The sequence below is a fragment of the Astatotilapia calliptera genome, chromosome 9 (genome assembly GCF_900246225.1).
Source record: "Astatotilapia calliptera chromosome 9, fAstCal1.2, whole genome shotgun sequence".
Classification (NCBI taxonomy): domain Eukaryota; kingdom Metazoa; phylum Chordata; class Actinopteri; order Cichliformes; family Cichlidae; genus Astatotilapia; species Astatotilapia calliptera.
In genome coordinates, this window is record NC_039310.1 from 32229975 (window position 1) to 32371163 (window position 141189).

At 45.5% G+C, this 141189-nt stretch overlaps 7 protein-coding genes and 1 long non-coding RNA gene across 16 annotated transcripts in view; 4 read left to right on the forward strand and 4 right to left on the reverse strand.

The window, feature by feature from the left end:
• Nucleotides 1-22: 22 nt before the first annotated feature.
• Nucleotides 23-12040, reverse strand: nrn1a (neuritin 1a). The gene is made up of 3 exons (XM_026180568.1): nt 11731-12040; nt 5844-5991; nt 23-3132 (listed from the first exon to the last, which is right to left on the reverse strand). Exons 1-3 carry the CDS (start codon nt 11783-11785, stop codon nt 2904-2906), a joined length of 432 nt encoding a protein of 143 aa, XP_026036353.1. The 5' UTR covers nt 11786-12040; the 3' UTR covers nt 23-2903.
• Nucleotides 12041-19551: 7511 nt separating this feature from the next.
• On the forward strand, nt 19552-30315 carry LOC113029569 (coagulation factor XIII A chain). The gene is made up of 17 exons (XM_026180509.1): nt 19552-19611; nt 19689-19794; nt 19993-20169; nt 21639-21887; nt 22788-22906; nt 22998-23105; nt 23766-23940; nt 25979-26117; nt 26250-26353; nt 26431-26519; nt 26599-26752; nt 26861-26970; nt 27392-27557; nt 27638-27792; nt 28129-28265; nt 28345-28450; nt 29350-30315. The coding sequence occupies exons 1-17, from the start codon at nt 19564-19566 to the stop codon at nt 29392-29394; spliced, it is 2187 nt and encodes a 728-aa protein (XP_026036294.1). The 5' UTR covers nt 19552-19563; the 3' UTR covers nt 29395-30315.
• A 14415-nt stretch (nt 30316-44730) lies between these two features.
• rreb1a (ras responsive element binding protein 1a) lies at nt 44731-95753 on the forward strand. 2 transcript variants are annotated; one of them, XM_026180449.1, is made up of 20 exons: nt 44971-45022; nt 69684-69776; nt 77052-77147; nt 77224-77446; nt 78139-78208; nt 79061-79150; nt 79912-80075; nt 83011-83152; nt 83238-83383; nt 86134-86323; nt 86414-86707; nt 87200-87659; nt 87746-89402; nt 89486-89661; nt 89848-90039; nt 90135-90296; nt 90403-90552; nt 90744-90865; nt 91171-91894; nt 92883-95753. In XM_026180449.1, exons 3-20 carry the CDS (start codon nt 77057-77059, stop codon nt 93440-93442), a joined length of 5613 nt encoding a protein of 1870 aa, XP_026036234.1. In that variant the 5' UTR covers nt 44971-45022; nt 69684-69776; nt 77052-77056; the 3' UTR covers nt 93443-95753. The 2 variants fall into 2 exon arrangements, with proteins under 2 accessions (XP_026036233.1, XP_026036234.1); XM_026180448.1 differs by lacking the exon at nt 69684-69776 and having other exon boundaries at nt 44731-45022.
• Nucleotides 95754-100165: 4412 nt separating this feature from the next.
• Nucleotides 100166-106362, reverse strand: rmc1 (regulator of MON1-CCZ1). Of its 2 annotated transcripts, none has more exons than XM_026180511.1 (20): nt 106115-106362; nt 105585-105661; nt 105040-105124; nt 104655-104711; nt 104490-104576; nt 104097-104237; nt 103778-103881; nt 103606-103695; nt 103403-103508; nt 103200-103308; nt 102806-102850; nt 102679-102732; nt 102306-102434; nt 101873-101979; nt 101667-101786; nt 101505-101582; nt 101326-101430; nt 101103-101171; nt 100938-101025; nt 100166-100852 (listed from the first exon to the last, which is right to left on the reverse strand). In XM_026180511.1, the coding sequence occupies exons 1-20, from the start codon at nt 106211-106213 to the stop codon at nt 100635-100637; spliced, it is 1968 nt and encodes a 655-aa protein (XP_026036296.1). In that variant the 5' UTR covers nt 106214-106362; the 3' UTR covers nt 100166-100634. The 2 variants fall into 2 exon arrangements, with proteins under 2 accessions (XP_026036296.1, XP_026036297.1); XM_026180512.1 differs by lacking the exon at nt 106115-106362 and adding an exon at nt 105760-105834.
• LOC113029602 (uncharacterized) lies at nt 105637-107767 on the forward strand. The gene is made up of 2 exons (XR_003273444.1): nt 105637-105699; nt 106549-107767. It is a non-coding gene; the product is annotated as an uncharacterized LOC113029602 (long non-coding RNA).
• riok3 (RIO kinase 3 (yeast)) lies at nt 107494-113820 on the reverse strand. Its single transcript, XM_026180516.1, has 13 exons — nt 113449-113820; nt 111541-111656; nt 111274-111416; nt 111046-111153; nt 110729-110838; nt 110319-110462; nt 110120-110247; nt 109769-109951; nt 109541-109700; nt 109320-109400; nt 108664-108753; nt 108462-108575; nt 107494-108303 (listed from the first exon to the last, which is right to left on the reverse strand). The coding sequence occupies exons 1-13, from the start codon at nt 113482-113484 to the stop codon at nt 108190-108192; spliced, it is 1527 nt and encodes a 508-aa protein (XP_026036301.1). The 5' UTR covers nt 113485-113820; the 3' UTR covers nt 107494-108189.
• Nucleotides 113821-116416: 2596 nt separating this feature from the next.
• On the forward strand, nt 116417-132653 carry LOC113029585 (clavesin-1-like). The gene is made up of 8 exons (XM_026180549.1): nt 116417-117403; nt 119082-119757; nt 126191-126361; nt 126806-126924; nt 127743-127917; nt 128005-128115; nt 128197-128420; nt 130368-132653. Exons 2-8 carry the CDS (start codon nt 119656-119658, stop codon nt 130444-130446), a joined length of 981 nt encoding a protein of 326 aa, XP_026036334.1. The 5' UTR covers nt 116417-117403; nt 119082-119655; the 3' UTR covers nt 130447-132653.
• Nucleotides 132654-132989: 336 nt separating this feature from the next.
• unm_hu7910 (un-named hu7910) overlaps nt 132990-141189 on the reverse strand; it is a 45725-nt gene continuing 37525 nt past the window's right edge. For all 7 annotated transcript variants that reach the window (XM_026180490.1, XM_026180484.1, XM_026180488.1 and 4 more), the window contains 13 exons: nt 140508-140594; nt 140022-140063; nt 139840-139925; nt 138199-138285; nt 137974-138124; nt 137618-137754; nt 137400-137498; nt 136379-136468; nt 135674-135811; nt 135456-135591; nt 135178-135269; nt 134359-134492; nt 132990-133768 (listed from right to left, as the gene is read on the reverse strand). In XM_026180490.1, the coding sequence (XP_026036275.1) occupies nt 133618-133768; nt 134359-134492; nt 135178-135269; nt 135456-135591; nt 135674-135811; nt 136379-136468; nt 137400-137498; nt 137618-137754; nt 137974-138124; nt 138199-138285; nt 139840-139925; nt 140022-140063; nt 140508-140594 (1430 nt within the window). In that variant the 3' untranslated portion in view covers nt 132990-133617. The remainder of the gene's footprint in view (nt 133769-134358; nt 134493-135177; nt 135270-135455; nt 135592-135673; nt 135812-136378; nt 136469-137399; nt 137499-137617; nt 137755-137973; nt 138125-138198; nt 138286-139839; nt 139926-140021; nt 140064-140507; nt 140595-141189) is intronic.

The following is a 141189-nucleotide window of genomic DNA, read 5'->3' on the forward strand; positions in this document are numbered from 1 at the left end:
ATCATCATTTTTTCGTGATTTCTTTTTTTTTTTTTCAGCTACACTGGCCATGAAGTCGCGTCTTCGTATTGCTCTCAGCTTCTCCTCGCAGTAACCGTTTAGCTCTCAAAGTCATTCATTTCTAACACGTGGTTGTGCTGATATGAAAGATGGCGGATGTCACCCACCAACAGGAACTAAAGTTAATTTCAATGTGTTGCTACTTTCACATCCAAAACAAGTTTCCATCAGTCGGAGTCCTTGGTCTCGTGGGATTTCAGGAAATGAGCACGTCGTAACAACTTTCTCGAGCTATAAACCAGAAAGGTTTTGGCTACAGTGATTTAAGACATTCATCATCATCTCTGTGAGGAAATGTTCTACCTGAAGGGTAATTCATGAAGGAGAAGCTAAAGCTAAACAGTGTTTGGTTTAGCTGCAAATACAAACTGTTAGCTAACCTGATGTAATATGTTTTAGTCACTAACCCATGGCAATCCAATTTACTTGCTAACACAAATACTATCTGCTTTAGCCTCCAACCTGCTAGCTACTCTAATCTCTTTAAATGTCATGTCTTAGCTGAACTACTGCCATACTGCTAAGTTATTACACGTTGATCGACTTTGGGCATAGCCTGCTTCACTGAGTCATGCTAGATTTGGAGGTGTGGACACAATATGGTTACAGCTAGCTTATATTCTCAAACAGAATTTTGGAGTTTTTAATTAAACGGTAGCTCTCTGATCATCGCAGGAAGCACAGTTGATATAAATAAATAAAGTCTGTCTCCAAATACAACCTGGGAAAACAAATGTAAGACATAAGCTATGCATGTCTCTTACATATGACGTACATTTCTGCTGTTATAATATAATTACTTAGTTTAACTGGGCATATCCTAAATCATGTCATTCTTCTAACTGTTAACTGCGGTAAAGTACCTTTACATGATTACAAACAAGTTAGCAAACATTAGCGAGAATAAAGCCCGTTTAATCTAGTGGGGCCAAAACAGTGAGTTAGATTCAGTTTAGGAAATTTCTTTAGTTGTGGGAATCCAAATAGTCCCTTCAAGCTAGCTTACCGCTTGCTAATGTTAGCTAAAGCTGGCTTGTTAGCTAACCAACATAGTAAAGTACTCTAGCGGTCACATCAAAACTCGTAGGGTTGATCTGGATTACAAAGTTTGTTAGCTTATCATGTGTTCATTATTTTATACGTTTACGTTACGAAAACTTTAAACATAGGTGCCAAGTTACAGCTAGCTGGCTAACATTAGCTTGCTTCTTGACTATTGTTTTCTGACCATGGACAGAGTTTAAGTGGTTGCACAATAAATTCCACCATATAAATAAACAAATGCTTAAATAATGGCAATTAATCTTTTATTTCTTTTTTAAAAAGCTAAAATTAAAACATCTAGTATGTTGCATAGTAACTACCTGGCACTATGTGCTGGTGCCCAGGAGGGCTTATTACTTTGAATTTAAGCTTTTTGAGTGCTTTATGCACTTGTAAATAAAAGAGTTTAAAATTAATGCTGTCCATAATATTTATAATGCAATGCTTGGTTAAAGGTCAGCTGTATGTCCTTATTATTCACAATATATAGTCACCTGTCATCAGCTGTTGCTTAAATGTAACTGTGCCATTTTCACTTTTTATTGTTCTTTGTTGTGATTGTTTCTTAAGGGCTTTTAATTTGAAACTCTTACAGGAAGTGTTGAGTTTATATTACCACCAAAAAGCAGTAACAAAATGAACAATTCTAATAATACAGAAATGAAACATCGAGATAATACAAGTGTCCTTCCAACAGAAGCAAAAACTAACTTGAACCTGACAACGTCTTATAAAACATTTAATGTTTTTGTGCCCATTTCCTGAAATGTTTTGAGAGTCTCTGAACTGATATCATGCACGTTAACAACAGTATAAACTGTTCTTTAAGGGCAAGCAGGCTTGATACTCCACCACATCTCTGCACCTCAGAGTTTGGTCAAGAAAAACAAGCCTACGGTCACACCAGAAACGTGGCATGGCAGCAACCCGGCCAGCTCCACAACCAAATACAACACTATGAATGTAAGAATACTGTTGATTGAGAGCCATGCTGTAGGGGTCAAAGGTCAGTAGTGTCATTGCAGTTTTTCTGCCTGTAAAATGTGTAATTTTGGTAAGCTGTCTTTGCTGCCAGTTATTACGACTGCATTTAGCGCTGGTGTGACCGTGGCCTGAAAACAACAAACAGCCAATACGAGTACAAATATTACACGAAGCATTCAGTCCATCAAATATACCACAGAGTCTACTTGGCGTAATAAAAAAAGAAAAAGGAGAATCTGTCCGTGGTGAAAATGAGGCGTCAGGTCTGAATCGGCTCGAGGCCTTGGCTCGTCTTATTGATTTTGTGGCCTCGCGTTACACATGAATATGTACCATGGGCTACATGGGGACTCTAATATATAGCCTGATACAGTGTCAGCGCCCTGCAGTCACACAGCGCTGTCTAGGCCGAGCCTACTAAACATCAATAATTCATGGTTGACTTTAATACTGTGTAATTCCACGGTTGTAAGCGGACGGGAATCCATCAGATTTTCATCATTGTCATCGTTTCAAAGGCGTGTTGAATATTTCATGTTATCGGCCTCTGGGTCGCGTCTGCGTGTGATTGGATGAACGCTCCGGGAGGACGGCGGCCTGCAGATGTCCCAGGAAGGCGACCTGGGCCGCCGTACGGTGACCTAGCAGTAAAAATCCATTCGGGGAGTATTTTCTTGTGATGAGTTCAAACTTTGAAGTATTTTGGAAGAGCAGCTATCACTCTTGTCCTATTTTCTTTTTTCAGTTGGATTTTTCCTTTTTTTTCTTTTTTTACTTCTTTTCGCTTTGTGCTTCCATGTTTTTCCTCATTTCTGTTAAAACGCCAGCCAAGTCAGTATGGTGGGCAGTGTGGTTAGGACCAAGGCGAGGCCCCTGGCGTTGGCAGATCTGGGGGCTCCGTTGCCGCCGCCACAGAGTTCAAACAAACTCCCGCGGAAATTCAGGTTTCGGGACTCCTTTTTCAGTTTATCCCAGAGGTCCGTCGCTCCCTCCTGGCAGTCCGCCAGCGCCGTCGTGGCACAGGAGTGGAAGTTATCCCAGTAACTGGCAGGAGAAAACACAGCAAGCATTAACGCCACAAGCTTTTGACTGCAGTGGGAGGCTGGTTTTTAAACTGACTGCATCAGCTACACTGAGGAGCAGAGCCAAGAGTGGAAACCATCCCAGAATCTGGCAGCACTGAACTCACAGAGAGGAAAAAGCTTATGAAGATCCAGCCGGTGAACTTCATCTAGTTTTTATATTCCAGTAAAACAAAGCTGGAGCTCGAGAGCTGCAGCCTGCGCCCATTACAGCGCCGCCGTCTCCATCATTACCCAGCAAAACACTTCAATATTGAAGGCAAAACACTGGCTGCCTTTAGCGGCTTCCACACAGGAGCACGCCTACAATAGAAGCTGCTTTACTGATTCTAATGTTTTTACTCCACATACAACTAAAGCTTTGTTTCTTCCAACTGGTCGCAATTTATTTTTTGTTTTTAATGTTCCCAAATCTGCAGCCGCATATTTTTATTCTCCACGAATCCATAATTATCTGTTTGAAAGAGGCGTGGCCACAGCGACATGGGTGGAAACTGCCTGCACACCGCGTCCTCACAGAGTCAGCTGGTCATGCCTCCTGCAAACTAAATTCAAATTCAGGAACTACATGTTTACTTAAAGTGTTAAAGTCCTGCTTGAGTTTGTAGGTTTTCTGCTCCTGCTGCACAAACACACGTGTTCCACACGTGATGCTGTTAGACTGGGCGCCTCCTCGTCCACCTGTAGCAACGATACTGAGTAATACTGATAATGATGCAGTAAACATTGAGACACGTTCAGCATCAAAAGCTGAAAAAGTCCTTTTTATTGTATGTATCTGTTTCTGGATCCAGTCCAAAGAAATCTTTTTAAGATTATAAAGACTTGCATCTCATCCTGAAACCTTATCATGTAAGTTTAGAAGCTGTTTTTAAATGATAAGAATTTATGATCACACATGTTGTGATCCAGCTGAAGGCCCCACTGTGGGAATCTACAGGCCTTTATTTCATGTTATGAGTGTAGAACTTTTACAGTCTAACACTTGGAGACTACAGTCATGCATTAAAGCTTCACAGAATAAAATGTGTGGAGGGCGTCGCAGGTAATGACTCGTCAGCTGTCTCCTTCCTTTACTACAGCCCCCCCCTCTGCTCGTCTTCCCCTCTTCACTCTCTTGGTTTGATAAAATATTAATACTCATGTTTTTCCCTCCTGTGCTCACTTGGCCTGATTTCTCCTCCTCTTCCTCTCTGCTTGTTTTCTTCTTTATTTCTTTGTCCTTCTCTCTCATCTGTCCCATCAGTTTTTTTCCATCCCCCTCCAAGTTAATGTGGCGACACATGCTTCAGCACACACACACACACACACACACACACACACACACACACACACACACACACACACACACACACACACACACACAGCATATCTAATCCAATCTTCCAATCTGCTATTATTGATGTTGACCTCTTGAACTGAGCCGTGTCGATGCTACATCTCTGAGCAATTAACGCCTGTGTGTGTGTGTGTGTGTGTGTGTGTGTGTGTGTGTGTGTGTGTGTGTGTGTGTGTGTGTGTGTGTGTGTGTGTGTGAGGAGGCGTATTAACGCCTGTGTGTGTGTGTGTGTGTGTGTGTGTGTGTGTGTGTGTGTGTGTGTGTGTGTGAGGAGGCGTATTAACGCCTGTGTGTGTGTGTGTGTGTGTGTGTGTGTGTGTGTGTGTGTGTGTGTGTGTGTGTGTGTGTGTGTGTGTGTGAGGAGGCGTATTAACGCGCACCTCCTGCCACGCCTCAACACCGCTGTGATGGAGCTGTCACTGAATTAAAAAGTCATGTGTGTGCGGGGAGGGGTGGGGGCTCCTTGCTGCAGCGTGCCATCTGGTGCCCACCCGGTTTGGGTGGTGGGATGGATTAAAGGGAAGATGGTGGGTGGTGGGGGTCATCTGGGCTGCACATATGCGCACTCCCCCACTGACTACACCCGTTTCCCCCTCAGGGTTAGCGGTTAAATCACTCTTACTGGTTTCTGTGAGATCAGAGTGGCAGACTCTTCACGGCGTCACAGATGGGGCTCGGCATTAGAGACAGACCAGTTCACACGGCCCCGTAAAACCAAACCACTGCAGCTAAGCTCCAGTTTGTCGGCACACGAGAGCAGATCTCTGTCCTCTGACTCATTACTGTCACATGTAGTTTTGAAAAGGACGGAAACTATAAAATCAATAACTGCAGCGAGGATCGCTCTAACAGCATTTCCTGTGTTATGTGAATGCAGTGTTTTCTCTGCGAGTCTGATCGCAGACTATGAAACGACCTCTCGTCTCATTGTGACCTCTTATGGACTCATTGCTGTTTATACACACTGATTTGACTTTTACATCAGCTTAATATTTTTCACTTTATTGATTAACGGGGTGAAATAATTTGGACCAGAGAGGTTTGTTAGACGTGGATTGATGTCCTTTAGTAGCCTAGCTTAGCACTATAATTATTGTTGCTATGTGATTGCGCATTATTGGACTTTAAATGACATATTTGAACATATTTAATTAAACAAACTCGTTTATTGGAACAAAGATCCAGAGGGAAAAAACAAATACCTTCAACCGTTGTAAGAAAACTGCTTAGAATTTTTTACTTTTTTAAATAAATTGCATCAATGCTATAAGCCCCGCCCCCGCTGATGCGATGTTGTGTTTGTGTGTGTTTGTGTGTGTTTGTGGTAAACGTACGTGCAGATCTGGTGCAGGTTCTGCCTGTCGTCCAGGTCCTGGGGATAGTTGGCCATGTTGTCTCCCAGCTGAATGAGGCAGTCTGAGAAACCCTTGAACACCGAGTCACATTGACCAGCACTGACCAGCACCGTCTGCAACACGGAGACTGCAGGGGAGGAAGAGGAGGACGAAGAGTGGTGAGAAACAATGGAGACGTTTACATCAAAGCAAACTGTGGGAGCTTACAGCACAAAGGTTTTAGATCTGTTGCATCTTGTTCTAAACCTTAAATATCTTTTTTGTCCCAGTTTAAACCTTTTTTCAGCTTTCACAGTGAAACTCCACATTTGTACTGATTTAATTTGGTTCACGGTTAGTTTGAGACTTCGCCTGCTCATGATGGTGGACAAAAATACCTGAAAGACTTTTCTGTTCAGTCTATATGTAGTCTTAAATACACTGGGTCAACTCTGTGTACCAGAAACTAAAAACATTCACATAGAAACTGTTCTTTTATCAAAGGAACGAGTCCAGATGTTAACAGTCTCCCTCCCAGCTTCGTTCTGCAGCCGACTGAGCAGAAATCAAATCACGTATAAAACACGGAGTCATCAGCAAACGGAGCGAGCCGAACATCCTTTCAGACGAACTCGTTGGTCTTAAGCATGTTTGTCAAAGAGCAGCGTGTTTTCAAAGAGGAGATCATAGAAGACAAACAGATGAAAACATGGCCGCACAGTGCACGAGTGATCAGATCAGCTGAGAGTGAAATCTGAGAATAAAAGAGCAAAATTTCTAATATTATTTTACAGAAGTGGAATCTACAAATGTTCTCACAGGTGTATCAGGGAGCGCTAACAGACTTAAAGCTGTTATAATGTGGAGCTGGAGTCTTAGTTCAGTGCTACGATCACGCAGCTCCAGTTTGTGTTGGTTTTATTCCTTCTGCTCATTAGAAACACATCAGAGCAAACTAACATACATGACAGGGAAACGCCTCTATGAAGCTGCCAAATGTGACACGCCTCCTACACCCATGCAGTCACACACACACCCCTTTACACGACCTCTGTGACTGCGTGCGTGTGGTTCGTTAAGCAGGGGATCGGGCTGATTGACTGGTTTGGGTGCTGCTGTCCGGTTCCGCTCCATCAAACCGTGGGCTAACACGGCGTGACGTGTAGGACGAGACGCGGCTGTTAGAGGACGAGGGGGAGACTGATCACCCACGTAGGATCTACCTGTTTCCACACATGTCCACGATGAGCTAGGGTCACTACAGGATCCTCTTTATGGAGGATCAACAACAGGAAAGAACTTTTTAGTGGCCTGGTTCACTCTGCGCTCTCTCCCAGCAGTTTTCTATCATTATTTTCAGAGTAAAAGCCTTTAAAAGCCCTCTGTTCCCTTCCTGTTAGCATAATAGTGCTTCAATAATGCAGCTTTCAGAGGCAGATGACCAAAACCTGGAGATAAAAGCTTGTTTCCTGTTACCAACACGGAGAAAATGTACCAGCAGTCTGTATTTATGTTATTGCATAATTAAAATCCTTTCATTTGTTTTATATTTACAATCAGGTGGATAAGCATGTGGTTAAACAGGCGGTTTTTCAAAATAAAAGAACAATTTAACAAAGATCTTCATTTAAAGGTTTTTGGCCTTTAAATGGTTTCTGTTTAAATAACAACATTTGTGTTCCTGACGCCTCCTTGTGGTCACAAACACAAACTGCACGTCCTCCTTTTGTGAACTTTCTGTAATCTGAATAAAAGCCAGACAGCGAGCACATTTCACTCGACTAAATTTTACTTTGTGCAACCAGAGAGAAGATTTGGAGGTGCGAACTGGAAGATGCATTTCTGGAGTTTGGTCAAAGCCAGGCTCGCTGATCCTCCAGGCTTCATGCTAAGCTACACTAACTACAGCCTGACCTCAGATCTCTGCTCAACCATCGATCAAACTTTGTCTTTGTGCTCATTTCAGTCTCTGTCGGCCTTCAGTTGTCTCCAGCTGATTACTTCATAATTAGAGAGTGGGTGCTAGCTCGAGTGATAAGATCATAAGATCAAACGTTTTCGTTGCACTAGTCTGAAACAATAAATCCAGTGACGTGTGTCGCAGTGAAGGCGTGCTAGGACAGAAACCACACCTGCCTCTGAAAAATGAAACTCGTGATGGTTTCCATGTTTCTGCGTCTCGTATTTCTGATTCATTAAATCTGCACAGAGCTACGTTTAACGAGCTGGGTTTGAACGCCCGCACATCAGCTGATAGTGAACCTGTGATTTTATTATGTCTTTTATTCTAATCGATGTATAAATATACTCTGATGACACTGACACAGATTAGCATTAATGATGAGCCTTATTTAAATTACTGTTATTGTAACGTACTGACGGTTTGACCTGAAATATTTAAAAATCATTTTTATTTAAAAGGTTTTAAATGTTTTCAGAATAAAAATGTATTAATTTGTTTTATTCATTCATTAAACAACATTTTGTGTTTAGTTTTAAAATAACCCCAAAATATTAAGATGATCTTTTTTTAATCCAACAGATTAATTCAGCAAACTATTTGTATCCAGTGTGATTCATCTCGTCTCTGTTCATCTGGAATTTTTATTGATTTCTTTTTTTTTTTCTCTGGGATTTATTTCAGAATCTTTTTGAATTTTTGACTTTTTGTAATCAGCTTTAGGAGGATTTATTTTAAGGTTTTTATCTTTTTAATATTATAACATGTTTATTTATTTAATATTCCCATGTGTCCCCATAATATCTCTTCATTTCTTTTTATTTGTTTAAATTAAATGAAATTATTGTCACAGAAATCTCCATAAAATAATGTTTTCATTTAAAATAATACGAAATGTTATTTATTTATCCTCCTCGGACACATTTTCTTATAAAAATGTAATATTATACAGCTGTGTTTAATGAGTGAACAGCATTAAATCATTACTTATGACCAGCAGAGGCACCACAGACCACGTGATCCAGTAGAAAAAGCAGCCGAGCAGCTGTTTGTCAGATGAAGGAAAAAATGTTTTTTATTTTTCAACAATGAAACAAAAAGATCTTTTTTTTAAAGCTGAATTTTCTTTATTGGAGGTCGCAGATTCAATAAGATCCGTGTTTGGCTTTAAAGAGTTTGAGGACGAAACACGAGCGCGTGAGGATGCGCGTGAGGCACCGTTAAAAGAACCCCATTCTGTGCCACTTCCTGTCAGGATGCAGCACGTGACAGCATTTCTTTGATGACCCTGATTCTGGTTTTTCTGCATTTTTTAGATCGAATTCCTGTTTTTTCTTTTTTGAATCTTTGATTTGAGTAAAATCTAAATCGCGTTTTTAAATTCTGCCTCATGTTTAATCTTCAGCGACTTTCTGGAAACATTTTGAACTTAACGTGATTTTTGTCACTGCGGGTTTCACGTTTCTGCTTCCTGTTGCTCCCGAAATTTAATCTGAATAAATAAATGAATGAAAGCGCACCTCCTCCCCTCCTCCCCCTCACTCTCCATTGTCTCTCTCCCGCTGTATGTTGGAGCATTACATCATCTCTAATAGGCTGCATGATATGGCTGCAACAACTAAGTGTATAAAAAAGAAAAACGCGCCCCCAGTCTCGGCTTCACAAAAGCTCAAATTTGAGTTTTTTAACGTTTTTATCGGGAATTTATTTTTAATAAAGAATCAAAGAAATCCAAACGGAGCTTTGCGACAGTTTGGGGGTAAATTTGGGGCTTTTTGCAGCATTTTTCTTGCGCAAAAGTTGCGTTTTTATTTCTGGTTTGCGCCTTAAAAAACCCGCTGCGCGCGTTTGTTTTATTCTTTATATTTTCCCCGTTTTCTTTCTCTTTCTTACACATTTCAGTCGCTTCGACTCATTTTTGTCGCGTGAAATTTCTGTTTTCTCATCTCCAAAGATGCTTTTATTTCTGATCCATTAAAAAAAGAATGCACCCCCCCCCCCCCACGCACACACATGATCTTTATTTATTTATTATTTTATTTTATTATAATTATCTGCTATTTTTTATTACTCCTGTTTGATGGAACCCGCTGTCGTGCACATTAATTAATTTCCCTCTTTTTCGTTCACGCCTCCCATCAAGCACGCGTGCACTCATTCACCACACACACACACACACACACACACACACACACACACACACACACACACACACTGTTGCCTGCAGTGTGTCATGCCAAAAGCAGCGTGCTGTAGCTTCACGCGGCGGACACACCCACCTCCTTTACACACGAGGCCATTTTCGTGCGTAAAAATGCGCCAAAAACGGAAATTTTAACCCTAAAAATCCACAAAATCTCCACAGTTTCGATTCTGATCTTTACTCTGAATTTGATGCCCACGTGTGAGTTTCACAAACAGCCAAACACGTGAACATGAGCCGTGTTTTCGATGTGCATGTCATAAATTTATTGTTCAACTGATTTTGAGGATTGTGCTGCAGCGGCGCGCCAAACCTCGGACCAATCAGACTGCAGCATTTCGGAGACGCCGAAAGATTCACGGCGGAAACATGAAAACGGGACGAAGATCAGATTCTCTGTGAGTGAAAGAAGAAGGAGGAGGAGACGTTTCCCTGCAGGGAAAAATCACCTGCAGGGGAATCATTCCACGCATTTTGGCCTCGCTCGGTTCTGATGGTCACCGCTGTGCGTGAAGGACGTGAAAGCGCGCGCGTGGATTTTCTCTTGATTCCTCATCTTCCTTCACCTCCTGCTCGGAGCTCTGACTAACATCAGCACCGAGGACTCTGCGTCCTGAATAATTCAGCATCCCTCTGCACACACACACACACACACACACACACACACACACACACACACACACACACACACACACACACACACACACACTGAGCCATCCTCCACAGCGTCGTTATGCAACAGCAGAAAAACAGAAATCATCTCCGCGTCTCTGCTCGTGGAAATTTTTAATTTCCTTCCTTCCAGTTATTAGACGGATCCCGCGGAAACACCTGATTTATTTTTACGTGAAAGCTGAAATCAAACGTGCTGTTCCTGCGTGCACGAGCCCGGCTGCCCACAAGAAATGTATCGGCTCATTTTATTGTATTATATTATATTTTATTCAATTTAATTTATTTTTATTTCATTTCATTTTTTGCAGCTGCAGGGGTTAAACGCGGGCTCGTGCCGTCTCCATCCTCCGGGTTTCACGCGCACTGCGGATCCGCTCCGACATTTCTGTGATTTTTTTTTTCAGGCCTTTTTCTCTTTTGTGAAGCTTCAAACACTCGAAAGTAAAAATCACGAAGGGCCGTAAAAATCAGAGCGAAATAAAACAAAACGTGTTTTTATTTTTCTCACATTTTGAATTAAAAATGATTCAAATCAAATAAAAACGCGTCCAGCGTGGGACACCGAGGAGGGGAGGGGGAGGAGGCGGAGGGAGGGGGGCATTCCCCTTGTTAGCGCACACATGCACGCACACGCGCACGCGCCGAATGTGAAGTGGAGCCCACCGCCGCTCACATGTCTGCGCGGCTTCATCGGGACAAGAAAAGTCCGGACAGCAGCACCGACACGATTCAGAAAAAACACTCCATCTGCCCCACGGACGGCCTCGGCTCTGCGCAGACTCAGAACAACTCAAAGGAGCAGAACATTTCACCCGAAACTCGCGTTTTTCTTTTATTTCTGCAGGCGATGAAATAAAAATGAGAAGTGACTGAAAAGCGGCGACAGAGACACTTTAAAGGTCACAAAAGAAGAAGAAAAATTCTTTCATGATAACAAACGTGAAACAAGCTCCTCATCATCTGCAAACACGTCTAAAAGCGCAGCTTTCATCCTGGAATTTGGTGCAATTACAGAGAAAAACCCGCAAAGCGTGACTTTCTGCGCTCACCTATGTGCAGAGCCAGGAAGAGCGCGAGGCATCTGGAGGACCAGGTAACTCCCATCCTCTGCGTCCGCCTCTCGGCATGAGAGCAGAGACTCGCAAAGTTGGAGAGCAGCTGCGGAGGAGCCGCACATTCCCCGCAAAACAGCCGCAAACAGCTACATCCAGCAGAGTCCTCCGCCTGCTCCCCCGCTTCTTCTCCTCCTCTTTTCTCTTCTTCTTCTGCTCTTTTAGTGTGAAGCTGCTCCCTCCGCGCGGCTCTCCGTCCTCTGTGCGCGCGGCGCTTCCTGCTCGTTTTTACGCGTCCGGAGAGAAAAAAGAAAAGAGAGAGAGAAAGCCCCTCCTCCTCTCCTCCTCCTCTCCTCCCTCATTAATATTATTTATCCTTCTTTTATGATTCTGTGACAAGATTTTTTTTATGCCTTTGAAACGTCTGAAAGGCCTTTTTCCTCCCAATAAAGCGAAAATTATTCACGGGCTCTTTATCCACCGAGATGAACAAGAGCTAAATAAACCATTTTTAATATTTCAGAATAAAAATAAAAATAAATTGTACAGCTTCCCAAAGGCCTTGCACTGTCATGCGCACTGGGTTTAAACCTGAGCAGACTTTAAGCTTCAGCATTAATTCACATAAACACATTAAAACATTTAAATATCGAAATAGGTCCAGTTTATAGCACAAAAATGCTGCATTTAAAAATCATAATATTAAAAAAATAAAAATATAAAATACCTACACCGGCCTTTATAGGAAAATAGTTCCCCTACTGTGTTTGGGTTATTATGGGACATGCGCTCTGATTGGCTGGACACGCCCCCTTCTCTTATTAATAAACTGGATTTATTTTTATTTCTTTAGTTGGACCTTTTGTGTTTGAAGTTAAGCTCCTCCCCTCAAACGCCTGAGGCCGAATCTTCACAGGTGTGTTTCTGTTCAGTTTCCTCCTGGTGGTCATTTCTGGTACTGCACTGAGAATTATTTAATTTGTTATGAAAATAATGTGAATTCTTCTATTAACTATTAATTAATTATTAATTAACTTTTATTTTATATTTATATTATTTTATTATTATTAAACATATATTTAAAGGCCTCAGACAAGAATTTACACTCCAGGTCAAAGTGTGAGCGTCAAAGAGGCCAAAAGGAGCTGAAGTCGTTCACACTGATATCACACATTCATTCATTCTGCCGTCACTTTGATGTTGCAGACGATGAGAATAACACAGCATCATACTCAACATCATAACATTACTGTTGATCACTGATGTTGGGTGGGCCGGTCATATTTACGGAGGGGGCGGGGCATCTTTACAAACGTAATATCTGACCAAAAAAAATACACAACGACCAAAAACAGAGAAATGATCACAAAGACACAAAACAATAACAACAGACACAAAATAACAAGAAATAGAACAACAGAACATCACCACACGCAGAAACCAGCATCACAAAGACACAAACGATGATTAAACAAACAGCCACAAAATAAAAACTGACGGCCATAAAAGGACCACAAAATCACAGGAAAAGCACCAAAAACAGCCAGAAAACAGCAAACAAATATAAAACTGCACAAAAAAAACACAAATAACCAAAAAGAGCCAAAAAGCATCATCGAGGATCAAAAGACGAACGATCACGAAGCTGCCGCCAAAAGGCCCGAACAGAGGCCGGCGTCCTGAGCGTGGAGCCCTCAGGGGGCGGTCTCAGGAAGCTCAGGTGAACACGTTCGGTCCCTCATCACATGTGACCGACCTGCCGACTGGCTCCGCCCACATCCACGTGACACTGAGCAGTTTTGCTTCTCTTCCTGATCTTTTGGCTCTTTTGCATCTTTTTACTGCATTTCTGGCTGTTTTTTGGTGTTTTTGGCATGTTCTTGTTTTTTTGTAGGATTAAGTTTCTTTGTGTCATTTTGTGCCTCTTTGTGTTCTTGGTGTCTCTTTCTGTCTCTTGTTGGTCATTTCCTGCACTTATTTCAGTCTCTTTATCCTCTTCTTGCTCAGTTTGTGTCTCTTTGTGACAGTTTAAGCTGTGAGTCTCTTGTTTGTTGGTCTTTGTTGTTTCTGCTTGTTTTTCTTTTGGATCTATTTGGTCACTTGTGGCTATTCTTTCCTCTTTAGAGTCGGAGTCATTTTTACGATCATTGTTTTTCTGTTTAAAGCTTTCTCATTGGGGTCTTCAGCTCATGACAGACCTGATCACTGATGATCGCTGTCTTATGTCTACGAGGAAGCTGTAAACAGCCTGTTTCAGGCAGAGGATGAACTGACAGGCTGGACCAGATAAAGAAGGATTATTCTGAGCTGCGAATCAAGCAAAGCTGAGTCCAGGAATGAAACTGATGGATACCAGCAGTAGACGTCCCCTGGCTGACTCTGTGTGTGTGTGTGTGTGTGTGTGTGTGTGTGTGTGTGTGTGTGTGTGTGTGTGTGTGTGTGTGTGTGTGTGTGTGTGTGTGTGTGTGTGAATGAAACACACATGGTGGGGATCATATCTCCTCCTCCTGCTGACGTCAGCTGGATGTGAAACCAACTTCGTTGCTGCATTTTAACACAGATGTTTCCCCGAGGCTCTGCAGCACACACACACACACACACACACACACACACACACACACACACACACACACACACACACACATCAATTTTTTAAATCAATGTGATCTCCTTTGAGGGATGTCAAATTTGTGTGTGTGTGTGTTTGACCTTGTTCCTTGACTTTGACTTTGACCTTCAAATGCTGCCGTCCAATCAGCAGCGGGCACAGAGCTGGACTCTGCTTCCTCACCTCCTGCCCCACTTCTGACTCTGTAAGAGTCATCAGCGCCCCCTGCTGGTGACCACAGGAAACCGCATCATACCTCCCAGAACGAACACGTAGTGTTGATTCTTCTTCTTCTCTCTGAACCAGCAGGGGGAGGGGCCTCACCTCCACAGGTAAGCATGATGAGATGTGTTTCAGGTGTTCTGCTGTCTGCGTGTGCTCAGCAGGTGAATCTGGCCCTGTAAGAAAAGGCTGTGGCATCATCGTCATCACCCCCTCTGCCTCCGTTTGTTTTCTCAGTGAGCTGCGCCATCTGCTGGCAGAAACACATAACTGCAAGTCAGAGTTCCAATAAAACGATGCTTTCAGGTGGGCTCGCATATTTATTCAGCTTCGTGATGTAACCCCGCAGAGGAGGTTTTGTCTCTGGCTGGAACTGAACCAGCAACCTTTGAGCTCTTTAAGTAAGTGAAGCCGCTCCCCAGTTCAAAGTAACCAACTCACATGTTCTTCATGTATTTCTGCTTTTATATTTGATGTTTTTTCCTTTTCTTTCACATTTCTTACTTTATATCACACGTTTGTTTTTATTTGACACGTTTTAACTTTTCATGTTTTTATCCTGCTGCACAGTCTTTCTGTTTTTTAAATCCTCTCATTTCCTTTTCCTGGACTCTTATGTAACAAGTTTATTCCACATGTGTACAAATACTTCAATATTTTAAATATTGAAGTATTTGTACTTTAATTTATTTTAAATATAAATATTTAAAATAACTTCTTCTATTTGAAATTATTATAAAATATGTATTTATTACTGACGCTGAGGCCTGCGTCGTTCATCACGTTTATGTAATAATTTTAATAATAATTTTATCCTTTTTGTCCTTTTTTTCTGCCTGCTGATCTGCCTGATGTCAGCAGCCATAAACTGATTAAAGGTTCACCTGAAGAGTTCAGCTCTAAGTTTTTCACGCTGTTTGTTATTAAGTGGTGCGAGTTCTTCTTCTTTTGTCTGCATCATGTTTGCTTACAGCTGTGAGGTGACCTTTGACCCTTGACGGCCTGCTGCTCGTTAACGGTTTTCTCGGTCATTCTGAGATCCTGTTTCTGATTTTTACTCCTCTAAAGTTAAAATGTTGAAGTCACCCATTAAAAGGATGGAATATTAAAAACGACAAATCTGATTGTTAATCTCAAAAACTTGATTGGTTGGTTCTTTGTTAGTTTATTAGTTAGTTTTGTGTTTGTTTGATTGGTTGTCTGGTCCTTTTTATAATATTCAAATCTGTATAATAATCATTTGCCAAATCTTGTAACTTTTACAACCTTTTCTAAATTTTACTTTTGTCTGTTTGTTTTCTCACACACACACACACACACACACACACACACACACACACACACACACACACACACACACACACACACACACACACACACACACATATATATACTAAAGCTAGGTATCTGTGGAAGTTTCTGTGGTGAACATCTGCTGACTGGTGAGTTTCAGCTTGTATCTGTTGACTTTATTGATAATGTAGTCGACATGTCAGAGGAGCTGTGTGACCTCCTGCTCTCACTTCCTCTTTTCCTCCTTCTTCCTCTCTTTCAGACACCAGTCGACCTCAAACAGCTCCTCTAAACAGCATTTATCTTCTTGACAGTTCATTGTCGTCTTCTGTCCTTGTTTTTATCTGCCTTTGTTCTGCTTTCTGCCTGTTTGTCCTTCTGTTTGTCTCTTTTTTCCCTCAGATTTCAGATCTGCTGACAGACAATAAAACCCTGAGCTAGTCGTGATGACTCAGACGGAGGTGAGAGACGGTGACTGTCCTCTGGGAGACAAACGGGCCTCCAATCAAAAATCATGTGTCATCATTTCATCTGGTGACTGATTACACATCACATAAAACGATTATATCTGTAAAGTAATAAATAAAATACTTCAGGTTTATCTGGTGGCCGTAGTTTGTGAGCTACAAGCTACATGACAACAATAAAATGCACTTTTGTTTGCAGTGTATTTGATCCTTTGATGTCCAGTTTTTAATGTTCTTGATTTTTTTGTCTCTTCATCAAAGAATATTTCTTTATTTCTGTTCTTTTCATCCTGTTTCATAGCTTTGTGTCAAACATTTCTGCACCTATTACCTCATAATATTTACAACATTACAAGTTCTGCCGACCCTAAAATATCACAACTGGACTTAGTTTGGAAAGCTTTTTTCTCAGATCAGTGTCACGTTTACGTCTTAAAGTAAATTCGTTCTGGTCCATATAACCAGCACATCATGTCCAGCTTATTGAAGATCATGTTATCGTCCCATTTTCCAGCAAATCTGCAGGAACTTAGTGATGCTTTCACATCAGTGTGGACCAAAACAAAATCTCTGCTCAGCAACTTTGTGAATCTCAGAGACAACAAACTAAACCAGAGAAGGAGCAGAGGGTCCGAGCCGGTGCTAGCAGGGTGTAGCTGGTGGAGCGAGTGAGGACGATGCCACCACGCTGCTCCACCTACATGCTGTGACATCTTCCACAGCATGTCCTGGTTCTGCAGGAGGTTTCTTCCTGTTAAAAGGGAGTTTTTCCTTCCCACTGTGGCCAAAGTGCTCACAGAGGGTCATATGATTGTTGGGTTTTTCTCTGTGTGTTATTGTACGACCTACTGTACAATATGTTGTTGTTATTTGGTGCTGTATAAACAAAAAGCTTGGTCACATTCGACGGCGGCCTGCTGTAAGGTTTCATCCTGTATCATAACATAAAGATTTTCCTGATTTTCATCGGCCTCCACAAAATCTGAGCTTCTGTGTTTATGAACATCTGCAGACATCCGAACTGAATCTGCCTGACAGGTTTTAAAAATGATGTTTTTGGGAGCTTATTTTATTTTAAACAGGAGGTTTAAACTCAGAGTTAATCATATCTGAGCTTTTCTGCTTATTCTAGTGTCAGGCACCAAACAGGAAGTGGCTGATTAGACCAATCAGGAGCAGCGTGTCATGTCAGGGCGACCTGATCAGAGTCAGAGGAAACAGATTTATGGAAGCTGCATGACTTTCTGTTTTTAACATTAGAGCATAAACGTCTGCAGCACGGTGGGAACGGCTGCAACATGAGTGCAGAGCAGGGTTTGTTGGTTAAGGTGCTGAAACCAGCTGATGGCTGGTCAGCAGTGTTCAGCAGCATCACACTGACTGTTGCACATTACACACAACAAATTTTAAAACAGGCGGCTTTTTTAAAACAAACATTTAAAACAGCAAGAAATAAAGACACAAACTCAAAGTTCACGTCTGAGCCACACAGCGACCAACAAAAGTCACCAATGTGAACATAAACCTCTGTCCTCATGGTGCAGTGTATTACATTATGTTGAGGGTCACTCCCTGCAGACAGTAACTCGCTACATTACGTTTGTCACATAATTAACAGTTAACAGTGTAAACCTGAGGCACACGCGATCTTTGTGTTAGTGTTTGTACAACTACACAGAGAAAAGATGAAAACCTGCCCGAAGAGACTTTAAAGCGAGTCTACTTCAGAAATGGAGGCTGCTCGTCACTGCGTTTGAAGCTCAGTCTGGGCTAGCTTTGCCTTAGCATGCTAGCCCAGACTGTAGCCCAGGGGCCGACGTGAAAGTGCAGATGACCGAAGAACCTCCAGAACCCAAGTACTGACATCATTGTACCTGTACTATGGTCACTGCAGCAGATCTTACTTTCACATAAATACAGCCTCAGATTATTGCACCGTGTGTTTATCATTTAACAAACACTGCAGCCTGTGAAAACCATCCTTACTGCTTCAACAGGAATGAAGTATCACCCAAGTGCTGGTGTTCGAATGCACTTGATCATCATCAGTGTGAGCATCTCAGTAAAAGCAGATGTTTTCACAGTGTGTATGTGTGGAGCTTTCAGGTCTGTCATCCTAACCTGAGAAAGATCTTTTATTTGGAAAACATTAAAGACGGCGTCAGTCCTCCCAGGAGCGAACATCAGACTGTGGAACGCTCAGAGAAGCCCCAAACAACCCAAACGGTCCCAGTCAGCATGTTAAAGGTTAAAGTTCATGACAGCACAATTAGAAGCTTCTTCTCTCTAACAAGAACATGGCAGCATGGCTTAGGTTTGCAAAGCTGCATCTGAACGAAATAAGAACAAAGTCCTTCAAACGAGACCAAACGCGGCACAAACACCTCAAACAGCTTCAGCACGCTGGAGGGAGGATGATCTGAGCGCACACCAGCTCGTCTGTGTCCCACAGCTGAAGCTCGGACCAGTCAGCAGCACGAAGGTCCGAGCGCAGCAGCACAAACGCTGCAAACCTCAACGAGGTGAAGCAACGCCGTGAAGACTCGACCAGAAAACAAAGAAAAAATTGAACTAGAATTTTATTGATTTCATATACTTTAACCATAGGATTCAATCACGTTAGCAGTTTTGTTTCTGTTGGGTTTAAGATGGTTAATTCAGTTTGTGCTGCAACTAAAATCTGAGAATTTCTAATGGAAGTTTTGAATGGAGCCAGAGGTCAGCGTGACCTCCGCCCACTGTGGGTGCTACGACATGATCGGGTGGGTCAAGGCCACCTACTGGGTCATGAGCTGTTCAGTGCGAGTCCTCAGAAGTGACGGGAAACCCAGTGTGTGTGAGTGAAAAGAGGAAGTGTGTGTGGCTATAAAGTGATGCTGAAGTCGACTCGATCAGCACCTGATCAGAGACGCAGCAGGACGAGCTCCTCTTCATCAGAGCGGTGAGTGAAGCTCGAGCAGAGGTTGTACCTGCTCCCGCTGCACTGACTTATTTACTTACAGTGTAAATAATAATTATTCATATTTTACATTGGAAATCATTCTTACATTATATTGTTATTATTAGTTTTTCTATTTACATTGTAAATAATTGTCGTCTTTCATTTTAAGTAACAGAAAGATACATAAGAATATATTAAACAATACGATGCTATAAACGCCGTGTTTATTTCTTTCCTGCACTTTTGCTCTCTTTTTCTTTGACCAATCACCCCAGTGTAACCTTTGACCTTTGACAACCATGACTGGTCCAACTGCTGAAACCCAGAAGGGGCGCTACGCCAAGCCGGTAGCCTCACAACAAAATTAACAGTTCATTTTGAATTTAACCGAAAACGAGTGATTGCCTGACTTTTTTTCCTCCAGCTGCCGACCTCCAACCTGTCATATTCAGATGTTGTTCCAGAATTTGAACCTTTTGAAGGCGTTGCTGAATCTGAGGTCACGCCCAGAGCGTTTGCACCTGGTGGAGGTGAGACCCGCTTGCGTCACCTGTCTTACAGCGCACCTGCTCATTTCCAGCCCTGTTGTTTTATGTTAGCACCTCCTTTATCGTGTGGCGGGCCTTGCATTGTCTTGTTGTTGAGTACTCTGCAACACTCTGAAGCGAGGAGCTGTCATGGCTGCCAGTCGATGACCAGCGTCCTCTGCTTTGTCCCCGCCCCCTCAGTGTTGCTGGAGGCACTGAAAATCAACATGTGTCAGGACGTCAACAAGCCGAAGCACTACACCACCGACTACTACATGCAGAACCTGGTGGTGCGCCGTGGTCAGGAGTTCGTCATGCAGGTGACCTTCAACCGCCCGCTGGCTCCGGAGGACGACTTCCACATCGAGTTTACGATTGGTGAGTTTGAACTCTGGGCTTCGATACTCTTCATGTGCCGTAGAGCTTTTAAGGCCTCAAACTTCGTCTGTCCAGTGCTCTCAGATGTTTTTAAGGACACGCTGCACACCACGCTGAGATATGCAATGTTTTCACTGGAAGTCACCTCGTTGGTGCAAAAATACTATTTAACATCAAACTCTGTTATCGTTGGTATTTTTCATAGAGTAAAATAACGAAATTGAAACAAATGTTTGCAAGAGGCTACTGATGCAGTTTAAAATTCCCTTAATTTTTAAACATTTGGTGTCTTTTTACGCTTGCATGATTCGTATGCTTGTTGTGAGACCCCCCTGCCATATTTCAGAGAATCCTCAAAGACCAGTGTGGCTTTGGTTTTGGTATTGTTGGGATTATAGTTTGCCTTAAACTGTATGATGGCAGCTTATCCGTCCTTTTCCAGTTTGGTGAACAGTGAACTGTTTAAGGTTTCCTCCCCACCTGCTCTACCTACCTGAGCATTAACAGCGATCAGGAACTTGTAACCCGGACACCTGCAGATCAGTCCAATCGAGGGATTTTGTTCACACACAGTTTTTAGTATCTCAGGTCATTTTTTCTCATTTTGTTCCTCTGCCTGGTCTGAGTGTTGCTAATTAACATTTTCCTCTAAACTGACACATGTGTGTGTGTGTCGGGGGGGGGGGGGGGGGGGGGTGTGCTCCCTCATTAAGCAATTAGCTGATGAAGAGACGCTCGTTAACAGTCGCCCACTGAGCAATCAGACGGCCGTCAGTTCATTAAGCAGCTTCACATTCGTTTGGCTGCTTAATTAGTACACAGCTCTCCCCACGGCCCGGCCATTAGGAAACACTCCATGTTAAACACACAACTGCAGAGCTGACAGATGTTCACACACATCTGGCCTCAAATACACGAACTGAAGTCTTTAAAATATAAAAATGTAACCTGTTTGACCAGGATTTTATGTATTTTTATGTGTTTATTTTTATTGATGTAAGGTAGAAATAACCAACTCCTAAAAATGTGTTTTTAATAATGGATTGCATTTATATAGCGCTTTTCGGGACGCCTCAAAGCGCTTTACAATGCCACTATTCATTCACTCTCACATTCACACACTGGTGGAGGCAGCTACGGTTGTAGCCACAGCTGCCCTGGGGCAGACTGACAGAAGCCAGGCTGCCATATCGCGCCATCGGCCCCTCTGGCCAACACCAGTAGGTGGTAGGTGAAGTGTCTCGCCCAAGGACACAACGACCGAGACTGTCTGAGCCGGGACTCGAACCGGCAACCTTCCGATTACAAGACGAACTCCCAACTCTTGAGCCACGATCGCCCCAACGTTGTAACGTAAAAACATCCCATTGCATTTTTCTTATTACAATGAGAAATGATGCCACGCCTCTCTTTGGAAATGATTTTTTCACCTGGATAAATAAAGAATTAAAAAATAACTCTTCCATCAGGCTCCGATCCTTCGCCCAATAAGGGCTCCCTGGTGATGGTGACCTTCGGTAACCGTGGCAGCAGTTCGTGGTCAGGCCGGATTCTGCAATCTCAGGGTACATCTGTGATGTTCGGCATCACACCAGATGCCGCCGCCATTGTGGGGAAGTTTCAGGTGTACGTGGCCATCTCCACTGGCATGGGCATGCAGCGCTCAAAGAGGGACCCCACCACTGACCTGTACCTGCTCTTCAACGCCTGGTGTCCAGGTACCATTTCCTCTGCGCTTACTGCCCCCTGCTGGTAGAGTAAAAGTAAAATCATGATCAGAATCAGTGCAGCTTCATCTGCACCTCAGTCTGCCAAAGATAAATGACATACATTTTTCATTGCATAATTTTTCATACATCTCATAGTTACACAAAAGTGACCCTTTATAATAATATCAAAGGTGTGAAATATCTGTCATAGCTCTTCCAGAGTTTGTCAGACGTCCATCATACCTCTGACAAATGTGTCAACGTTTTCAACCAATTGATTCACCTCATCAGGCAAAAACATATCTCAGATCCCACTGTTCGCACTGATGACCTTGTTTACATTTATAATTTATCGTCAAGCCTGTCACGATGATCACTGATCCATTACTTGAGAAAGCAAACTCTCCCTCTGCTTTAAAATGCCCTTTAGTTAAACCACAAATATACTGATTACAGACAAATATCCAGCCTCCCGTAATATTTGTACAAATGTAGTGGTTTCTTAAAGAAAGATGGAAACAGTGGTAAGTACAGTCTGGTTATAGAACATTTTAGAGACTGAATGAGGCCTTCAATACGACAGATCATAAAATCCACATTCACCAGCGGGAACAGTGGGTTGTTGATCATCTGTGGAGATTGGGGATCAGTGAGGTTTCTGTGGAGTTCCACAAAGCAGGCGTCTTGATCTGGTACATTTCTTCTTATCCATGCCGCTGCTCAGAAACCTTATAAGACAGCTCAGCATTTGTTACCATAGTTATGCAGATGACACACCGTTGTATTTTTCTGTGGATCTAGATGATAATGAACTCTAGGTCTCTGTGTTTGACTGACATTTACAAATGGATATCACGATGCCTTTGTAGCCAAATGAAAGTTCTTACAGCAAAGCGTTTCTGTTTGCAGACGATCACGTGTTTCTTCCTAATGAAGCAGAAAGACAGGAGTACGTCCTGAATGATGAAGGGGTGATCTACCAGGGTTCATCTAGCTCTGTGGTAGACCGTCCATGGACATTTGGGCAGGTAAGTACAAATACTTGATCACATAAAAACAATAAAGTAATTTATTGATTAATTTATCAGCTTATAATTAATTAAAATGCACTCTTTGCAGTTTGAGCGCGGCATTTTGGACGCCTGTATCTTCGTCCTGGATGCGTCTCAGATGCCAATCTACGACCGGGGCAACGTTGTCAAGCTGGTCAGGGTGGGATCTGCCATGGTGAGAATACAGAGCCTGAGTACTGATTAACTGTGTCACCACAGTCATAGCAATGGGAAAACGACCTCAAGTTAGCTATTTGCACTTTTTCAAAGATCAAAATGCAGTTTCACCCTATCTTCTAGATTTAAGGTGCACTTACAGGACAAATAAGTCAATGTTTGACCAAACACTAAAAGAAATAGGGTGAAATATTCAATCTAATGTCTTGATTTTAAGACTTTGTCGTTGCCTTGATGCAAGCAGGTTCTGGGTTTCAACGGGGTTTTGTTTTCCCCTTGCCTGGTGGGTTTTCTCTGGGTCCCCTGCTCCAGTCTCATACCAGTACATTAAGCTCTTAAACTGCACAAGGTCAAGAAGAACAAATGGGTTTAGGCAGGTCAGGTGGGATTTTCACCACATGCTAAACAAGCATATTGTTACCTTTCAAATCAGGTCGGTTCCTTTTGTTTTGGCCCAACATAAACAGAACTGAACCTAAAGAAGTCACTGGTGAACGTGATAGATTGTACAAGACCGGCTGCTGTAGGGTACAACCGCTCAATGAAAGGTGCAGCAGCAGGACCTTGTGGGGTACCACACCAGAGATGAGAGGTTGAATTCCTTAAAAAAGAGAAGTCAGTTATTTTTTGCTGACCTTTGACCTGCCCGCTCCTGCAGATGAACTCTCAGGATGATAACGGTGTGATGGTTGGGAACTGGAGCAATGACTATTCCATGGGCAAACCCCCGACGTCTTGGACTGGCAGCACCAAAATCCTGCTGCAGTACGCCAACACCGGAGTCCCGGTCTGTTTCGCTCAGTGCTGGGTGTACGCTGGAGTCTTCAACACCTGTAAGCATGTGCTCTGTTTACTTCATCCCGCCTCACCTCCTCAGAATCAGCTGACTTTTAACTGCAGTAACTTCAGCATAAAATGTTACCTTCATTCTGTGAGTACTTTCAGACTTACAGGCCCTCAAACTACATAGGGTTAGGAACATATTGGGTACTTTTTACTTACTTTTCCAGTAATTTTATAAGCTTCATAACTTCATAGGTTCAGGAGCTTTCAAACGTTACATTTCAGGGCTGAAAAACACATTTAAATACTATTAAAAAATGCAAGCAAATCAATTTTACAATTGCTCCAAGAAAACGATTTTTAAAAGAAAGACAATAAACATTAGAGGAACACTCAGTAATTTTTTAATGTAATTTAATAAGAAAATGATTCTTAGAGGAAGCTAAATATGCATTCTTATGAACTGATAAGCAATATTTTAAAAATATATAGGAACAAGTTACTCCATCATATTTAAATAGAGGAGCCGAGGAGAACATCTCCCTTCTGACTTTACATATATATAGTGTGCCAAAGGCAGAGGAGAGGTGAAGTTGTTCACATCATTTGAGAGTCCCGTTTATCAAAGAAGCAAAATTGCAAATGACGAGAACAACGCCACCGACATCGCAATGAAATTTCATTCATTTCTTCGACTGAAGTCAGGGCTCTAAAAACAAAAACATGCATAAACATGCTCATTTATTCCTGATATTATCACAATTATCACAAAATTGAACATGTGACCCTCCCGTCTCCAGATAGCTGACAAGTGCCGGCTAAACAACTACAGCTAGCTATAAGCTAAAATTATGCTAGCTAGCGTTAGGCTCAAGCATCCTAACAATCACACTTTCCTTCGATAAACAGTTTGATAACATTAACAGTTTTTATGAGAGTTTATTCACTAAGTATTGGAGTCCAACAAATTTGCATCCACTTCAAACAAAGTTTAATTAAAGTTTGACTAACAGGAGCTAACAGAGGCTAACAGAGGCTAACAGTGCCAAAAATGGTGGCGCTTACCAACATCTCACCTCACTATTGTTGTCATCTGTCAGTGAGATTCAGTGACTGAGGTTAATACTGGACCTACAGCCTTCCACAGATTGGGAAAAACTCCAGGGCGGATCCAGTTCAAACAATAGTAGAAACACTCTGGGGAACAGTCTAATTGTGATGTTTTTGGTTGCTCCTGGCTGACTAAAACATGTTTGTCCTATAGCAGCAACTGTTGCTTGGATTACACACTTCTTTTGTGAGGAGTAAGAAAACCAAACTCAGCGTACCGATATGCAGCAGTGAAAATTTTTACACGCTCTACCTTTTAAATGTTTTCATCATATGAGATGGGCAGCTGTTTGCCCATCTCAGAAAAGTTATTTGGAAGGTTTTCTTTAAACCTAAATATTGACAGAAGGCTCCTCCTCTTGCTATGATTCCTCCCCGAAATTTCACCTGGATCTCTCCTGTACTTGAAGTTGTGAGGAATCAGAAATGTTGGACAAAAGTAAGAATTTCAACCAACCCCTGTGTGTAACTCAGAAAATATTCATAGAATGAAGGTTAAACTGTATGGCTTTATTAAAAAATTACAAAAGTATTGGTACGAAAAAGAAAAAAAAACATCTGTTGATATGAGGGGTCGGTCTGCAACTTTTTCACATTCACATTTAATATCCCTGCTGTTTAGCCATCCATCAAAAAGATCTAAAACAATGACAACAGCAACAAAAACTCTCAGAGAGACCCAACATGACTACAGTGACCACATAACACCTTCATAAAAAGACTCAAACTAAGTGAACTGTCATGCATGTGTAATTACACATGCTGATGATGATTTATTTTCATAAGTGTTTGGCTCATTACATTTTAGAGTTTACTTGTACTGATCTACTGTACAAAGATATTGATTATGCAACCATTTTATTAGTCTGCACCACAGATCAAATTAGGCTGTGGCTCATTCAAGGCACTGATTGAAATTCTGCAGGAACAAAAACCTGAATAAACAATGTAGCTTTTATATATTTCACATCCTTGCAGTCCTCAGATGCCTTGGCATCCCAGCAAGGGTCATCACCAACTACAATTCAGCTCATGACAACACGGGCAACCTGAAGACTGACCTCCTCTTCAATGCTGATGGCACCCCAGACAGACGCAACACCAGGGACTCCATCTGGTACTGTATCATAATTACAATGTTCCTGTGAGCTTGGTTTGGGAAAGACTTCAGTGCTGGACACCTTTTCCCATGTGTTTGAACTCGAGGCCAGCGTTGGGAGTGCACTAGCTACACTGCCTCTCTCTGCAGGAACTACCACTGCTGGAACGAGGTGATGATTAAGCGTCCTGATTTGCCGCCCGGGCTGGAAGGATGGCAGGTGGTTGACTCCACGCCTCAGGAGACCAGTGACGGTGAGACAAACAGATGAGCGCACAGATTAAGAAACAACAGTTAAACAGAGAGCTAACAGGTCTGTGCTTGTTCGTAGGCTTTTTCCGCTGTGGTCCAGCACCGGTCATTGCCATTAAGGAGGGTCACGTGTGTTACCCGTTTGACTGCGGCTTTGTGTTCGCTGAGGTTAGCGAAGCATAAAAACCAATGGGACAATATCTGATCAGCACAGAGTTTCACAATATCTTGAAATCGTTTCCTCCAGGTGAACAGTGACGTGGTCTTCCTGAAGAGAGATAAGTACGGGAATCTGACTCCCTTCAGAGTGGACAAGACGTACGTTGGAGAGAAAATTTTAACCAAAGCTGTGGGCTCACAACAACAGAACAACATCACAAACACCTACAAGTACCCTGAAGGTAACAATCACAGGGCATCAAACCCAACAAGCAAACACAATTATAAATAAACTTTTCAGTTTATTAATAAACTGAATCAGCTTTGATGTTTGTGCTTTTTTATTACAGGAAGTGCAGAAGATGAGGCGACCATGGCCCGGGCGGAGGGGTTCGGCTGTGAGAGGGATCACAGTGATGTGCCTGAGGATGACCTGTCTGTCACCGTCATCGTGGAGCCGGTAACACACCTGTCTGCTACCTTCACATTCAAATTGTGCACTTGTAGAGCACAGTTCACTTTATTAGGAACACCCCGCTAATATTGGGTGGGACCCTGTTTGCCCTCAGAGCCTCTAATTATTCATGCAAGGTGCTGGAAAGGTGGCCCATCACACAGTTGCAGCACATCTGATACATCCCAAAATTGCTCCGTTACACATCTGTTTACTGTGGAGACCATTTAAGTACGATGACAGTGCATGCCACGTGAACGAGGAGCCTTTCTACCAAGGAAGGATCTCCACATTCTGCTTTACTTTGTCTTGTTTAGTCTTAAATAAATCCTTTCAGCCTGAGCCAAAATCGAGGCATTTAAAAGCATAGAAGTCCTGAGGAGACCCAGAACGCATGTGGCTCACTTGGCTCTCTCTTCATCTGCAGTGTGTTATAGGTCAGGATGTGCAGCTGGTAGCGACCTTCAAGAACCAGGGTAAAGTCCTCAGAAACGTGACGGCTCACCTGGACTGTGACATCATCTTCTACACTGGAGTTGTGGCCAGTCACTTCAAAGACATCACCTTCGATGTGACTGTGCTGCCCTACCAGAGTGAGCTCCACCAGAATCTTGTTGTTTTAAAGTCTGAAGATTTGGTGATGAAGGTTTTAGCATTTCTCTCTGTTTTACAGGTTATAGTGTGCCGTTTAAGATCCCAGCTTATGAGTACCAGACCCAGCTGAGCTCTCAGACCTGCCTGCGCTTCATTGTGAGCGGACAGTCTGATAACCTGCATGTGCTTGACTTAAAGGTGCTGGAGCTGCAGACCCCGGACCTCAAAGTGACGGTAAGGCTCACAAAGGCCTAATACATGGCGAGGTTTCTTTCATCAGTCAATTATTTAGAACTGTTAAATATCTCCAACAAAGCGACCAGAAAGTTGGCTTTAAAAGGGGGAGGAGCTAAAAGGATGTACTGAAGGGCTGCAGCGAGGCCCGTGATAAGACAAAGAAGCATTATTTTGAACTGTGATGCATGTAAAGCTGCTCTAGTAGAGTCCAGGAATGAGAATGTGGATCTGGAAATTAGCAGAAGGGGTCCGCTTATATTTGTATGTTTTTCTGTGACAGACTGTGCTGGACACACTTTGTACAGTGACTGTAACTTTGGACTCTTCCTCTAGTTGAACGGGGAGCCTCTGCTGAACCAGGAGATGGGTGTCAAAGTTGAGTTCACCAACAACTTCGGCTTTCCTCTGCGTGGCGTCAATCTATCCCTCGAGGGAGCTGGGCTCATAGGTCCAAAGTCTAAATACTACAGGTAAACACGCCTCGGATGCTGTGTGCACTGACGGCGGGATGTTCTGTGTGTTGAACACTTTACTCTGTGTGATTTTCAGAGAGATTCCTCCTCAGGCTACCATCACCTGGCAGGAGACATTCATCCCTTGGCTGCCTGGACTGCGTCGGATCACGGCGTTGATGGACTGCCAGGAAGTCCGTCAGGTAACCAGCACAACCTGACCTGTAGATTCTCGCCATTAAAACCAGAACGGCTCCAGTTTCCTCCACCCGCCCTCTTACTTCCTTGAAATTGTTAAGTGTGGTTACAGGTTGGTGTCCTCAGAATATCCTCTCAGAGCCTCCAGAGGGCGCCGAGACGCAGTGTTTTATTTTGGTTCAACACATAAAAGACTGATTTGGACCATCAAACACAAGCACTCTGCTACTGCGTGCTGATTGGTCGGATAAGCACTTGAGACGACAGATGTTAGTTAAACCATGCCACTGGGATTTTATTTACCATAATTCTTTCATTTTTTATTTAGCAATTAATCTTATTAGGCATCTGAACGCAGTTTATTTGTTTTTTATTTAAAATATTATCAACAAACTATAATTATAAGCAGGATTCAAACAGCTACAGTAAAACTACAGACTACAAACTTATAAACAGCCGCTCAAAGTAAAACAATGCAAAAAACTCAATCTTAGATGTTAGAATCATAGTGAACTCATATTATTTAGCATTTTGTTAGGTTTTGATTATATTTAAGATAAGATAAGATAGAACTTTATTAATCCCTCGGGTGGGTTCCTCTGGGACATTCGGTTTCCAAAAAAGCACAGCAACGACCGAAGTTACAGTTACAGAATGTTATATATATATATACACACACACACACACACACATATAAATACAGAGACAATATAAATAAAATATACGAAGGGGATAAATAGAATAAATAGGAATAAAAAGAAAAATACAAGTGAATTGCACATTTCAAGTATTGAGTCTTTCATTATTTTTTGGATATCCTGCCTCGTGGTGTTTGATATCATGGAAGTGTGAAAGCTTGTAACGACTGTTTTCATGACGAGCTGATCTGTTTGTCTTTACTCAGGTGTCTGGATTTGTTGAGGTCAACATCCCTTACCCTGCAAAGTAATCACCATTTCCACCAATCAGCACCACTTCTGGATGAGTGGGCGGAGCCAAGAAAGAGCACAAGTTACCGCTTTAATGATCGCGTTTACAAATCAGTTTTGAAGTACAAATGTAACTTTTTTTAATTCCACAGATTTCACAGAGGTTTATGCAACTTTTTAAGATCAGAGTTTTTCCACTTCTCTGATATTGAAGCAGCTTTATTTCTTACCATCTATAACTCCGCCTCCTCTGGATGGCTAGAATAAACTACACTTTATGAAAATAACATAACAAATAAGAATCGGAGTTTTCAGTCGCACTTCATTTGGCATATTTGAGAACAGATTTTACAAATCAATGAAACGTAAAATATCTAAAAATATTTTAGATTCAGAAAATATCCATTAAAAGAGATTTATTACATAAAACCTACAAAATGGAGTTCAATATGAGCTTCATGGTTAAACGAGATGTTTGGACCTCATTTCATTACCTTCATAATGTGTTTGAAGTTTGTGTCATTTTCTGTCAGTGGACATTTAAACTTCATCAGAAAAATCCCCGAGTTTGTAAAATTAGTCGCCGATTGTTCACAAATGATTTTCTGTCTTGTTATGAACTTTTTGAACAAACAAAACAAGTTTGAAGCTTCAATAATATTTAAAGGAAGAATAAGGTTTTGAGCTTTATCATTAATGACACAAATGAAAAACCAAACTCACTGCAGTGCCCAGTCACCACTAAAATGATCGTTTTCAGGTGATGAATTTCTCCCAAACTTTGACAAACTGAGCTGGACCTGCACTCTGACACAGGGAAACTCTGTAACCTCGTCTGTTTTTTTTCCCTCCTGATTGAAAACCAGTGATTTGACTCTTTGCTTTGTGCTTTGAATGCCTTTTAACAATGCGGATGCTGAATACTAACAATAAAAGCACATTCAAACCCATTCAAGTTGTCCATTAAGATCTTTGTTCACTGGAAATAAACTGAAATGAGACCACAGGAAAGGAACCGCTGGTTTAACTTTAGCAGCTTTTTCTGGTTTCATGACTTCGCTCACGTGTGTGTCCTCTCACACAGCAAACACTTAATCATTGTCCTATCTGTGCTGTGAAAATATAATCCAGTTTCTTTACAGACTCTGCTGTTTATTCTTAGCAAAAGCAGCAAGTTTTAGGTAGAAGATGTTAGATAAAGATCTGCGTGGCCTCTGAGAAACCATCATCAGGTCATGTCTCCAGATAAACATTAAACACTTAACACAGACAGGAAATCTGCCCTTTGGACAAACACTGGCCTCATTATAGCTGCTGCTCTTGTTTGTTATGTAACTACAGGTGTGTAGTACAGCAGACACACCACTAGAAGGAGCTGTTGGCTCTTCGTTTGGCCCCCTGGTCCACAAACCAGCACATGCCGTTCACCTGTATCATTCAGTGGCCTCTTTCTGTAAGAAAAAAAGGAAACAATATTTCTTCATCCTTGCATCCGTGTTGTTGTTATAAGGACGTTTTCTAGCAGCTGCTTTGAGCTTTGTTATACTGACAAAATGAGAAGTGGTTCGATGGCGTGTTATTGATCTGCGTGGGTTTATAAAGAACTTCTGCTGAACTTCCAGAAACCCGCTGCAAATGAAGACGTCCACTGCTGCTGTGTCAGCTCACATCAGCCTCATCAGTGATAAGACATACAGACTGTCCCTGTGATGTTCTGCTGTATTTTCTGTATGTCATGTGTGTAACAGCTCAGAGAGCAGTGTATACGCTGCATATCAGCATGATGATAACAAAGCTCACGTGAAGTGTCAGCAAAATACTGACAGTGCAAATCATCCCTGTGTCCTGTGCAGAAGTGCTTAAACCTGCATTTGCCACCAGATGGCAAAAGCTGTGGTTATAGAAGCACTTCTGACCTGGAAGAAGCCTACATCTTCACCTCTGTGAACGGTTTCCTGCTCAGTGTGTGCACTCACTAACTCATTTTGGGTCACACTAAATAAAAACTTAAATCTAGTTTATACATTTTGGGTATGCCACGTGTCAAAAAGAGGATTACCTGTGGTATAAACCACCAGGTATCGTCGCAGCAGTTATGTCCTTCTTTCCTAACCTCTGTGGGTCTTACAGCTAGCTGGGGATGATATAGGCACCTTCGCTGGTGTGATTAGGCAAAGGATCAATACGGGGTCCACGACCCTCGTAGGGACACTCCCAGTAGAGCTTAAAAGTGTGGGACTCTCCACCAATCGCTCTTAAAACTAAAGAGAAGCTTCTTGGATGAGAGGCGAAACGTCTTCAAGAAAAGTAAAGAAATCCAGACACGTTTCTTTCCAAACTTCTGAGACAGCCATCAGTTGCTAAAGAAAAGAACTGTGTCCCAAATGGTTGGCAGTGGTCCCTGAAGCATGCAGAAAAGCTTTGGTTGGTACCAGATTAACAAAGCTGCCTGTAGTTTTTCATGTTTGTCTGCAAATACTCGCTAACTTTTAGCTGAGCAGTATTAGAAGTGGAAAACGTGTGAAACAAAGGGAAAATAAAGGAGGTTTGCCTTCAAATTAAAATTGGAATCATTTTGGATGCAGCCCTCAGGCATAACTTTCACTTCCCTTACTGTCAGAGGGTGACGGGACAGTGTTTGTAGAAAGGTCTGGCAATTCCATTCAAGCAGGGACTGCAGCAGTAGGCTAGCTACTAAAGTAAAAACAAGGAAGTTTTTGTCAGCCACTCGAGGAATACTCTTCTTTTCCCAGTGCAACCAGCAGTAGTCTGATTGTTTCACACCAGTCTTCAGGCCTGTGTGGAGGTTATCAGGTGATCCTACTTTGACACCATGATTTTCACGTATCCAAAATTGTGAATGCGTTAACATCTGGCGATTAGTGGCAGTGTGTCTGAAAACACTTCAATACAATTAGTTTTGTATCATTACCTTATTTACTAATGGATAAATCAATATATTTGGACATTAAATTAAAGTTAGCGTCCTTAAAGTCACCACGGCTGGTGAGGAAATTATGCTAGCCAACTAGCATTTTGAATAGCAATTAAAGTAGCAACCAAAATACAGTTAACCAGGTAGCTGTAAATTAGCTATGCTGCATGAATCTGTTACTCGTTTAATTTCGTTCTGCTTGGTGCACTTCATAAAACGAACCTTTACCTTTGGCTAATTTTAGCTAAAGGCAACTTTAGTTGGTGAAACATTACTTGGCATCTAACATAACAGCTAGCTGGCTAAACAGATGGGCTTTGTGAAACAAATGTAACCTTCTTCTGACAAACATTACCTAATGTTAGCCTAGTTACAAATTGCTTGACACCAAACGTAGCAACTAGACAGTAAATTTTAGCTTGCTTGCTGAGTTAATGTTCTAATGTCATATAAACATGACTGTGTGTATATAGAGTTTCACTCTGCGGCCACATAACAGAAATCACTAATCAAGATGAAGACGGTGGCACGGTGGTTAGCACTGTTGCTGCACAGCAAGAAGGTCCTGAGTTCAATTCCACCACCAGGCCGAGGTCTTTCTGTGTGGAGTTTGCATGTTCTCCCCGTGTTTGCGTGGGTTCCCTCCGGGTACTCCGGCTTCCTCCCACCGTCCAAAGACATGCAGCTTGTGGGGATAGGTTAATTGGATAATCCAAATTGCCACTAGGTGTGAATGAATGTGAGTGCGAATGGTTGTCTGTCCCTGTGTGTTGGCCCTGCGACAGACTGGCGACCTGTCCAGGGTGTACCCCGCCCCTCGCCCTATGACAGCTGGGATAGGCTCCAGCGCCCCCCGCGACCCTGAAAAGGATAAGTGGAAGTGGATGGATGGATGGAAGATGAAGACATGTTCATGGCTATAAGAAGTTTGCAGAAAATCTTTATCAGTTTTAAATCAGCTATAAATGAATTGTGTAACCATGATGTGTGTGTGTGTGTGTGAGAGAAGACTTTTCATCACTAGTTAAGTTCAAGACATCATTTAAGTTTAGAGAGCTACAAATGAATGCGTGTCCTCTGATTATTGATCTGAGATGGTTTTTTAATCTAACATGACGACATGCGATATGCTGTATCTCATGTAGTGATATAAACACAAGTGAGTTCTGGTGTTTGTGGAGGACCTGAAAATCTTTACACATCACACATTACTCCTGAAAACGTTTGTTTGTTTGTTTTAGCTTCAGTGCTAGTGATGAATGTAGGCCATTGTACTTTTAAGTCATGTAAACACAGGTCGTGACACACCCTACCCCCAACTCTGACAGCAACAGGTGAGCAGTCGTCATAGTAACTGTATCTAAAGTATCAGCATCACAAAACTGGTTGGTCCAGATCAGGCTGACACACAAACACACACGTTGGTTCATCTATACTTTAGAGGACTTGACACTGTCACAGTTACATTTCCCAACCTGAAGCCAAAACTGACTTTGAAATTTAACCCTTTAGCTTCTCTCTAGTGTTCTTCTCTCTTTTACCGAATTTCCCAGAGGAACCCACCCGAGGGATTAATAAAGTTTTATCTAATCTCTCTAATCTAGTGTGCAGGCCAGTGTAAAGTTTTTACACTGTCGTACAATGAATGATTTTATCTAAAATGAGAGGTTAAAGGAGACTGAAGAAAGTATTATTAATACAGAAGAACCAAGTATTATAGTCCCTCTTGTGCCCACGCAAGGCTTCAAAAGCGAATCAATCTGTATAGACTCTCCTGTTTAAATGTCTACATTTAATGCAGAAATGATCATATTTACACCCTTTAATAGTCATTTATGCTAACTAAGTAATCACCTCATGCTAACTATCACTGCAAGCTATCACCTCATGCTAAACTGAATTTCCCAGAGGAACCCAAGTTTCATCTAATCTAATCTCTAATCTATCACTGCAAACTATCACCTCATGCTAACTAACTTAGCATGAGGTGTTGTCCAGGTTTCAAACGTGCATGCTGACATTGCTGAAAATGCCAGGCTAATGCTAACACAAAATGGTGTTTGAGCAGTCAGTTGGTGTTTACAGCTAGTTTTCCCATTCACAGCAACAGTTAGTACAGACTTTAACTTTCCTTTCATGGTCTAGTAAGTTTAACATTAAAAGTGCTTCCAGTGTTGGTCCACTAAGTAATTCTCTGGGATGGTTGGCTTTGTCCATCCCAGTTTTGGTGTAATTAATCTGTTTCCCTGCAGTTCTTAGCACCTATCTATGTTGCTAACCAAGCTAGTTGTCATTAGCTGTGGTGCTCTTGCTTCTCTAACTGTAAAGTACAAAACAGTGATGGCTAATTGCTAAACTTGAAGTTTAAAATGGATTTGTTGAGCTAACAGTAGCCACCAATGTTCCCTCTAAGCTGCGCAATTGCGCACTGTTGGCATGGTCTCTGAGCAGATAAAATCTGCGTTGCGCACACAAAAAAAATTCTAACCTGAATTGAGATTAAAGTAAATATGTGCCGACACCGCTGTTTTAGCGAGCAAAGCAGCGTGGCCGATGTGGAGTGAAGCCACGTTAATGACAACGTGTACAACCATTGGAGATGTGAGCAGGACAGACGGAAGAATTAATGGAAATAGTGTGGACTTTATATCAGTTTTTAAATTGTGTTGATCGGCCACGTAAAACCAGAGTTATGATAAAAAAATATGCAATATTTGGTTTTCTTCCTGAATACTGTCGTTGTTTATATTTACTGCGGGAAGAAACAGTAAAAACTGTGTTTTATAAGGAAAACGCTCGAAAGCCTGTGAGCAGAGACGAAGCCAAAACACTCCCCACCCTTTCCCATTGGTCGAAAATGTACCATGTCAACCAATCAAAACATGGCATTTAGTTGTTAAGTAACGGATTTTGGAGTTCAAGTTATTTTTACTTCCAATAGTGTTAACATACTACACAGGTCATGAACAAGATTTTTTTAAAGATTTTCATTGTAAGTGGGCTAAAGCAGCTCATTAAACTTAGTCTAACAGAAATGTAAATGCTGTAATTTGATTATTTTAATAAACATGTAACTTGGATGGATTCGATGCTGGCGTGACCACAGTGCACACGTCTAATGTCGCTCACAGTGTCCAAGGGTTCGCTCAGGGAGTTTGTGTGTTCGCTCAGACACAGGAAACATTAGAGGGAACATTGGTAGCCACATCCTTGTTTTACATACTGTTGCTAGCTTAGATCCAAATGTGATCACTTCAGGATTAAATAATCATCATGGTGAAATCAGCCTCTCAGGCTTACATAGACTGATTGCACAGAGGCCCAAACAGGCCACAGTGGTGAGTTAAGAGTTATAGAGCAACAGCAGCTTGTAATCCTGGGTTTGCAGCTTTTAAGGTGCTAATAGCTACATTTGCATGACACAGACTGTAGATTGGGTCATTGAGCCGCTTGTTTCACATGTAAACAAACTGTTGGTGCCGGCATCCTGCAGAAAACTCAGGTAACATGAGAGCTCAGGACAAAAGCAGAATCAATGGGTGAATATTTATATGTATTTCCATATTTATAAAGTATATTTGGGTGTGTTTTGTGTTTGTGTGGGTGGCTGCTGTGCTTTCACAGGTGATGTGATGCTTTTAAGAGAAATGAGTTTGTCAGTCTGCCGGAGATGCACGCAGTAGACTCTCTGCGGCAGAGCAGGGCAGGCCTCGAGCTGCAAGGCAAACAACTGTTACCTACAAATCATCCGTCACTATTGGAAACCGGTTTTTCACCCCCTCCTCCCTCCTCGCTCCCTGCTTTCTCCCCTCCACACCTCCTCCCTCTCTCCCTCTCCGACTGCAGACCACATGTCTGAGCTTCATGTTGTTGGAGTTTCTTTGCGTCTGCAGTCGTTTCTCTGCTGCGAAGTGAGCGTGTGCGACATGTGTTTGTTGCGCAGCCGGTTGGGAAACAGTGTGAGACGGAGCAGCATGTGCTTGTCATCCCCCCACACTGCCAACAGGTGTTGGCTTCATGTGACTGCCAGCCTGCCTGTCCGGACAACGCTCCAATGAAGAAAGAGGAGGAGGAGGAGGAGGAAGAGGAGTGTGTAAAGTTTCATCAACAACAACTGTGTCAGCTCGCAGTGGCTGTGCAGCTCAGATCTCCTCTCTCCGGCTGCTCGGTCGAGCAGGGATGCCTCTCCTCCTCCTCCTCTCGCGCTCCGCTGGATGAATGGATGAATCCAGCCTTTTGTTGGCGATGGTTCGTTCCTTGGCAACAGCTCCATGGTTACAGTCCAATAAATAACATCACAGTCCTCGTCTGCGTCCCTGCATTTCAGGCCGGGATGCAGAAGCAGAGTTCAACTTTGTTCTTCTTTTATTTTCATCCTACAAAAAACAGTTAAAGAACAAAAGTGATTCAATGTTTCTCTTATTTGATGAAACCTGAGGGGAAATTTAACTCATTCAGAAGCTTTGATATTTTTACAAAGTTGGCAGCAAATCTGGACAAACGTGATGCAAATTAAAGCAGAGATGAAGACAGCGAGCCGAAGCACCGTAGGATCCTGACCGGGTTCATCAGCAGCTACGCAGTTAAAGTTTAACTTCCAGGGGAACAAAAGCTCTTTACAATCAATTTTTGGCCCAAAATGTTTTCACTGGTGGTTCTTCACATACCGTTTTTATTCAATAGACAGTGTGCTTAAAGTTAAAATGACAACTACAAGATAATGTTGGTCTTCCACTGAAGGGAAGCAATGGTTCCCCTGTTCAGTATCCCACTTTAACATGTTAGCTTACAAACATCTGTTAATCAGCACTAAATGCATAACAACAGAGGCAGTCGGCGGTTCAGGTTCTTCTGTTAATACAGTTTGTTAAATGTCTGATATTAATGTTAAATGTAGTCAAATTAGCTTTAAATAAAAGCTTTGTTTTTGCTAGCGTAATCAAAGTGTGGCTCCTTTGGGTGGGTCCAGTTTCATCTGGTTCAGTATCTGCTTGTGCTAAAAAAAAAACAACCCACTAAACTATCTCGTAACTATCACATGAATAATGGCTGCATCTATCTAACCAGGCTAGCTTAATGTGCTGTATCTTTAACATGTGCAGAGATACAACTCTCAAACACAAAATTAAATAAAATCATTTAACAGCTAGCCCATGTTAACTTCCTTTACAAGATAAACTGCCCCAGCTGTATCAGTTAGCATGCTCACTTGGTATTTGACTTTAGCATGTTAGCTAGCAAACGTTTAATCAACAATACTAAAAACAGTAGAAAGGAGACATTGACTGACTGATAAATAAAAACAAGGTGACTCTGAGGCTCACCCAGCTGTTTTTTCACTTGACAAAGTTGCATCCCGACTATCAAATGATCGCACCCTGCTAACTAAGCTAGCTAGTTGTTGCTTACATTAGCTTAGTCTGCTGAATCTGTTTTTGTTCATCTACCGATAATAAAAACTTCTGTGTTTAGAAATAACCCTGCGATCACACTTTAAACTAAGTGAAAATACAATTATGAAAAAACCAGTTTGTCTGCCAGTAAATCTGGTAAAATGGCCCCAGGTGTAATTATTATCCTGCTAACAATCTCTCTCTTTGATAATCAGGCCCAGGGCTAAACACTCAGAAAGTTGAAGGCATGTGGGAAGCTCATTTTAAACCAAAATGATAAAGTTTATTATGGAAATCTGTGCATAGTTCAATGTGTGTGTGTGTGTGTGTGTGTGTGTGTGTGTGTGTGTGTGTGTGTGTGTGTGTGTGTGTGTGTGTGTGTGTGTGTGTGTGTGTGTGCATGAGAGGAATGGGTTTGTGTATGTCAGCAGATTAATTTGAATTGAAAAGTGCCCAGTTGAGGTGAAAAGCAGTGATTGGATTAGTGATGTAATGTCATTATCTGCTTTCAAGGCTCTGTGTGTGTGTGTGTGGGGGGGGGGGGGGGGGGGGGGCATACAGCTGTACACACAGTCACATCACATGGACTCGACTTCCTCTCTGTCCTGATAAGGTAAACTTGTCATTTGTCTTCAGGGAGTAATGTGAGTGAACGTGTCCTGTGAAGTGATGCGAGTGCTGTGAGCCCTTAATGAAATGAAGCAGAGGCTCCTGCTGCTCCTGTGCTTGTTTCAGCTGTCAACACAGCACTGACCTCTTTCTGCTTCTCTATCAGACACATCGCACTCGAGCACCGTCAGTCACATAACAACAGAACCACATGCAGGATTACATGAGGCACTGACGGTGGTGCATGTACCGGTGGCAGCTCCTGCTCAGGAGGTAGAGCAGGTCACCTGCTAACTGGAAGGTCAGTAGTTCGATCCCCTGACGTATCCTTAGGCGAAATACTGAATCCGAGTTGCCCCCATTCTGTGAGTGTGTGAAGGACCCTTGCAGTAAGAGAGCTCAGTCTGCTTTGAAAGTCTTGGTTGCAGCAGAAAACCAAGCTTTTCAAGTTTGGCGACCACTCGCTGAGCAGTTTGCAGACACGTGGATGTGTGTCTCCCTACAGTCAGACATTTCTTCCACCTTTAAGATGATCTAAACAGCTGATTTCATTAAAAACCATACAGCTGCCATTCCTCTGTCTCAGTGACGGATGAAAACGTGTTGATTTCCTCGTGTTTCCTCTTCACACGAGTAAAGCTGATGCACTTCCTGCGCATTCCCTCTGAACAAACTAGCACTTGTTGATAATTGTGTGCAGAGATGAGGCTGTGCTCTCTCTTTGTGTCTGTGTGATAAATAGAAAACAGCAGCAGCAGCGGACCGAACTCGGACTAAATTTAAACCCTCATGGTTAAATTTAGTGCGAGCAGCTCGACTTCTTGCTCGCTCTCTCGCTGCATTCCTGCCAGCCCTCCATCTCTAGATACAGACAGACCCCTCCTCCTCCTCCTCCCATCATCCCCTGCAGGAGAGAGGAGCACACAGCCATCTCTCCTCCCATCACACCCCTCCTCCTTTTTCTCCCCTGCAGCCGAGCAAGAAGAGCCTCTCTGACGGTATCGGGCTAGTTCAGCCTGCTACCGATGATGATGACAGACAAGACTTTGGGTGTTTCCCTACTCTCGTTTCTGGGTGAATCACTTTATCAGGAATAAGTGATTCATGTGAAAATGTGAGTTCAAAAAGAAGTTCGAGGACTTTTTCCTGTGTGCACTCTCCTGTGGACGAGCGAGTGGACCTGGAGCCCAGAAGGGGGAAGGGTGGGCAGCTCTGTGCAGTGAGGAGAAAAACTCCTGCTGAAAGGAAAAGCCATGCTCGTTTCCTCTGGGAATCTGGTTCAGGTGATGAATCAGCATCTGCTGAGGTCCAGGAGATTCTGTCCAACTTAAACCTGTTGGTGTTGATGTTTGAGAGGAGGCTCTAAAACTGCCCCCTGATGTCCTGAGAGGGAAACTAAATGAGCCCAGCCTACCAGCAAAACCAGAAATATCAAAAAGCTTTTCAATTTCTACTTTTCTCTGATGACCTTTATTCTAACGCAGCATTTATGGGGTTTTCTTTTAAAACAAAAGAAGGTTCTTGGATCCATTCTTAGTGTTCGGTCTTCTATTAATTACTGTAAATAAAAAAATGGGACAAGCTGGATGTTAGCAAAATAAGAGCTAGCCCCATAGCACAGAAACTCTTGTTTGCTTTCCTTAGAAAATGATACTCATTACACTTATTGTCCCGCTGCCCCACCTCCAGTGCCATCATGTCACAACAGTTTAAGGGCCACTGCTTTAATCCATCAGCCCCACCCAACATACCCCAGAGGAGGTACATTGTTTTCTGAGGTCCTTAACAGTGGAGTGATTTGCACAAGGGTCAGTGCCGCCTTGAAAATGCGGAGCAAGTTTCTGTAGTGGAGAGTTTCAGCCTCGTAAAGTTCAGGCTCTGTGATGGTTTGACTCTGAGTGTCGGAGATCGCTCGTGTTTTATGACCTTTAGCTTGGCATGAAGCGCGATGCTCCACACATTGTATGTATCGAACGTAATGTCAACCACTGATTTTGGAGGCTACGTTTTGAAGCCTCAGAGTTTGTGACGGTGCCATAGATGGTGTAAATCGTGGACATAACCAATGTGGAAGTGCCTAAAAACCCGCATTCTGTCAGAGAGCCTCCAGATAGCCATAGCTGTAGTTTCAAGAAGCTTTCCAGTCCTTTACAAGTTTATGGAAATACACTGTTTTTTTGCTGAGCCACTCACTTTGTGTTATATTGAATAAATCACTAAGCCTGTTTCATAAATCTAAATCATACCATGTTTTCAAATGGATGATTGTCTTTTTCCACGAAACTGCAAGCTCATTGGCTGATGAATTGTCAATCATAAGTCATTAACCTAATCTTCCTCATCACATCTGGAATTTTCCTACCAAGATGGCTCAAGCCTTCAAAATGGGACTTTATGAAGTCAGTGGGTGACACTATAACTATTTTTATATTTTACAATGGCTCTAGTTGGTATATTGTTTTCTTGGAGCCAGAATGAGCATATTTGGAAAAATAATGGACTGTGAGTCATTAGCTAATGCTAGCTAGCTTTGTTAGCTAGCTTTAGCCATAAAGTGCATGTTTATATTACGCTGACACAGATACCCGCAAATAACATTTCCATTCATGTGCATTACTTTTATTAGGAAGCAAAGAAGCTATGGTTCATTAGCTACATTTGTTAAGTTATATTACATAAATCTCTCACTAATGGTCCATTAGCTCGAAAATCTCAAGCTAACCTACTAGCCGCATCAGCCCCAGTAGTTTGGATTAATTAAGGTAAGATATGTTGCCATAAGATAAGTTTTATTTATTCCATCTTCAAAAAATAAGTTTGTTTACATGGTTAGATTTAAAGCTAAAGACTACAAAAATCCTTATGGCATGTAGCTCATAAGGTAGAACGCATATAACAGAACTATCGTAATAGTCAAAGTAAACACAAATTTAAAGAATTTGGTTTCAGGTGTATAGTTTTGCTGTTCTGCATAGCTTGTTATTGGTCCATGTTAGCAGACAAGCTAGTGTTAGCTAGCAGTAATAAGAAACTTTGGCCCTTTTTCAGCATTTGTATAAAACTAGCTTTATTCTGGCTAATGTTAGCATATCTGTTACACCGGACAGCTTGCTAACCCATGTAGCAGCTAGCAAGCTTAAGTTAAGTTAAGTTTGAGTCCTCACGAAACAGTAAGCTTCTAGGATTAAAAAGTGCTACTATGATATTCTCTACAGGGATTTTGATTATGAGCCATGAAGTTGTAACTATCCAAAGTAGATTCAAGATGAGCTACGACACTCTGAACTTCACATCTGTATGAAATTGAGCTTATTTGAACAAAACATGTTTTACTGTGAAAAACAAGTACTCTACCCATAATCCTAAATCACTCTTGCCATGAAAACTTTTAAACCCCTGAACTTCTGTTTGCTTTGTGACCGTGAAACTTTAGAAGCAGCCCAGGCAATGATTACAGCCAAGAATAAAGCACCGTGCTATAATGATAGCTAGCAGTGCTATCACTAGCTGTGTCCCCAAACGTAGGCCACATCCTTCGGAGGACCCGGACTTCGTGGTCTAGGTGGGCCGGGTCCTTCGAAGACCGAGAAAGCTGGAAGTAAACGGCTGTGAAATGTGACGGTCTAGCCTTCAGATTAGCGTCACCGCTGTCTTAGTAGAGTTTAATAAACTCAGCCGTCTGCTCCTTGCTATCTAAATTATAACAGGACCTGCCGTAAACTCTCGACCGTCTCACACTTCTGTTTAATCAGTTTTCTATTTGACGTTTATTCAGCTGTGTGAAAGCCCCGGAGGAACCCACCCGATGGATTAATAAAGTTTTATTTAATCTAATCTAATCTAATAACTTTGATCTCAGCCAAATCGATTTACTCTGGAACAAATAAAACACCGAAAAAAGCCAAACAATTACATTTTTAAGTTATCCGAGTGACCTATATATCATGTTTAACCTGAGTAACAAAAGACAGCGGGGGTCTGAAAACGATGAAGCCGGGAGTCCGCTGCTCTCGCTGGCTCGAGTGACCATTGAACCCCCCGGCTAGCTATTGAGCGGGTGGGTAACAGACGTCTCCGAAAACGTCGAAGCACTTTTGCAAATATGTGGTGTCTTGATAAACTGAGCAGATATTTGAAGTTTACACAGCTACTTTCTCGCCTGAAAATATGTTAAAAGTTTATTTTGTGACCCAGAAAGATTAATAAGAGTAATAATAAAAATAAGCATCTGCCGCCATTGTTGGAAACCAGAATTGGCTGGGCCGCGCTATGAATTCTGGGATATGGTGGGCCACGAAGGACACACCCGACCCATCCTTTGAATTCGGGGAAATGAAGGACGCATTTGAAGGAGTCGACGAATTGGGACAGCCTTCGTCGCCTGGCTGTGACGTAATCAGCCTTCAAATGCGGCCTCCGAAGGATGCAGCCGACGTTTTGGGACACAGCTAATATGACACATTACTAAAGTTACATGACATTTTTTCAGTAACAGTAATGTAACATGTAACTGTACTACATTCAGGTCTCCTCATTTTCTTAAATCACCATGGTGATGGCTTTAAAGTATCTTTGGGCTGGTTTACATCTTTTTTCTTTATGTTGTGAGTGTTGTGTTGACAGTTACACGTCTTATGTGTGTCCTCATTAGGACAGGGGTCTGTGTGAGCGAGCCTCAGGTTTATAAGGTAGCTGTAGCAATGCATTTCAGGCCATGTTACAGAGTCACACCAAAGTAACGAGTAGTGGAAAGGGTTACTTTCTCCAGGAAGTCATTAAGTAACATTATGCACTACTTTTAAAAAGTAATATGTCAGCCCAATACTGGTAACTAGCCTACAAACAACATACACAACAAATAATGAAGAGGATTAAAAGTGCCAAGGTGAACGTGAGAGTTGCACTGCATTGTGGGGGGAGTAGTTCATGTACACAGACTTGTAACTTTGCCTCTTTTTGTTACTCTTTTTTGATCCAAATCTAATTTTTTGTGTTCATGATTCACCTTGTGGCTAGTTGGCTTCATTTTAGGGTTACACTTCGGATGTCAGGACTTTTTGAAGGATTTCACTTCCAGAGCCTCCCTGTTGAGCTCTGTACCCTCAGCGTTTATTCCTGTTTTGGGCTGCCTGATGCTTATTTCGCTCCAGGTTATTCATGTGTGAGGATGTAGTGGGGTCTCGAGGCACTTGGGAGCTCACATAAACGTCACATGCTTTAGATTTTCATGGAAAGTTGACACACAGCATCCACAGAGAAATCAGATTTAAGTTTACAATCCTTAAAAAATAGAAAAAAGAAGCATTGAACTCATAATCAGTACGACTCAGTAGATTGGAGTTCTTTGAAATGAACTTTAATGTGAAGTGAAAATGTTTTAGTTTGTAATTTCACATAATCCTGTCCAGGTTTGTCCAAACTAAAACATGTACATGTTAAACTTTACCCAATGGTGAAAATAAAACGTGGGATTATTTGAGCTTGAGCTAATCACCCACTATCGCGGGTCACATGACTGCTGCTGCATGGCCCTGGATGGAGCACAGAGGTACCTGCACGTGATTTAGTACGACTTTGACGTCTTTATGTGAACTTTTGAGTTTCTCCCCCACGCGCTTTTCTTCGCTTCATCCCCGAAAACAAAGTGACTACTTCAGCAACACCTCCCTGGAAACGGTAGCACAGTCTTCCACAGCCACCTCCCCAGCTTCTGGCTGACCCTATGCATCCTCCCTCTTTGAAATCGCGTGCAGAGCTCTCGCGATAGATGAAGCAGCTGCGCGTGTAGCGTGTGTGGGTTTAAGTGGACGGTTTCTTATCTTTTTAGCCCCCGAAACTCCGCGCAAACGATAAAGGAGCGGCGTGAAAGCGGGTTTCTTTGAGAGAATCTGAAGCGAGGCAGGAAACGCAGGGACTTTCTGACTGTGAGAGGACACGCTGGGTGAAAATGTCAATACTTTGGGAACGAAAGTTGCCTAAAAGTGAATATTTTTGCGCATTAAAGCAGAAATCTGCGGCGCACGCGAGTTAAATTGCGCGCCGCGAGGCCTCTGCGGACTTTTGAAGTTTATATTTTTGGTTTCGGAGCTCTCAGGTGGGATCGTTTCCTGCTCCATCACGGCTGGAATAAGTAATCCAGTAACGGCTGTCCGTGTGTCTGTGCGTACTGACTGAGATGCTTGGTGGCCACGTCCCCTTGGAAACTGGAGACAACACGTGATGAGCTTTACTTATCAGGTTTAGCGAGAGAGTGTGCGCGAGAGCTACCGAGAGAGGGAGGAAGAGGAGGAGGGAGCTGGGAGTTAAAGGAGTTTAAAGTATAAAACATCTCCAGAGCGACATTTTCCTCAACACCAGTCGACTTTTTTCTTTCCTCCTCGGGAGGGAAGAGAGGAAGACAAGCAGCAGCAGCACGGGAGGAGGAGGTGGAGGAGGGGAGGGGAGGGGAGAAAAGGAGGAGGAGGAGAAGCCGGAGTAAAGTTTGTCCAAGTTTGCTCATCCATTCGGAATACGCCATTTTGAGTTCTCTCCTCTGCGGAGCAACTTTGCTGCCTCTCGCACCCTTTCTTTTTTTTTCATCACCTTCATCATCCCCGATCACCGCCGTTCATCTACCATCATCATCATCAGCCCCCCCATCCATCACCACCACCACCATCATCCTCGCCACGATGTCTCGGCGCAAGCAGCCCAACCCCAACAAAGTGAAGCGTAAGTGTCCTTTTCGTCTCCATCGCTGAGTTTTGGTGCTGTGCGAGTGTCTGCGCAGGCTCCCCGCGCTGTTTGCGCCTCTCGGGGAGAACTTTGCGCCTGTTTGTGCTGCCAGGGGTGAAGTTTGAGCGGAGATGTGGAGACGGTAAGGGTGGCGTTACTACTTTTCTCTCCTCTCTGGGCTGCTTCCTAGTTTGATGCGCATCCAAGCGGTGGAATTCAGCCGTGTGTGTGTCTCTTCCTCATTCAGCAACTTGTTGTTTTTCGACTTTTGGTGCAACTTTATCGCCCCGTGTGCACGTTTAGGGCAGTTATTCGGCGGTTTTTGCCTCGCGGGGAGGGTGTTAGGAGGTGGGGGGGAGGTCAAAGTCTGCAGCTCGCAGCCGGAGTCGAGCATCCATATCTCGGATGCACTTTGGTCGAAGCCTCGGGGCTAGTGGCCATGTGTAAAACTAAGCGCTCAAGCGAACGGCAACCGACGGAGTACTTCCTCAGAGAGACTTCTTCAAAGTAAAACAACCTGTTGCACACGGAGAACCGTAGGGGTTACCTCGCGTTTTGTGTTAGAAAGCGCTCTGACCTGAAAGCGATTCAGACTTCATCTTTGAGGCTAATAGTTTTAACTGAGTTTGCTGATGCTTCTCTTTGTAAATGATGGTTTTCTCACCGTGCCGTGTGGCTCTACGTGCTCTTTACGTGCTTGTGGAGGTCTGATAGGTGCAAATACATCTAAAGCAGGTTAAATGGTAAAGTTGTTCATTTTATTGTGAAAATCCCATCACATTGCTTCTATATTTAACTCTTTTATGTGCGAAAGAAGTCACAAAAGCCTCCTTTATTTAGTATAATGTACACACATCCGCAAACGTGTGGATGTGGGTTTAAATCTGTAGGCTCAATAAAAGAAAATATAGCTTTTATTTTGGTGGCTCGACTTCCGCTAATGGCAGCGAGCTCGACGCCAGCGCGATGACCTTGCCCAGACATATTTAGGCAGAAAGGGACCCCCGTTCATTCACGAACCGGCCCAACACGGCGGCGAGGCGGCCGAACCCGCCGTCCCGCTCCGCCTGCGCCAGTTTTTGCGGTAGTTGGGCGACTTTTCGCCGCGTTCCCGACACTTTTCCACAGTCTGTGGTTACGCGCAGCAGCAGCATCGACGTGACGCCTGTTGCATCCACCTTCTCCTCCTCCTCCTCCCCCGTCCTCGAGCTCCGTCTTTTCTGTCTTTCGACATCGTCCTCGGTTCTAACTTCCATTTTAAACGGTAACCACCGGGCGCCCCCCCCCCCCGGTTTCAACCGCCCCCAGCCCCAAACCGTCGACTTGGAGAACTTTTTCGCGGCGCTGTTAGCCGTTAGCCTCGTCGTCGTGTTTTTTTTCCTTTTTTCCGCGTTGGTACACGACGGAGGATGCTGGCCGGGCTGTTAAATAACTCCCATAACGCGGTTTACTGTGTCAAAGAGGCGCTGTTATCGGTGTCCGGGTCAATGATTGATGGCCGCGGAGTTCGAGGAGGGAGAGGAGATGGACCGATGGCGTTTTTCTCGGTCTCAGGCTGGATTGGTTAGATAATGGTTGCTAGGGATTTTCTCTCTCTCTCCATGTTGGCCCAGTGTCTCTCTACCTCTGCACCTCCCTGCTGAGGAACTTTAACCTCACTGTAAGAGCAGTCTGTCATTGTTTAAAGCACGGAGGCCATCGCGGCTCTCAGATACAACACACTTTTATACACAATAAATGGACTTTTACTCTAATTACATTAAGTACAGCGACTCTGTGGTGACTTTATGGCGTTAACTGTAACTTTTACTCCCTTTAAATAGTTTTGGCTTGTATGTTTTGGAGCACAGTCCAACAGTAGTTATTTGTGTCCACAGTTCATTAAAAGTTGAATAAAGTCGCTTTAAAGTGGGTTTATATTCATGTGAGTGGGCTTGTTTTTGGTACTTTAGTTTCTGGAGAATAAATCCTTTTAATTTTCCTTCTGTTTAACGTTTTCTCCAATTACACTGAACAAAATGGACCCATTTTATGGTTCAGTGTTGGGTGTAAATTGTTAAGTTATAGAAGAAAAAGTTGATTTGAGCTCATTTTGTTGGCGTTTGTGTGTATCTGCTAGTGTTTAGCTCAGCCTATGACTGCTGTCGGCACAGTGTGGCTAAGATGGCTAACTTTCAGTGCTTTTTACAAAGTTTCGTAAGAATACAAAACGTGCTTTTACTCTAATTACTTAAACAGTACAGACTTTTTGGCAATGTGTCGTAACTTGTGAGTGATTAATAAGAAATACGTCCTCCTTTAGTTCAGCATCCTCAGGGGAATTTGGGTGGTGTCCCACTTTACTTGAACCTATTTATTGACTTTTGTTAGTATGTTTTTGCTTTAACATAATCCCATCATCGGTAATTAAGGCCATGATTCACTTAAAGTGGGTTTATGGGTGCTCCTGTGGGGTTTTCTGTAAATTTAGCTATTTTTTTTCTTCCATAGTCTTTCTCAGCTGCAGTTTTTTTAATTTTTTAAACAAATCCATCTTAAGTTGAGGAACAGCGAGTCTTTGGTGACCTTATCACTTCCTGGAGGACTTTCAAGCTAACTTTTAGTCCCCCCTCCCTTCATGTGGTCTGGATTGACCGGTAGCTTGTTTGGCTAATGTTAGCGATCTCCACGCGGGTATCACTGCTTCATTTTGTCACTTTTCTTCAAACATTTTGCTGTCTAACGCACTCCTGTAACGTCTGTTTGTTGCTGCAGCTCAGCTCCGCTTACACAGACGCACTTTAAAGTGGATTTATGGGTTTCATTAGTGACTTTGGCTTCTTTCAATGGCAGTTAGCGATGCTCTGTTTCCATATTTGTCAAGCAGTAACTATTACTGAGTTTTGGCAAGATGATTGTGACTTTACTTCTATAATTACAATCTTTAGTGCTCTGGTAGCTCTCTAAAAGGAAATTATGGTGATTTTGTAACACTTTTACCCAAAATCGGTTTGTTTTTTTTTCAAATTTTTTGCAGAAAGTTAAATTTCTCTTTGTTTTATCTATAGAAATGCATTTGTTCCCCACATGCTCACACTTCCACAGAGTGTTTTTGGAGTTTTTAAACCCTGTGATGTTCCTGAAATGCTCTTAAACTGTGTTCGATCTGCTGAAGAGTGGAGATTTGGAGCATTATTTTCTGCAGTTTCTCACTGTAGCTTCATTTAAAGTTTTTGTTTTAATTGCTTTTGACTCTTTCATGGAAACATCTGTCATCCCCGCGCTGCAGGAAGAATCATATTTGTGCGACTCAGACGTGTGTGTTGTACATTTATTGTGTTTTATGGCAGCTTTTGCCCCTGTGGGGTCACTTTAGTGCATCTGTTGGGTTTCTTGCACACATGTGTATAATGCATTTGTAGGTGTCAGCAGAGGCTGTTTGGATCTGTGATCGATGCACGAGTTCAAACAGACTTTGACCTAGTTTATGGACATCTTTTATGGTGGATCGTCGGTGCTGAGCTGACGGCAGCTTCGTGGTAGATCATGTGTAACGAGTGGAAGGTTTCCTGCAACGAAGAGCCGAATATTCCCGCTGCGTTTGGTCCTCCTCTCCTCCTCTGCTGTGAGGAGGAGGAAGGATCCGGATGAGCAGTTAGCATTCCATTACGAAATTCAACACTGAGGCCGAGCTGGGCCTCGGCGACAGGCGCTGATCTCTCTCTGTTTCTCTCACGGACTGGCTCTTCTTGCTGAGGGGGAAATGTTACCTCCCAGCTTCACGGAGCAGCGGCAGCAGCAGAGGCGGCGGTGTTTTTCAGATGGAGATGTAACGCTGGGAGGGAGGCGGGGAGGGTCAGTCAAACATGAAAGCGGGAGCTGCGGTGCTGAAAACTTTCCTCTGTGGGTCTGATTCCTGCAGCTGCCCGATGGATCCATCATCTGTTGTTGTGCTGCTGATGTTCGACTGAGTGGCTGAGAGTTCAGCGCTTTACAAACTCTGAGCGCGGACATCAAAGAAGCGCATCTTCTGCTGGTTCGTGTTACTGCGTGCTGTTCACGATGGTCGCCGTGTCACCTGTAGAAATACCTACGCACGCTCATCCTGACGTCATGGCCTGGTCTGTCCCGCCTCAGCCTGTTACCTTGAAGGGTCGCCGGTCTGGTGCTCCAGGCGGGGCAGAAAACCAGCGGCCATGTTGAACAGACGCCCAGGCTTCACGAGGCCGATGATGTCACTCTGTCCTGGGTTAACAGCTCGGTTTCTTTGGCTTTTACTCGGGTGTCTGAGACGACCATATTAGGGACATCCTCTCTCTGTGACATCATCAGCTCCAAGAGGGGAAAAAGTGTCTGCAGCCTGAGTGTAGCTTTAACACGGTTCATGTGGCAGCGCGAGCAGATGTTTGTTTGGTAACGTTGGATCCTGTTATTGGTGCAGAGCGTCCAACAGGCTGAGGTCATCACAGCAGCCCGGCGGCTGCTCCTTTGTGTCCTCGCAACAACAGTAAAAAAGTCACAAATCTTGGTGTTTATTATCTACACAACAATCTCACACGTCTGTATCACAGCAATAATAAATCCACCCTGAGGCTCTTCACTGCACACTCCTCATCCTCCTTTTCTTCTTCTGTGGCAAACGTTTAAAATGCTGACAAGTGATGATGTATCCCACTCTCACACGCACGCACACGCGCACACGCGCACACACACGCACAAAGAGTTTCTTGTGTTGGTGTGTGACGGTATGCTCCATTGTGAGTGGTTATTGCTACACACACACACTCAGCCTGTGTTCATGTAAAGACATGATGCAGCATGAAGGAGGAGGAGTGAAACCAACTGACTGTGACTCCTCTTTATCTCCTCCTCATCACCTCCCTGTGCTCTGATCTGCAGTTTCACCTCCTCTGGAAGCTCTGTCTGATAAATGACACGAGCAGCAGCATCTCTGAACCCTCGTCAGGATTTATTATTGCAGCAGCTCAGTCACAGCTCAGTCACAGCTCGATGTGGCTGTGAGCAAACCTCTTTATTCACTTTATAATTATAGAAAGTTTATAATTAAAGCTCAAATCTTTAATTGTTTATTTTGAATAATAAATGTTTGTGTGTTTATCCTGATTGTGTTAAATTGAACTCAAACACAATAATGTCGTTCACTACAAAATACACGTGATTCAGTTTATTTATTTATTTTAGTGAATAAAAATGTTTTTAGATTAAATTTTTAGAAATCTATTAAATAAAAGTGACACAGTGTTTATTACACGTTTGGCATTTATTTCAAGAATATGTGTGATGAAGTTTTACATGGAAAAAGGTTTCAAACGTCCTCTGTGCTGCCGTCATAAGTGTGTGTGTGTGCGTGTGTGTGTGTGTCTGTGTGTGTGTGTGTGTGTGTGTCTGTGTGTGTGTGTGTGTGTGTGTGTGTGTGTGTGTGTGTGAGAGAGCTAATGGGGAGTTTCAGAGGGACTTTTGTGTTCACAGGGACAAAAGTGAAGCAGCTAATTAATAGCTGTCGTCCTCCCTCTGAGACGCCATTATCCACACACACACACACACACACACACACACACACACACACACACACACACACACACACACACAGTCTATTGATTTCCTGTGTTTCTGTCTCGTGATAATTGCGTGGATTTGTCACAATGTTTCCAACTTGTTGATGCTGCGTCTCAGCCAATCAGAGCGCAGCTGCTAGATGAGTGAATGCAGCACCTCCACACGCAGCAGGGGGAGGAGGGGGAGGATGTTACTACACCTCTTTTCTTTCCCTCTCCTCGGTGTCTCCGCCTCTATTTATGGACTCGCCTTTTTTAGATAAGATTATGTTTCCTGACCTGCAGCAGCAGGAGGAGGAGGAGCAGTGAGTTTGGGGTCAAAGTTCACTCTGAAACTGGACCTGCTATCTGCTCCTGTTCTACACCTTTACGGTCTCTTTGATTAGTTTAACAGCGAGTCATCAGTTAGTCACATCATCGCCGTTTGAACCAATCAGCCGGTAACGTTTGCTTCTCGGCTCGTTTCCTTTGTTCCCTTTGATTCGTCAGCGAGCCGCTCCGATCGATTGATTGGTTGATCAGCTGACTGACGCAGTTAGTCCCTGTACAGGAAAAGTAGAGGATATCTTCAAGGTTTCATCACCTCGAAACTGCAGCTTTAAACGCCTTCAGTTATCAATCAGCTGCTGATGACCTGATCGATCACTTGTCCCGAGAATACTCAAGAAAACTGCATCTGCAGACTTTTTCTTGGTTATTTGAAACTGATGAAGACGTTGAATCAGTTTAGTCAGAGATTCATCCAGTAAAACTTCTGAGGACCAGACGAAGTCCAGTTTATGTGACTCAGAAAACACTCAGCTGTCGGTGCTTCGCTTTGTTGAGCCTGTGACAACCTGCAGCAGCAGGACGTTTCTGCATGGAGTTGGTGGAAAGTCTGTCAGCAGATGACAGTGAAAGGACTCGTTTCTGTGCGTGAAGCTGATCGTGCTAAAGTTTTAGATCCCACCTCCAAAGATGCTCAGTTTGTCCACATTAAACAGGAAGTGTGGTCAGTCGCAGTGACGACTCTGAGCTTCCTGTGGGCTCTCTCTGAGTCTTCATCGGGGTGACATCAGAGTGGGGGAGGTTTGTGACTGTTTGTATGCAGACAGAGAGGTGTGGAGGGGAGGGAAGGGTGGGGGAGGCAGACTCTTACACCTCTGGGTGGACCAAATGGCTCACCTCCCCCTGCTCCTTCACCCAAACCTGAAACGCCCTCTAAAGTGACCGGCTTCACTGTTAAAATCTTTTTATTTTGATAGGTTCACACTTCCTGTCTTTATGAGTTCAAAGTTGTAAGCTTGGCTGATAAAACCGAGCCGCAGCAGACGGTGAAGACTACACGTGGAGGAAGAGGCGAGGCTGTTTAAAAGTGTTAATGTCTTCTCTTCTTTTCTGCTTTCGAATGAAAAAGGAACAAAAACCTGCTTTTCAGCAGTTTGTTGTTCACAGCACAGAGAGAAGCCGCCTCACGTTTTATTTGATTTCCTTTCTTAATCCGGACGAGAACGATGACATCAGCAGCTGCAGTCCAACAGCCCGAGTCCACCCGAGGGTCTGTGGGCAGCTGATGGTGACATTTACACAGAAGAAACTTTAATGATGTCCACGTGAATACAAACACACCCGTCTGAGCGCCCGAGAACACAAACCAAACCCTTCACGAGAACACAGCCGACGTAGGACATGATGCAAAAAGTCAGATCTGGGTGTCCCTGTAACGTGGCGGTACTTTGGCGTTCCCGTCTCATTGGTGATTTTGCATCAGCTCTATTCCTCTGGCGTCTCACTTCCTGTGTTTGTGTTTATATACGTTGCAGTTCTAGTTGTCTGGAGTGGTTTGGTTTTGCCGTCGTCATAAAATGTGACGTAGATCTCTGCGGGTCACCCAGACTCCGTAAGGAGGTGACGGAGATCTTTGATGCATTAATACCAGCAGATTAAATTGACACCGCTCCCCCACCCCGGCGGGCCTGCGCTCGTTGGCTTTTGGAGGTTTGATTCCTGGGAATGCGGCGCAGGACCAGTTCAATATGCCAGCCTTTTGTTGAAGCTGGCTGCTTTAAAGGCAAAGCTCTTTCATTAGCTTGACCTGAGCCGTCGGCGGGGAGCTTCATGCCTCTGACACATGCTCGGGTCTGAAGGCTCCACTGTCTGATTTCCACCCAGGTCAGGTCGTGGTTCACCCGGGCCACTTTTTACCTGCACTTAACTATGACACATATAAATAATAAATCCACCTCGTGTCATTTATGTGTTACACCTGCTTACCTGCTGCTTTCATACAGCCTTGTTTAAGGTGAACCTGCCAGAGGAGGAGTCATTCATACGCCCGCATCTCGGTTTGGTTTTTCCACAATAATGCAGAATGTCATGAAGAAACCATAAAGAACGCTGACTTGAGTTTGAATCTATTTATTTAAAAGGGACAGTGCAGTTAAACATAGTTCAAGTGCAAGACATGAGACAACAATTGTCCCTTGTTGGGCTCACAATCTAAATAAATCCATATTACAATAAAACTTTTTCATGAAACCAAATTACATCAAATACAATTACAATTGATAGACAAAATTAAAATCATCAGATAAAATGACTACAACTTTGGTTTCCCTTTAACCTTCAGTGTAAAGGATCTAATGTCTGTGATCAGTTTGATATCGGCTGGAAGTGTGTTGAACGTCCTTCCTTTGGAGTTCGCCACATTTTACCGAGACAAAGGAAACTACACAGCAGGGAACCTTCTGCCTCTAAAACAAGACTTCATGTAAAAAATCATCATAGCTGATGAAGAAGCGCCGTCATTGGACGACAAACTGATGAGCTGCTCTGTGAGGCCTGAACACTGAGACGAGGAGAGGATGGGTGTCATTCGAGATGTGGGATGAATAGCACTAAAGTAGGACACACACACACACACACACACACTGATGGGAGGAGGCCATCAAATGACACACTAAACTGGGTTTAAATTTAGGTGAGCTGCAGCTACCCTACACACACACATATTTGTACACCTGTCTTTGTGGGGACGTGCAGTTAATGCCTTTGTAATCCAGGACCCCTATTTTAATGTGTTTTTAAACATGAATCTGATTGTAAGATAAAGTCAGGACATCTCGTCTGAACCCTCAAACAGCCTCTGAAGGTGTGTCTCCGCTCACCATGGCCCACTCACACAGACCACCGTCTTTATATAGCGGTGAACGCACTAAAGTTAGCCTGAGTCAATATTACAGTGGTCTGTGTTTAGCTGCTCTGCTGTCAGATGCTTCACAAGACTGATTGTTGTTCACATCAGTGTTTAAGTAAAGTCTGTTTGGCTCATTTAGAGACATTTACAGTAAACCATCATTTGTGATCAAGTTTTCAAAGTACACAACGTTCCTGCTCTGAGAGTTTACTCAGTGTTGTTTAATGAGTGAAAAGTCAGAGGGAAAGTTTCAAGTATTGATTAATTTCCTACACAAAGAGGTTAAAGGTAGTAAAAGAAATCTGTGAATGTTTGAAAGTTTTAACAGGACCCAACAAAGGAGCAGAAAGCATCATTGTCGTGTTGGACTTTCTCTCCTGATCTAAGACTTCACATCTAGTGAAAACGTGGAAACGTGTTAGTTTGTTGTAGTAAACTTTAGTTCCACGTTTTTAGGAGAGCCTGACTTTCTGCCGGGCGTCAGCAGAGGAGCAGGCCTGAGGATATAAACGTTGAATCAGCAGAAACTGGTGTTTGTTTCAGCCGCTGCGTTTCTTGACCTGATGAGCTGTTGCAGAGGTGCGTTTGCGTAACTCTGCTTGTTTGGTGTTCCTAACCCCCCTCAAACTGTTGTTTTTAGTCACCTGTGCAGGTTTTTAACTCTCCCGGTGAAGCCGTTTTCTTTAAGCCGACCTTTCTGCGAGCAGATGTGTGAATAGTTGTCATAAAAGGAGTCGGACTGTGCAGCATGAAGCAGTTTTCCCTGCAGCAGCATCCTCTCTGCTCGTGCTGAAGGACTTTTCCCTCCTCGACTATCATCTGTGTGTTTTTGGTGAAAGTTTCCTGGAAGCTCAGCAGAAGATGAACAACATCTCTGACGTTACGTAACGCTGCCTCTCTGATAATAAAGGCTTCACCGACTCGCACACACAGAAAGAGGGGAGCTATTGTTTCTCCACTTCCTCCCTCTCCTCCTCTGCTCTCCTGATGAGAGGCTGCTCCACTTCCTGTTAACCCCTTCTCTTCTCGTCTTTCTCCTCTTCCTCTTCGAGGGATGTTTGCTGTGGGTTAGCATCTAAAAACTTTTAACTGGCGTCATCTTGCTCTAATGCAAAACTGCATTCAGAAAACGTTGTTTTTAGGTTGCAGGTTAGCTTCTCTGCTGGTGTTGTTGGTATTAAAGGGAATTAGGATTGTTTGTTCTATGAACCAAGTTAATTATTGACAATAATTATCAGATGCTCTCCTGATCTGAGCTGGTAATTAGTGTAAAAGTCACAGATGTGTAGAGATTGTATAAATGCTTTTGCCACGAGCGTCTAACAGCTAAAAACCCAGTTAGCCTGGCGTGGTGTGAGGCATGTCGATGTCCTGAGCATTCACTCTGTAGTTCTGCTAATTCAGGCAGTTTTTTGCCATTAAAAGTATCCAGATTACACTTCAGCAGCTCCTGTTTGAAGACATCCTTAAACTGTTATTTGTATCAGGCTAGTTTTGCATGTTTGGCTCTGTAAATATGAACATTTGGGGCTTTTTGTAGTTTTTAATTAAATATCGATATTTTATGGTTCTAACTGCTTGTTAAACTCGGATGTATAACCCAGTTTAAAGGCTGTTTAGCTAACTGTTCCCTATTAAAGACAGCTGAATTAGCCGTTAGCAGCTCCTGCTAGACTCGTGGATGTTGTAATTATTGCGCTTCTTCAGTTATAATTGGCACTTTTCTTCCTTACTAAGCAGCTTCATGGACGTGAGGACGGCGTGTCCTCAGACAGCGCTCGCCCGTCTCTGTGTGCTTCACGTGTGCGCGCAGAAACTTTGGTGCTTCAAACCGCGAGTGGCCCGTCAGTCTTTGAGGCATAAAATCATAAAAGTGCAGATAAGCTGCTCCAAGCATCCTCCTCCTCCTCCACCTCGCGCCTTTCATCTGCTCAGCCCCCACCCTCCTCTAAACGTCCTCCTCGCCCTCCTCCCTCCATCCGCCGTGACATTCTTTCACAGTCGAGGCGCTCGGACTTTGTACTCGCAGTAAATACGGCTTTATTTGCTGTGAACAGGGTGAAGGTGTGTGTGTGTGTGTGTGTGTGTGTGTGTGTATCAGCCATCACACACGCGCTGCAGTGGTAGTTAGCTTCACAAGCTGCTTATCAGCAAGACGCTCTCACCACACCCACACACACACACACACACACACACACACACACACACACACACACACACACACTCAGAACTGCTGGCATCCCATACAACAGGTCTGTCCTCCACCCCTCCTCCAGCCATCTATCCATCCATCAGCTCCTCTTCACTGTGAGGCAGCTCCACCCTGCAGCGCGTTCAGCAGAGCATCCAAACACATTTTTCTTCACAAACATGAGCTCGATAAAACAATCTGAGAAAACAGGAAGGACTCGCTCCTCTTCAAAATAAAACTCAGAGAAAGTCATTGGACATCTTTAAAGCAGACGGTCTTGTATCAGAGGCCGTCCTGTTTTACCTCTTATATTTAAGTGTCAGGTAACAGACGGGAACAGTAAAAAGGGAAAGCCTTCACAAATACCATGAAACTGAAACTGGTGAATGTAAAGGCTGAAAATCAAAGTCATTTTCTATAGAGGAAGTCATGTGATGTAGTGGAAAGCAAGCGTCTGTTGTTGCTGTCAGAGTTTGAGGAAATTGTTTGACATTTCTTTGGGTGTAAAAATGTCTCGTTGCTGAAGATGACGTGTTTCAGTCCCGAAAACAAGAGTTTCATGAATAAAGTTTATATTGAAGGAAGAAAAGGTTCCTTTAATCGTGTGACTTCTTCGTTGGTGTAAAGTTGTGAAGATAAAGGTGACCTGCAGTCCTAGAAACGAGCATTTTCTAAACTGAGTTTTGTGCTGGAAACTTCTCTGGGCTTGAATCTCAGCATCTGTTGGTGTAAAAGTTAAAGACAGGAAACCGTTAAACTGTTAAAAAACGAGCGTTTTCGTAGGAGACTTTTGTGTTAGCGAGAGGTAACTTTGTGTCTTAATACTGTCAAACGTGAGCCTTGTTTTTCTAACTTTGTGTGGCTGTAAGTCCTTACAGTGGTAAACATTCAGCAAAGCTGTTATTTGTTGCTGTGAGGCTGTCGTGGTGGCGACGATTTGCAGCTTTAAAGCTCTCTAAGTGTCCCACGTATCTAAAAATGAGCATTTTCTGAGTAGAGTCTGGCAGTGGAGGCAGAGTTGATGCTGTGAAAGTTAAAGTCAGAGCAGCGAGTTTAATGTTTGACCTTGTTGTTGGTGCGAGCGGCGATGATCTCTGAGCTCGCCGTCTCATGGAGGAAAGAGTTAACTGATGCAGCCTGCAGAGTCTTCCCCCTCTCTCTCTGTGCTCTGACTGCTGCTCGCTCGCCCCCCCGCTCACCTTTTCTTGCTGACTAAACAGTTTTGTCAGCTGGCTGCTGCTGAGGATTGGGGAGGAGGGGGAGGAGGGGGAGGAGGAAGAGCGCGAGCATGCAAATAACCGTGGCGGTTAAATCAACAAAGGTAGATTGAGTTTTAACCGCAATCACTACCCCGGTCACTTCAGGAAAGTGTGTGTGTGTGTGTGTGTGTGTGTGTGTGTGTGTGTGTGTGTGAGAGATGCTCGTTTAGCTGGCACTGTGGGGACCGGTGTTAGATTTAGACTGAGTGAGGTCCTGAAGGTCGGGTTCAGGGTGGTGGCTCGTGTTCAAGTAAGGAGCTAAGGAAAGACGTCCATCCTTTGTTTACACTCTTCTTTCTTTACTCCTATTCCTCCTTATTTCCTGTCCTTGCTGCCTAGTACAGTTATCATACCCCGTTTCCTTGTTGCATCCCCGTCTTCCCTCCTTGTTTGTCTCCTCCTTTTCTCTCCTTGTTATTTCCTTGATTCTTCTTCTTTTTATTGGCCTTTCTCTTCCTAGTTTGCCTCCTTATCTCCTTGTTTCTGTCCCCTTTCTGTTGGCCCTCCAAGTTTTTTTCTCATAGTTTCATTTCCTCCTTTTTGGGCCCTTCTGTGTTTCCTCTGTGGCTCAGTCTTGTCTCCTCGTTTTCTTTTCCATCTTTCGTTCTTGTTCTCGTTCTGTCTTTTTGGCCTCTTTGCATCCTTGTCCACGTCTCCTTGTGTTGTTCTCTCTGTGTTTGTCTCCTTTTTTCATGCACCCTCACCTTGTTTCCTCTCTTGGTTTCCTTACTTTGTTTCTGGCTTCTTCTCCTTGGTTCCTTTGTTTCCTCATTTCCTACCCTCTTTCCTTTTTCTTTCCTGTTTCTTGCATCCTCTTCTACTTTTGACCCCTCCCCCTTTCTGCCTTTCTCTCCTTGTTTCCTTAGTTTGATCCTTTTCTGTCCCCTTGCATCCTCAGGTCAGTTGTCCTGTGCTTGGCCCTCCTGCAGATGTTGTCAGGTGAAGCAGCGGTTTACACAGTGTGTGTGTGTGTGTGTGTGTGTGCGCGCGCGTTGTTGTTGTTGTTGTTCCGGTGAATGGAGCCTTCACAGCCGTCCTCCATAATCCCGGTAATCTGACTGTTAGCTGTAATCTGACTCACACACGCACACACACACACAGGCTCCGCCCTGCTGTGAACAGGTACCGCTGTTTGTTCTGCAAACACAGGACACGCCTCGTTGCCATGGCAACTGCAGCACCGACATGCCCCCAGACTTTTTTCTTTTCTGGACTCGAGCAGGTGACGTCCACGTTTACCTGCACGTGCGATCGAGGAGGAGGGTTAGAGAGGTCCTTGCCTCCTCCTCCACTTTGTCTTGTTTCCTCTCCTTGCATCCTTCCCTGAGCTCTGCTGCCGTCGTCTTTAACGCCACCGTCACAGATGATAAAGTTTGGTTCAACCAGCGCCTGATTTAATTTCATTTAACTGTTACTGAAGCCTGATGATGTCATCATTATAGACTGTACATAAAAGACAGACTGAGTGATGAGTGAGCCTGCGAGTTTTGCTATGTTTCCATGGTTACCAGTTTTGGGGCAGTTACACATCTAAAAAAAAATAAATGAACTGAATGTTGAAAAACAGATCATCCTTCCACAGCCACAGGGGGCGGAGCCTGTCCCAGCTGGGTCTCAGGTCAAATGTCCGAGTCGACACAGGCGGTTTTTCAGGTTTCTGCCTGTTGTTAGAAAAACAAGGAGCAGTTTTCATCATCGAGTCATCGTTTCCATCAGTTTTCACATTAAAATAGAGGAGAGACTTCATCCAGATCACTCCTCCTCCTCCCAGGGCTCGCAAAATCGCTAGCCCGGCGTCCCAGGGCTAGCGATATCTCCGATCAGGCGACCAAAATCTATCTCAGCCCCGCCCGTCGGGCTATCGACCGGAGATATCGCTAGCTAGACGTCGGGCTAGCGAGCCCTGCCTCCGCTGCTATTCTTCATCTTGCTTCTCCTTATTTCTGTGCTTTTATTTTGAAGTGACAATATTTACAGTTACTGATGACACACACACACACACACACACACACACACACACACACACACACACACACACACACTGGTGTTGATGAAGTAATTTGGAGGACAGGGTCTGTGTGTGTGTGTGTGTGTGTGTGTGTGTGTGTGTGTGTGTGTGTGTGTGTGTGCTCTCAGGTGTGACTTGGGGGTTGTGGCAGTAGGTGTGCCCACCCGACTCCATTCAGCTTTCAGAGCAGAATAACAATAAACCCTCCCATGGGAAAGTGCTGGTGTCACACGCACACACACACAGCTTTGTGTGTGTTGCCCCTCAGGCAGACACACAAAAGGCCTCTGAGTCTTTTCACGCAGCTGAAACCTGGTCTTCATCAGCACCACGCCCTGCACACACACACACACACACACACACACACACATGATGACGTTTTTTCTTCTTTGTCGTTCGGCTGTTTCTCATCCTTGTTTCCTCTCCTGTCTCCTTTTTCCTGCTCTCTCATCACCTCAGGTCTCTCCTTTGTCTCCTTGTCTAACCTCCTTTTTTCTCCTCCTGGTTTAATGAACGACTTTCTTCTTCTTTTCTTTTTGCATCCGTCTCTCCGTCGCTGCCTTCTTCTCATTCTTCACCTCTGACTTCTTTGTGTTCTTCTTTTTTATTTTTGAAATCTTCAGTCTTCTTCCTGCTGCCTTCTTCATCCTGTTTCTTCATCTTTAGCTCTTCACATTTTTCGGCCTATCCCCCCTCCTCGTTCTTCTCCTCCCCCTGCGGCTTCTCTTCCTCATTCCTTTGCTTCGCCGCCTTCGTCTCTTCCTTCTGCTTCATTCCTCTTTGTTGGAGCCTGGATGCTCACCAGTTTCCTCACCAAGAAGAACAACCTAAACGTGCAGAAAGACATAAAATGAATCTTCTCCAAATGAGCAAAAGCTGAACGTGTTCAGTGAGTAGTTGTAGAGTGGAGGTGAGGATGAGTGTGAAATGTTTCATCTGTCGACAGGTTTTATTGTGAAAACCTTGAGCTCGATCGACTCGTCCGTTCTGTTTGTAACGCAGAATAAAAGCTGCAGTTGCTCGCATGATTTGACGTGAAAACACACGCACACACTCTGCAGGCTGGTGTGTGTGTCGCCTTGAGGCCTCGCTGCATGCTCAAACAAGCTAAAGCCAGTTTGAGCTCTGAACTTATTGAGCAGAGGCTCGTCCTGTATTTCAGGTGATGAAAGAGCTGTGAGGGTTTGCACACAGGGAGATGTGGAGGAGGAGGAGCGACTCCTGCAGGAGTCCTCTGTCAGGTCACTGATAGGTTTTACATCCTTCCCAGCATCCGCAGACACCTGAGCGCCGCCGAGGCTCCTCCTCATCCCTGTCGGCCTGCAGGAAGCAAACTCCAGGTAACGTTTAGATCCCAGGTGTGCAGCTGGTCAGAATCGTAGACCGGGACAACGACCCAAACGCCTTTGTTACTCGTGTTAAAGTCACAGAAAACAAAGAAACGGCGTTTTCACCCGTCTGTCTGCTCGTCTGCGTGCAGCAGAGCGTCTTCCTTCCCGTCTGTCTGCTCCCATTGTTCTCTTTTCTTTCTTTGAACGACGCCACTCCTGCCTGACGGCGAGCCTTTCACTCCACCTTCGCCTCTGTAAACACATTTCAGGCCCCTTCCAGGACAGGACGGCCTATCAGGAGCGAACAGGCCCCTTTATCCCCTTTATCCTGAGTGGGTGTGGACACATTTAAATTAGGACGAATAAACAGACTTCAGGTAGCGTCCCGTCAGGGCCGCAAAGGACCGAACACAGAACAAGCAGTTTAGATGGACGACAGCACCAACAGTCGTGCTCTCAGAGACCACAGGACACACTGAGACAGTGTTGCAAAGAAAACTGAAATGACCCGAAGGGGCCAACAAACCAACTGAATCATCAGTGAGCCATAAATTACAAAAAGAATGTCAAACGACTGAAAACAGACCAAAGAGGAGAAAAACTGCTTTTAAAATGTGAAATAACTTCAGATGAAGACGTGAGATCCAAAACTGCCACGAAGCAGCAAACGCCCGGTGAGACTGCAGAGAGCTCTGACATGGAACCGTGAAGCAGCCACAGAACAGCAGTTTGGTTTTTGGGACGGCGAGTCGTCTGCAGAGGATTTACATCACAATGCAACGATACACGTGCGCCCGAGGCGGCGAGCTCCGAGAAGGACGACGGGCACGACAAAGAGTAACCGGCCACGAAGAGGTGTGGAACGGGTCAGGACAGTCAGAGTAATCAGAGTATTCGGTCCACTTAGAGAAAGATTTGAGGGCCGGTGATTTTGTTGGGCTCGGGCTGAAACCTGCTCACTTTTCTGTCATCAGCTGAACATCTCGACCGGCATCCGTAAACCAACGGGAGACCAGCTCGTCTCTGCAGGGAGAGCAGCACACGACCCTCTGCTGTGTTATGGATGTGGCCAGCTGTGTGTGTGTGTGTGTGTGTGTGTGTGCGCCTCCTCCCACTCCAACACACACCAGTGTCTGTCAGCCTGCAAATATGTGGGCTGTGTGTGTGGGTGCATTTTTGTGTTGTTCACACGCAGACGTAACACTTCCAGTTGTGTGAGCAGGCGGCGTGTGTGTGTGCACGCCAGCTGCTGTGTGTGTGCGCGCGTGTGTGTGTGTGCAATGAATGTGTTGCTTGTTGAGCAGAGAGACAACTGCTGGATGTTGGAGGAGTCGTCTCTGTGAGGACGGAGAGACTGAGGAGGACTGAAGTGATGGAAAGACGGGAGAAGGAGAGACTGAGAGGAGACGCTCGGCGGCTCAGAGGGAGAATAAAGTGCAGTTAAAGTTTAGAGGGTGTGAGGAAGGACGCGTTAATGTGTGTCAGGACGGGTTAGATCAGTTTGGCTGAACATTAAGACTGAGAGCCGGGAGCAAAGTTCAGCTGAAGGACTCGTGTTCTCCAGCCTGTTAAGTAAATGAGACCAAGACGCTCGGCAACAACCAGGAGACGCAAAAAGACGGAAAATAAGGAGCAGACGGACTCCAGGAGACTCCAGGGGACTCCAGGAGACTCCAGGGGACTCCAGGGGACTCCAGGAGACTCCAGGGGACTCCAGGAGACTCCAGGGGACTCCAGGAGACTCCAGGGGACTCCAGGGGACTCCAGGGGACTCCAGGGTGCAGCAAAAAAAAAGATGGAGAATTTTGTCAAACGAGTGAGGCAAAGCAACAAAAACACCAGAAATGTTTAAATCGACACCACAAATGAACAAAACGACACAAAACTAGGTGGAAAAAAATGATTACATTTAAAAAAAAAAGTAACAAGTTTTCATACAAAACAACAAAAATGCAAAAACTAAATGTTTCAAATCACCTGAACAAAGCATCCTATCACAGCTCCACCTGAACCAGACGCCGCTGTGCCTAATAAACTGGACACTGAGCTGTGTGTCGGCATGACACGCTAACATGTGCTCGCCGCCGTCGCGCTGAAGACACTAACGGTGCAAATGTTTGGCTGAAAGTGCACAGAGCTGGCAGGTTAGCATCTGCTAACACACGTAGCTCGACCAGGTTAGCATCTGTTAGTGTGAATGAATGGAGCTCTCACAGCAGAGGCCGCTGGCTGTCTCCAACACCTGTTTAAGTGTGTGTGTGTGTGTGTGTGTGTGTGTGTGTGTGTGTGTGTGAGAGACAGCTGCTCAACACGCAACCCCCCCACACACACCATGTCTGTAATTACAGAAGAAAGATGGAGGACAGTCCGGGAGGGTCCAGTCTTTGTGTTCAGGTTAGACAGGATGAAGCATCAGTGGCAGTCTGGTGTTTGTAGTTTAATCATCAGTCTAAATGACTACAATCGGACCAAACAAGTTCTAAAATTATAAATGAAACAAAACATGGAAAAAGAGATCAAACCCATAAAAACGTGACAAAAACAATGAAAGCAAAATGCTAAAGTGACAACGGGGACGATGAACATGCAGAAGGGTTTAAAAATACAAGAGAGGGCAACAAAATCACACAAGATTGGAAATAAAACAAAAACCATACGATGCAAAACACTACAAACCAAAAAGCACAAATCTAAGATGCAAATGAAGAAACTTCTGGGCCGTAAACCTACAACGATCAGCCGTGAAACAGGGAAAGAAGAAGAGCACCAAAGACGAGCGTTTGAAACGAGGCGTGTTTTATTGTGTTGGTATTTGTGTGGGAGGCCGGGCGGCAGCGCATTTACAGCCCGTCTCCTCGCGCACAATCGCAGCCGGCTGAGAAAGATGCTCCGTGCGTTCTCTCATACTCCTCATCAGCAGTCAGCTGATGCCTTCTCTCGCTCGGATACAGGAAGTAATACTGCAGCGTCATGACGGGCAGACGCCGGCGCGCGCTGCGGTTGGAGCGCTGCTTCCATCACGCTCTCAGTCAGAGCGTTGAAGCTCAGAGTTAACCAGTAACCGCGTGCACTGACTCATCCGAGGAGATAAGGATGCAGGGAGGGAGAGAGGAGGGTGGAGGTTGAGGCGGCAGCGGGAGCCTATCCGTCGTCAGGTTACGTGGAGGGTGGCGGGCCACCAGCCAATCAGGGCGCAGCAAAGTTTACAGCGTCCGTGCGGGATGAGCAGCGGCTCGTCTGGTCTGACTGGATTCTCTGTCTCAGGCGCTCGCTTCTTTCTCGGGTTCTTCTTCTTCTTTTCTCACTTCCTGTTTTCTCCTCCACACCCTGTGGATCCTCTCTCTCTCTCTCGACCCGCTCCATCCCCGCCACACGAGCGCAGGTTGTGAAATAGTTCAACGAAACGCCCCGTTTCTTCGTTCAGAGGCCCGAGTGACACCCGAGGACATCGTCCCAAAGCAAACAGCAGCAGACCGAACGTGTTTCCAGCAGAGTAAACACGAGCGAACCTCCGGCGTTCAACGATAACAGCAAAGACGTGACACAGGATGCCGAACGGATACGTTAAAGGCTGAAAACGACATAACTGAGACATAAACCGCTAAAAACAAAAGATGACACAAAACAAACTCCAAGAGATAAATGTGAGGACAGACACATGAGGTCAGAAAGGTTTACGGGGACGCAGGAGCAGAGACGTGTCTCAGCAGAAGCTGCCTGACAATAGTCACGTTTCTACGTTAGCTTCACATTTATTCAGTTTTTAGCTCGTTGAAACAGGAAGTGCCAACAGCAAATTCTGCTTAATTTTCCAAAACGTGCACAAAGGCTGACGGTGACTCTCGTCTAACTGCACTCTCACTCTTATCTAATCCTCCTTTTCTCGAGAACTGGTACAGGTTTCTGCCTCTCAGGTGTTTCCCCTCCTCTCTCGCCTCCCTCTGCACTTGTCCATGCCTGTCACCCGTCAGCAGAGCGGCATTCTTCAGCGCACGCATTCCTCGTCCCGCTCGGCGAGTTATTTTTACCATCAGAGTGTATTACAGGGCCCCGCTCTGCCGCTGGCCTGCTCGCACACAGTTAAAAGCATCATCACCAGGCTCCTCCTCGGGTGTTTGTGCGTTTGTCACGGCTCACATTCTGTTCCCAGTCAACCCAGTTACTCTGCGACGCGCTCTAACCAGAACACGCCGGTGCCGTGGCCTGATTGATCAGCTTTAACTTGATTATTTTCAATGCAGACTTGCTGAGTAATTGGAGGCAGTTTGTTACTTTTAGGAAAATCACATGATGCTGTTTGCAGACCCTGGATTGGTTAAGTTCTGCTAAAACATAAAACTGGAAGATGGATGGATGACTGTTGACGAATCAAAATCCAAGCAGTGCAAAGGCTTAATGCTAACCTGAAAATGAAGCTAATTTCACAATTTATATTTAGACTTTATTAAAAGAATCAGCGTCATCAACATGGCAACCTCCGAAGTTTACATGCTAGCTGTTAATGCTAACATAAAAAATGCTACTGTGGTGCACTGTATCCCTTGGTAGTACCTACGGCCATTTATCATCCACAGCGTTTTTTAATATTAGGCCATTTTCACTGTGTTGAATAGAATATAGCCAAACCTCCCAACCCTTTTTTTTTTTTTCTTTTTTTTTTCTTTAGAATTGCCGTCTCCGTTTATTCGATTAGCTTAAGGTGGCTAAGCTAAAAACCGACATCCACATGAGTACCAAAAGCCATAAATCGCCCCATTGAAACACATTATAAACGCTATTTTTCACTGCACAATTATTACCATTAACGTAGTGGCGATGGCTTAAGTTTCGTTTTTGTTCTGTAGTCAGGACCTTAGAATTGTAATTTTTTTATTTGGCCACCGGGTGGCGCCCTTGCTTCACATTTGACCCCTGCTGGAAAACAGCGGGCTTCTTGGACAGACCTGCGGGAAATGAAGCCTCATTTCCGGCGTGCAGCAGCGGCTTCGCCCGCTGATCGGGCGGGACCATTTTCGGCCCCTAGGAACGTATGAGGGTGCTTTTTTTTTTTTTTCTTTAGTCAACAGGAAATGACGTATTTGTTGTCACGTGGTATCGGATGTGTGTGCTGCAAAAATGAGTCCCCGGTGATCGTGCCCCGGTAATCGTCGCGACTTACCCCGGCAAGAATGCACTTATTTCGGCCTAGAGGAGAAGCATTTGCCGCCTGGAGACCATTTTCTGGTCCTGAAAAAAAAAAAAAAAGGCGATCGAAATGACTGTTGGTGCCAATCTTTAGTCCATCTAAAGGCCTAATTATAATAACAATTGAATATTACCTCAAATGTTTTTTTGGGAAAATATTCAAGTTTTATGTTTTTTGGGGCAAAAAAAGCAGTGCGCTCATGTGACGAAACCGGGATATAAAGGGTTAAAATCCGCGAAATGTAATTAAAACTTGACATGAATATTTCAAGGAGAAGTAGGTCTAAAAGATTGGCTAATTTAAAGTGGAATAAAATATTATTTTATAAATTTTTTATAGCACTTTTTTGGGCGTGGTCGATTGGGACCGATAGTGTGTGCATTTTATGAAATGCGCTCCTGCAAAAAAAATAAAAGGCGATCAAAATGACTGTTGGTGCCAATCTTTGGTCCATCCAAAGGCCTAATTAAAAGTACAATAAAATATAACTTTCAAATGTATTTTATGGAAAATATTTAATTTTTTCATTTTTTTCGCCAAAAACGGCCGTGCGATCATGTTACAAAACCGGGATATAAAGGGTTAAAATCCGCGAAATATAATTAAAACTTGACATGAATATTTCAAGGAGAAGTAGGTCTGAAAGATTGGCTAATTTAAAGTGGAATAAAATATTAATGTATAATCTTTTTATAGCACTTTTTATGGCGTGGTCGATTTTTGGCTCTAGGACCTCATAAGGGGTACGTTTTTTAGGTGCTACCAAGGGGTATTTATATATTGCGAAAAGATCATATTTCCTCTTTTAGCGTGATGTAAAAGCTACGTGTCACTTCATTTTACGCTAATGACTAATTTTTACGTAAAGGTAAAAAGCAAATTTAAACATGCTAGCATGAGGTTCATGTGAAGTATCTTTGACACTGAGTACGAGATGCTAATGCTACTCTGTAGTCCTGTGCCTGTTTGGCTTTATAAAAATACTATCATTAATGTTGTTAATTCGTTACATCGCCTTTGTTTAACATAACTGCATCATCTGTTGCACTTTAACATGTTAGCACAGTAGCATGTAGTTTATTTATATCATGTATTTTATTTCAAAGATATTTTTTAAATTATTGTTATTATTAGTAATCATTAAAACAAAGATGTCACTTTGAGTTTGTCTATAAAACCACATTAACCTTTAGTTTATTAATCTTACTTATGATGCTAACAAGATAAAAACAGAAACTTTGGCTAGCATGGGTTAAAGTTAAATCATGTATAATCTAAGATCTCTTTAACTTAGCTTCCAGTGCACATCACTACATTACAGTTTTATAGTTCAATGATGAAAACTGTCTGCTGTTAGCATGTAGCATGATGCTAGCATGTACAGTTAATGTGGGTGTTAATGAATCATTAGGAGCTTGTGTTTTGTTTTAAAAGGATACAAAGGCAAGTTTCAAAGTATGAAAGAGTTGTCTTAGAAGATTAGCTTCTGCCTTGATGCTAGCATCTCGCTCACATCAGGGCCTGTGTATCGTTTCATAGTCGTTATGTGCTTTATATTTATTAACCTAAAGTTTTGACCCTGCTGGTATTAACAGTGCTGGCAGCTCTGGTTTCCAGTTTTAAGCCGCGCGGAGCCGTTTAGTGCTGCAAAGCTAGAAACAATGCAGCAGGCTGTGTCTGCAGCAGAACAAAGCTAAAGTGAGTTAGTGGGGCTAGCTCATTAGCTGCTGGCTTAGCGGGGGCTTTGTGTGGTGGTGGGGGAACACGGTGATAAATCCTAGTTTAGGTGGGAGCCGTGGCACCTCCCTGTATCAGCTTACACCTCCTTTATCTGCAACAATACTCAGCCCATTAACACTGACGACAGGCCCTCAGCAGCAGATAGAAAACCTGTTTGTGAAGCTCACGATGGCTTGATTTTAAAGTGAGCAGCGAGAGAAATGCTCGTTTTCTTTAATCCTTTCTGTCTGTTGCTTCTGTGTTGTGGAAGAAAAAATAGACATGCATACAAAAATGGGCCCGGGGTCGGACTTCCTACACGTGCAGCTCTCTCCGATTAACGTGAGATGACTTTTGCAGGATGCAGGATGTGCTAAAGGTGAATTCGGCTTTATTTTTCAAAGCCTTCACACAGGACAGCCTGTGAATAATCACATTTTTCACCTTTCCTTGGTTTCAAAACCATTCTTGGCTCGTTGCTGGCTCAGGAAGTCATCTGTTACAGACTTATTTTTCTAAAACTGAATAAATCCACACTCAGAATATCTCTGTTGTTCATTTTTTCGTGGTTTCAAGGTGATTCTTGGCTCACAGCACTGATGCTTTAACATTAACAAATATTTTTGGACATCTTGTACTGATATTTAGTTCTACATGTATTTAGCTCTCTGCATCCTCGCCTTCCTCGCCTTCCTGTAAACGCAGACTTCTCTCTGTCGGTGATGCGGGTGCAGACGTTTTCTATCCTCCCTCATCCTCCTCACCTCCAGTCTCAGCTGCCTCCTAATTGGTCTTACCAACCCTGTTAAGCTCTTAATCTCTCTCTCTCTGTCTCCTGCCCCCTTCCATCATCCCTCCATCCGTAAATACGTCCCTGAGCTGTGCAGCCTGTTGCATCCCTCTTATCCCTCCATCTTTCCTCCTTTCCAGCATATCTTTTGTCTTTTTTTTGTCTCGCCCTCCCTTACCGTAGCCTCGCTTCGCCCTGTCTGACAGATTAGCGTCTTTGGGCGGCTCAGTTAAGCCTCTGTTTCCTTTGGGTTTCTTCTTCTGCACTTTTTTATTTCTGAAGCTGTAAATAAAAAATAAAATGTCCTGACAAACGTCACTGCTGCGGGCAGATATCAGCAGATAGCAGGTATCTTTCTGTTACCCATAATGCACCGGGCCACTCTGGGCCTTGATGGCGCCTCCACAGTTCAGTTTGTGTTTTGTGTTATCTGGCAGCCGTGATTGTATCAGCACATAATGCAGCACACTGACCTCTGTACTTGCTTTTTATTTGTAATGCTGGACCTGAAGGTGTAGGTGTGTGTGTGTGTGTGTGCATGTGTGCGTGTGTGTGTGTGTGTGCGTGCATGTGTGCGTGCGTGCATGTGCGTGCGTGTGTGTGTGTGTCAGAGGCGGTGCAATGACGAGTGTGACTCAGACTCTGAGCCCGCTCACCTCTGCGTCCCTGCAGCTCTGTGTGTTGTTTCTGCATCGTTTACTTTGTTTATGTGGACGCGAGCGTTTACAGTCTCGAAACAGTAAAACATGGCGCGTGTCCGTGGAAACGCTCGCTGTGGGCGGATACATTTTCACTGTTTAAATTGTTTGGGTGAAATCAGGGGGCTGTTTCTTCTTCCACAGGGGGCGCTCTCGAGCTCGGCCAGAATGTATATTCCACGATGTAAACCGCAGCAGTATGATCGAGGGAATAGATGTAGTTCTGTTTCTATTGTAGTGAAATCTGTGATTATCGTCACGGCAACAGGAGCCGTGTAGGCTCAGTACAAAAGCCTAATAAAATGTGAGCATGCTAAGTGAGCACTCTGCTGTATTCCAGTATTTACGGTAAAACGTTAAACAGTGAAAACCTGATAAATGAAAACTCTAATTACAGTAATGACACAGCCCACTGTGGGTGTGGATAAAGGCCTTCCTCAGGGTGGACACTTCGAATAAAACCAGTGTTTCTACAAACTGCAGCTTGTGAGCTGCTGCAGACGTAGTTTTACAGCTTTAAACAGAAAACGATCCAATGATAATAGAAGTGAATGCAGTTTAGCTGCACTGGTGAAAAGGGGAATATTTGTGTTATTGTGGAAACACATCGAGTCCACACGTTCACGCTGGTGCATCCAAACTTGGTGTTGGTTTTTTACAAGTTTGTCTGCCTGTTGTTGTTTCTGTATTTGTGTGTAAACGTGTGTTTGTGTTACTGATGGTCTCTCTGTGCTCTCCTCCCTGCAGTGTGAGCAGTGGTTGCAGACACACACACAACAAACCCCGCCCCCTCCCGCCCCGAGACAGATTCGAGCGAGCGTTGCTTTACGAAAAAGACGGGTAAATATGCTCCTCCCTCCTTTCTCATCTTCATCCCACCGCCACCTTCACCTCCTTCCTCCTGCTCCTCCTCATTGTTTCGCCATCTTTCATCCACCTGAAGTTAAACGCTCACCTGTAAACGCTTCCAGGCTCCGCCTCTTTGGTAGCTCTGGGAATGAACGTTTCTTCCTGTTTCTCGTGGCACAGTCCGCCATCTTTGTTTCAGTGGCTTCTGCTTCAGCTTGCATGGCGTTTGGCCGTCTCTGTCCCTGTCAGCGCTTTGCGTTTTCGCACTCAGACCTGATTCCAGATGTGTTTGCTCCTGGAAATGTTTCAGCGAGTTTTCCGGCTTTCCGAGGAGACGGAAGGTTGGACGTTTTCATAAACGCCTCTTCAGTCTTCTCTCTGTGTCCAGCCTGGTTTCACCACTTTATTATGAACCTACGAGCTCCTGAAGCTCCTTTAATGTCTGTGACAGTGATGATAACCAGGCTTTACAAACAAACATTAGAACCACAAATAAAACTCAATAAATAAACATCAAAGGAAACAAACTGAGTTGAAATTACATAATAAGATACTGTCAGTGTGATTGGTGTTTGGGCAGATAGCCCCGCCCTCCCTGAGCCTGGTTCTGCTGGAGGTTTTTTCCTCCCCACTGTCACACAGTGCTGCTCGTACGGGGTCATCACCTGGTTGTTGTTGTTGTTGTGAAGTGGCACAGAGAAAGTTTTAATTGAAGCATCAGTCAGAAAAGAATAAAAACATGGAAATGAAAGCGATTCGAGTACTTTAAAAACTATTATATTAAATAAATATATATAATTAAGCATGTCAGTTACATCTATGTTGTTTTGTTCTTTTAAAACATGTATGAAGGACATTAATTTACTTCAAGTCTAAAAGGGAATAAAAACAGAACATGGAAACAGTTTCTATGTTCTGATAATAAATTCTTACTAAAATGTGTTTTTATTTAATTAATGATGTTGTATTAATACACAAACATTTATTTTCCAATAACTATGAAAGTATTATTAGTACTTAGTTAAAAAAGATTATTTTCTTAACATTTAAAGTTTAATTACCATAATATTACAGTTATTCTTTTTTAAAATTAAATCTTTGACAGCTTTCAAAGGTTTTGAAGCGTGACGATAATAATGACACAAAGTAAAACATTAAATATCACATTAGAAACAAATAAAAAAAAATTTTTTTTTTTAATTTGTTAAAGATCTTTATAGTGAAACATCAGAGGGTGAAGTGTTTGGTAGGAGGGGAAAGATGGGGCAGCGCACACACACACACACGGGAGGATGGATGTGTTGAGGAATCTGCTTCCTGATTGGCTGAGAGCTGCAGACATTTTCCACTGTGAGCGTGCTCGGTGGTTGGCTGAGACGCTCCCCTCCCCCGCTCTGCCTGCCGGCTGCGGTATGCTGTACAGTGGAGCCGACACACCGTCGATGCTATCTCAACACTTTATCACGCCGGGTCTAAACTCCACACACACACACACACACACACACACACACACACACACACACACACACACACACACACACACACACACACACAGAGGAAGCAGTCAATGTGTAACGAGCTGGAGGGCAGCGAGCAGGCAGAGAGGGGAGATGAGCAGAGGAAGAGGAGTTAGAAACAGTTTGTAAAAGGCCGACGGAGGAGGAGGTGGAGACTGATGGAGAACGTCTCTGAAAGGCTGTGGACATGCTGTCAGTGTTTAGGGATGTTTGACATGTTTTTAAATATAAACATGGTGTCCTGGGATGGCACCCCCTCTACTGATATCTGATTGGCCACCTCTGGTGCCACCCCAGATTTGCGCTGCCATGTCAGTGCAAGCATGGGCGTATATACGGGGGGGGGGGGGGGGGGGGTCAGGGGGTCCACGTCACCTTTTTCTTCTCGAGACATCACTGCAGGTCCAACTATAAAACTGTAATGTAGTGACGTGCACTGGAAGCTGCTGTGTTTGTTACAGCTACAAACTCATCAGAATGATAAAAGATAATCGGATTTAAAGACGTAAATATTAGTGTTCAGTCAAGTTTCAGTGTGGCAGCTACTTTGTTACAGCGCAGGTTTAAAATCATTTTCACCAGACGTCACTCTGCTTTGCTTTCAAACTCAGCTCTGGGTCCCCCCCCTTAGAAATCGGGGCGTGTGCCACCCCATCTAAAAACTCTTATATACGCCCCTGCTTCCATGACTCCTTTGAAATCCTCCCGTGATACAACCGTTCGCTGTGTGGCGATTACAAAAGGGGCCGCTCACATAAAGTGGGGCTGCATGTGGTGCCTGGGTGTAAAGAATAAGACCTCTGTGCTTTTGGGTTCAAGTCAACTCTTCAACAAACACGGCTTTTGTGCTTCGTTGAGGTGGGAAAGTTGCTGCCTTGACATTAAAAACTGGCGCCTGTTTATTTTGATGCTTTTAAATGTTGATATTAGCAGTAAGCAGCATGGAGGCGCTCGCTGATGTCCAATTTAGAACTTTTTTGCCAATTTTCTGGAAATTCTGTGAACACTTGAGCAATATTTTGAAATCAGTGTTTTTTGGGCTGAAGTTGTGTAGATCTGATGAAGCGTGGCTGTGCTCAGATCAAATAAACATCTGTCTACATCTGCACTGAAAGTCGGTCATGTTTTTAGAAAGAAGGCAACGCACGACATGCTTTTGTCCATGCAGCTCAGAGAAAGTCATCTCTGCCTTGGGATATTCAGCTTTTAGTTTCACAAGTGTGCGTTAACAAGTTTGGGCAGAGTTCTGCAGCGAGGAAACAGGAACGTCGGGATCGGCGGAGCGGTGGAGGATGGGTGATGGCAGCTGAGTGTTAGATGGAGGCTCGGGAGGGGAGGGGGGTCATCAAGAGCGAGCGAGAATGCCCATCAATCTCTCTCTTTGCGAGCGCACATGGGGAAGCAGCAAAACGCTCTCTTGTGACTCCCGTGAGTGTGAACTTCCTGTTGTGGTCAACCAGCGCAGAAACAGAAAGAGATAAAGGCTCTGACTTTCTTTCAGTTTCTCCTACGAGTTTGGTGAATTCCCATGAATAGCACTTCTCTCCATCACTGTCACAAGGTTGGAAATCATCCCAGGATTTCCTGTCGGGAACCTGCCCAGTAGATTATGCATTAGATCATAAGGTTGTGAGTTTAGAAAAAAGGACATTTGCAGCATTACAGAGGCAGCCCTGACCGCTCCACGCTGCAGCCAGCGCCGTATTTCATCACAGCGTTGGTATTCTTAGATAATCAGCGCTAACGCTGCCGAGCATCCGGTGCTAATGTGCGCTGAAAATGAAGCAAACGCAGATGCACCAATGGCTGCAGTTCCTCTAATGTCCACTTGGGGCTAATTCAAGCGAACATTTTCAGCCTTTGTGGATCTTACTTGCTATAAAAGGCGCAGCACAAGATATTTATTTTTAACTGTTAATCGTGCAAATATACAACACTGCAGTTCCAGAATAAGAATGTGTTGCTAGAAATAAGCGAAGTCGCTTCCGTTTAGATAAACAGTGTTGCAGTGCTGTTCTGAATGAGGCCGAGAGGGTGATGGATGTATAGATGGAGGGAGAGTGACAGTTTAGGGAGGTGTAATAAATAGCCAACATATGGTGACTGGTTCCTGTCCTCCCCCTCTCTCACTTCTCTATCTGCCCATGCATCCCTCCATCCCTCTGCTCACATCTCTCCTGCTAAACACAGACTGTTAGCTGACACCGACTCACAGATACAAAAACACAGTGGTATAAATACAAATGGAAAAGGTTAGAAAAAGGAGGAAGAGGAGAGAGCTGACCATGGCACAGTCTGCTTTCCTCTTGCCTTTGTGTCCATTAATTGATGCTAGATAAGGTTTCTAATGTTTGCTAACAGCAGTTTACAGTTGGGCCGTTTTGATTTACCTAGTGAATTCAGGAAAATGAACACAGACGAGGCTGCTCACACCAGCAGCTAACTCACTAATACTGTTAGGCATATACAAACTACAAAAAATACAAGTAAATGAATTCATATGTTGGTGGGGATTACTGTCTGAGATTAATAATTGCAGCTGCTAGGCTAATCCCATGAAACATAGCTAGTGTGAGAGAGGGAGATTATCTATGACTTAGACTTCATAAACTTGTGACAGGTATTTATCATAAAAGAAAGAAGCTGGTGAAGTAGCCTCTTATCATGCTAGATGATAACTTTAGTGCCAGAGCCTCTAAGGCAGGGGTGGGCAATCCCAGTCCTCGAGGGCCGGTGTCCTGCAGGTTTTAGATATCTCCTGGGTCAACACACCTGAATCACATGATGAGTTCGTTACGAGGCCTCTGGAGAACTTCAGGACATGTTGAGGAGCTAATTTAGCCATTTAAATCAGCTGTGTTGGTTCGAGGACACATCTAAAACCTGCAGGACACCGGCCCTCGTGGACTGAGATCGCACACCCCTGCTCTAAGGCATGCTAGCCAACATTAGCTGTTAACACAAGGTAAAAACTGGATTATATCAGAAGGTTAAAACATAAAGTTCATGCAGACTTATCTGTAGTAAAATTATAAAACTTGCATGTTTCTGCTTCCTAGTTTTCAAAGTGAATAAAGAAACAAGGACAGAGAGGATGCTCTTAATCCTCGTTTACATCCTTTACCTCTCTACCCCACACATCCATCCTGTGCTGTGTCCACCCTCTCTCTTTAATTACCGTCTGTCACTGGGTTACATCTTCACACAGTTGGTGCACAGCAGGAGGTTCATGACGTGAAATCACTGACGTTAGACTTAACTAATTCTGCTGGTTAAATACCTAAAATAGGGACAGAAATTAATATTACTCCATTGGTAAAAACTTTATGACATTCTTGCTTTCACAACAAATTTGAAAAGCACAGAAATGAACTGAAAGGGCTGTACCCTATCAGGGGTGCACTGCGTAGGTGTCATGTGACTGCACCTTTGAAGTTAAAAGAGTTGAAAGTGTGCCACTGCCACAGCGTCCTCCTAAGGTCAAAAGAGGGTGATGGTCCTTACAATGACAGATGTACGAGTACACACCCACACACACGTACAGATACATTCATGCTCAGTGGCTCCAGCACGGTGACCTTTTTCTGCTTTTGCATGGATGTGGAAGAATGTCAGGATGTCAGAGCTGTGTGTGTGTGTGTGTGTGTGTGTGTGTGTGTGTGACAGAGTGAGTCAGGAGGGAGTGTTAGTGTGTGAGAATGATGGCTGGGAACAGATGTAGTAACATCTCTCACACACACACACACACACACACACACACACACACACACACACACACACACACAGTGCTCAGACTTCGTGCTGCGTTCAGGGACCGTTCCTTTTAAACTGGTTTAAACGTCGTCGTAGATGTTTGTAAAACTTTGGCGCAGACTCCTTTTTATTTACTATTTTTCTTTGCGACACGTGTTGCATTGACACTTGCACGTGTTGGCGCCGTCTCTCGGTTTGCAGCGTTCTGAGCAGCCGGGTTAGGACGGTTGATTTTGGGAGGGTTATCTTTCTCCATCCTTTTTTCCCAGCTTCCTCTGGCCTCTCCTCTCACAGCCATCTGTTGCCGTTCGTTTCTGCGGGCTGTAAAAAGTGCTGGCCGAGCACTCTGGCAGCCAATCACAGCGTCCGATTGCGTGTGTGTGTGCGCGCGTGCACCTGCCGTGGCCATGTAAGAGCGTGTCATGCAGGAGCGGTGATACACTCAGAGGTCAGTGGAAACACGGCGCGCTCGCTGCCAGCTGTCAGCGCTCTCTCGCCACGTTCCACTCGTCCTTTCTCTTTTCTTCTCCTTTTCTTCTTCTTTGGTTTTGCTTCATGTGCTGTTTTCATTTGCAGAGACGTGAAATCTGTGCAGTAAAGTCATCGCGCTCACGTTGTCAGATCTGTGTTAACGACCACATAAAGATGGTTGTTTTTTAAACTCCTTGTTAAGGTCGTCGTTAGATACCAGAGTAGTTGTTTTCCATTTGTTCCCACTCTGTTTTTTACGAGGACAGGATAAAATGTGGACAAGCTGCTGCGTTTAAAGCCTGTGAATGTTTGTGGAAATAACGGCGCTGCCCTGCAGGTACATTACAATAACGGTTTAATGCTGTGGTGCAACTCGCTGTGCCAAAATCAGGAAGAGCGCCGCTGACGAGGATGTGATGTCAGCGTGACTCAACTGCTGGCCACAAACATGGCCACCGCGGGAGGGTAACCCTGAAGTGGCGCGACTCTGCGACGCGCCAACTAGTGTCGGGCTGATGGAGGCGTTTGACTGCAGCCTGGGCCTCCATTGGCTTTTTCATCATTTTTAGGAGTCGCTGCTTCTTTCACTTCCTTCTTTTTTGAACTAGGAATGTCCAACACACACACACACACACTCACACACACACACTCACACACACACACGCACACACACACACGCACACACACACACTCACACACACACACGCACACACACACACTCACACACACACACGCACACACACACACTCACACACACACACGCACACGCGCAGCCTCTTTCTGAGCTGCAGGAGGAAGTGGCCGGCTCTGGAGCGCTTCTTCCTCTGAGGGCAGACAGGAAACTGTAATTAGCTTTCGTCTTCTCCTCTCTGCAAAAAGCAGAAGTGCCCCTTCTCTCCTCCTCCTCCTCCGTCCCTCCATCTCTCCCTCATATGTCGCTCTGGCTGGTAGAAACAGGTGTGAGGGCTGCAAAGCCACGTTTGGCCCCCTCTGGTCCAGTGGGCGCTCGGCCAGAGCTGCTTTTGTTTGCTCATAGATGGAGCGTCTTCCTCTGCCGTCTCTCTTTGTGAAGCCTGTAAGTGTCAAAGTAAATCAGAAACTCAGGAACACAGCAGTGCTTAAAACCGTACATTTAACTGAATCCTTTCTCCAGACTGCTTCTTTTTAAAAGATCTTTCTCAGGTTTGCTGTGCAGCACTTGTGCAGCACTTGTGCAGCACTCGCAGGGTTTGTGAAAGCTTTTCTTCAGTGAAACCAGAAACTCCAGCTGGATGTGTCAGCGCTGCTGAGCTCCCGTGCTATTCTAATCTCAGTCAGCCTTCACACACCACTCAAAATCCTCATGTCCCCAACTGACAGAGGAGTTTGTAACAATCAGCCGAGCCTTTGTTTACTGTGCTGCGGCGCTCGGGTCTGCACGCGCTCGCTGATGCATCGCAGCTTTAAACGCACACGTCTTTAAATGGACTTTGGTGGGACGGGTTACAGGATGGTTACTCTCTAATAGTGTGTGTTTGTATTGCAGCAGTCATGGAGAACTCCACAGAGGAGCGGCAGGAAGGGGGAGGAGCCAACACTGAGCTGACGGAGGAGGAGGAGAAAACGCACAAAACCCTCAAAGGTGCGCGCCAAACCCCGGTGAACATTTAATGGTTTTAGCTAACAGAGTAATAACAGTCAGCGATGCTGCTCTTCAGGAGCGATCAACGGAGTGATGGAAGGAGCAAAGGAGGTGGCGAGCGGAGGAGCGAAACTACAGAACGGAGACAAAGGTGGAGGAACCGTGGGAGGTGGAGGAGAAGACCTCTCCTCCATTAATGCCATGATGTCAGCAGTGATGTCAGCAACAGGGACCATTAACGGCGGAGACGGTGGGAGTGGAGCCCCTTCAGCCTCCTCCTCCGCCGGCCCCTCCCCCAGGTGATTACAGACAGTTTTCAGACTTGATTAAAAACTTTGAAAAGTTAAAAGTTTAGATGATGAGCTGGAGTCGATGTTTAGCTTCAAACCTGAATTCATTTCTGCACGTGTGAGTCAAACGGTGTCCACAGAGCTACATCTCCAGATTAACATCTGTGGGTGGAGGACGAAATGCTGCCAGACACGTCTGCAGGACAAGTCAACGGCATTGAATAAGATTTGGCCAAACGCAGCTGTTAAAGTTTCCTTCAGCATCGCTGCAATCCTGAGAGATTCGTCACAAACAGGAAGTGCTGATAGACAGCTCGGCTGCTTTCAACAGGACAAAATGTAAAGAAATTAACAGGATTTAAATGACAGCTCACAGAACAACAGGAGGTCATTTCAGCTGTAAGTGTAATTACTCGCATACGCTCCGGGCGGGATTAAAATCACTGAAGCACAGCAGGAAACATGACAACAGCCCCACCTCCTCTGGAGGAATAAACCCCATCAGGATGGAAACCAAACAGAACGAAGCCGCTTGCTTATTAAACAGATTCTGCACATAATTCACCAAATTCTTTCCTCTGGGATTCATTTTGTAAAGCAGGAACAAACCAAACACCTTCTTCAAGCTGTTGAGTCTGTTTTGTTTCTCTTGAAACTTTTTATTTATGTGTGAAATGTTTTGTCTTCTTCTCTGTTTGAAGCCCTTCACCGAGCAAGTCCCTCACGGCAGCCATGCGAGCCCCTCCCGGTCGCAACGCACGACGCAACCAGGTACGCGACACCTCGACCGCGCCGCTTTGGCCCGGCCTCCGCCTTTGCTGCCCACAGCAGGACGTGCAGCTTCTCCTCTTCCCTCCTTTTCATGTTTTTCTGCCTCGTCACTGTGGTTTGTTTCTCCTCTCCCATCACGCTCGCTGGCATTCCACGCCGCGTCAGAACTTCCTGTGGTTCAGCAGGAAAAGGAAAGCGCTGCCTCTGAGTGGAGGGTGTGTGTGTGTGTGTGTGTGTGTGTGTGCGCGCGCAGTAATTTGTAGAGATTGTTTTCTCAACGTTTCCTCCCAGAATGATGAGCAGACGAGGCCTGACTGTGAGGACATTTAGCCTCGGGTCTTCACAATTTGATGCACCTTCAAAGAGGTCATCAAGGCCTTTTGTTTTAGGGCCGTCTGTCTGTGAATGAATCCCGATAACATGAGTCCCCCTAAATCATTATATTAGCACGGGTCCCCACGATGATAGAAAGACAGATTTGTGTGTGTGCAGCTCTGCAGCCGCTCGGTTGGTGTTGCAGCTGGATGTGAGGCATCGGCTGACATTAGGTCATCGGGTCAAACTTGGGCCACTTCAGCCCACATCTGGACACAGCTGTCAAGCCACAAACATGCTCCACGGGGTGAAGCCTGGTCCAGCCGGCGCCGTCATGTGACCCACGCGCTGTAATGTTTTGACTGTGGTGATCACTGTGATTTGGTTATTTCAGCCTGGTTTTTGTGGTAGCATGTTTTAAATATAACAGAAGAAGAAGAAACCAGTCAGGTGTGAGTCTAAGTGCTGCGCGGGTCATGTGACAGTTTGTAGCTTCATGATTGGATGACCTTTGATCTTTGTTTTCCTTTCCTTCAGGACACCAAAGACGACAGCTCATCTTATTGTTGTCCACTGTGTGACAAGAACTGTCAAACGCAGCACCAGCTGACCATGCACATTAGACAGGTAAACACACCCCGCTGTGACGTGATGCTAAAGAAATAACTGAAGATGTTCAGGAGAAACCTTCTGTGTGTCAAAGCTGCTGCCGCTCGATTTATAAGCAGGGTATAGATTAGAAGTTTATTTTGAAAGGGCAGCCTCTGTTATGAACATATTTCAAAGCATTATTTTACTCAATAGCATTATGCTTTTCAAACAGGTAACTTTTGGGGCTTTTATCTTGAAAATTCAACATATTACAAAGCATTCTTTTCCTTAAAGTCAGGCTGATGTGTCCAAGCCCAAATAAGTAAAATCCAAATAATAACTTTTCAGAATAAAGTATGTCTGCTTCCCGTGTATTCCTAGATGTGTATTTTATTTTGAAAGGATAGCATGTTTAAGATCTTTGATGGCCTCACCAATATCCTGCCAACAGTCTGTTACCAGGTTACTGCAGGATTTTACTTCTACTTAAATCCAACACATGTCTAGTGACATTAGAAAATCAGGCTACTATACAGCCAGGAGGCTCTTATTTTGAAGGTGAGTTCAGCAGACGCAAAACAGCAGCTGCTATATAAATAAATGGTCACACGGTGTCTACATGTGCGTTTTATTATTATTTTATTCTTTAGGACTTTAGTTTTTTACTGGGGTACCACTATTGTGTGATGAGACTCTTATTTTGAAGGGGCGCGTCCACACTGTCAAACATTATACACGTCTGCTCTGTGACCGCTCATAAAAACGAGGTAACTCTGAGCGTGCCTTACGTCCCGCAGCACAACGCCGACGCCGGAGCGACGGATCACTCCTGCAGCATCTGCGGGAAATGCCTGAGCTCGGCCTCGTCGCTCGACAGACACATGCTGGTCCACAGCGGCGAGCGGCCCTACAAATGCAACGTCTGCGGCCAGACCTTCACCACCAACGGCAACATGCACAGGTGATCAGAGCGCACACACACGTCCTGCTACCTGCCAGCCAATCGGAGACGAGCACCTCATTCGAGTTAACATGCAGAGGCAAACATCTGGATTACATCGACCTCATATATGCCCACATTTTAAGAGTTTAAAAAATCTATGTCAGTGTCACTGCTTAACACACACACACACACACACACCATACAAACTCTGGGGGAGGAAGTTGGAGTTTAACATGATCACCAGCCAACCGTCATGGGAGAACACCACCAAACTCCTAGTGTGTGTGTGTGTGGGGGAGAGGGGGCGGGGGTTACACAGGAAGTTGGAAGATGACTTTTAACAACCCAACCCCAATATAAACACACACACACACACACACACACACACACACACACACACACACACACACACACACACACGCAGGCTACAGTTAGGTTGTTTGGTCTGATGGTGAAGGCTGGACATCACTGATAAATAAATGACTGGGCGTAGGTCTGTGTGTGTGTGTGTGTGTGTGTGTGTGTGTGTGTGTGTGTGTGTGTGTGTGTGTGTGTGTGTGTGTGTGTGTGTGTGTGTGTTCGTTAGCCAGAGTCTGCATCAGAACAAACACCAAACCAGACGTTACAAGAGGAAGTGTAAAAGTGCAGATGCTAATATTTATAAGGTCGATGTGCATTTTATTTTGAAATGGAGTATTTCAGATACTTTTTTATTTTTTAATAATAATCGTCATTCGCACATTTTCCAAAGCATCCTTCCTGTTCTTCAGGCTTATATTTGTTGATTTATTTTTAGCTAGCCTCTAGCTGAGGCTATTTTTACCTGATTGGGCTTTTATTTTGAAACTTTACAAGAAAGAGAGAAGTCAGGGATGGCACGCTGCATTGAACATGTATTAGCTGATTTGTAATAACAATAACTAGACATGTTTTACATGGGAACACTGTTACTGCGTTTTATTTTGAAAAGCTGCGCCTTTAAAGCAGCCTAGTAAGTTTTTGTAAGTTTTTACAGACTTTACTTTGAAAAGAATCAACTTTTGTTCCATGTGAGCCGCGTTGTTTGGACTTTGAAGAGTAATTGGAGCTCTGCGCTGAGCCGTTAGCCGAGGCTCTGCGGTGCGTGCTGGAGGATTGTTGTTCAGCCTGTTGCTTTGAGCCTGACAGATGTCGGCCTGTCTCTGCGTCCTCGCTCTCAGCGATGGTATGAGGAGCTGTAGGCAGGAAGGAATGACTGTAGGCCGACAGAAGCTCTCAGATCTGCTGGGTGTCGCAGCCGTTTTTCCCTGTGTCATCATGTCTGCTTCAGTTTTGCTGGCTCTGCCTGTGCTCGCGTTGTTTTTGAGCTGCTCTGAGTTTTAAAGCAGCAGAAATGTCTTTAAGCGCCTGAGCTGAGGCGGAGGAGCGCGTGTCTGCAGACAGGCAGCAGTTGGATGAAAGAGCTTTGTTGTAGCATAAAGCTGCAGTCATGTGTGAGTGTTTACGGGCGCAGACTTTGTTCTTGTTTGAGTGTTTTTGTTTTGAACTAATGCGATGAGAGGAATCAGCTGTCGCTCCAGTTTCTCCATCACCGCTCACACTCGATGTTTCCTGAAGTCTAACAGAAGACAAAAACACGTGCTCCCTTCAGGCACGCGGGGTTTTCTATGACTCACAAAATCCACCTTTACGGAAACTCGACGGGCCGGTTTGTCGAGTCTCCGAGCCCGGGAAAGCGAGCACAAAGAGCAGCGCGGAGAGACGGATGAGGCGCTGATTTACAATGCAAACTGAGCGGAGGAGGAGGAGGAGCGGAGCATCCTCTCAGAGATTTTCCTGCTTCACACGAGCAGAGAGGAGGAAACAGAGTCCATTTTGTCTCTGAAGCTGCTTCACTCCAGTTTGTAGGGAGACGACCTGAGGAGGAGGAGTTTGCTCTCTTCCTATTTACTTTCCTGTTTCCTCCTTCCTCGTTTTCAGGTTTCCTCTGTTTCTGTTTTCTTTCTTGTTTTTGCTCTTTTTTTTCCTTGTTTCATTTCCTTATCTCCTTTTCTGTTTCCTAGCTTTTCTCCTTGATTCCTTGTTATCACCTCTTCTTCCCTTCCTTGTTTGCTCCCGTTGCTCCTCCCCCGGTGCTTCTTTCATTACTTGTTTCCTCTCCTTCTCTCCTTGTTCTGTTTCTGGTGTGTGTGTTGATATGTGGACTTCAGCAGCTGTTTGCAACACACACACACACACACACACACACACACACACACACACACACACACTGGGTGATAAGGATTGTGTGTCAGCTGACTGGGCAGGTTTCCTGCGCTCTGATTGGCCGGCTGCAGGGCCACAGTGCGGTTTGAGCAGACTTTGCTCTCTGGTTGGCCGCCTCCTCTCTCCTCTCCTCTGATAGGTTAATGAGCAGCTTCCTGTCAGCTGCTCTCAGATCTGCTGACTGAGTGTGAGGACCTCTTATGGGCGTCCAGCTCGCTGCCTGACACCTATTTATAGATGCGGGCTCCTCAGCCCCACACCTGCCTGTGTGTCCTAAACACTCATTACCTCACAGCACCTCCTCGTCTCCTCCTGATGTCACCTCCTTTCGTCTCCTTTCCTTCCTAAAGATTTTTTCTGCTGTTTCTTCCTTTTTTTTCTGCTTTATTTCCTTTTCCTTATTTCCTCTCATCTGTCCTTACTTCCTTTCCTGCTCACATTTCCTTTCCTCTCCTCCTTACCTCTTCACTGCTGTATCTTGTGACCTTGATGACCTTTACAAACGCACGCACACTTTCACGCACTGTCTCGCTGGCTGCTGTAGCTCCGCCCCCTCCTGTATCCCCACACACTCCCAGACCACTGACTGGTATCAGCTCTCGTCAGGCTTTCCCAGAATTCCCGGCGTTCCTCGTTAAATTAACGATGACTCCGCAGGTCTTTTGATGGCATGCAGGTAAACGCCACCTACCTTCGTTTCTTGTTTCAGACACATGAAGATTCACGAGAAGGACCCAGCCAGCGGCCTGCTCCCCATCAGCCCCCCCTCTCCCACCAAACGCCGCCGTCCATCCGTGAAGAGGAGGCAGGGCCTCGAGGAGGAGAACGGAGAGGAGCCGCCCCACAAGAAGGTAAAAACACCAACGGGAGCGTCGGCCATCAGGAAGGGGTGGGGTTTGTTCGGTTAAGGGAGATAACAAGTTGTTGTGTGTCGAGGTGGCGGAGGACGCGACGGCAGACGAGGCAGTGGCGGGCCGCGGCTCGGAGGAGGAGCTTCTGCCCTGTCCCATTTGCTTCAAAACCTGCAGCTCCAGACTGGATCTGGACGCGCACATGGACACCCACCCTGACACCGCCCTCAGGTACCGCCTTAACCCCTCCATCTTTCTTCTTCACCTTTCCTCTGCTCGTTTCCTCTCCTTCCCCTCTCTTCCTACTTCCTTTTCTTGTCTCCTCTTTTAAAATGGTTTTGCCCTTCTGGCTTCTCTCCTTGATTCCTCCCCTTTTGTCCTATCCTCATTTCCTTTCATCGAGTACATTTACTTGGTTACTTTTTAACTTTACTCTCAGACACTCTGTACTTATCCGACCTTTCAAATTAAGAGTTTGTTCATGAATCTGGACGATGGTCGGCTGGGAGAGGGGACGAGGGAGGCAGAGAAACACTGGGGAAAAGAGAGAGAGAAGTGAAAAAGGAGGATGTACCAGGAACATCTGTCACTATGGCAACACAACAGCGACAAAGTTTAACATGGAGGAAAAGAAGAAAGAGAAAATTAGGAATCAATGTAAAGAAATAAAGCAAGGTGAAGGACACGAGGAGACAAGAAAGAGATGAAAAAAGGATGAAAAGCAAAGTAAAGAAGAAGAAACATCCAAGAGTGGCACTAAAAGACAGGGAAGGACGCAGTGAAGGAAGGAAGGAAAGCTGATGAGGAACTATGGGAAAAGGCAGAACTGAAGTAGGAAATGGGGAAAACTATAAAATACTAATAAAGTTCAAAAGAGGAAGAAAGAACAGGACGTAAGGATGGACAGACAGATAGGTAGGAAAGGAGACAAGGAAAAGAGAAGGAAGGATACAAAGAAATATAAAAGCAGGACATGAAGAGAAGAAAAAGAAGAATAAAGGAAGGAAAGGAAAGAAAGGAGCAGAGAAGGAAAGGAGGATGGATATGAGACAGAAAGAAAGGTTAAAGGAAGGATGGAGAGCTGTAAGGAAACAAGAAAGGAAGCACAGAATGTTTGTGATGAGGGAGAGGAGGAGGCGAGCGGGCAGCGCTGAGCTTGTTATGGAGGAAGGAGAATATTTAGCTGTAAATCCTCCCTAATCAGCCGGTAAGAGGATCGAGTACCCTGCAGGGATGGAGGAGGATGGAGCGTAATTCACCTCACCCAGGATGATGGGTGGATGTTCGGTCACATTAAAACCAGACGAAGACAAAAAGGTGGTGTTTAGGTGTTGAAGTGCGTGAGGGAATGTGAAACCTCCGAGACGACGAGCAGCCGTCACATCACCGCCTCGGCTGCAGGTCGGTGATTACAGACTGTGTCTGTGACAAAGGCGTGGCCTCCTGCATCATGTTCAGGAGTAACAACACGGTTTGTCTGTATTAGTTTAACATCAGTTTGTAGCTGCAGTAGTGCCGCCGCCCACTTGGGGGTCTGCACCCCTCGATTTGGGAGTCAGGTCGAACGCTCAGGCCGCTCTCAGCCTCGTCTCAGGCATGCTCACACAGCACGCGAGCAGTGGCAGCTGCCCCTCAGCAGGCTTCCTCAAGCTGACCAATCAGATGAAAGTGAGCTTGTAGAGGCACAAGCGCAGACACAGGAGGCACCGTGTTGCTCCAGCTTCCTGTTTCAGGCCATGGTTTTGGTCTCTTTGTTCGATCGATCGATGAAGAAACGACTAACCATCTAAAGTTTCTAAAAAAGGAGGTTTGTCACAACACGAAGCGAGACGCAGTCTGTAGTTCGTAAACATGATTCGTGCTTGTTGAACGCCGTCACCTCAGCACTGCAATGTTTTCATGTAATAAAAACATAAAGACCTCTAAAGACTTTTTACGTGATTACTTTGAAGGGTCAGGAAACACTGGAGTTGTTTTGCTTAAAACGATGACAGTCAGCAGCACAGTGATCGATGTTTCACCAGTGGGCTGATTGTTACACAGACGCTCGGATGGATGAGGGCGGAGGTGCAGGTCTGACTGATGGAGTTCAACAAGTGCTGCTCCACATATGGTGCAGACCCCCACCATCCTCTGACAGCGTAACTGAGGGGATTACACACACACACACACACACACACACACACACGATGTGATAAGAGTGTGTGACTGCGGCAGACACTGGGCAGCTGTCCTCTCAGCGCTTAACGAGAGCCGGACCAACACCGGGTTATCACACACACACACACACACACACACACACACACACACACACACACACACACACACACTTGTCTTCCTGCACGTGTGTGTCTTTAACCTGCTGAATAACCAGCGGTGTGATTTCCACGTATCAAGCTGTGTCTGTAGTCCTCCGTGAAAAGGTGACGGACGAGCACGAATCAGCTCAAAGATCACATCCTCTCTGCTGGCTTCAAAGTTTCACACAAACTTTAGCACGAGCTTCGTGAGTGAGCGCCTTCAAACTGGAAAAACAAGAGTCAGGAAGGCACGAAATGATGTCATCACCTCCTCTTTGTCAGCCTGCTGGTCCCCACAAACAAAAAGGAGAGATGTCGCCTCCTGGTGGCGGGAGTTCAGAGGTTTTTCAAAATGCAAAAATGAAGGACAATGAAAACATTTTTTCCTTCTTCTGGGCAAACATCGAGGACTTCTCCTCTCCATCTTCTTAAAACAAACAAACTCACTATTTAAACCCTCCGAGCGGATGACTAACAGGATATTTCCAGTCGTTAGTCAATCTGATGATTGTTTGAAGTTCACAGAGAAAAACCAGATTCCTGCTAACATGTGTGGGAGGAGCTTTCTTGTTTTTCAGTGACCAAATATTTTGGATTATTTGACGTTTTTTCTGATTCAAGTCTGTCTTGAATTATTGCCTCACATTCAGGCAGCATTTTCTTCTGTGTTTGTGTTTGCAGGTGTGATCTCTGCTGCCTTTCTTTCCGAACCCACCGTGGTTTGCTGCGTCACAATGCGGGGGTTCATAAGCTCCTCCCCCAGGACCCCAGCGGCCGCCCTTTCATCCAGAGCAACCCCTCTATCCCCACCGGCTTCAATGACTTGGCCTTCATTGACTTCTCCTGCAAGAAGTTTCCTCACATTGCACAGGTGTTCATCCGTCAATGTGTTCCCGTGGATCGCTTCCTGGATCGAAATGTCGGGATTCAGAGTTTTAACGCCGTTTTTCTTCCCGTCCAGGTCTGGTGTGAGACGAATCTCAGACGATGCATCAGTAAGTTCCACCGGTTCGTCTGTGAGTCCTGCGACAAGGCGTTCCCCCTTCGCTCAGCCCTGGACCTCCATAAAACCAACTCTCACCCCGACAAACGCGCCACCACCAGCGCGGAGGATACCGCAGAGAAGGCGAAGGAGGAAGGAGAAGGTTCTGCAGAGAACGAGGTTGAGAACGACCAGCAGGACGCAGACCAAGAAGCCCTGCCTGCAGAGCAGTCCAACTTCCTGGAAGGGCTGGGTCTTCAGCACGTTTCTAAGGTATGTTTGGAAGTAAAAACATGGCACACACGTGGACCTTTCAAATTAAAAGCACAAACTGAAATAAGCATACTTCAGTGCCAAAGAACAAAATGCAGACAGATCAGGATTGGTGACAGGATGTGATGGGATTTAGAACAGGAGTCCAAATGCTGGCGGTGGCTTGAATAGAGCTCTGGATGAGGTGGGTCCCACAAAAGAGTCTTAAAGGGAGAAAAACAGAGAGCAGAACCACGCCAAGCAGAGGCTGATGGGAGAAGAGGATTGGACGAGAGTGATGATGTCAGCGTTGAGATTAATAGCATGGGAAAGCAGGGCCATGACTTCCTGGCTGAACTTGTGCGTCAACTTTACGAATGTTAACCCAACTAGTACAAATGTTTTTACAAAGAAGTTTTTGTTTTTTTGTTCTGCGGTCTTTAAAAGACTGATTTTTAAAAAAGTGTGCGTGTGATCTTTTAACCCAGCATGTTTCCTCTCTGTGTCCCTCAGGTGAACGCTGGTCCCACGGATGACGAGATCCATCAGGCCCACCTGGACAGCATCAAGGTGATACACGTGGAGCCTCCGTCCTCCAGCCTCCCCCAGGAGCCGGCTTCAGGCTACCTGTCTGGAGGTCTGGGATTGACTCTGGGGCTCAGCGTGAGCGGTCTGACGGCCCTCAGCATCCCCCTGCTGGAGGCCCCGGGCTCGGCCTTGCAGGGCCTCTCCCAGAGAGACGCCTTCAGCCTGCTGTCCCTGCAGCCCTTCCCCACCGGCTTCCTCCTGCAACCTGACGGGACCGCAACCGCAGCCAGCGCCGCTTCGTCAGGCGTCAAGCCCGGAGAGGCAGGCGGTACTGGGATTATGGAGCTGGCAGATATCCAGCAGATCCTGAAAGTGGCGACTACCACACCAAATCAGATAGGACTCCCACCTCTGGCCAAAGCTCCAGGATTCAGCGGTGCTAACGGTGGGTGCTGGCTGGAGCCGGTTTATTACTCAAGCCTCTGAAAGTAGATTTATCCCGACGCTCACCGACTGTTTCTCCTCCTGCAGGTCAAGTTCAGGGTCAGAAGGCGATGCCGCCACTGAAACCCAAACCTCCCATCAGCCCTCGCTCCAGCCTCACAACGACGACTCCTCCGCCGCTGCAGAGCTCCCAGCAGGCCTCACTGGGCTGCATCAGCCCCAGCCTGCCACCTCCCACGCCTTCGCTCTTCAAAACGCCCTCCTCGTCCTCAGCCGGGAACGGCGGGCAGATGGACGCGGAGTGCATGAATGAGGCCCACACCCCCCTGTCTGACTCGCCGCCTGCTGCTACTACAGCTGTACACGAGGAGGTGGGACTTAGCGGAAGAAAGCCAGGAACCAAAGGCGGCAACAACTCGGGCTCGTTCCCGTGCCGTTTCTGCGACCAGGTGTTCGCTTTCTCCGGCGTGCTGCAGGCACACATGCGCTTCCACCTCGGCATCCTGCCCCACCAGTGCAACATCTGCGACTATGTAGCTCCTGATAAAGCCACGCTCATCCGTCACCTGCGCACGCACAGCGGAGAGCGCCCCTACGTCTGCCGCGTCTGCCATTATCCGTTCACTGTCAAGGCCAACTGCGAGCGCCACCTCAGGAAGAAGCACGCCAAGACCTCGAGGAAGGACATCGAGAAAAACATCAAGTACGTCACCTCGACAACCACGGCGAACATCGCAGCCGCCATCACCACTACAGGCACCACCTCCACCCAGGACGCAGAGACGGGCTGCACCGGAGCCGAGACCTTGTGCCGGTTCTGCGGCGAGGACCTGAAAACGTACCGGGCGCTGCAGATCCACCTGCGCACGCACAACGGCTGCCAGAGGAAACCGTTCGAGTGCCGACGTTGCGGCGCTGCCTTCCTAGCCAAACGCAACTGCATCCACCACCTGCTGAAGCAGCACCCTGAGGTGCAAGAGCGCGAGATCGAGGAGCACATCGCCACCCTGCTGCCCGCCACCGCCCTCGCCACTGCCCGCACCACACCGTTGGCGCTGAACGGCATCAGCCAGCCTCCGATCCCGGTCGTGAAGGTGGAGGAACTGGCGAACGTCACGTATCCTGCAGAACTGGACCAGCCGCTCGACTTCTCCGCCAAGGGCCGCGGCGCTGGCGCTGGCAGCCAGACGGGGTCACCTGGGGTCAAACTGGAGAGCGTCGCCCCCCCCTTCGACTGCGCCGACCTGGACCAGCCTATCGACCTGTCCATCCCCAGCAAGAGACAGCGAAGGGAGGCGGCGAGCGGCGGCGAGCTGAGGGAGATAAAGACGGAGCAGAGCGGCAGCAGCATCGTCGAGCAGCAGCAGCAGCAGCAGGCTTTGTCCAAGGACGAGAAGATGGCGAGCGGCCCCTCCCCGCTTCACCCCCCCCCCCAGCTCGGCTGCTACCAGCTGCCCCCGGGCTCCACTTCCTCCCCCACCTCTCTCCCCAACGCGGCGCGAGCCCAGCGCCTCAAACCACTGCTCCCCAAACCCGCCACCTCTTCACCCTCCGGCACCCTCAAAGAGCTGCCGCCGCTGGCCTCCATCGCTCAGATCATCAGCTCTGTGTCCGCCGCCCCAGACCTGCTGAAGCGCGACGCTGCCGGCGTCGCTTCCTCTCAGGCCGATTCCGCCACAGACGCCCCCGCAGCCTCGGCCGGCCTGGAGGGACAGAGCGACGACGCCTCCGACGGACCCTCCAGGTTTGTGGGCGCCATTTCAAATAACTTTATTCACATTGCTGCTATGTTCAGCGCTCCCGCTGACTCCACCTTCTCTCCAACAGGAGGAGGCCCAGGAAGAAGGCAGCCGGCCTCGGCCTGAAGGAGAAGGCCGTCGGCGGCATCGACCTGGAGTCGAGCGGCGAGTTTGCCAGCGTGGAAAAGATGCTCGCCAACACAGACGCCAACAAGTTCAGCAACTACCTGCAGACAGGCGCTGCTGACCTGGCAGGAAAGAGAGGTGGGGGCAGGAAACTGTGTCCAGGAAACTCCTGCAACCAAAACTTACAGTCAAAAAAATAAAAACTACAAATGAACCCAAATAAAAATATTTAAATGTTCATTTGTTTTAGTCATCGATAATAAACGTATCTGTTAGCAGGTTGAATTTTTCCCTTGATTTAATTCAAACTCTTTCTGTGAGCAGATGGTGACAAAGCAACAGGAGGGGAGGAGAAGGAGGGCGGAGCTAAGGAGGAGGCGAAGCCGGCGGCAGTGAATCAGCCCAAAGGAAAGAAGAACGCTTACTCCAACTCTGTCCAGAAGCTGACCTGCCCCTTCTGCCCCCGAGTGTTCCCGTGGGCGAGCTCGCTGCAGAGACACATGCTGACACACACTGGTAATGACCACGACACACACACACGAAACTGGTGTTGAGCACCGCCCCAGTGCCTGACTCCATGGAAACCTGGTTCTCGTTTGGTCTTCACCCAGGTCAGAAGCCATTCCCGTGTCCGCGCTGCGACGCCTTCTTCTCCACCAAATCCAACTGTGAGCGCCACCTGCTGAGGAAGCACGGCGTGACCCACAGGACGCTGCGACGCAACGGCGCCCTCGTGAAGAAAGGCGGCGACGAAGGCTCGCATGAGAGCGCCGGTCAGAGAACAACCAGTTTTTATCACCGTTACATCCACAGACGCGTCTCCCGCGGCAACCAACGCAAGATGAGTTCAGAGCACTGATTGTTGACTGTCTCCCACAGAGAGCCAATCAGAGACGGAACAGATGGCACCAGAAGCACAAAACCTCAGCAATACCGCTTCATCTACAGACTCAGGCCCCGCCCCCACCGCTGATAGCACCACCCACTGTGAAGGCAACCATGAAAGCCCCACCCACAAACCAAGCCAAGGTAACATTTTAATAACGAGTCGTGAAGGAAAGATTTGGTGTCATGTGGCAGGAAGTGGAGCTGAAGTAATCCAGGGCTTCACCTTAGTGCCAGAGTCAAACTGCAGAACTGCCCTGTTCCTGGAGTCTGCTGATGTCTGAAGATGTTAGGCACCCTTTAAATCATCGCCTGAAGCTGTTTTTGTGCTGCAGGTTTCAGCCCGACTCCCGGACCTGCCGAGCAGCAGGAGACGGAAACCACACAGCAGCCGGACCAGCAGGGGGCGCAGGAGACCCGAGCAGCACAGGGCAAACAGCCTCCAAACAGCAGCAAGGTAACATAGCTGTGGGAACAGGTCTTTAAAAAGCCCAGCACTGAGATACAAACAGTATTTCTCTGTAAAGCAAAATTATGGAGTAAAATATACGTAAACTGCAGATTACACACACATTCGGCTCACAGGATGTAAGATCGACGCTATATTTAATTTTGTTTTTGTGGTCATTCAAACCTTCAACCGTCCACCAGAGGGTGCTGCAGCACCTTCAGCAGCCTGTTCTTTTCAAAAAAGGTCAATAAAAAAAAAAGACGCCTCACATGTCATGTGATGATGTCATAAATGTTAAAACCCTCCTCCAGGTGGAGAGCACCGACGATGACGACTGCTACAGCAACAAGAGTCTGGACCTGAACTTTGGCAAGAAGCTCATCGACTTCAAACTCAACACGTCATCTTCAGGCTCCGCCCAGGAGGAGCAGTCCTCTCAGCCCTCCTGCTCCTCCTCCTCTTCATCTTCATCTTCATCTTCATGTGGACCCGCTACCTCCACTCCCCAAGTAGCGCCCGAGAGCCCAGAAGAGGAGAAGGACACGCCCGCTTCCTCCTCGTCTTCCTCGTCCTACAGCCTCGCTGCAAAACAGCAGCCGGACTACAAACATGTCTGCCGAGTGTGCAAGAAGAGTTTCCGCTACGCCACCACGCTCGCTCGCCACGAGAGGGCACACCTCTCAGAGGATACGCCGACTCCACCTCTACCAACAGCGGAGGAAGCCACTCCGGCAAAGGAGGAGGAGGAAGAGGCGGCGCCGGAGAGCAAACCCGGCGATGAGGAGAAGGAGACAGAGATGGAGACAGAGGAAGGAGCAAAGGGAGGCGACAGTGAAGGAGGCGACAGTGGCGAGTCGGAGGAAGAGGAGAAGGAGAAGGAGGAGAGGAGCGACGAAGAGGCATCAGAACCAAAGAGCCTGGAGGGCGGCGAGTCATCCGGAGGACGCGTGGACAAGAGGAAGAAGATCTGCAACGTGTGCTCCAAGAGGTTCTGGTCTCTGCAGGACCTGACCCGGCACATGAGGTCACACACAGGTACGACACACCTGAGGTCACACACCTGAGGTCACACACAGGTACAACACACCTGAGGTCACACACCTGAGGTCACACACAGGTACGACACACCTGAGGTCACACACCTGAGGTCACACACAGGTACGACACACCTGAGGTCACACACCTGAGGTCACACACAGGTACGACACACCTGAGGTCACACACAGGTACGACACACCTGAGGTCACACGCAGGTACAACACACCTGAGGTCACACGCAGGTACGACACACCTGAGGTCACACACCTGAGGTCACACACCTGAGGTCACACACAGGTACGACACACCTGAGGTCACACACCTGAGGTCACACACAGGTACAACACACCTGAGGTCACACACAGGTACGACACACCTGAGGTCACACACCTGAGGTCACACACCTGAGGTCACACACAGGTACGACACACCTGAGGTCACACACCTGAGGTCACACACAGGTACAACACACCTGAGGTCACACACAGGTACGACACAGCTGAGGTCACACACCTGAGGTCACACACCTGAGGTCACACACAGGTACAACACACCTGAGGTCACACACAGGTACAACACACCTGAGGTCACACGCAGGTACGACACACCTGAGGTCACACACCTGAGGTCACACACCTGAGGTCACACACAGGTACAACACACCTGAGGTCACACACCTGAGGTCACACACCTGAGGTCACACACAGGTACGACACACCTGAGGTCACACACCTGAGGTCACACACCTGAGGTCACACACAGGTACGACACACCTGAGGTCACACACCTGAGGTCACACACAGGTACGACACACCTGAGGTCACACACCTGAGGTCACACACAGGTACGACACACCTGAGGTCACACAGGTCACCTGTGGCTGTGAATGTTGTGGTCTTTTTGTGGTTATACATTTATGACTGTCTTTGTTGTTGTTACCTGTACTGTCTTCCTCGCTCTGACTCCTCGCTCGTCCTGCCTCCAGGTGAGCGTCCTTATCAGTGTCAGACCTGTGAGAGGACCTTCACCCTGAAGCACAGCCTGGTCCGGCACCAAAGGATCCACCTGAAACCCCGCGGTGCTGACGGCTCCTCTGGCGCCAACGACGACGCCGGCAGCGAGGACGGTGACTCCTGCACCCCGACCCCGACCTCCACCTGCCCGCCCTCAGAGAACGAGAGTGAGTGCGGGAGCGCCGCAGCCGGGATGAAGGAGCTGGAGGAGGAGGACGTGATAGACGAGGGGGAGGAACAGAGCCCTTCGAAACCAACAGAGTCCGGTGGGGACTCGGATCCTGCGACCGCCGTCGACTCGACTCCCAGCCGCCAAGCTACTGACACAAAGACAACTACTAGCGCCGAATTGACATCTGACCCAAACGCCTCCAAAGACCCCTCTCACTCCTCCACCAACTGCCCGCCAGGGGAAGCGGCAGCAGCCACCCCCACCCAGGGCTTTATCCAGGGGCTGCTGGAGATCCACGCCAAGCCCCCTCTGGAACACATCCTGCCCAACGGAGAGCCTCCTCTGGTGGGCGTGGAGTGAGGGCGAACCCCTAACCACAACACCGCAGTGCCATACGGTCGGAGAGACGCTACACCTTTGATGACGATGCAAAAACCAGCCCTGAAACCCTTTTTGATAGAGAGACGAAATCCTCGTTTTCTTGAAGTGCCTTACTACTAGTCCTAAAAGATGTTTTTGCTATATCTTTATCTGCATTATTACGGAGAATGGATCTAATTTTTATAGCTTTTTATGATGACAATGATTTACATAAGATTTTTTTGTGCGGGGGAATCTATATTTCAGCAATAAAAAGAATAAAGTTACGATTTATTATTGTTCTAGATTTTTCTTAGAGAAATGATCAACTTTGGAGACGCCAAGAGACAGACAGAGACTGAGACATGGCATCTGCCATTCTTCTTCGGTATTTAAATTAAGAGCTGGACGTCGCGACACACGTGTCTGAACAATATGCTTTCACAACGTTTCGGATTTCCTAAATTAGAAATTCACCAACCGCTTGTCCGGTTTGACCAGTCGATATTTTTGATATGTTTTGGATAAAACTGAAGAGCGAGGCGACAGCTGCACGGCTGCCGAAGCGGCCCAGATTCACCACAAAGACCACCACCGTCAACTGGCGGCCGCCTGCCACCGTGTGACCGAGGTAGCTTTTTTTCTGTTTTGTTTTTGTAACTGGAAAACGCCTCGCCGTTGTTCCGACTCTTGGCCGGCTCGGCAAAACACAAGAAAACATTCACGAACTTCTCAAAGTCGCATTTCTGTGTGAAGAGGAACTCTTGAAAGGGCAGAAAATAGTGTTTGTGTTCTCCGTGTTTCTTCTTCCTGTTTTGTTTTTTTTTAAACCCATCACACTATTGATCCCTGAAGCCACCCTGTGAGTCGGCCTGTGTGTGTGCTCATAATTTCTCACTCATAATCATTCTCAGTTGATTCCATGTGTGTACAGAGAGTTAAACATGAGGCACGTGATGCTCGAGTATTTTCTGTTTTTCTGCATGTGTGCGATTACCAGTGACATTTAGGTGTAGGGATGGGAATTCATTTTCGTGGATTTTTTTTATATATATGTAACTGAACAAATCAAAAGGTTTTGTGTTTGTGTATGAGTGTGAGTGTGCGCGACTCCCACCTGTCTCTCATCGTCACCCCCTAGTATTCTTATAGGGTTTATTACAGGGCCTCCAGCGTGCTAATGTGTAACGCCGCTAATACCTGACTTAGGTTCAGTTTACCTCAACTTCTGCTTTTTAACTGCAACCATTAAAGCAACCGACGAGCAGCTCTGTAGGCAACCCTTTAAATCCTATGTCTTCCTAAGCTGGGCTAATGCTCTGCAGGCCAGGTTTCTACTGTGGGCCAAATCAAAGCAAGCCAGGGCTAACTCATTAGTGTAGCTTCAAACACGGCATGCACACTAACCCAAATAGAAGCTAATTTAGTAGAACATAGAAATGGCAAGGAATTTGTTAATACCACGGTTAAAAACCGGTATGATGCTAGCTAGCGGTATTTTACCTACATTGGCATCAGCTTTTCTTCGGGAGCAATTAGACATTAGAAAATGTTAGAGTTAGTTTGGAAAAACTGACCAGAGCAGGCAAGATGATAAAAACCCTAAGATATCAAAATAGTAAAAAGGTAGTATTAGATGGCAATAACTGACTATAACAAAGCTAGCAACGGATTAACTTGGTTAAATAACTTGGTATGGTTAGTTGGCCCTTCTTATCTCTAATATAAGCTTAGGTTTTCTTATTGGGTTCCAACATATCGCCCACAGGCTAAAAATGCTACAGGCTAGCTAGAATTAACCAGCCTGCCCAGACTTGTGTTTACTCTGTTAATGTTTTGGTTTGGTTAGTTAGCTCTAGCTAGCTCTGATTACAAGGTTGGGTTTTGCTAATTGGATCCTGGGACATCACCTACCTACTGGGTAAAAACATATCTTAACTAATATTAACTGACCGGATTAGATAAGACCAAACATGACTAAGCTAGTTAGCAGGATTTCTAGCTAAGTGTCAGCCTAGCTAGTCCTCTTACAGTATTATCCGTGTTTCTTGAGTTGGCCCTGGACTTGTTTAGCACGGCTTGTCCCATTTTACCCCCACCTTTTCTTCTGAAAGTACATGAGGACTTGTACCTCTTTTGTGTTCATCTGTGCTGATACAAAGAGAACAACTGAAAACGTTCAGTTTCTATTTGACATGTACTTTGCTTGTGTTTTGGAAACTATGTAGTGAGAGTTGGTTAGGGCTGGGCGATGAGGCTAAGAATCTGAGCACAATTTAAAAAACAAATAAATAAATATCAGTTGATAGTTGTTATTGTGAAAGCTTGTTGTATTTGTTTTCCATAGGTCGATGTTTCAAGTTATGTATCTTGAAATTTCAAGATCCTGAAAAGTAACTTGAAAGTTAAACTTACCAACTCAAAATTTCATGTCTTGATATCTCTGCTTTTACTGAGCAGTAACCTTAAAAATCAAGATACTCAATAGTACTATTCAATTTTTGAAATATCTAAACTGAACTGTTAAAATTTTGACACACCTTTTACCTGGCGATTACTTTTGTTTTATTATTTTATTATTATTATTTTTTCCTGAAGGAAACAAGCTTCCATACATAGTTACTTTAATATAAATCAGTGCATTATTTATTTGAAGTTTAAAGGCCCGGTGCTTGAAAATGTTGACGTTTGCTGCTGGATAAGTCGTATGGAATTGAGGGTCTGCGTCTACTAACAACACTAGTTTGGGACTGTAATTACTTTCTGCTATTTGAAGAAAAAATAATGCCTGATGTTAGCTGATCTGTTCATTCTCCAGATTATAAATTGCCAAATGTCATTTCCAAACTACTGAAGCAGAGTTACCTTTCTGAGGATATCTTTGCCCTTCCAGCATTCGCAAAACCATTATTGAGCTTTTGTTAAATTTTTATTGAGTTCATACTGTGATAACCTCTGTTGCTGTTTTATCGCCCAGCCCTAAGGTGGATTTGTGGTTAAGAATTTGGCATTATAGACAATCAGTTCATTTTCAAAATGATCCCTTTAGCTGTACGTTGAAAGAGGAGCTAAATGAAGGGGTGAGAGGGATGGGCGGATGGGTCGGTTGGAGTGGGGGTGAAATCACGACACTATTTTGTGTTCCCGAACTGTATTACCCGCTGCACAAACACACACAAATAAAAGGGCTAACGTCACCCCTGGACCAGCCTATCCAAACGAACCCATAACATCAGGGCTATTGATCCTGATAGCATGTATATGTTTTCTTTTTCATGTAAAGATTGATAATACTTAATAATCTTGTACAGATTCTTTTTTTTTTTTTTTTAAATATCAAGCAACCTCATAAGCAAATCAAACCTCAGCGGCTCATAACGGAACTGTAGGCCAGCAGCAGTCAGCCATTTACTCGAGATATATTGAACAACCACAACTGAGCTGACTTGTAGCTGCCGTTAAGTGGCACTAACAACTTCCAAAACTACTACTACTATTAATACTATTAGTAATATTAGCATGGACTGTCGTAACACAATCAAGAGAGAAAGGGAGTCAGTTTCCTCCATTCTGTAATGTTTATATTTTTGTCAATACATCAAATCATTTGGGCCTCACAAACGTTTAATGAAATTTAGAAAGCTAAAGTACGATAAAAATGTAGAATTTCCCTTTTTGAGCTGTTAATGAATAAAAATTAAATATTAGTTTCTTTCAAAGCAGAGCGAGTCCCAATACAGCATTCATTCCTCCGTTATTTTCAGCAGCTAACATCTCATCTAAAGCTGTGAAAACTACAACTAAAATTTATACATTTGCATTTAGATCATTTTGATTTGGAAAATACGAAGATGATCAAAAGCGTTTGTTTGGCTTTTCCTCCTGTTTTAGTGCCTTAGCAGTTATGTTGTTGCTCAAAATTGAAAAAAATTATTAAAGCTTGTAGGCTAGTGGCTAACAATAATCCATCATGCTAGCTAGCTTACTAGCTTGTTTATTTTTAGCTTAGTCAGCATCGATTGATTAACGCATTTGAATCATGTTTAATAAATTTAAAAAACAAACAAACTATGGAGCAGATTATGGAAGAAACTAGCTAAAAGTTAGCTAAAATGCTAACACCCGGTCTTTTTTTTTTTTTTTTTTAAAAATAAAGATAGCGTCGTCTAAATAGTTTGTCAGCGGCTTAAAATTTTCCATAATTGAAGCATTTCCTCAGAGTTTAATAGAATGTATCAGCATTTCCATAGATTTACTTCAGTAATGTTTTTTAAATGAATTTGTTCCTAAGATAGATTGGTGATTTTTTTTTTTTTTTTTTTTTTTTTTTTTTTTTTGCAACTTTGCCACTCTAGTCAAAGCGAGTAAAGTTAACCATGATGTTAATCACAGTTGAGTTAATAAGTTTCGTGGCCGGGAGGAAATCCTCCCTTTCTCTCTGAACTGTTTCCTGTTTTGTTAGCTCCCTCTGTGCTCCCTCTGGATTACGTGTGTGTGTGTGTGTGCGCACGGCCATATGAATACTGGACTTCCATTCGAATGCACGTGGACTGTTTTTAAATGTATTTATTTGGAGCCCAGGTGAGTGTGTGTGTGTGTTTAGTTTCTACAATGACTTGAGAAGAAGCCATGTATTAAGAGTATCACATTTATGCTGCAGAACTGTTTTGAGAAACTGATGGTTTGTGTCGTGGACTAACCGGCTCACCATAGGTGCAGCGGGCCGGGGTGCGAATCGGACTAGCAATAAGAATCCCTCTGAATCCAAAAAGCTTTATGTAGATCTCCTGTATATGAGTTGAGAACAGATTGTTTGGGTCTATTGGTTTTATTGTGTTGTTAGTTTTTGTTTCTTATTTTTTTCTCTATGATATATAAATGCGTATAAAACTGTGAAAATCCATTGTGTTCAGTTAAAGGGTGACTTTTAGGTTAGGTTTTTGTTTTTTTTGCATGTTAATCTAATTTGTTCAATTATGGATGATTTCTCTTTTCTCATCACACACACACACACACACACATATATGAAATTATATATAACCTCGCTCTCAGGGTCTTTCACGAATCCATATTCAAAATGCTTCATGTTCTTATTTCCTGAGTTGCAACTTGTCCTGATTACGTTGTCTCTCTTTTTTTTTTCTTTTTAATGAGTCAGAACTGTCAATCACTACATTTAGCACTTGACTGTGAACTCGTCAAAAACAAATGTGTGGTTGGATTAAAAGACAGACCCCCCCCCCTCCTTCCACACACAGATATTTGGTTGAAGTCCTCCTCTGGTTCGGTTTCGCCCTCCTGTGTAATGTTGCGTCCCGGTCAGAGGTCAAAGGGAACGTCAGAGAGGAGATTTCTAAACACACTCGCACAAATGCTGGACCTCAATCAGAAAGCATTAAGACACAATCGTCTGAAAAACGTTGATTTCTTTTCCTCTGTGGTGGTTTCCCTCGTCTGTCCTCTCAAACATGACAGTGTTTCACAAAGTCAAGAGATGTAAACCTGTTCTGTATTCAACCCAATAAGAGAAAGCAATAAAGAATATATCAAGGAAAGGTGTGTGAATCAAAGACCGTCCACGGCTTTTTTGTCACAAGTGTTTAAATGACAGTTTTAGGAGGCAAATGTTATGTAAAAAAAACAAATTCCAGTCTAGTTATTGTAGAAAACATCTGATCTTATTCAGTTCATATTTACACTACATTGCATTGTGTTCTTTAACGCTGTAGTGTAGTATTTTTGTGGGATAGGAGGGTTTCTATCAGATTCCTAAAGTTTTATTTGTCGTCTGATAGACATACTTCAGTGTTGAGTAAAAGTACAGCAGAGGACGTAGAGTTGGTACTCTTTTCTGCATCTTGAAGGACCACAGTCCCTGTAGAAGCACGTTTTGCCATGAATCTATGGATATCTGGGTGATGACACTGAAGTGTCAATCTGAATGATTAGAGATCAATAACTTTAACATCTGAATCTGGCATGTACAGAATCATCGACCAAATCTGACGAAACAAACTTTTAAAGTTTCCTTGCACATGCAGCCACACCTTAGGCGAAGGTCTCGGCCCACGCCACATTTCTTTGCCTGGGAAATGGAAGGAGCCGTTTACTGAAGCATCTGCAAACATACGTGAAGCCACAGCATATGAGACAAAAACGGAGTAGAGAGACTTCTCAAGAAGTCCGCAGCCTGAACTCTGAGGCAGCTTTCTTTCAGGAGCAGCTCTCCAGCCTTAAAGGACATTCAAAGCTTTTCTTTAGCTTTCAGCCGTCTGTCGATGGCGCCACACTGCTTCAGTCACGCTGAGGTTTGGGCTCTGGGGGGCTGATGATGGACTGCAGTGCAAAAGAAAAAAACTGAACTGACGATCACTCTTTCCAGATGTTACTGCACGCGACAGTCTGATGGTGCTTTGTTCACAATGCCATCAGATTTTAACGAGATGTCCAGACTAAACCCAAACTCTCCTTCATACACGTCGATGGTTGGAGCCAAACATTTGAAATTTTCGCCTATCAGTTAAAAATGTTCTGGTACAAGAACTGAAAATGGAAACCGGGACGCTGTGTGATCCTCGTGCTGACAGGTGTAGCTCAGAGCAGCTCTGCTGGTTGGAGGTTCGACTCCAGGCTGCAGTCATGAACCCAAAGCTGCTGAACGTTAGAGAAAAGTCCTTCAGTGGCTGAGGTGTGTGTGAGGACATGGATGGAACTGACAGCGGATTTTCAGTTAAACCTTTATTAGCTGCACACAGACATGTTGGATTTCATGACATTAAAACCTGTTCATGCACAATAATTCATCTTTATCTTACAGAATATACACCTCACATTCACCCCACAAACACACAGCGGTGCAGGCTCTGGCCCCTCCCACAACAGCTGATATCAGAGCGATATCAGGATCACCTGTGCAGGTAAACCCGACCGCATGAAGGTGTTAGAGCCGCAGAGGAGGAAGATTTTAGCAAAAGCAATCATCATAAATTAACACATCCTGTTAACATTTAAGGTGGAGCAGCAGGGATCGGGCCACAGTAACACCACCTTTTCTTAACCCTGGGGGCGGCATGCTAGGATGCTCTGTGGCGTCACACTCTCACGGTTTCCTGCAGCAGGACACTCGTGTGCACGTGAACGTACGCGATGATTTGCGTCCCGTCGAGTCGTCTCCTCGCCACGGAGACCGGGCTCACACGGTGGAGGGCTTCATCAACGCCTGCTCCCCAAACAGCTGCTTGAAGTGAGCCACGTGCTCCTCGCAGTGCTCACCTGGGTTGAAGGCGGGGCTTCCCCTGAGTCGCTGGTTTCTCTGCTGGAACGACCTAAACACCGTGTAGAACAGCATCTGGTCTCCGGTCTGCTGCGCCGCGTCCAGGAACTTCCGCGCAGACGCGTTGTCGTGGCCACCTGCGCCGGGAGAAACACGTCAGGGCGAGTTTGCGTTAAACACATTCGTGTGTGTGAGGGAGGAAACGCCTCAGGATCAACGCACCGACGCTGCGGATGAATCTGAGCGCACCCAGAACCTGCTGCTTCGACAGCAGAACCTCGATGATCTCGTCGTTGGCCGTGGACAGACGCTGTGAACGCAAACAGGAAGTTTACAGCGATGAACCAATGAAATGACCACGTGAAGGTTTTTAAGCTTGTTTGGTACCTTCAGCATGTCCAGGGACAGCTGGTGTGCGGGTGGGTACGTGCTCTCCAGAGACAGCAGCAAACACGCCTGAGAGGACACAATTCAACAATGAGACACTGAAACGATGGACGTAACCAGCACGTCGAGGAAGACGAGCTCTGCTCGGGCTCAACGGGAGATGAGGGGCGTCGACAGACCCGCAGACTCGGCGTCTCAGGATGAGCTCCTGGTTTGAACTCACCAGAGGTTTGGAGTCGCTGAGGACGTGGTACTGCAGGAACTGGTGCAGCATGTAGAACAGGTTGTGTTGCACCAGCGTCTTGATCACCAGCTCGTACAGGTAATGCTGGAAAAAACCATTACAGGTGTTACCAGGACCAGTAACAATCCCAGCCTGCTCGCGTGGCTCTGCTGAGTTACCTGGACGGTGATCTGGAACTGGTTCAGAGAGCGGATGTACTCCATCAGCACGGCGATGATGAACTTGTGGGAGACGCCCTGCGGGCACAGAGCAGGAAGTTCATCACATCACCTGGTTTGAAAACGTTTGGGTGGAAACTCACAGGAGCCCGTGCGGCGTACCTTCCTCTCCGTGAACGAGGACAGGACGTGCGTGTACATGTCCGACTGGTCGATGACGGCCTGAGTTCTGACCGGACGCTTCTGGGCGGCGCTTCCTCGGCTCGGTCCGGACTCCATCGCCTGCAAACGGGGAAAAAAAAAAAAAAACCCTGTTAGAAATCAGATCAGGTGACTTTAGGGAGCAGGAAGCTCCGTGGGTGCCTCACCTGAGTGTAGCTCTGCTCCGCCTCCAGGTAATCTTTGTACACCTGGTTGAGTTTGTCAAACACGGTCGCCACAACAGGAAGACTTCCCTTCTCGCCGACCTCCAGAACTGCAACACAGACAGAAGAGTGGGACTTTGGCTCGTGGCACAGCTCGCCGTTCAGAGGAAATAACAGCATGAATGTGCGAACTACAGGTCGAGCTGCTGCCTCAGATTGTGCCTGGTGTTACTGGTTTCACTGGTTTCTACATCCCCTCAGTCCTGGCTCACAGCTTATTTTATGTTTTACGGAGCATCGAAGCAGAAACGTCGACCCAGAGGAGCAGCTGGATCCTCAGGTGAGTCGCTCTGGTTTTCTTCATAACCAGAGCGCCGTCTCATCATCAGCTTCGATTTCTGATCAGAGTAAAGACGAGCGGCGGTTAGATACGCACTCTGCGAGCAGACCGACAGGATGACCATCTTGCACTCTCTGCGCCGTAACAGGAAGTCCATCAGTTTGCCTTTGTCCTGCAGCAGGTTGACTGTGGGCGGCAGCTTCACCTGCAGGTACCACAGGTAACCTGAAACAGCAGAAATGATGCTGTGGATGGTGGAACAATCATTTTTAGTCCGTTCACAGAATTGTTGTTTGACTTGTGTGCGAGAAAATGAAACGTCTCTGACGTCGGGCTCAGATAAAACAGGATTTCCATCAGGGCTGCTCTACTGCAGGAGACGCCTGGACTGAACTTCAACCCCACCATGGATTCACCCTGAACGTAGCATTAAGTGTATTTTCTCCATTGTGCGTTTGCGTTTGCTCACCTTCGCTGGCGCTGATGATGATGTCTGGCTGGAAGACGCTCCAGGAGGAGGAGTCTGGAGTGACGCTGAGGAAAAGAAACGCCTGAGACTGGCAGCGAATCAAACATTTACTGTGAGGAAAGGATACAGAGCTGACACGGCACCGGAGGCTGCGAAGGAACGGCCGCCGGCCCTGCGGGGAAGACGAGAGGACGGTGAAGAAGAAGCACAGCTTCACAGCAGAGCGTCACCTTCACGACTAACTAAGCAGCATCGTCGATAAACAGCAGAGGTCTGCAGTCGGTGCCAACCTCACGCTTCGGATTCTAATCCCAGCTTTCGATGCTTTGCTCCTCTCAGCTTCACTTCTGTTTCACAGCTACTTAAAGGCGCAGGTTCGATTCTGTGCTCTTCTCACGGGTGCCTGTAACTCCTCTGCTGTTAATCACATATTTCCTGTTCAACTAACTCATTTCATCTATTCAAAGCTGAACGTTTGCAGTTCGATCACATCTTGATTCATTGGTAGCTTTCGTGCGTACCTGACAGCGGGATCCTGTAGGGGTGGATGGACCTGGCGGGCAGGACGGGCTGGTGGATGTTCAGGGCACAGTCGGGCTCCTTCAGCTTGATGTCGAAGATCAGCGAGGTCTGAATGACAGAGCATGAAGCCGGTTTAACAAAAATACCTGAGATCATCAGCTCCACCGTGCCCGGCGCCTCAGAGGAAGGACGGGGCTCTAACCTGCGAGCTCTGGTGATGAACCACCACCAGGTTGTCGACGATGTTCAGAGCGAACTTGCCCGTCGTGTTCAGCTTCAGCACGTGACTCTTCTTACAGGAACCTTCCCTGAGCCACACAGAGGGAACACGAGAGCCTGGATTTAAAGCGTCAGCGCGTTTTAAAGCTCCAGGCCAGCAATCAGCAGACGCTGCGGAGCGTTTACCTGGACAGGTGGTACAGCACCACCTCTGCACTGGGACTGTTGGCCGTCCTCGAGTGATGCTTCAGGTACATCACGTACAGCTGACCATAGCTGCAAACACATAGTTAAGTCATTGTTGTTGTTTTTTTAAGTGCAGCACAAACAAAAGAAAATAACCCAGCCTGTGAATTACATGGTTGCCATGGCGATGTCTCTCTCCGACAGGCTGAGTTTGGCGGGTTTGGGGACAACCGGCAGCTCGATCTCAAACTTGGACATCTTGGACATGGTCCCGTTCTGGAACAGCAAAACAAAGTTTCCTCACATCAGCTGACCTCGACTGCAGGTGAAGCCACGCCCACTCTAGAAATGATCCATTCAGGATGCACAATGAAGCGATGTGGATGTGCTGCTGCACAGAAACAGCCTCTAAACCGACCAATGAACGCACGCACACTGAAATCAAAATGACGAGCTTTGTGTTGCTATAGCGACGTGAGTATCCGCCTCACCCTGAAGGCGAAGGGCTGCAGGATGTTCCCCTGCACGGTGGTGGACAGCAGGATGACGGCGGTCTCGGGGCAGTACTGGTACCAGTTCACGTTGATGCTCTGACTCTTCAGCAGCTTCAGGCTGCGCTTGTCTGGAAACACCTGAGCACACAGGAGGTTATGACATCACAGCTGAACAGGTAAAGCTCAGGTGAGCCTGAGGCACACACAGACACTTTTCACGTTTATCGTCTTAAATGACGAGAACCAAAGTGCCAGGCATCAAACTGATGTCACTTCCTGTTTGTCCTTGTAGAACGCACACATGGAGATGAGACGTTTCAACAGGTCAAACATGACCACGCAGAGCCGAACACTCAGCACAGCTCTCTGTGGGCGAGCTGTTCGGGTTACCTGGTAAAACTCGATTCCCTGGTCGGTTATGAAGACGACCTCGTTCCAGTTGGTCCAACAGAAACCTAAAATGCTGGCGTTCTTCGTCTGCGGAGCGACACAAACATCATGAGCCCAGTTCGTCCGTCAGCAGACGGCCTGCAAACAGCAGGAACTGCAGCGTACCTTACACTCCTGACTGAACTCTGTGTGCGGGTAGTCGGGGATGAAGTTGATGAAATCCTGCCAACACAAAAACAGCGTTCGCCCGGATCAGAAACATTCAAAACAGAAACGTCACATTTGAAACCATCGCTAACCAAGCATGCGTGACCTGCATGACCAGAAGGAAAAAAATAACAAACATTTACAATAAAAACTGAACTTCCAACAAAAAATTCAACATTTACAAATAAAAAGGTTTGTATCATAAATTCTCCACTAGAGGCACAGTTTTATCAAATAAGTGTGCAGGATTTTAGAAACGAGACCACAATGAGGCGAAATAAGGCAGGAGCCCCGCCGCTCCTCTGCGCCTATTAAGACCATGTCTGAGTGTCCCTGAACTCACCACAGACTTGGAGGTTCTCTGCACAGCCAGGATCTTGTTACCGATGGAAAACTTGATGCATTTTACTTCTCCTTTATCGTCCATCCTGACGAGTCAAACACACAGTTTACATAAGCATTCCCGTTTTACTGATCTAAACACTGCCAGTGAACGCATCGCTCCAGTTTCGGCCTCTCCAGTCACTCTGACCTCTGACCTGAAGGCTTTAAAGACCCAGCAGCAGCATGAAGCCGAGAGTTTCAGTATCTGGGACAAGTTATTCAACTTTCAGAGCGTCGTCAGGCATTGGGGAGATAACCTAAACCCACTTTAGATGGAACTTGCACACATAAAGGAGGGGGGGGGGGGTCACAGGGAAGCGTGGGTTTAAGTTGAAGAACACCTTCCAAAGCATACCCAGCTGTGTGCAACGCCTTCATTAGCATCTCCAGGCCCGGCTTCAACCACCAAGAATAACCCAGAGCTGTGAAGGTTTACCCTCATGTGGCGACAGGTACAAATAAAGATTAAAAACACGGACGTGCTTTATCTTTAAATCCACGAACCTGAAGGCGACGCTGCTCTTGTCATCAGGACCTTTAACCACCACCCCGGTGGCTCCACCTGAACGCACTGCGAACACCTGGAGAAAGAAAACAGATGTCGGACAGCTGCACACAGGTGTGTTTAATATAACACGCAAACACCAGAGCGGTGTAAGTCTGAGCAACTTTTACTGACACAAGAGATGAAAATGTCCTCTATCACTCAAATATGGCGAAGAAGAGGCCACACCTGTAAAAACGAACCAAACAAAATGAAGCATGTTTGGGAGAATTTCACGTCAGCTGATCGTGGTTCAGATTAATCGCAGTTTGATAGCAGCTGACAGTGAGTGAAGTCCTCCGGGTTACTTCTTCTTTTTCATAGTCAGAGCTTAATTTAAGCCAGTTAACATCCTAAATAAAATAATCAATTATTAAATATGTTTTAAATAAACTCCACTGTCACATTTTACCGGAAATGTTCCAGTTTTTGAACTTATTCATTTAAATCCGCCGGCAGAAGTTTTGCTAGCTGTTAGCCGTTAGCTCACCTGCTTGTTGGCCTCGTCGAAGAAGACGTTGTTGACGCTCGAGGCATGTTCGAACTGCACGGGGTTCTCGCTCAGCTCCAGGTAATGCTCCTCGGCCATCCTTCGCACCTGGCCGCCGCTTTATTTCGCAGGTTTCCGCTCGGTTCTGCCTCCAGACTCCGGCCTCTGATCGCGGAAGAAGAGCGAAGCAACCGGCCAGAGACACGACTTCCACTGCAGCCTTCACAATAAAAGCAGGAGTTTTATTGTTAGATGTTCATATCCTCTGAGGCTCTGTATAAAACGGAGGTGGCTTCCAGCAGTGGCGTTGTTGTGGGAGTTGAGCTACTGCCTCTTGCAGGTCACTGCACAGTCAACAATACTGGTGCTTATTATTTTTAGTGTATCACTTTATATGTTAGGAGATATTTTTATTCTCCTTCATCTTTTTTCAGTTGCTCCCTGTAAGAGTGACCACAGCAGATCATCAGCCTCCGTGTCACTCTTTCCCTAGAATCAACCCTCTGTGCGTCCTCTTTCTCTACATCAGTGAACCTCTTCCTGTTTTCCTCCTGCCTGACAGCTTCATCTTCATCATCCGATGTCCAAGTTTTGGGCAAATCAAACAAGCGGATCATAAAGAAGGAAATTACTTTCCCCCAGCTCGCACAGGGGTGCTCAGCAATCGGGTGCGAGAGACAAGATCAGAAATGTCTGAGGCCGTTTTTCACAAAGTTAAAGTTGTTCAGTGTCTTCTGCACGAGTGAGGGGAGAGCGGAGCAGCATCTGTGAAGCAGATTTACCAACCTGACCTCATCTCTTACCAACAGCAGAAGCAATCTTCTTCCAAAGAGTGCGTGGACTCCGCCTGAGAGACAGGAAACGGTACTCCACATTACAAGGTGCAAACCAAGGTGGTTCAGCATGTGACCAGGACGCCTCCTCCTGGATGTGGATGGGTGCCTGAAGATGGATGCAGCTGACATGGAACACCAGCAGGAATATTTGACCATCTCCCAAACAAGATCCCGTGTTTGGAGCAGGAATCATAATAATCAGATAAAAAAGGAAAGCACCCGTTGAACACCTGTTTACGAGAGATGTGATCAGCTTATCAGCCCGTTTATGTTTCGTCACACTTTTAATGTTCACTACAGGACTAGTCCTGCTTTAGGACAGTTAACGTGGACGTTCTTGATTTATTAGCATCCCTCCAAAGTAAGGTCAAACTGGAGGGCAAAAAACATTTTATTCTGAAGGCCATCAGTTTACACAGGAAGTCCCCCTCACACAAAGTCATGTGACAGATCATGTGCTGGTTAGTGTTTACTTCCCTTGGAGCTCCTGAGTTCTCACAGATAAGAATTATGTTCTTACAAAATAAAAGCCAACAAGAAGAATTTTCCATGTTTGTGTTTTATTCTGAATTTGCACCATGAGACCAACATCCTGTTGAAAACCCGACATTACTGTTGAAGCTAGCAGCAGACAGCAGGGCTTCCTGCAGGCACACCTGCTCTCCTCCACTGTAAACATCTGAAATCAGCAGACCTGTTCATAACATTTCATTCTCACTCTTGAACTTCCTGCTTTGACCCAACCCTCCATGCCTCCTGAACACAGGAAAACAGGAGCTTTAATGTTTTTACTAGAAGAAAAATTTATTCATTTGATTTTACAACAGTGAGGTTTCAGCTGATTTCTACTTCTTTCTAAAGTTTTTGAGGGTAAATCTGTTTTCCTGCAGCGTGATGGTAATAAGAGCGCCTCGGTGACGCAGCAGCTCGTTTCCCCCCGAAGTCGGGTTTTAATCTACGAAGCGTTTACAAAAACACACACTGCGAGCAGCGTGGGACAATCTTAGCAGGAAGACCCGAGCCTCAGGAAACCGCCTCTGATCGTCTGACGCTCTGACTTTAACGTCCAATGCGGTTAAACGTTAACCCCGCCCCCTCACTCTTCCCGTTTACAGGAAGCAGCGAGTAGGGTGGTGGGTTGGAGGTGCCGAGGCGTCGTCCTCGTCCTCCGTTCATCTCTTTTTCGGATTTGTCTAAAAACACGGCGGGATCATGAAGAATCTGCGAGCTGTGCGGGCGTTAGTCATCGGCGTCGGGCTCTAAAGGGGGGCCGCCGTCCTCCGAGGTCACCGGGAAGGTTTTCTTGCCTCGTTTCTGGATGTGGTCTTCGTTCCTCTTCTCCAGCGCCACGATCTGTCGAGCAGAGAGACGCCGCGTGACTCCAGCTGCTTCTTAACCACACAGTGTTGAACTTTTTCTCTAATTTAACGATCCCACGAGAATTTAACCGGCACCAAAACATCAGACAACCCTGATAACTGAGGATCATCAACCTGCAACATCTGCGTTACCTCTGCCATGAACTCGGCCTCGTCCTCGGCGCCCACGGGGATGTTCAGGCCGGTCACGGCGTTGAAAAGGTCATAGGTGCTCATGGCCTCGCTCACGCCTCTCTTCTGGAAGAACTGGAGCGACAAACGATTTAAATAAAAACGAGTGAAATCGTGAGTCAGGTTTAAATTTCCTGATCCAGCAGAGAGGAGACGGGCTTACCGTGGAAACGTTCCTGCAGTCTCTGAAGAGGAACTCCAGACCGTGGGGGTGGGTGGGCTCCACGGACTGACTCACGTCAATCAGCCACACCTGCAATGAGAGCGAGGGTGACTGATGACATCACAGAGGCTAAGAGGGGGAGGAGGACAGGTAAAAGCAGGGCAGCTTAACTCCCTCCCGATTCTGCCCCCTCTCCCCTCTCTCCTCCACGGTCTCACTGAACTCTGTCACACACACACACACTCACACACACACACTCTCTGACTCACTCACTGGCCTGCACCAGTTACCAGTCACTTTGTGGAGCATTGGACTGCCATTACCTCATAAGACTTTGTTGTTACACTTTCTCTTACCGTACATTACTAAATCTCCATTTGCACTATTTGCCTACTTGCACTACTCTGCCTGGTTTACACCCAATGTCATTTACCCATTATATTGTATATTGTATAGCTTTCTTGTTATATGTAAAATTGTATTTATTTAAATTTTTACTTTTTAATTATTTTACTTGCATTTTTTAATCACTCTTATATTTAAATGTTCATTTGCTATTTATCTAGGGTTTGAGAGTAACGTCGTTTCTATTCTCTGTATGTCCTGTACATGTGGCAGAATCGACAAATAAAGTTGACTTTGACTTTGAGCTGTACCTTCCCTTCGTGCCACAGCATGTTGTATTCGCTGAGGTCGGCGTGGACCAGGTTGCACTCCTGATACAGCTGCTGCATCACCTGCACGGGAAGACGGCGAGAAGCCGCTGTCAGATGTCTTCTTCTCAGACTCAAAATGAAACGGAATTTAATCCTGACAGAGACGTCTGCAGGAGAAAGGAATGAAAACAAAGAAGCGGACTTCCTGTGGGCGTACGTACGTGGAGGACTTGGTAGTAGGCGTTCTTCAGGTCCTCTGAGTTCAGCATGGCGTCTTTGAGTTTGGGGGCGGGGACGTGGTCTTTGCCGATGAACGACATCACCAGGATGTGTTTCTTCAGCAGGACCACCTCCGGGCACGGGATCTCGGCCTTCTTCATCCTGAAAGCACACAGCCGGGGTTTAGGTCACGGAGCGGCTCCCGCCGCCCCCCCGTGGACTCCACTCACCTGCCCAGGTTGTGCATCTCCTTCTCGGCCCACAGACGGATGATCTTGCGTGGGTTCAGTTTGCTGAAGCGGTCCTTGAAGCGGTAGTCGTCTTTGATGTAGCGGTCTCTGTTCTTGAACTCGTTCAGCGTCGTTTTAAACACCTTCAGCACCACCTCGTCTGGGACGGGCTGCTCCTCCAGGCTGACGCACACACGGACACACGCACGGACACACGCACGGACACACACACGGACACGGACACGGACACACACACACACACGCACACAGTAAATCAAACACCACCTGTGGGCAGGTGTGCGTTTCCCGTCTCAAAGCATTTGTAACCTCGCGGCTGATTTTCCCGCTCACCTCCCTCCGTCGGCGTGGAACACCACAGACTCCTTCCCGGTGCTGATGCAGCCGTTGATGTTTTCCAGCACGCCGGCGTTCACCATCTTGTACATCAGCAGGCGAGTGCGAGGGTCCACGGCTTGCTCCTGAGGAGAGAGGAGGAGGAGTCAGAGAGCTTCAGCATCCTGCAGCGGGCGGAGGGCGTTTCCATACGTACGGCGGTGGAGTGCTCCTTCTTCTCGTGCAGCCTGGCGCTGCGTCTCTGCTCGCTGTAGCAGTGCCGCTTCAGGGAGTTAAACACCTGATTGGACAGCTTCAGGTCCATCCCCAGGCCGTCACCGACGTGGACCTCCGGGGCAAACTGGACGAGGGAGAACAGCACGCAATGAAAACGGCGGTGCGGCTGATACCTGCTGTGTTAGAGACGCACACACTCTGTTCTCCACCTGCTCCACCCGGAGCTGCCCAGCAGCTACAGCGTCCCACTTCAACCTGCCGTGCTGCTGAGGCCAAAACGAAGCTTTGAAAGCCGCGCAGGCTTCATCTGAGCGACACGAGAACTCTTTTTGTTTTCAGACAACGAGCTACAAATCAGATATTTAAGCAAAGCGAGCTCGGCCATCTTACGTTGTCCATGCGTGCCGTGTTCTTGCGGCCGCAGGTCACTTCGTCATGTTTGGTGGTGATGTTCTTCCCCTTCCCCGTGAAGCCTTTCCTCGGTGTGGTCTGAGGTTTGTCTGAGACGACACACACACACACACACACACACACACACACACACACACACACACACACACACACACACACACACACACACACACACAGAAAAGGATGATGGTGAAGTTGAGACAGAGTGTAAAGAAGCTCAGCGACTGACGCGTCAGGCCGCCGTTTGGCGCTCTGACGTGTTGCTGTGATTTTGTCCTCCCCTGCAGGCGTCCTACCGGCTCTGTAGGGGTCGTGTCTCGTGTCCTGCCAGTCGACCTCGTCCCCGGAGCTGTCGCTGTCGTCGTACGGATGAACCATGCGGTAGTTCTCGAAGGAGATGGACACTAAAACAGAAACGTGTCACACTTTGAATTAAACTTTATTAACCGCCGTTCACAGACACGCCGACCGTGGCGCCTTCAGAACTTCAACTGCTTCACATAACCCGAAGCTTTCTGAATCACCTTTGCTGTCCCCGTTGAACTTCTTCTCCTCGCGCCGCAGCTGGTCGTCGAACTCGCGGTCGAACTGCATCTGCAGCATCTGGGCGAGCATCAGGTCGCTGGTGGTGTCGGGGGCTTCGTCGGGCAGCAGCTCGGCTGCAGGACTGAGAGACAGACGCGTTACCACCTGAGAACCTTTTAAAGCTCTTGATTTACTGACGACAGGAACGTTTGACGTTAACAGGACGGAAACTTTTAACCCTCAGAAGCTTCAACGGGAACTCTTACTCAGAGAGCGCCGGGAAGACGGCATTCTCCTCGTCCAGCTGCTTCGCCAGCTGTTCGCTCATCACCTCAGCGAGAGAGCAGGCTGGAGCCGCCGGGGCCGCCGAACCCCACGGGCTCTGACAGTGACAAGGAATAGACACATGAAATCAGAATCAGAATACTTTATTGATCCCTGGGGGAAATTATTTTTTGTTACAGTGCTCCATTTTAAACCAACATTAAGACAAGACAGACAATACGCTAACTAAGAATAGTACAATATATACATATATATACATACATACATACATACATACATAAGTCACTTATAAATAAATATTTGGAAAAGAAACATGTGTAGTTGTAGCAGCAAACAGTGTGTTAAGTGGATGCGTTGTACAGGGAGATGGCCATGAGTAATCAGTAATCACATGAGTAATCAGAGTACTTGGATCATGTTACTGACATTACGATTACCTCAGGTTTCTTTGATCTTCAGTTTTATACTAATTCACTGTTTATATTCACACACATTCTTTAATGTTCCACAGATTTAAATGGATATTTATTGTTTTTACTTCTGTTTTACACATTTTATTATTTTATGTGTTTATGGTGAGCTTTTATCTTTTGCATCATATACATATATTATTTTATATCACACTCCCTTTTTGTGAAGCGTGTGCAGTCCAACACGGGACTGTATGACATCATTTCTCTCCTGATACCAACAGTTTCTGGATTGTTTTCTGGAATCTTTGTTATTGATTATTTGGTCAAAAAATAGTCCAAAAATCCCCCAAAATGTCCTGATTTACTCTACGGACGTCCCCCAAACTCAGGATATCTTAATGACAAAAACTATCTGACAAATTATCAGAAAGAAAAACAGAAGATAAGAAAAATCTGTCATCATAAAAACTTTTTCTTGATTATCAGCTAATAAAATTCAAATACTGGTGCAGTCAGAGCTTATTTTAGCCAATGAGCTGAAGTTTAAACTGGTGGAAACGGAGTCGAGATTTTAGTGTTTTTTAAATGTTGGTTTTTCACAGATGGATGTTTCTTATTTCCTCCAGTCCGCCTTCAGTCGAGCCTCGGTGCTGCATGAACAGGTGAGTCAGGAGCTACAGGTGGGCCTGAGTCACCAGGCACAGAAGAACATGTTCAGACATGTCTGAAGCACAGCTGGTTATTATTTACAGTCTGGGGCAGGAGTGTTAAATATAAGGCCCGGAGTCCACAAATGGCCCGGCAGAGGCTCCACTCTGGTCCACCGGACTTTGGAAATTATGGAGGACTTTTAACTGGATTCCCTGAAGTTTCACCGTTTTCCTCACTGACTCAGACCCCCTCACGAGCCACTACAGCACAGTAATTATGTTATAGACCGATAACTACACTTCCTGTTTACTGACAGTAAAACAAACAGTGTTTTCTGATTACAGGACAGTCTGCGCCTCCGCAGCTCCCTCTGTAGCGTCACTTCTGTTATAGTTCAAGCCCACAGGCAGCTGATTTCTCTGTGACGAAGGAAAACTGATGTTACAGCTGAAACTCTCCCGGACTCGATGTGAAGCTAAACCTTTGGCTCACGAAACGTTTCCGGGATAAACAGGTGGAATCTAGAGGTGTGTCATCACAGAGGCTGTCTTGGCCCGGTCCAGTCCGGGTCAAACCGGCCAGCCTGTGGTCTGAGCTGAAGCATCGGTGAGCTCATCTCCTGCTTTAACCACCAGCTGACAGGCTGTTATCTAAAATAACACACAGCTCGGTGCTAACCCGGTGCCTCCCGGGTTATCTGCAACCAGAGCCTTTAAAGGAAACAGCCGCCATGGTAGCACTGGGAGCGGCTAACAGCAGCCGCGGCCGCTCCCCGAAGTCTAACCGATAACCGCGGCAGGAGAGCCGGGCAGAGGAGGGACCTACCTTCGGTGTCTGCGCTGTGACTCCTGATTGATCCATGATGATGACGATGATGATGATGATTATAGATCGATTCTCTCCGCGGGGGGTGAATGATGGCTAGCTGCTGAGCTAACGTTAGCTTTGAAACTTCCAGAAAGTAAGGTGAATAAAAACCTCCACGCGCTGTGACACCTGAGCCAAACTGTGCTGGACACTTCCGGAACCGCGACAGAAATAATTTACGAGCCGGAAACAGAAGATTTTTTAATAAACCAACGGCTGTAAGGAGGCAGAAGAGGCCGCACAGAGGAGCTTCACAGAACAGTTGACCCTTAGCACGACAGGAAGAACGTCACTGTTCAACTAAGACACTACTGCCCGCCTTCACAATAAAAGCCCTCCCACTTTTAAATTAATACGTTTCCAGAACTAAAATCTTCTGAAATCCAAATGTCTGCATCTTTAATCTCAATGTTTAGTTGTTTTCTTCCACTCCATTGATTTAAAATCGCCTGGAGGTCAAAAAGTCACAAAATCTGAAAAAAAATACGCATGAGCATCAATTTATTTAAAAAGTAACACAAATCAAGCTTCTTTCCAGTGATGTATCATTTTCTACTTTTAATATGTTATTTTCTTTTTCATTTATTATATGAAAATAAAATAAAAGACAAATAAATGATTTAGCCTTAATAGCCAGAAATGTAACCACCGTTTACCATCAGCTAGCAGATATCACATCCAACCCAGTAATCTTGTCCCAGGCAAACTGGGTAAACTGGTGCCCGGACGTGTGCCCGGAGCAGACCCGGGACACCCTGGACAGATTCCATCTCTCAGCTGGGCTGGAAACGCATCAGCGCCCCCTGAATGAACCGCGTATTAAAAAGAAATCAGTAAAAAGACGATTAAAGATGAAACTTTTTAGAATATAATAAAACATGTTAACAATCAAGCAGCTAAATCAGTTACAAAGATTATTAATATTTATATTGAAAATGATATATTAGCACGTGTGTGGTGTGAAAGGTGAAATTTTCGATGTGAAATAAAATTTAAAAAAATGACGTATTTGAAAGCTTCATCATCTCTGCGCGTTCCGCATGCGCGTTCAGACTGTGCGGCTGCGCGCACGACCTACAATCTGTCAGCACAGGTTGACTCGCGAACGCGCTTCGCTGTCACAGGTGTGTAAAGTCACGCGGTGTTTACATTAACCAAACCGGAAGCCGCCCAAGTGGGACTTAAAAATAAAAGCAAAAAATGAAACAATCAGAAAATTGGATAAAATAATCGTTTTTATTTGTTGCAGGAAGGTCAAGGTCAAGGTAACTTTATTTATACCCAAAGGCAAGGTAAATTTGCTTTACAGAAAAATGACAGCATTTGACATCCCTTTAAAAACACACATACCTAGTAAATATATAAACCTCACTGTGGCACATATATAGTAGTTTTGATATTTCGAATCAAAAACAGTTCTTATTTAATTCAGTGACAGCAACGGGGACAAAGCTATTTTTATAACGCTTTGTCCTACATCTCGGAAATAGAAACCTCCGTCCTGAGGGAAGAAGCTGAAATTCACCCCTTAGAGGATGGGAAGCATTTTTAAGGATTGATAAAGCCATCCTCTGTACCTGCTCAGAGTACAGGGAGGCTAAACAAGACTGTGGCTCACCTATCAGACGACTGGACCATCTCACTATCTGATTTAGAGAGTTTTGCTCTGTGACAGAGGTCTGACCGAACCATGCCACCAAACAAAAGGATAAAACAGACTCAATAAAAGAACGATAAAACAAAGTTAACATTTTTTGGTCAATGTGGAAATGAACAAGTTTCCTAAGGCAATAAAGGTGCTGGTGACCCTTTTTACAAACTGATTTGCAATTTTGATCAAAGTTCAGTTTTTCATTGATTATGGTCCAAAGATATTTATATGATTGTACTTGCTCTATTTTCTGACCTTTAATTAAAGTGACTCCGTGCCCATTTTGTTGTTTCCTAAAATCAATCACCATATCTTTTGTTTTAGATATGTTCAGCTGGAGATAAGACTCCTCCCACCACTGAACAAAGTCATCAATGACTGGACCGTGGTTAGTTTCACCCTCTTTCAGTAAGCTGACAATAACAGAGTCATCTGCATATTTAATAATGACCCTGTTTTCATGTCTGCCCTGACACATGTTTGTATAGAGAGTGAATAATAAGGGCGATAGGACGCAGCCTTGAGGAGAACCTGTGGAGGAGAACACTGGGTCAGACAGAACCCCATTTATTCTCACTCTGTGTGACCTGTCAGTTAGAAAATCTAAAATCCAGCCCAATCCGCTGTTTAAACTGCGCCGTGCTCGGACTTTGCTTCATATCTTTACTTAGTCTGTTCCACAGCTTCACTCCACACACAGAGATGCAGAAACTTTTTAAAGTTGTACGGATACGAGGATGTTAAATTTAATTCCCCCTCAAATTGTGTCCCCGTTCCCTTTTAGAAAACAGTTTTAGAATATTGTCAGGAAGCAGGTCGTTTATTGCTTTATACATAATGTGTGCAGTGAGAAAATGAACCAGATCTGTGAATGTTAGAATTGTTGATTTTAAGAATAGTGGATTTGTATGATCTCTGTCAGCAGTTTGATGGATTATCCTTACGGCCCTTCTTTGTAATATAAAGACTGATGATAGCGAACAAGTAAACCTCTGCACAGTAATGCAAACACGGTGCAATCAGGGAACAATAATGTGGAGTGTTTGTGGTCCAGAATGTGTTTTACTCAAGATTGAGACACTTCTTGAAATTTTGTTATGTATTTGATTTATATGAGACTTCCAGTTTAATTTATCATCTATAATCACACCAAGAAACTTATGTTCAAGTACTCTTTCAATTTCCACACCATCTACATGAATCTGCACTTGTGCATTTCTAAGGGAATTCCCAAATAAGATAATTTTAGTTTTACTGAGATTTAGAGATATTTTGTTCCTGTTAAACCATTTTTTAAAATTTTGTACATTTCTGAAGTAACTGTATCCAGCAGCTGCTTTAGATCCCCCCAGAACAAAAACTATTTGTGTTGCCTGCAAATAATACTCATTTTGATATATCAGATGCCTGTAATATAGTTGTTTAGAGCAGCACTGAAGCCCTCATGTGAGTAATTCCACCTTTGAAGAATTTGAAGCTCTGATGCCAGTATGGGGCTTAAACCCACGATGCGCTAACCAGCTGAGCTAATTGGCCAAACAAAACCAACGGCTAAATGAAGCACCTCCACAATCAGAGAAAAAAAGAAGGTTCAAGCTGTTTAGCTGGTGTCATCAGCAACAACATGCTAAGCTAAGCTGACTGCCCAAAGCACCGGTCCTCTTCAGCTAATTCCTCTGGAACCGGAAAATAGCACAAACTGCAGTTCCTGTGATGTCCACCAGAGGCTGCAGCAATGAGCCGAACACCAAAGACTCACATGTCAAATGTGACACTGAGGAGTCAGTCAGTCCACATGATGCACACAATGGCCAGTTTGGCCTAACCTAATATTCTGACGTTGAGAGTTAGGGGGCGGGGCCAGATTAGAGGGTTCACAGATGAAGGTCATCAGCGCAGGTTTGAAACGCTTCACTTCAGGGTCAGTGAGTTTTATTTTGAAAGTGCTGACCGGAAGCGGTGCTGTTCATGACTGAGGAGTGACAGTGTGGGAGCATCCTGACGTCTTCTGTCGGAGCACAAAGTGGAAACGCACCTCCTCCTACTCCTCTTCCTCCTCATGATGCACGAGCACGCGCTTCATCCTCTCAGAGCCGTTTGATTTCATGTCGGTTTGTTTCCGGTTGGGCTCTAACGGAGATCTCTTTTGTCCGATGGCCTCCTCCTCCTCCTCCGTCCTCAGCATCAGCACCACCGCCGGAGGGCCGTCGGGCCAGTCAGGACGGCCGGGATTGAACCAGCAGCAGCTCTGCCGGAAGCTCTGTGAGTAATTCCCTTTAAAATGCGGGTGAGCGCGTCCTCTGGGATGTTTCAGGTTTCCACCTGCAGCCCGAGCACGCGGAGGGTCACTTTGAGCCTGAGCACGAGCCTCAAACATCAGGAAACTGCTGCAGATGTGCCAGATGTTCCAGTAGCCTCTGGCAGCTCCTGCCTTCACGCTAGGACCACAGACTGCGCGCCTGACGCGATTAATGCCGCGGCAGATGGAGACAGCTGGGTGGAGAGGGGGGTGGAGGGTCTACGGGCCAGAGCACAGGGTCGTCTGCAGGCAGCAACCCCCTCCGTGAAATTAGAAATAAAGACAGAGGAGCACCGAAAAGAACAGGGCGCAAAATAGGAAACAGTGAGAAAAGAAGAAAATTAAGACGATAAAAAAAAAAAACAGAAAACCAAACTGTAATAAAAATAATAATAAAAATAATTTTTACAAAAATGTGGAGACATTTGGAGACAAAGAAACTGCATGAAATAAAAATCTAAAAAATATGTCGAGATAAAGACGCTACAATAAAAATAAGAATTAAAAAAATAAAATAAATAAAATAAAAACTTGTAATAAATAAATAAAAACTGCACTTAAAGGAACTGAGTCCGAGGTAATAATAATAATAATAATATTAAAGCATGAAATTCAAAATAGAAGCTAAATACACCAAAAGAATCAAGAAAATAAAAAAAAATTAAAATCAGAAACATATTTTGTAAAAATATTAAAAAATCATCGAGACAAAGAATTATCAGATAATAATAATAAATGCTGCAGTAGAGACAAACGAGCCCATAAAATACTGAATGAAAGCTGAAAAATTACATCTTTCCAATAAAATGCTGAATTTCTCTGATATAAAACTCTTGATTGTTTCAGTTTTTTAAAGGCTCGTCTGCAGTGAACAAACAGGAAGTTCATGTTTGATGTGTAATTTAAAAAAGGAGCTTTCCTTCGGCAGCGACGGCGCATCATGGCGGCGCATCATGGCGGCGTCTTTGCCTGACGAGTTAGCTTAAGCTCTTCCACATCCTGCATGGATTCCCTCCTTACAGGGGACCGGGTTGGACCCTTTGGTGGCCCGGTTACGGCCCCTGGGCCGTATTTTTATTTCTGCAATAAGAAACGTAGCTGATATTTTTACTGATTATAGAACAGCAGGAGCAGCTGTGCATGTCCACTTTCACATATCTGTAGCTCTGACCAGCAAACATGCCCGTGCAGGCCCACAGTGGGTGGGGATGGGTGAACTGTGGGGGTGTGTGGGCTGGTCAAACACTTATCTGTGGGTAAGCCCACTGCAGCCCACAGTAAACCCACATTTATCCGGTAAGACCTGAAACTTGAGCCATGATCTCACAGAGCAGGCAGTGAAGGGTGTTTCCTTGTTGACTTCTGTAGCACCGCAAGTCTCTCTGCATCCAGGAGTCGCCCTCTGCTGGCCACCAGAAGAAATGCAGCTTTCAGCTTTGGCCTGACTTTTTATCTCTGTGCATCCATGTGTTTGGTACCATTTTCACTATGTCTGAGCTCTAGTTTAGACACACTGAAGCCTCCACCGCCTGTGTGTAGGAGGTGGTGGAGGAACAAGCCCTCGTTGTGTGCAGAACTCTGATCTTCAGTGACTTCACTCGTTGATGATTTCATGTCCTCTCCATCTGTCCCCTCTCCCAGGCTGAGGAGGCCCGACTGACCCGTTCATCTTTACCGAGTGCAGAACAGCAGGACCTTTCGTCGCAAGTGGCTTCGCCATGACAGAGCAGAGATTCAGCGACATGACCGGATGAAACCTGAAAGAGCCACGATGGAGAGCAGGAGGAGGCGGGATGTCGACAGGAAGGAGAATTAGGACGGGAACAGCAGCAAAATCCAAAAGCTGGTGTTTTCTTTTTCTGCCCAAAGGTTAGAGGACTTTCTGGACTTTGAGGACGTTCAGCTTCCCGAGAGCCGACGATGTAAAAGAAGACAGCGGTGATGATTGTCCCTCTATAAGCTGCAGCAGCAGATTGTGCAACATACACATGATTGTCTCACAGGAAAGGATCAAAGAGTTCCTCGTCCTTTAGCTGAAATCTGACATCACGCGTCACAAACGCACAGCAAATACGATTGTGTTACTGATACAAAGGGCAACTAACCGTCCTGCAGGTGTTACTCTTTAAAACTGGACTGGAGGAAGTGCTCGGACACCGTGTCAGAGGGAGGCAAACCGTTTTGGGCATCGGGAGTAGATCCAGAGGGAGACCCCATGATGTCTCACCTACACGCCGGCCTGAGCTCGGAGACGACGGAGAAAGCTCGACTGGAGCTGAACGAGAACCCGGACACCCTGCACCAGGACATCCAGCAGGTACACGGCTGCACCACACAGCTGAGTCAGATCAGGCAGGTCTGCAGAGTCAGACGAAGCTCAGGTGATGCTGTATCTGCAAATCACTTCCACCACACTCCTCCATCAGTCACACGGGCGTAGAGACCAGCTGGTGACCCCCAGCAGCCACTGGTTGCTAGGGAAGAGTTTTCCCCAACCAGCTCCAAGTAGATGCACGAGGTTTCTCTGTTCTCGCTGCACGCAAAACCTCCTGATTGCTTTGGTTGCACTTTATGACGTGTCAACAACACTCGGTGGTTGGGAGGCAAAACTAAACTCTGCTGATAGCTTCTTCTTCGGTGGTGTGGGGTCACTGCTGACAGTAGACAGTACAGATGTTTCTCGTCAGGCTAAACCTGTGACGGGAGAATCTGCACCGTCACCTCTTCACACATCAGCTGCTATTACTCACGTAAAACTAGCTGATGGATGGAAACAGACATTGCACTTCATTTTCTTTCAGTTTTCCTTCACAGATAAATTATTATTTTTTATCAAGAGATTCTACAAACTTGTGTACATTGTATGCATCTTACTTTCTCAAACATTTCTTTCCCAATCATTTTTACCTTTTCTTGTTAAACAAAAGACAAATTCAAATACAAAAAACATCATAACAACACACGAACAGAAAATTGAGAAGAAAAAAATGAAGAAAAAATATTTTAAAAATAAATTAAATAAATTAAAATTAAAAAAATGTAATTACAAAAAACAAAAATTAAAATTAAACAATAAAAAAAAAAAAAAAATTTTTTTTCTTTTTTTTTGCCTGTCCCGTTTGGCTCTTTTGCCATCAGAATTGTTGTCTAAAGGCAAAGAAAGATGCCCAACGGATTTACTTTACCAAACTGACCATCCCAGCCTTGCCGTAATGGTCCATTTGATTCACCTTTTATTGTTTATTTTATTTTCACTTGCTGAATACGGGACAGACTTGACTGGGGGAAAGAAAGAGGGAAAGAGAAACAGCTGAGAAGAGGGACGGGGGAGAAGGGCAAAAGACAAAAACCAACAGAACGGGCAGAAAAAAAAATGCATATATCAATCACCTGGATCACCTGCTGAGAAAGAAAAAAGAAAACAAGCAGAAGAGAACAAGAGTAATAGAATAAACAACATCACAATGATATATGGGAATATGACAGTAAATACTAAATGTTAAACATTATTGTGCAGCACATAAGATCAACAGAACACAGTGTGCTTTGAGGTAGGAGCCAAAAAGGGTGTAGTTTGTGGGTGTGATCACCCGTGTGTACACCTGTGAGCATGGACGCGCTTGTTTTTTGTTTTTAAAAGGTTCCTTCATGTAATGATCTGCTAGAGGGTGTGGGGGGGCCACAGCCCCGTCCTCCAGGGCATGAAGCAGGTATGGAGGAGATCAAAACTCCAGACATCCAGAGGCCCCCAGAACACAAGAGACCAAGGAAGACCAACAGAGGGGCAGCCGCGCCACTGTCCCAGAAAGAGCTGAGGAGAGTCCCAGATGAGGGCTCACTCAGCAGCCGCGGAGCAGAAGCCAGGGGGAGTTGCAGTGACGCGCCCGTGAGCTCCACCGGCAGCCAGCCGTGCCTGAGTGACCGAGCCCCAGGCCGAGAGGCCGGGGGCACCCCACCTCCGAAGTGGCCCGAGCGAGCCCCAGGCTCCAGGCCCCGATAAGCAGCCGCCAAGGAGTGAGCCAGTGTGTACCTGGACGCCCATCCCCGGACACAAAGAACCACCAACGCACCGACACCTGAGGGAGTCCGCCACTGGCAGGGGAAGTGGTGGTGGGTGGAGATAGGCCTCCAAACCTTGGAGGGCCTGAGGTGTCCCCAGAGAGGTGGCGTCTGACACCCAACCTGACATATAGACACAGACATACAGGCACCCACAGATACAAACATCCATTCCCACCCTCATGCTCTCATATGCACTCACTCCACACTCAACCAACGTGGAGACAGACATAAAGAGACGTTGTACACACGATCACACTCCCCAAGCGTACTCTACAAACCGGGTCTAGGTACCCTTGCCCCTGGAGGGGGGAACTGCACCCAGACCCAGGTGGTGTTACCCTTTTCCCTGCGGTGGGGGGGGAGGCAGACCGCCCCGACTCCGCAGCAGCAGGGAGGCCCCACACTCCAGACCGCAGTCGGACGGCCAACTCCTCCTCCTAGCCCCCCCGCTCCAGCAGGTCGCAGAGAACGGGGGTGAGAGAAGACTCCAAACCTCCCTCCACCCGCTCATTGTAGTGTTGATGCATGTGTGTTCTAAGGTGCAATTAAAACCCAGGAGGGCTTGGAGCTACCTGCCAGAGAGCAGCAGGTAAGCGCATAGTCCCTCCTGTTAGCCCTCAATGTCTACGTGTATTTAAAATTGAGAGGTGGGCAACGATGCCAGGGGTGGGGTGTACACCCTGATGGTAATTTGGATTCCGTTAACGTGCCCACCCCCAAGATCCTATATGTATGTGTAATGAGAGTGTGAGTAATGTGAATGTCTAAGTTGTGGGATAAAATTGAGGCAGAGGCAGCCAGAAGAGGACGGGGGGGGGGGGGGGGGGTAGCCTCCTCTGCACCCTGGTGACATACCCCTACTCCAAGGCCCTGCATGTGTGGGTGGTTGTGGTGGAGCGGGAAGAGGGAGGCAGCTGGAGATGGGGAGGGAAGGAAGGGAGGGGCAGGTAACCCCTCCCTGGGGCCAGCTCCCCCGCTGACCCCAGTAGGCACCCCCATACTCCGCGACCCGCCAGGGAAAGGGGGCCCAGGCCCATCCAGACCGGGGCCCAGTGCAGCAGCGCCTCCCGGCCCCACAGAGCCCGGGACAGTCCACCCAACCCCACCACAGAGAAAACTGCACCCACCCCACCATCCACTCATCTTCCAGACTACATAAGACAATAAACACCCAGGCTGAGATCTTCCTCCACCTCTCCTGTATCTCCCCCTCCTGCAGAGAGTTCCTGAGGAGAGGAAAGCTCCTGCAAGGTGTGACAATCTCCCCCACCAGTTGAAGAGCCCCCCAGGTGGCTCGATGCACCGGCGGCACCCTGCTCCAGGGGTGGGCCCCCATGCACCCACCCGCCCACAACCCCGGCAACACACCAACCAGGACCCAAGCCCCCGAGGCCCGGCCCGGGCCCCAGCCCAGAGACGGAGCGCCCCCAGAACCTCACGCCCATCCCGGACCCACCCAGGGGCAGCCAGGCTACCAGGTCAGTAACCCACGTCCGTCAGCACAGACCCTCCCCTAGCCCCGCTGCACGCAGCCGCGAGGAAACAGTCACCTGAGAGCCAACAGAGCCCCTAACCGGACATGACCGCTACCCCGGGTTGAGCCCCCCAAGGAAGATGCCTCCGGGGAACCCCCCGACGCCCTAAGCCTGTCCCTACCCCCACACCAATCACAACAGTGAAGGCGGGACCAAACTATGACCCCCCACCCCCACTAGGTGATGGAGCTGATCAAAGGAGCCTAGAGCAATTGATCTGATGTGGTGGCAGAGGCTGTATCAAGACTAATGTAATCTAATAGATAATTTCTATATTGGTTAGAATTAAGATTATTTTTATTTTTCCAGTTCATGAGGACTGTTTTCTTGGCTATGCATAGGGCAGTGAAAACCATATGGGCGATATTCTTTTCTGAAGTGACATTATCTAAGCTGCCCAACAAACACACTAAGGGGGAAGTTGGAATGTTACATTTCAGACACTTCGATAAGTCTTCACATATCTCGCGCCAAAACTTCTGAACTGGTGGACAGAACCAAAGAGCGTGGATATAATTGTCCGGTGAATTGGTTTGGCAGTGTGAGCAGTTGTTGGTAGACGTAAAGCCCATCTTGAACATCCGATGACCTGTATAGTGCACTCTATGTAATATTTTGTATTGAATTAATTGAAGACTGGGATTTCTAATTAGATGAAAGGTTTTTAAGCAAATCTGAGACCAGAAGTTTAGGTCTAAGTTAACTGATAAATCCGCTTCCCATTTTGCAATAGGAAGTGATATTGATTCATCTGTTTTAGAAAGCATTCTGTATATTTTGGATAGTAATTTGGGGGGTTTAAGAGTAAGAAATTGAACCACACTTGGTGGTGTTTGTAGTTCAACTTGACCCGGTTTAAATTTCTTTTTTACTATGGATTTAATTTGTTGATATTCTAAAAATCTTTTCTTGTTGATCCCATATTTTGTAACTAGTCCGTCAAATGAAATAAATTCTGTTCCTTCTAGTATATGTTCTAAATATTTGATTCCTTTATCACTCCAATCTGAAAAGTTTATCATATTATTGTTTTGTAATATGTCAGGGTTGTTCCAGATAGGTGTACGTTTGCATGGGATTAATGAAGACTCCGTCAATTTTAGAAACTCCCACCATGCTGTCAGAGAAGAGCTGATGTTGATGCTTTTAAAGCATTCATGTCGTTGGATGTTTGAGCTGATAAATGGTAGGTCTGAGATCTCTAGATTATTGCAGAGTGCTTGTTCTACATCTAGCCAAGGTTCATCTAAGAGGGTGTGTTTTAGCCATCCTGAGATAAACTGAAGCCTGTTGGCTAAGAAGTAGTGCTGAAAGTTAGGCAGTTCTAGTCCTCCTTTATCCTTGGTCTTTTGTAGTGTTTTTAAGCTTATACGTGGGGGTTTATTTTTCCAAAGGAATTTGGACATACATGAATCTAGAGATCTGAACCAATCTTGTGGCGGTTTAGTTGGGATCATTGAGAATAAATAATTTATTTTTGGTAAGACCATCATTTTTATAGCGGCAACCCTTCCCATGAGTGATATGGGTAGACATTTCCATCTAGCCAGATCATCTTCTACCTTCTTTAAAAGTGGGATATGGTTTAATTTAGTTAGATCTGCAAGCTTGGGAGAAACATTAATACCTAAATATTTTATATTTCCCGATTGCAGTGGTGTAGAAGAGGAATTATGGAGGGAGCAATTAATCGGTAGGACTGTAGATTTTGACCAGTTAATTGAGTAATCTGATATTCTTGCAAAAGAGTTTATCAATTCAATCACCCCAGAGATATTGGTTTGTGAATTTTGGAGAAAGAGTAACACATCATCCGCATAAAGGCTGATTTTATGTTCCACGTTCTTGCATTTTATGCCCTTAATTACTGAATTCTGTCTAATTGCTGCTGCTAGTGGTTCAATAAAAATTGCAAATAGTGAAGGGGAGAGTGGGCATCCCTGCCTGGTGCCCCTCAAGAGACAGAAGCTGGAGGATGTCTGGTCATTTGTTCTAACACAAGCTGTTGGGGAGTTATATAATATTTTTAACCAGTTTATGAAAGAGGATCCAAAACCAAATTTGTGTAAAGTTGCAAATAGAAATTTCCAGTTAACTCTGTCAAATGCTTTTTCTGCGTCTAAAGAGAATATTGTAGTTTCTAGGTTTTTACTGTATGAATAGTCTATCAAATTAAGTAATCTACGTGTATTTGTTGATGAGTGCCTACCTTTTATGATAATAAATAAATAATAAATAAATAAATAAATAAATAAAAATAAAAGAAGGGGGGGGGCTTAAATCCTGTGCCTTAAAAAAGAGTAAATTTCAAATTCTTTTCAATCTAGTCGCAGGTGGGTAAACTGCATCGTTCTAACTACTAGAGAAAAGATCTGAGATATTCCACAAACAGTGTCCACTTGTGGATGCATTTTGCAGAACTACCCGTCACTGTGAGTGAGATCGTCTCCGCCCTCGAGGATGTCTGGACACCATTAAGGCATTTTGATGCAGATGGAGGCGATTTCCAAAGAAGTCAAATACAGCCAAGCCAAGATCTCAGTTTGCTGGGGAGTCATATTAAGAGGGTCTGTGGAACTCCAAATATGGCAGTCAGAGGGTCTTCTTGGATCTGAATTCCAAAAACCCTGAAAGTACGGAAAAGAAATCACAATGTGTTCAAACTTGGACAGAAGAAAAACACACGGCTTAGGTTGCAGGAGGAGGTGTGACATCTGTCCATCGGTCTATAACTGAAGAAAACTTTAGATAAACGTTTATTACCTTAAACTGCATAAGCTGTAGCACAAGGTGTACTTGAACGCGTGATGAGATTCACTTTATCCCACCACGATTCAAACAGTTCAACATCTAATTTTGTTCTGATTTTACCTGATGAATCAGATTAGAGGAAATTCAAATGTTTCTAAGCTCAAGACGTTTTATGAGGACTTAAAAAACGTCAAATTTATGACTGAAGTTTGACACTTTGTGACCAAAAACAAGTCAAAGGATGAATGAAGCATGACGACGATGAATGAATATAATTCACTGACATAAACAAACGTCCTTTAAGTCATGTGATCAGTGTCTCTGCTGCCTTTTATGGATGCGTAACGAGTCTGTTTTATTAAACCCGTCTTTTGTGATGTTTGTCTGACTTCCTGTCTAAAGGTTCGGGACATGATCGTGACGAGGCCAGACATCGGTTTCCTGCGGACGGACGACGACTTCATCCTTCGCTTCCTCCGAGCCAGAAAGTTCGACCAGATGGAAACCTTCAGGCTGCTGGCCCAGTACTTCCAGTTCAGACAGCAGAACCTCGACATGTTCCAGAGCTTCAAGGTCCGATTCTGTGTTTTCAACAACAAGCCATCAACTGTCTTTTTCAGGAGTCGTGTCTGCTGTGTTGTCCCTGACCGGGGGAAACTGTAACCCCTGCAGAGGAATCGGTGTCCTTTGGTTTGGATGCGTTGGTGCTGTTCAGGGAAATATTCCGTGTTGCATCCTTCCCACATCTCTGACGGTCACTCCTCATGTCCACAGAGAAATATTCACACGCTGATGAGCTGAGAGAGGCGTTCTTGGTCTTATTCCTGCAGTTGAAACAGTTTGTGACACCAGGAAGTCTGCAGCAGCTGCTCCTAACTCCTAACTGTAAAAAAGAATAAGGGAGCCGATTCCCAGCATGTGGGGGCTGCTTTGGTCTGTGATGTGTACGATGGGAATGTTGCTGAAGTGAAAGACGGACGCTTGGCTGCTCTAACACGTGTGCGCGTTTGTTGTCAGGTGGATGACCCGGGCATTAAGCGAGCGCTGACGGACGGATTCCCGGGCGTGCTGGAGACTCCGGATCAGCACGGCCGGAAAATCCTCATCCTGTTTGCTTCCAACTGGGACCAGAGCAGGTGAAACACACACACACACACACACACACACACACACACACACACACACACACACACACACACACACACTCACACACTCACACACACACTCACACACACACACACACACACACACACATTGATAAATATATTCTTTTCAAACACATTTGGAAAAACACCAGCGACCTGTAGAGAAGCTTTTGCCAGCTTCCAAGAGAGCAATTGAAGCAACCACCAATGAGAGAGCAGCATGCTGTTGACATGTGACTTGGTAGCGAGTAGCCGTCAGGTACAAAGTGACGGACAGCGCCGTTCCAGCACTGCATTAAATATTCATTACATCGATTTGTATAAATCACCTGATTGTTGAATGTTGGGCTTTACCTTCGGTGCAGCGTGAAGTGCTCTGCAGTATGAGGTAAAGATCCGACCGTGCTCAGCACGCCGGCGCTGAAACTGAATCGAAATGAAACACAGCTTCACACTGACCGTCAAACCTGACAGAAGCTGATGTCAAAGTTTTGTTTCGAAGGTGCAAACGCGATGAAAAAAGCTCACGTCTGCAGCCTCTCTCTGCAGGTAGACCGTTTTGGTTTTCAAAATAAAAGCAGTGACTTCAGACTGTAAATCTTTGCTTCAAAGCGAGGCCCAGACTCGCCGTGATGTACGTGCGCACCCACACGCGCTCAGCCGTCACCGCATTGATCCAAAACACAAAGAGGCGAATCATGAGTCACTGCTCCGACTAAAATAGAGCTCGGAGCTGTGGTTAAAGGGCCGTCACGCTCTCCGCAGCCATCGATCAGCTGCTGATTAACACCCACGCCTCCCTCTGACAGGAACTCCTTCACTGACATCCTGCGGGCCATCCTGCTCTCTCTGGAGGTCCTGATAGAAAACCCGGAGCTCCAGATCAATGGCTTCATCCTCATCATCGACTGGAGCAACTTCTCCTTCAAACAGGCGTCCAAGCTCACGCCCAACATCCTCAAACTGGCCATAGAAGGCCTCCAGGTAGCCCCGCCCCCCATCCTCTTCTCTGTCTGCGAGGTTCACATTGAAGACGATGTGAAACGACCTGCTCTGCTCTCCTTTCCTCAGGACAGTTTCCCGGCTCGCTTCGGAGGAATCCATTTTGTGAATCAGCCCTGGTACATTCACGCCATGTACACCATCATCAAGCCGTTCCTCAAAGACAAGACCAGGAAGAGGGTGAGCTGGAGTTCCTGCGCCTGTTATTCTGGCACTAATGTCAGACGTTACGAGGTTAACCTTCTCGCTCACTGTCCTCAGATCTTCCTCCACGGCAACAACCTGAACTCGCTCCACCAGCTCATCCATCCCGAGTGTTTGCCGTCCGAGTTTGGTGGGACGCTGCCGCCGTACGATATGGGCATCTGGGCGCGAACGCTGCTGGGACCCGACTACAATGACGAGACCGAGTACACGCTCACCTACGACGCCCTGCACGTCAGGGAGAACTGTGGAGGAGGAGGAGACAAGGACATGATGAAGAGGTGAGGATGAGCGAAGGGGCCGATGCAGGAAGTTAAATATTTGATTTCTTTCTTGAAACATTTACAAAATCTGAACTCACAACAGGAAAACACAAATCTGACCACAATACTAAACAAGGCTGACTCACTACACAACACAAAGAAACACAATCTAAGATGTGACGCGTCACAACATGAAGTAAAACTCACAGAAACTAGAAACTGTTACAGTTCAAAGTAGGTCTGATACATTTATTCTGATATTCTCGTGAAATGTTTCTTAGCTCGGTGTTTTTAAACAGATAAACCTGTAGAAAGGTACGCGCTCCGCCCCCAAACCCTCGCCATCGATGGGTCACCGGGTCGATCCTGAGAAGTTACGGATGACACGGCCTCATTTTAAATCTAAAAAGCTTCTGCAGCTCACCCAAGGCTTAAACCTGCTGCCATCTTAACGAGCTGCTCCATCCACAGAGTGTAAATACACAGCGCTGTGAAGCTAACTGCCCCCAACACTAATAACTGGGTGCTCCGCTGAATCCGATATAGTATTTTTTAATCAACACAACTGTTTTTTAAATATCTTGCTGCATTTTGTATAAGTTCATACTCAAGTTTAAAACAACAACTACACTAAAGCTATTCTGTTATACCTGTATACAAAAAAAATATTTCATAGTTCAGCAATACTGATCAATCTAATAAACTTAGACCTACACCATCCTCCCTATTCTGGTATTTTAAAGAGTACTTAGCGTAAATATTAAGCAGCCTAACTAATAGGGTTCCAACTCCCAGCAACAACAAAAATAAATAAATAAAAAATAGGGAACCACCCCTCACGCTCCACCTCATGATGCTTAATCGACGTAATCAACCTTAATTTGATGCAGTGTGAAAAAAAATGCACAGAAATCAATTATTTTTCAAGAAATATTAAATAGATTCAACATCTTTCTTCAACAAAATTGCAGACTGCACAGATGGTACCTTCCCAAAGGAAAAAGTACTATAGCTTACTAGGGTATATATATTAGACTTAACAGTTACTATATACAGTAATTGACTTCTATTCATTTTACATCAAATTAAAACTTTGGGTGTCAGATAATTATTTATTAAAAGCTCGACATTTTAAATGAGAATAAGAAAGAAAAGTATGTCTTTGTGCCCCCTTTTCCCTGTTAATGCCCTATCGGCCCCCCTGGCTAAACTTTGCTAGATCCGCCCCTGCACAGTTACCAGCGTCAGCTACGTAGAAAAAGATCCTGGAGTAGAAAGTAATATTAAATACATTCTAACAACAGCTGATCAAGCTTAAACGTGCTGCTGTTGTTCAGCCGCTGGTTTCCTCTTTCTGGTGCAAAGTGGGCCAAAAACAAACAAGAGACACGGACTCGCCACAGAAAAGCCGATCAGCTGATCGTTAAGCAGTTTCATGATTGAAGTAGCAGCCGGAGAGCGAGAGGCAGTCGCTCGTTAAGCTTAACGTGGGAATGCTTTACAAACATTCAGAGATGGACTTACACACTTGCTTTACTTCTCTCGGGATAACTTTGTCGGAGATGAAATGCCGGGTTGCTAGCGAAGCTCCAAATGCTATCCAGACCACAGACAGGTCCCACATGCCACAGCCGCTCTATCACGTGATGCATACTGCTCCGATGTGCTAACGTTCTGAGGTGAGTTACGGCGTGTTGCAAGTTTTGTGAGGTGCTTTCGTGATATTTAATGGATCGGATTACATTTTTTATTTTTCTCCGATATCCGATCCAGTAATTTAGGTCAGTATCGGACCGATACCGATACGTAATATCGGAACGGTCCATCTCTAATATACACACACACACACACACACATATATATATATACAGTCTGTATTCTGTTAGCTTGCTGAATCAGTGGGATGTCCATCTTTCATATACAGTCTGTGTGCTGGTCATCTCATGGGAGGAGTTTGTGTTTCAGGTCTCAGTCGGCGGTGGAACCAGGAACTCTGCGACAGACGGACAGAGAGACCAGCACACCGCTACTGGCCCTGGACTGAACGCACGCGCACACACACACACACACACACACACACACACACACACACACACACACACACACACACACACACAGTCTGACCTGTCTCTGAGCCGTCTGAGCCGTCTAATGCCTCTCAGCTGAGCCTCTCTCCAGCCAGCAGTATCTGTCCTGATGTTCACAACAACAAACAGCAGCAATACAAACACACAAATCAAACGTGTGTGTGTTTGTGTCATCGCCTGTTGTGCACCAGCGGCGTTTATCTCATGACTTCAGATACGCGACAGGATGAAGTTTCTGTGAACAGAGTCAGAAACAAACAAAAAGGGCCAAATGTGACAGAGTTGAAACTTTATGTAAAACCTCACAAAGACGTTGCTATGGAGAAACAGTTACAATTAAATTTAGATTTGAGAGGGTTGCACCAACAAGGTTCATTTAAACAGAGACAACATTCAGTCACAACATTAAATCCTTCTGTTATTTAGTTTTCTCACAAAGAAAACTACTGTTCCCATTTTGCTTCCAGGGATAAAAACAGGAAGTACAAGGTTGCCATGGAATCAGTCCAATAGCTGAATTCAGTATTAGCAGTTACTGTTCGCAGTGTGTGCATAAATGTGCAGGTAGCTGTTGCTGGGTTACTGCGATACCGAAGGAAACTTAAAATCGTGCTTATTTTCAAGGAAGTTCTGCAGACAGTTATTTTCAGATTGTTTTGGTCGTTTATCCAAAAAGCCAAACATCGTCGTAGCGATATGTGAGTCACTGCTGCTTCACGTCTGTGTTTCATCGAGTCATAACTCGAAAAGCTTTTTATGAGCAATAATGCACATTTGTGCAAGTTAATTAAATTAGCAGCGTTATATCTGGATCTTTTCTGGGATTTCATCAAATAAAAGCAAATGTACTTTATAATTCACATGTCAGTTTTTCTATCACTGAACAGATCTGCGACGTGTCTGAGTAACAGTGGAGATAAAAACGAAAATATGAGACATTTTTAAATGTTTTAGATCACATTAAAGATTTATTATCGCTAAAAATCTACATAGGGTTATTATATTTAGCACATAAGATATTTTTGTAGTGTAGCTATTAAATGTATTGCTAAGCTTACACCCACCCATTTGTTACTGCTGCAGTATACAGCTGATAGTAAATTAAACAACTCGAAATCTTTAATAATATCAAGAATAAAATAGTGTTTTAATTACATAATAATTGAACATCTTGGGTTTATTGTTGACATCACTGCACGTCTGAATCTTTAAGAAAAAGCCTCTGTGGCTTCTCAGCAGCTAAACAGATAAATGCTTCCCTCTGGAGGTGGTGGAGACCAAAAACGGGGCAAAAAGACACCCAGTACTAAATTGATGGCGTGGAGACAGATACCAGTTCAGATGTCTGAAATGCAGAGCATGCTCTGCTGCCCCCCAGTGGGGCTGCAGTAAAAGCTGCTTTAAAGAAACATTTTGAATAAATTTAAAGGCGAGTCTGTGTTTAAAGGAAATCCTTTTTGGTGAAACCCAACCTTCAAACCTCTGAATGTGAAAATAAACTTTTAGTTTTTATGATCTTTACCTAAATATGAATGAAAACTGTTTAATTTGAGCCAAATCTTTCTGCAGCTTTGGGAAAATCTCCGTAGGAAAGAAAGTAAGTGCAGGCGGGAACGTTCCCGCGGCTCAGCCAGCGAGGCTGGCGTGAAGGAGACTTCACTTTGGTAGAATAGTTTCACCTATTTCCACTTTGCACAGGCATTTCAAAATAAAAGCTCTGGATCACATGCATGGAATGATTTTGCTGTGGAGAAACCACAGGATGCCAAACTCTCACCTTTAACCTCTCCTGCAGTGAAGGAAAACATTGTTTGTTGTTTTTTAATCTAATGTATTTGAAGATTGTATATTATTATTAATATTATTGTTATTAGTATTATTGCACTGCAAAAAAGTGACACACCGGGCTAAAATGTTATCCTGAGATTTTTGAAGTCGATTCACTTCCTGCAGCAGAGAAGATTCAGGTTTCAGTTTAACATGCAGGTCGATGATTTTTCTCTGGACATACCGTCGAGTATTTGTAAAAAACACAACGGTGACTTTGTCAGATTTTTTTGCAGTGTGTACGATTCGTCATCAGGGCTACACCCGATCTCCACTCGACTCCAACGTAATGTATTTCCTTTCAATGAATGTAAAGAAGTAAACATTTACACCAAAACTGCTCAGTGTGCTTTATTTTGACAGTGTGTCTTTTATTTTGAAGGGTCGACTGAATTATTTTTGGCTGTAAACCCGACTTTTTTCCTTCTTTAGTCATAATAAGGTATGTGCCGTTTGTACGCCTGGCTAACGGGGCTGGAGAGCACAGGCTTCACAGCCTCCAGGTTTCAGTCTTTTCAGGATTAAAATAATCCCGTGACGGACGAGCTGGAGCACAGCACGAGGAACCAGAGCCAGCACACCTTCAAACACTTTCGCCGCCGCCGTAAGATCAGCTGAAGAACAAAGGAATGGAAGAAAGTCAGACGAACAAACAGAATCAGAGACTTGTTCATGTTTTTATTGTTTTTATTTTTAATACAAATATAAATCCTCTTCTGTGACACCCCGCGTGACCGTGTTATTGTGCAAAAGTGATGAAAGAGTGAAATTAAAAACCCGCCTGGATGGAAAATAAAATGCATCGTGGTCGAGCTAAAGTTAAGGCTTCTTGTTTCACGCTGTTACTGAGCTGCTTTGAATCCACTCGACGGACGTTTTAGTGTTTTACGTTGAGCACACACACACACACACACACACACACACACACACACACACACACACACACACACACACACACACACACACACACTCTTTTAGTTTCGTGTCTTTCTTCAGAGCAGAACGATCTGTAATGCCGCGGCGATCCGGTCCGTTCCGGTTTAATCGAGTACCGTATGAGTTCAGTTTGATGGCAGTCAGTAGTATGACCCCGAACAACGACGCGTCCATCCTTCAGGCTGATGTTTGGTCCTTCGACCGTCTTTAGTAGTTTATCCACACGCGAGCAAACAGACACCTCAGCCCGGCTCACACAGACTGTCAGTGTTTGCAGCTGTTTGAACCACAGAAGAAGAAGAAACCCCGCCTCCATCCTCTCCTGCGATTCGCCCTCCCGCCACCGCCTGCCGGTTCTGGCCGGTCTAAATCGGGCTCAGAGTCTGGCGCTGGTGCTGCGTTAGCTCCGGGTGCCACACGTCCACGATGAAGATGAGGCGGTAACTGTCGGCTTCCTGCCAAACCTCGTGCTCAAAGGAGTCGTCGAAGATGAGGACTTTACCTTCCTCCCACTCCCTGCGGACAAGGACGCAAAAGAAGGGTTTACAAGAGTTTCCTCAGCAAAACAGAAGGAAATGAGGCAAGGTGATGAGGAAATAAGAGAAAGAGGTGAAACTAGGAGATGAAATGAGGACATAAGGAAATGACAAGAAGCACAGGAAGGGGAGAAGGTTACAAGAAAAGGAAACAAAGAGGAAATAAAGAAAGAGACAAGTGGGGAGACACAGGGCAGAAGGAAGGAAGCAAGGGAGGACTCCACAAGGAGAAGAGACATGCAGAGAAGAACCAAACACAAAAGGTAAGGAAAGGAAAAGAGAAGGAAACAAAGAGAGGAAAGTAAAGATGACGAGACAAGAAAAGGAAACATAAAAGGCTGAATTGAGGGGAGAACAAGAGAAACAGCAAGGATAGGAAACATGGAAAAGAGACAAGGTTAGAGAGGACAAAGAAGGAATTAGGTGACAAATCAAGGAGAGGAAAGAAGAAAAGGAGGCAAAACGAGGAGAGTAGGAAGACATGATGAAGGAAAAAAGGAAATGAAGAGAGCCGAAGAAGAGGTTGATGATGGAGGAGGAGGACGGGAGCGATGGAGGCGGGCGGCGCACCGCGTCTCGTTGGTGCAGCGGATCTTGCAGCCATGTTTGGGGATGACGAGGCCGAGGTGCATCCTCAGCCGGCAGTTGGTCGGCCCGGTGTGCGGCCACACATGAGTGCCGGGCTGCATCACCGAGAACTTAATCTGCACGGAGACAGGAAGAGCGGATCAAACACGGCGAGTGGCCTCAGACCGTGAAACGCTGCGAGAAATCACATTCATGGCACATCTGCACAGCTGTTCCTTCAGGATTAACCTTCACAGCTTAGAGTGAAGACACTCTCCTCATCCTCAGAGCACACGCTGCAGAGGACACGCCCCTTCCTTCGTCTTCACACCAAAAGCTTTTTATTCTACGGCGAGCCAACAGCGTCAAAATTCATCTCATTGGTTTTTCCCTGGCGTCTGCTGCTCTCTATCGCCCCCTGCTGTTTGTAAATGTCATCCTAAGCCCTGCCTGACCTTTATTAACAGGGCTGCACATAAGTGGTCTGCAGGTGTGCATTCGCAGTCAAAATAAAAGACGCACCAGATAAGAAGTAGCAGCGCGTGTTTGCGTGCATATAAAACAGTGTTTTTGTCCGCTGCTGTGGGATTCTCACGGCACATTCTGCACCACATCCCTGTGCGTTCATCACTTCTTTGAAGCCAGCTCACCTATTCTGACAGCGAATGCGCACCTGCGGACCGCTTATGTGCCGTGTTTATTAAACCTACGAGAGGAACACAAACTGCACTTCTACTAATGACCACTTGGGGCTCCCACAGTGAGTCTGCCTGTTAAAATCCCAAACTTCACCGCAGAAATAACCGTGTTTACAGCCTGTACCTGTCCTCGCTTGCAGCCCGTCGCTTCAGGGAACCTCTCCAGCAGTGCGCAGGTTTTCGGGACACCCTGACAGGCGTTTCCAACTTTTCTCCCTGAACGTGAACACAAAGGAGAAAAGACATTGTTGATAAACACAGTAACACAGCTGTTAGTCACATCTAAAAACTGTAAAAAACACAAACGCCCTGATACCTCCCACAGACAGAAAAAGGGGACAGTAACACCTGTAATAAGAGGCAGGACAACACCTGATGGACTATAAAATATCTCCCGTGCACCTTGTTGCCAGAGCGTGTACTGGCCCCAGTCTCCTTTCTCCCTCAGGTTTTCCTCCTCGGGTACAAAGTGTCTGGTGCTTTGGTCCAACACAGCCAGAGCCTCCTCCCTGATGGTCTTCCAGTTCCTCTCCAACACCTGAACGCGGCACACAGAAAATGGCCGACGTTTAAAACCTCGAAATCGCACACGTGAATGTTCTGGCAGCCCGGCAGCGCACCTTCACCAGGTCCGTGTATCCGGTCTCTTTGGCCGTCCACCAGGGCTGCGCCTTCAGGCCGTTCACGTTGTAGAGCGATCGCTGCCACAGCGACGCAAAGTGGCCCCGTTTGTGACCCAGCTCGTACCAGTCGTACGCCTGCAGACACAGACGCGTTCAGGACAACACCACAATAAACGGTTAGAGCGTGGTGCTAATAACGCCAAGGTCACGGTTCAAGCCTCATACTGGCCATGATGTGTAACTTTAAGCCTCACATAGCTTGTTAGCTCCTTCACTGGGTCTCGATTTAAAGAAAAGCTTTTTTAAAACATGCATCTCATTGTTCAGACGCTGATTAAATACAGGAACATGTGGAGAACCCTGGCTGCAGACTCAAACCCAGACCGAGTCTTCATCTGGGCCACGTTAGCTCAGCTACGTCACCGACAACTGTGTTGGCCCAGAAACAGACACCATGTTTTCACTGTGTGCTGCACCCTGAACAACGAGAGCAGTAACATCACTATGGGCCAACAGAGTGTGATACTAATAACACGAAGGCCTCGGGTTGCTGTGTTCACAAAGTTGGGTGTGAAGATGCGATCGCACACTCGTGTCGTTAACACGGCTGCAGTGGCATCCCTGTGAGGTTTGATGTGACGTGCTGAGGTGTAACTGGCCTGTAAATGCGAGTGAAATATCTCAAAGGCAGGCGCTACTCACGCTGTTGTCCCCGACCCTCTGCAGAGCGTCTCCGAGGTGGAAATAAAAGCGCCCGTCGTCGGTTCCCGGCTCACCTGACTCCAAGCCCTCCTGGAGAGAGAGAAGGGGAAACGTGACGTTCAAATTCTGCACAATTCACATTTCTCCGTGGTTGAGGCTTAGATATCCTTTCCTTTAAAGTTTGGCTGTGTTTAGTGTGCACATCCAACTTTGAAACAGGAGATATAGATATAGAGTGGCAGAGAAAAGGACATTAAAGAAACTGCTGGACATTATGGACAATGCTGGGCATCCTCTGCACACGGCCATAAACAACCAGAAGAGTCTGTTCAGTGACAGGTTGCTTCTCCCCAAGACAAGAACTAACAGACTTAAAAACTCCTTTGTCCCACACGCCATCAGACTGTTTAACTCCTCTCTGGAGGGGAGAGGGAGGGGAAACAGGAGGACAAAGGAGGGGGGAACAACTAAGCTGTAGTGCCTCTTCACCTCACTGTACAATACCTTGTGCAATACTTTTGTAAATAGTCAACAGTGCAATAGACTCAATACTTGAAATGTGCAATTCACTTGTATTTTTATTTTTTATTCCTATTTATTCTATTTATCCCCTTTGTATATTTTATTTATATTGTCTCTGTATTTATATATATGTGTGTGTGTGTGTGTGTGTATATATATATATAACAATTCTGTAACTGTAACTTTGGTCGTTGCTGTGCTTTTTTTGGAAGTCGAATTTCCCAGAGGAACCCACCCGAGGGATTAATAAAGTTCTATCTTATCTTATCTTATCTTATCTTATCTGACAGGAAACAAGGAAAGGCAGACTGTGTGTATTTTAAAGTTTACATCCAGAGCAGGAAACACTTTTCTCTTGCCCATTTGTTTCTTGAAATCTAGTATTTCATAAAGTAAATGTGGTTTCTTTGACCATGTGTAACACAGTCCCCATCACGTTGGTGAAACACACGCTGAAGGTCCCACATGTGCACACAAACATGAAAATGTGTGTGCTTACTTTAAGGTACGGTATGCTCTCTGCAATCTTATTTTCTGACTTCAGGATGAATCCGTAGTGAACTTTAGCGAAGCCGTTGTCAGGCGCGACTCCCAGAACCTTAGTGGACGGAGCATAGAGAACAGAGAGCCAATCAGAGACCTTTACAAGGCGAGAACCGCCAAAACAAAAAACTGAAATAACTCGTGTGTGTGCTAAAGCTGTTGCCATTCGCGCACCTCTTCGTAGATCTTCTTGGCCCCATTGTTGTCACCTAGCAACAGGTGAGCGACGCCCAGGTCGTTCTTCAGGCCGATGTCTTCAGGAAAGAGCTGAACCAGCCTTTCCAAGGTCGCCAGAGATCCTCGCATCCGACCTGAGAATATAAGAGGAAGTCAGAATACTGGAAAGGTAGTGTGGTGGGTTAGCTCTGGTTATTACCTAAGGTCAAATGGAAACAGGAAGGGTACACGGCCTCTCCACGGTCTCTGTGTTCAAGCCCCATACTGGCCACGGAGCCTTTAGATTATTTAGTAACTGCGCTCATATATGTATTGCTTTTACTACATTTGTGTTGCATTACTGTGCGCGTTACCCAGGAACTGCTGCCTCTCAGCTCGTCTCTTCAGCGTGGCTCTCAGGAGGTCAGAGGTCACGTCAGGGAGCTCGGAGGCCTCCCTGTAGGTGTTGATGGCCCTCTGAAGCATGTCGTTGCTGCGCAGCTTCTCGGCCATGTCGTCCTCTGCCTGCACACAGAACCGTGTTAATGTCGTGCGCCCGACGCAGTATCAGCTCGCCGTGATGCGGGACCGTCGCATACCTGGGCTTTCCCGTAGCGAGCGCGGGGGCTCTGCGGGTACTGCTGCACCAGCCTCTCAAACGCTTTCAGCGCCTCGTCCGGCTTCCCCTGACAGAGGGACAGACACACTGATTACATCACAGCCTCAGCAGGTTGAATGCTGGCGTTGGCGCCGATCCAGACACGCGAATGTTTATTCCTGAGACGAATAAGAAAGTTACCGCCTTCTTTTACTGTTTGATCTGCGGCTCGTCAAACTGTTGCCTTTGTTTTGCATCATTTTACTTCTTGCTACATTGTTGATACATTGTAGAGACATCAAATATATGGAGCAACGTAGAATCATGCAGCAAAGAAACCTGTGCTGTTGTCCTGTGGTGGAGTTTCTTGCCTTCTTAACGGAGGTTTGACCATCAGCTGCGTTGTGCAGCAGTCAGGTTGGTGCACAGCTGACAGCCAATTTGACAGCTGTTAGAATTCCCATCATGGGAAGAAACAATCAGCTAAGTAAAGAGAAACTACAGTTCATCATGACTTTAAGAACTGCAGGTCAGTCAGTCCAGAAAATCGCTAAAACTTTGAATGTGTCCCCAAGTGCAGTCGCACAAAAACCATCAAGACTACGATGAAACTGTCTGACACGAGGACGCGCAGGAACGAAAGACCCAGAGTCCCTCTGCTGCTGAGGATACATTCATACGAGTCACCAGCCTCAGAAATCACAAGTTCACAGCAGCTCAGATCAGAGCCCAGATGGATGCCACACAGAGCTCCAGTAGCAGACACGTCTCTGCATGTTCAGAGGAGGCTGTGGGAATCAGCTGCTGAGAAACCAGGAGTGAGGAAAAGCAACAAGCAGACGTTGTTTGGGCCAAGCAACACGAGGAGTGGCGGCCTGATGAATGTGTGAAGAGCAGTAATGAAAGCAAAGGGTGGCTGTTTATAAGAATCAAAACATGTTTAGAGTCATTTCAAAGTTTTTGTTTACTACATAACTCCACATGTTCACTCAGAGTTTTGATGCCTTCAGTGAGAATCTACAATGGAAATAACAAACAAAGAAAAAACATTTAATGAGGAGGCGTGTCCAAACTCCTGACTGGTAGTGTCAGATGTGTGTAAAGGCTGCAGGCATTCAATGAGCAGCATCTGGCAAACGTGGGGAGGAAGAACCCTGACAGGAAGTGACCTCTGCACTGTGAGCCTGTCGCAGCAGAACTAACAGCCCTGATAACCGAGTGGAGTTTGATGTAACGAGGAGACTGATTTTAAACTAGTTTGGTATTTTCATACAGCTCCTAGTTGCACCACAATACCCGACTGCAGCAAGAAAACGTGACCGACAGACCAAACTGAGGCTGAACGGTTCAAAGCAACACTAAGCAGGTTTTCAGGATTGTGACTTTGGTTGTGTCCGAGTTCAGGAGCAGAAGATTGCAGCTCGAGTCTCCCAGACATGCTGCGGTTCACCAGACTGTTTCGTTTGGACTCAAACTGTCAGGAAGACGAGAGCTTGCTGAGGGCTGAACATGAGCTTTGTGTTTTATGTCTGATTGAAGATGATCGTGAAGGAAACCTGCAGACAGCTGAGCGCAGCGTCAGGCGGGCTCAGCCGTCTGTGCAGCTGTTTGCAGCTGTAATTTATGTATTTAGATTTTGTACCTTCCTGCGAAGCTTCTCTGCAGCATCGATCTCTGCTTTGATGGTTTTATCCAACTTGTTCAGTAATTTTGGTTTCTTCTTCTTTGCTGGAGAAACAACAGAGAGGAAAAGATTTGATGATAAAACTGCAGAGAAATAAAAAGCACGAAGCTGAAAATCTGCACGTTACAGTCAGTTTGCACCTTTTTCTGTCAGCTTGTCCTCGGCCTGTTTCTCTGAGGTTCCTGGACGGACACAGAATTACAGCGTTATCGTCAAAGATGGAGACGGTTTTGTTTTTCAGCCGCTTTGTCTGGTTTTTGTGTCCGGGTGTGTGGTGCAGGATGAGATTTCAAACTTAAAATTATGATGCAGTTTAACTGAATGTCTCAAAGGTAGGTGGAAGGAGTCATGTTGTAAACTACAACCCAGATTTCCTGATGAAGCATAATCCATGCACGAGGGGAAGGAAAGCAGCAGCAGGTTAAAGCACGTCTAACTGGGAGGAGGCGCTGCAGAGATCATGTCTCTGCTGGCTCAGCTGGAGGGGGCGCTCTCCTCTGGACAGAACCATTCAACTCAGAATAAATCAGTAAATCTGGACCCAACTAGAATGTTGGCGTCTCATGTGTTTCCTTTTATTTGGCTTTAGTGAAACGTGTCTGCTCAGGCGAGCTCGGCGAGCTCACCCTCGGCCTCCGTCTGTTTGGGCGTCTCACTCTGTGGATCCACGTCTGCTGCTGCTTCAGGCTGCTTCTCTGCTTCTACGACCGGCTCTGAAAGCAGGACACAAAAGACGTCAGTGAGGACGGAGAGGTCGACAACTCTGCTCATCACCCTGAGCTATGATTCAGGCAGGCTGCGAACACTCCTGCTGCCTTCAGGGACATTTGGACACTGTTCATAGGTGGGTTATCCAAATCCTCTCTCCCTGGTACGATCTCTGTGTGGGTGAACAGTCGGTGCAGCGATAAATCTCCAGAACGGCCCAAAGGTCAGAGGTCAGGTGGAGATGAGGCCGAAATTCTCTTTGCATTATTGAAAACGGGGGAAATGACTTTCCAGCATGTCTGTTACAGAGGAGGGGATAGTACAGGCATTACAATCCATCCACCCTCCATCCACCCTCCATCCATCCACCCTCCATCCATCCACCCTCCATCCATCATCCACCCTCCATCCATCTATCCATCCATCCATCCACCCTCCATCCATCCACCCTCCATCCATCATCCACCCTCCATCCATCTATCCATCCATCCATCCATCCATCCACCCTCCATCCATCATCCATCCCCATCCACCCTCCATCCATCCACCCTCCATCCATCATCCACCTCCATCATCCATCCATCCATCCATCCATCCACC

What these genes read in the sequence shown, in the direction of transcription:
- LOC113029569 (XM_026180509.1), top strand. Translation starts at nt 19,564, where the DNA reads ATGACTGGTCCAACTGCTGAAACCCAGAAGGGGCGCTACGCCAAGCCG. An exon ending in TCAGGGTGGGATCTGCCATG is followed by an intron (nt 23,106 to 23,765) that starts GTGAGAATACAG and finishes CCGCTCCTGCAG; the next exon opens with ATGAACTCTCAGGATGATAA. An exon ending in ACTGCCAGGAAGTCCGTCAG is followed by an intron (nt 28,451 to 29,349) that starts GTAACCAGCACA and finishes GTCTTTACTCAG; the next exon opens with GTGTCTGGATTTGTTGAGGT.
- riok3 (XM_026180516.1), bottom strand. Translation starts at nt 113,484, where the DNA reads ATGGATCAATCAGGAGTCACAGCGCAGACACCGAAG. An exon ending in GAGATGCACAACCTGGGCAG is followed by an intron (nt 109,701 to 109,768) that starts GTGAGTGGAGTC and finishes GTGTGCTTTCAG; the next exon opens with GATGAAGAAGGCCGAGATCC. An exon ending in AGGCCGAGTTCATGGCAGAG is followed by an intron (nt 108,304 to 108,461) that starts GTAACGCAGATG and finishes TCTGCTCGACAG; the next exon opens with ATCGTGGCGCTGGAGAAGAG.
- rmc1 (XM_026180511.1), bottom strand. Translation starts at nt 106,213, where the DNA reads ATGGCCGAGGAGCATTACCTGGAGCTGAGCGAGAACCCCGTGCAGTTC. An exon ending in TCGACGAGGCCAACAAGCAG is followed by an intron (nt 105,662 to 106,114) that starts GTGAGCTAACGG and finishes TTCTTTCTCCAG; the next exon opens with GTGTTCGCAGTGCGTTCAGG. An exon ending in TCCGGTGCCGTGTCAGCTCT is followed by an intron (nt 102,733 to 102,805) that starts GTATCCTTTCCT and finishes GCGTCACTCCAG; the next exon opens with ACTCCTCCTCCTGGAGCGTC.
- nrn1a (XM_026180568.1), bottom strand. Translation starts at nt 11,785, where the DNA reads ATGGGAGTTACCTGGTCCTCCAGATGCCTCGCGCTCTTCCTGGCTCTG. An exon ending in CTTCCTGGCTCTGCACATAG is followed by an intron (nt 5,992 to 11,730) that starts GTGAGCGCAGAA and finishes CCTCCCCTGCAG; the next exon opens with TCTCCGTGTTGCAGACGGTG. An exon ending in AACCTGCACCAGATCTGCAC is followed by an intron (nt 3,133 to 5,843) that starts GTACGTTTACCA and finishes TTCTCCTGCCAG; the next exon opens with TTACTGGGATAACTTCCACT.
- rreb1a (XM_026180448.1), top strand. Translation starts at nt 44,983, where the DNA reads ATGTCTCGGCGCAAGCAGCCCAACCCCAACAAAGTGAAGC. An exon ending in CACCCTGACACCGCCCTCAG is followed by an intron (nt 83,384 to 86,133) that starts GTACCGCCTTAA and finishes TTGTGTTTGCAG; the next exon opens with GTGTGATCTCTGCTGCCTTT. An exon ending in ACACATGCTGACACACACTG is followed by an intron (nt 90,040 to 90,134) that starts GTAATGACCACG and finishes GTCTTCACCCAG; the next exon opens with GTCAGAAGCCATTCCCGTGT.
- LOC113029585 (XM_026180549.1), top strand. Translation starts at nt 119,656, where the DNA reads ATGATGTCTCACCTACACGCCGGCCTGAGCTCGGAGACGACGGAGAAA. An exon ending in TGGCCATAGAAGGCCTCCAG is followed by an intron (nt 127,918 to 128,004) that starts GTAGCCCCGCCC and finishes TCCTTTCCTCAG; the next exon opens with GACAGTTTCCCGGCTCGCTT. An exon ending in GACAAGGACATGATGAAGAG is followed by an intron (nt 128,421 to 130,367) that starts GTGAGGATGAGC and finishes TTTGTGTTTCAG; the next exon opens with GTCTCAGTCGGCGGTGGAAC.